Source organism: Trachurus trachurus (assembly GCF_905171665.1).
Source record: "Trachurus trachurus genome assembly, chromosome: 17".
NCBI lineage: Eukaryota > Metazoa > Chordata > Actinopteri > Carangiformes > Carangidae > Trachurus > Trachurus trachurus.
Window position 1 is genome coordinate 22,237,585 of NC_139900.1, and position 117,155 is coordinate 22,354,739.

At 41.4% G+C, this 117,155-nt stretch overlaps 7 protein-coding genes across 13 annotated transcripts; 5 read left to right on the forward strand and 2 right to left on the reverse strand.

Moving 5' to 3' along the window:
* Positions 1 to 881: 881 nt before the first annotated feature.
* kcnn1a (potassium intermediate/small conductance calcium-activated channel, subfamily N, member 1a) lies at positions 882 to 25,549 on the forward strand (the record flags this gene model as incomplete). 2 transcript variants are annotated; one of them, XM_083990816.1, is made up of 8 exons in its annotated part: positions 882 to 1,286; positions 6,388 to 6,483; positions 7,249 to 7,667; positions 19,467 to 19,608; positions 20,268 to 20,378; positions 21,040 to 21,167; positions 23,736 to 23,805; positions 25,244 to 25,549. In XM_083990816.1, 8 exons carry the CDS (start codon positions 897 to 899, stop codon positions 25,547 to 25,549), a joined length of 1,662 nt encoding a protein of 553 aa, XP_083846942.1. The 2 variants fall into 2 exon arrangements, with proteins under 2 accessions (XP_083846942.1, XP_083846941.1); XM_083990815.1 differs by having other exon boundaries at positions 897 to 1,286; positions 6,391 to 6,483.
* A 7,921-nt stretch (positions 25,550 to 33,470) lies between these two features.
* Positions 33,471 to 38,972, forward strand: LOC311000361 (MARVEL domain-containing protein 2-like). 3 transcript variants are annotated; one of them, XM_083991042.1, is made up of 7 exons: positions 33,471 to 33,635; positions 33,726 to 33,909; positions 34,902 to 36,122; positions 37,587 to 37,786; positions 37,930 to 38,101; positions 38,300 to 38,350; positions 38,677 to 38,972. In XM_083991042.1, the coding sequence occupies exons 3-7, from the start codon at positions 34,977 to 34,979 to the stop codon at positions 38,791 to 38,793; spliced, it is 1,686 nt and encodes a 561-aa protein (XP_083847168.1). In that variant the 5' UTR covers positions 33,471 to 33,635; positions 33,726 to 33,909; positions 34,902 to 34,976; the 3' UTR covers positions 38,794 to 38,972. The 3 variants fall into 3 exon arrangements, with proteins under 3 accessions (XP_083847168.1, XP_083847167.1, XP_083847169.1); XM_083991041.1 differs by lacking the exon at positions 33,726 to 33,909; XM_083991043.1 differs by lacking the exon at positions 33,726 to 33,909 and having other exon boundaries at positions 33,521 to 33,547.
* Positions 38,973 to 40,585: 1,613 nt separating this feature from the next.
* Positions 40,586 to 52,118, forward strand: LOC311000269 (occludin-like). Its single transcript, XM_083990934.1, has 9 exons — positions 40,586 to 40,703; positions 42,694 to 43,250; positions 44,144 to 44,347; positions 44,427 to 44,588; positions 49,646 to 49,791; positions 50,570 to 50,836; positions 51,356 to 51,527; positions 51,808 to 51,849; positions 51,990 to 52,118. The coding sequence occupies exons 2-9, from the start codon at positions 42,714 to 42,716 to the stop codon at positions 52,089 to 52,091; spliced, it is 1,632 nt and encodes a 543-aa protein (XP_083847060.1). The 5' UTR covers positions 40,586 to 40,703; positions 42,694 to 42,713; the 3' UTR covers positions 52,092 to 52,118.
* Positions 52,119 to 52,919: 801 nt separating this feature from the next.
* Positions 52,920 to 62,830, reverse strand: nr2f6a (nuclear receptor subfamily 2, group F, member 6a). Of its 4 annotated transcripts, XR_014596146.1 has the most exons (7): positions 61,914 to 62,830; positions 60,704 to 61,542; positions 58,641 to 58,735; positions 56,852 to 57,180; positions 56,406 to 56,652; positions 54,378 to 55,115; positions 52,920 to 54,261 (listed from the first exon to the last, which is right to left on the reverse strand). XR_014596146.1 is itself a non-coding variant. In XM_083992259.1 (6 exons), exons 2-6 carry the CDS (start codon positions 60,970 to 60,972, stop codon positions 54,841 to 54,843), a joined length of 1,212 nt encoding a protein of 403 aa, XP_083848385.1. In that variant the 5' UTR covers positions 60,973 to 61,542; positions 61,914 to 62,830; the 3' UTR covers positions 52,920 to 54,840. The 4 variants fall into 4 exon arrangements, 3 of the variants coding, with proteins under 3 accessions (XP_083848385.1, XP_083848383.1, XP_083848384.1); XM_083992259.1 differs by having other exon boundaries at positions 52,920 to 55,115; positions 56,852 to 57,177; XM_083992257.1 differs by having other exon boundaries at positions 52,920 to 55,115.
* Positions 62,831 to 68,806: 5,976 nt separating this feature from the next.
* Positions 68,807 to 84,068, forward strand: plvapa (plasmalemma vesicle associated protein a). The gene is made up of 9 exons (XM_083991107.1): positions 68,807 to 68,988; positions 69,073 to 69,264; positions 70,007 to 70,081; positions 79,401 to 79,597; positions 79,969 to 80,032; positions 80,153 to 80,871; positions 81,159 to 82,128; positions 82,683 to 82,740; positions 83,715 to 84,068. The coding sequence occupies exons 1-9, from the start codon at positions 68,931 to 68,933 to the stop codon at positions 83,746 to 83,748; spliced, it is 2,367 nt and encodes a 788-aa protein (XP_083847233.1). The 5' UTR covers positions 68,807 to 68,930; the 3' UTR covers positions 83,749 to 84,068.
* Positions 84,069 to 94,949: 10,881 nt separating this feature from the next.
* On the forward strand, positions 94,950 to 110,696 carry ano8a (anoctamin 8a; the record flags this gene model as incomplete). Its single annotated transcript, XM_083990880.1, has 18 exons — positions 94,950 to 95,160; positions 98,181 to 98,291; positions 101,253 to 101,385; positions 102,534 to 102,672; positions 102,805 to 102,901; positions 103,205 to 103,321; positions 103,464 to 103,591; positions 104,267 to 104,428; positions 105,343 to 105,495; positions 105,804 to 105,930; positions 106,191 to 106,246; positions 106,341 to 106,415; positions 106,944 to 107,438; positions 107,685 to 107,861; positions 107,945 to 108,136; positions 108,235 to 108,366; positions 109,199 to 109,309; positions 109,628 to 110,696. 18 exons carry the CDS (start codon positions 94,950 to 94,952, stop codon positions 110,282 to 110,284), a joined length of 3,273 nt encoding a protein of 1,090 aa, XP_083847006.1. The 3' UTR covers positions 110,285 to 110,696.
* Positions 110,697 to 111,238: 542 nt separating this feature from the next.
* On the reverse strand, positions 111,239 to 114,547 carry LOC311000788 (DET1- and DDB1-associated protein 1-like). The gene is made up of 5 exons (XM_083991626.1): positions 114,210 to 114,547; positions 113,885 to 113,965; positions 113,658 to 113,709; positions 113,299 to 113,360; positions 111,239 to 113,178 (listed from the first exon to the last, which is right to left on the reverse strand). The coding sequence occupies exons 1-5, from the start codon at positions 114,216 to 114,218 to the stop codon at positions 113,074 to 113,076; spliced, it is 309 nt and encodes a 102-aa protein (XP_083847752.1). The 5' UTR covers positions 114,219 to 114,547; the 3' UTR covers positions 111,239 to 113,073.
* Positions 114,548 to 117,155: the final 2,608 nt, after the last annotated feature.

Genomic DNA, 117,155 nt, shown 5'->3' on the forward strand with positions numbered 1-117,155 from the left:
TCCGAGTTGCAAAACAAATGGTTTCCCTTGTTTTCACTCTTGAAAAAGCCAGAGTCTCGGTGGCACGCCTGATTTGAGAAGATGTTTTCTTCGTCTCTGCTCTCGTTTGGGAAGTCCGTGTCTCGTCTCTGCAGGGGAAGAGAGTGTTTCTCTGACAGGAAACAGGGTCATGCCGGACATTAATCATTCATATCTAAATTTGTGCAGCGCAAAGATTCAATTTTCTGCACTTTGTAGGGTCCAATATTGGTTATATGGTTTTATTTATACATCAAAGTCCATCCATTATTTATTTGTTTTTGAGCCATCTAGTTTTGATGCCATTTTCTTGAAGGAAAAGCTGCTACACATGAAACATACTGTCCAATAATGGAAAAACACAAGGGGAATTCTTGACAGTTCGTGTTTAGCTGTAGAAGTGTGAAACTGCAGCGTTTATTCCCAACACAGATATAAATGATTCTTAATGAGCAACCACTCTCACCAGCTCTTAGTGTTGTATTGCAGAGGAAAACAGACCTTGGAGTATCAGAACTGTTGATATTTTGGGTTCGTACTGTACGTTGGCCACATGTCCTGCTGAGTTCTAAGTCTGTCCACTTTTATAACCAAAAATTGTTTTGCAAGATCGTTCTCTCTCTCTATGCCCTCTCCAGAGCCACACAGATATAACTCCCACATCAATGCTCTATTTAAAGTCCACCTGTGTGTGTATGTGTATGCGTGTCCCTCTTCAGTCTACTGTCAGTTTTTTTTTTACAAGCCTTTTGTTGTGATAGTATTGTATTTATCACTCTCCTCCCTGTAACCAGGCCACTACCGAGCAGAAGAAGCTGAGCCATGCTGGATCCAAGCCCTCCCTCTCCGAGAGCAGTGGCCGACTCCCTCAGATAGCCATGAACACCTGCAAGTACAATGGCGGAGTGGTGAGACCACTAGTGGGCAGCCTGGCGTCCTCGTCGCGCCGCAACCTCGCGGAGCTCGACTCTGAGACGCAGCCCTTGCAGACGCTGCACAGCTCTGGCCTGGAGGTGGTGGTGTCCAAGGGCAACGGCGGCGAAGACGCCAGCAAGGCGTCCAATGAGAGCTTGGTCAGGGAGGGCAGCGGGCGCAGCGGGGGCAGGGCGCCGCAAAAGAAGAACAGGGACATTGGCTACAAGCTTGGCCACCGGAGGGCGCTGTTCGAGAAGCGGAAGCGACTCAGCGACTACGCACTCATCTTCGGGATGTTTGGGATTGTCGTCATGGTGACAGAGACGGAACTGTCATGGGGGGTTTACACTAAGGTAGGTTGGGCATGTGTGTGATGCATGAGTGGGCGCTTTGTGTGTTGTCATCGCTATTGTTAAGTTTTGAGTTGTGTGGGGTTGGCAGCTGTCAGATGTATGAAGAGTGATTATTAACACAGACACTGACATACATTATCTAACAAAGGTGTTGGCAATATGGCACAAATACTAATAAAACTTAGCGTCATGTGATCTGCACAGTGACTGCCAATGGATTAAATCTCAGATTTTACAGTGTAAAATGTTCTATTCTGTAAATGCTTGACTGCGGGCCTGGTTTTGTTTGTGGTCGAAATTTTTCATTATTGGCATTAGATTAGAGCCGAGCAACAGCAACGGTTTCTCTCCTGGTTGGCTGTTGTGGGTTTCTGAAATTCCCTTTGAAGCCAGCATCTAAAATCACAACCTCACAGCAGGAGAGGAGAGAAAAATGCAGAGCTATCTATCTATCTATCTATCTATCTATCTATCTATCTATCTATCTATCTATCTATCTATCTATCTATCTATCTATCTATCCTAATACAGTGAGGACATAAAGACACTTAGAGATAAAGTGAACAGTCAGATGAAGTTCCAGATGTTTCTTAATGCCCAAGAGCCTCCTTCCACTCTCAGATCAGATCAGAGCGGAGATGACGCAGCATGGTATTGGAACAAGTGAGACCCTTGAGCAAGGACACCAGCAGGCAGTTTCAGCTTCAGGGTCACAGTGACCAAGTCACCACCCCTTGACCTGTTATTGTCCTTCTGTGTCAGCCAATGAGCTCTGCTGCGTCAGGATGTTTATGACAGAATATCATTCACTCAGTGCATTTAGAGCTGCCTTTACCACGGTATTTACTCGTCTGTTTACTCTGGAGCTGACATTGCAGTGCACGCAGTATGTGATAGGTCACAGAACAGGTGTCTTTATGTGTCTTTCACAAGAAGACCATGTTTTCAACAATACAGCCTGTATGAGAGGGAAAACCTGAATACTGAGGCCTGTGCTTGAAGATTTTCGTTACTTTGGGCACATTTGTGTTTGTTTAAGAAATATCTTAACATGTTAGCAAACAGTTTTAGTAGTAGAAGTACTATGTTCACAACCTACTTCCAAACTTTTACTGTTGTGGAAGTTGATAAAATTGTTACAGTTTTTCTCAATCGCTTTGGTGCTTTTCTCACATCACTCTTAACATTTGCACAACAGTTAGTGCATTTCTCAGAACAATTATTGCAAACTGCAAAACCTAGTGGATGACCTGCAAAAGAGCGTCACTTGCTCAAAATGATTGTCCATCCCTCAAAAGCAAGTACTCATGTCAATGAAACTGTCAGTGTCGTCAAAATGAGAAGTCCTGACACCATCGTTTATGAACAAGATAGTCAAATGGCTTTGTCATGTTTTCATTAGGACACTTTATTCTCTAAGTGTTTTCCAATGCAAAAAGTGATGATACTACCTGAAAATGCTCAAGACAGCACTATACACTACTTGTACAGCCATGTGAAAACTACAGTAAAGTTACACATTACTGTATTTAGTGGAGATACTGAATATGTATGTTTCACATTTCTACTGCATATGCTCTTTGCAATTCTGATTTGTTCACAGCATTGTGCAAAGGAAAATACACTAAAGTCATCTACAACAAACATAAGAAACACTCTTTGGGTACAACTTTACGTAAACAATGTTGCAGTACATATAGTAACTGAACCTACAGAGTACTGTAAATCATTCCTGCACATCCAGACGTTCCTGTCACATTTTCATCTACATCACTCTGTCAATTGTAGCGATTGAAACAGATTCAATATTCCCAAAGATACAGTAATGTCATCCTTACATTGTATCTCTTTCAACCTTATGCCATTGTTTGTAATCACCATTGCACAAATGTCTTGTTCTTGTAGCAGAGTAAAAAGGGCTCAGTCTCTTCCACCTCTGTGAGGTTGTCTTGTAATCCTATGTGATGCAGAGTAAAATTACAGTAATGTACAGTACATGTATTGCATCAACCATTTTTACTGTAGTGTACAATACTGTAAAAGTGCTTCCTACTTGTAAAATGCTGTAGTACAGTACCGTACTGAAAGATGGGAAATCTTTACTGTGGTTGCTGTAATACATTACAATACAGTAAATCTGTTCTCTAGTGAAGCTGTAAGTCTAAATGTAAATGTAAAACGTTCGTGTCCCACTGTATCTTACAGTAATGCCTGACACAATGACAGCAGTGCAGATTGTTTAGTGCTGAATTACTGTCCAATACCATACATACCTGTTGTTCCTTACTGTAAATGTTTGAATAATTAATTCACAGTGCTTCTCCCAACATTTAAAATTAGTTTGACAGATTTTGAAAACTAGTATAGTTTTATAGTTATAGGGAAAGACTATTCAACGTTCAAAAGTATAGTTCATTTTGACTGACATGACATAAACAAATGATAATGTTGTAAAACAGCAGAGAATTGTATGAGAGCAACTGATACATGTCCAAAAGCATTTGCAATTTGTTCAGAGGAAGGAGAAACTGCTACTATGATGTGGACAAATGACTACATCTTGTGGAGGTTGAACTAATAGTTATGAGAACTTTCATTCTGATCTGAGAATAGCACCAAAGCGATTGAGAAAAACTTGTAAGACTGAAACAAAAAAGATGTGGGCCCTAGAGAGACATTACTGTAATGCTCACGGTTAGTTAACAGTTGTCTGAGGGTTTGTCACTGCTGTTTGTCCAGCATTAACATTAAAACAGAACACAATATACTGTATTTGTTTTCTATCTTTGGCAACCATTGGTTTAAATTTATCCTTTCAAAATGGATATGTCAAGTCTTAAAATTTAAGCACAATGACACTCCTGTCTCAGGGTATGCCTGCTTCGTTAGCCTTAATTTAGCCCACACGTCCGTATCCAGGCTGATTCCAGCTGTTGCCCTCTAATGTTGACTGACAGCCAAGAAGGTTTTCTATTTGTGTGCCAAATGTGGAAGTATGTGACAGTCATGCTGTATGTGGATTGGACATGGGCTGAGGAACCAACCTTATTATCTGGCTAGAAGAAAAAATATGTAGCCAGAATACCGAAAAATACATATTTTTTGATTTTGCTGGGAAACTGTTATGTTGCCACAACCAAAGAATTCAGACGAGCATACCGCAGCATCTTACTGTAAGGAAAGGTGGCTTCCAGAAAAAGTGTTTTTTTCTTTTTTTGGTTTGTTTTTTTTACATATTGTATAATGGCCTTTCAGATTTATATTTTGGCGTTAAAGTTACAGTATTGCTGCATGCTGCTGCAGCTGTGAGAAGGGAGCATTTTCAAAATATGGTGCTGTTAAAGATGCTTTGACGTCCAAAAGTTTGAGTCTCCTGCCAAAAAGCTTTTAATTCATGATCTAGACTGTCAGAAATATTGTATGTCAGCTGAAACCTCAAACGTTAGGCCCTATAGAAGCTTTTGGTGCACTGTAGAAAATCGTCAGCACTGAGTTGAATATGCGAGTTGTGAATTACAATTGTTGGTTCCTTTCACAAGGGATAGACTTATTTTTCCAGTTGTCAGTGGATTTGAATTTTTCAAATGTGTTTTTGATTGCACAGGGGTGTGTGTGTGTGTGTGTGCGTGTGTGCACAATATAGTAAGTGGTGTGGTAATCCATAGGATGATTTATGGGGTTTTAAGAAAGTCAATACGTTTGTCTGTGACTGTTACTGAGTAGGGTTCAGTCCATTCATCAAGCTAACCTCAGCTGAAATGGAAATGACCTCCCATCTCTGAGTGGCAAACTCCGCCCTCCCTTCCTCCCCCCCCCTACCTCCCCCCGTCTCCCACATCAGACAGGTAGCATGTGCAGGGGATGGTCACATCACACAGCAGACACTTGAGGCCCCGCCAAGGATTTCTAAGTCCTGAAGGAGGGAAATGCGTTAAGAGGAGTGAGCGCTGGGACTGAAAAATCCTTGAACCTCTGGCAGGTGGATTAATTGGTTTACTCAATGTTATTTCACCAGGGACTTCTCAAAACAATTTCAGACATTAGACTGTCTTCCGAACATGTAGCTGACCTGAGGGGCAAAGCAATCTAGTTGACAGCTAAAAATACATTCTGTAATATGGACCACCGAAGGACGGAGTAATATTGAGCAGCTCTCACTGTCATCGCACTAACGATTATGAGCAATATTTCCACTTGCTGTCTTTGTCATTTGTTTGTTGGCATTGTTATTAAAATAACAACCCTCTGATCATTAGCCTGCTACAGAGCGGCATTTTTACATCATCGTTGTTAAATTGATTTATCAAATGGCATTTTACCGACATAGAGGGGGGTACTTGAGTGGTACAGGTTCTCATTTCCGAGATCTATGGCCCCCACGTACACACACATACACGCACACGCTGCTGCATTAGCATGCAGCTGGCCCATTTATCACCTGCAACGCTCACTGTGGTGGCCCCCCTGCTAATGCTAGCCTTGCCTTTTCTGCACCTACCATTAAATGGAAAGTCCCCTTGTTAGTGACGGGCTTTGATTAATTGGTAGTTTAGATGGTGGGGAACAGCATCCACAGATAATATCAGGCTGCACCTACACCTGCATCTGCATTGTTTAGTAACATCCTGACTGTTTGTGTGTAAAACCCCATTATCTGCTCTCAGTCAGACATTTAAACTAATCAGTAGTGTGTGTGCGTGTGTGTGTGCGTGTGTGTGTGTGTGTCCTATTGTGTGTATGTGGCTGTATATATTTTGCATGCATGTTCTTATGTGTATGCGTATGTTTAATTGGTCATGTTCCTTTTCTAAACCAATCAGATATGAATATTCTCAGGTTTCACATTGAATTGTTTTTCCCAACTACCTCAGTTCACCCTGTTGCTAAGCAGTAACATACAACTCAGAAAACAATCACTGTTGCCACCTATTGAGGCTAAATAGAGACTCTCAAAATATGGAAAGTGCACCATTGACAATAAATTTATATTTCTATGATTTCTATTTATGAGATTAAATTTATATCGTAATAAATAATTGTTTCAATTTAAAATGGCTGTTTCTAATTTTTTTCCTCCTCTTTTTTTTCTCTCTCACCACAGGAATCTTCATACTCATTTGCACTGAAATGCCTTATCAGCCTTTCCACTGTTATATTGCTTGGTCTTATAATAATGTACCATGCCCGGGAAATCCAGGTGAGTCTATCACAAAAAAAAACAACAATTTATTCATTATACCAGCAGCTTTTGGGATCAGTGTGGTGATAATGATGATAGCAACAATAATAGCAGGTGGAGGAAGGTTTCTTGTTTGACAACTAAAAACAGCTGGAATATTGTTTTTGCCGTGCTAACATGAAAATACCACACACATGGGTGTATGCTAATTATATTACATTGATTATTATTTTAATCATTGTATAGCCTAGTCAAACATCCACATGTGCAACATTTATTTGATTTAATATAACAACGTTCAGTTTATTGACAGCATCTCTCTTTTCCTTTTATTTAAAACATGTCAATCAATTTCTTCCGTATTGTCTTTTTATTGTTAGAATTTACTACGTCTCATTTATGGTTTTAATGTGCAGTTTGGTTTAAAGTTACTTTGGATTACATTCCCTGTTCAGTATTTCTCTTTGTTTGACCTGTTTGATCTGTTTTATACCTGTAAATTAAGATCAAAATGTGATAAATTATTTGAAAAAGTTTCCTCCTGGATTTTATCCTGAATTTACCTCACTGGATCTTGACTAGAATTTTAAATAACTATATATTATATACAGTAATACTAAAAAAAAGTCTACCAACTGTGTAATGATAAATACATGTAAGTGTTATTGAGGGTGAAAGAAACTAAAATCTCAAACATCAAACAAGAAAAAAGAGGCACACAGAAGGAGATAGTGATACAGCTCATTGACATCTTTCTCTTTCTCTTTCTTTCTTTCTCTTCAGCTGTTTATGGTCGACAATGGTGCGGACGATTGGAGGATAGCCATGACGTATGAGCGGATCTTCTTCATCGTGCTAGAGCTGCTGGTGTGTGCCATCCATCCCATCCCGGGCCAGTACGTGTTCACCTGGACGGCGCGGCTGGCCTTCACCTACACGCCGTCGGTGGCCGACGCCGATGTGGACATCATCCTCTCCATCCCCATGTTCCTGAGACTCTACCTGATCGGCAGGGTCATGTTACTCCACAGCAAACTGTTCACGGACGCTTCGTCTCGCAGCATCGGCGCCCTCAACAAGATCAACTTCAACACACGCTTTGTCATGAAGACCCTTATGACCATCTGTCCGGGAACTGTTCTGCTCGTGTTCAGTATATCCTCCTGGATCATTGCTGCATGGACTGTGCGCGTCTGTGAGAGGTAAACACGGGGTTGTGAATAATATAACGAATAACGGACGATTTGAAAAACCAAATGGCTGATGCACAAATCACACGTTGTGGATTACTAGACACCTTCTCTTCCTTCACTCTCGTCACTGTTTTGTCCCATGCTTCTCAGTGTTACCTTGTTTTCTGTCGCTCATCTGCACTGGTCCACAGAGATGTGTGGAATAGGCCACACGTCACTGCTGTACACATGTGTACAGGAAGGCATTGATACACAGACACGCCCACACACTACCTCACTGCCTGACTGTTTAAAAACACCCTTACATACGTTTCATTAGCTCAGCAATTGCTCCACGACTCCCCACTCCTTGTTTTTATTGCTATTTTAGATGGCTTGTCCATAATTCATGAGTGTCTAATTGTTTGTTTGCTGAATGGTTTGTTTTGGTAATGCAGAGCAGCCCCCAGGATCCCCTAACCCGTTTTCTCCCCAAAACTGCGCATCGGGCTTCATCTCAAGGGGGCAGCAATGATTCTCACTGAAAATGAAAGAGGCAGGGAGAAATGAAAAGCTTTTTTCCCTCTCTCTCTCTCTAGTTTTGCATTTGCATAGGGAAATGAGACGTTAATGCCAGCTTTGATGTTTTAAAGTCATTTTTGCATAGTTGGAGTGGAAAGGGGACTTGAGTAGGGTGGGTGGAGAGTCGAAGATCTATAGCAGCAGTTCTTGTCAGACCCAATATGATACTGTACATGTGCTGCAGTGTAAAAGTTAAGCCTCGGCTCAGAGGAAGGCTTTGCTCTCAGTCTTTCAGCCGGGCCCTGACTACAGATGCTCAATGTCCTCCTGCAGCTCGCCTCGCCTGCTTTTACTAAGTACCTCCCCTCCCTTCCTCTGCCTCTCCTCTTAACTACCCCCCCCCCCCCCCCCTCTCCCGTGTTAACACCTGTCACTAACCACCGCCCTCCCCCCTCGCACGCCCGACCCCGGATCCTCTCGGCCCCGTCGCACCTCTAAAGTGTTGGCTGGTGGGTTTGAGCCTCACTTGGGGGGAACTCAATCCGCTGATCTTTGACACCAGCTCCACTGGGACGCAGAGGCAGGACAGTGAGGTGTAACAGAGCGCACCCCTCACTTGAGATTTGTGTTGTTCAAAAACAACACGAGGTCAAGCTTGAATGTCATAATGTCTCCACATGGTCCAGTTTATAGCTGTTGCTACATACCTCCTCTGCCTGTCTTTATTATTCCCCACCTTAAATTCATGAAGTATCCTAAATCGGCTAGAAATTGACATGATTGGACCTTTGACACTGCACATCCCTAATCCTACTGCATGCTGGTGTCAATATGGAAATCTGAATTTAAATAGATGATGAGGTGAGATCTCTGGCAGAGTCTTGGTAGATCGGTTTGCTCACACACGCATTCACACATTCTGTGACACACTTCCCATGAGCAGTGCATGCTGTCAGTCTTTTGGTTTCAGTTTCAGAATAACATGTGTGCTCAGCTGGGTGGATTTGTGTACGTATGTCTATGCGTGTTACGACGGATGGGTGCAAGCATGCACGTGTAGGTGTGTGTGTGTGTGTGTGCATGTGTGTGTGTATGTGTTTGTATAATGTTTTGTTGTACTTTCTATTTCCCCACTATGCTGCTCCATAGGGATACCATGTGAGTCCTCGTTCTCTGGCCGTGGAAAAATCAACTTTATCATTTTTGCACCGAGCTGGCGCCACTGCTGCCCTGAGTAGGGTTTGGAGGGTGGGGGGTGATAGTGGGGAGAAAGGGCAGCCCAGTTAACAGTTAACCGATGATCCTTTCCAAAGTATGGCAAAGGAGGATTAGGTAGGCCCTCTAGGTGGTATGAAAGTGGCACCATCCCTCTGCTAAGAAAACAGGCTGTTAGTGGCTATAGGAGGACAGCAGAGACCAACGGTGTGAGCAGCATTTTGAAGCAAGCGTCTCTTTGCTAACTGTTGTGTGTTAGGCCGGTAGGGACCGGAGGAGGAGGAGGTGGATGAGGAGGAGGTGTAGGAGGAGGAGGAGGAGGAGGAGGAGGAAATTTGTGCTAAAATGGAGCAGCTCCTTCAAGTCACCTTCACGAGTCTGCCAGAGGGCAATTTGTCTTTTCTCATTTTTTCTCTCCCTCTCCTTATGCAATTGTTATAGATCTATACAGCACAAAAAGTCTTTTTAACAGCAACTCCAAAGATTTGCAGAGGAGCAAAAGCCTTTCTGTTCTTTGTGTTCACACATTACCATCCCATTATGTGTCTCCCCTCACAAAATTAATTGAACAGTGTTGTAGTGGTTTTCCACGGACTTTTGTGGCTTCTGCTGCAAAGATTCTGCTCTAGACATTGTCTCCAAAAAGAGGTCTGAATATCCAAGGAGAGGGCAAATGTCAAGTCATTCTGCACACTAGTTAATCTCATCGTGGTCTGGGGTGTGTCTTATCTAGCAGAGCATGATTTTGTTCGGCAAACACATAGACTCATGTTACGCAGTTCAGAGGTAGCCAGGTAAAGGAAGGAAGGCATTGCCTGTTTCTGAAATGGAGACACTCTTATTAATTAAAGGAGGAGTTTTCTCTGCATTGAAAGCAGTGTCTCCAGTTTTTGTTTACATCCATGAACCGAATGTCCTCATCCCCCTTCGTCCCCTCCTCTTGTAAACATGGAAACAGCATGCGGGTTTCCATGTTTACTTATCGATCATTTCAGTAAAAAAATAAAATATATATATATATATAAAAGGTGGGGGAAAAAAAGAGGCGCTTGTTTCCCAAAGTGCTGTTTGTGACTTTTGTATCTTGAATGCGCCGTTACACAGTCACATTGACCACGCATCTGAGCCAATCGAAGGGATGTGAGATTGGACGAGCACAGATTCTACCTGGAAAATGCCTAGTTGGGGGGAATGAAAGACAGGCAACCAGAGGAGCAGAGAGGGGCGGAGGGGTTGGAGGGATGCTAATGTTACAGTAGATGGATTTAACTCTGGTCACTGGCCCCCCTTTCCCTTCCTTCTTGATACAGCCCATCTTCGGAGCTAACCTACCTCAACTAAGCTCCTTAACTAAGCTCTTTTGGCTTCTCCCTCACCACCATAAGGCTCCCTCCCTCTCTCTCTCTCTCTTACTCCTGACTGATCCTTGCAGATCTCTTACTGTACCCATCTAACGTGGCATGCTTTGCAGTTTTTCCTCATCTCTCCCTACTAATACTCCCCTGTCCCTTTGCCTTTCCTTATCCATGAGAAGCAGACCCAGTCCGGCCAGAACTCAGTTACACACTTGCATGCATGCCTTGCCTGCCTCCCTGGTCTCTCGCTCCTTTTTCTCTTTAACTGTTATCTAATTCTCTTCCTCTCCTGTTCTAACTCTGTTATCTGAAACAAAACGCTCTATTTCAAGGCGATATGAGACTGCTGTTTCTCACCTCGCTTTCTCCAGCGAGGACCCGTAGGCTATGGTAAAAGACAAGCTCTCAGAAAGTTTAGCTGACTTTCCCTCAGAGCACGGCTCTGGATTATCAGGCTTGAGTTACTAGTCAGCTACACCTACACCCAAGGTCTGACATCCAGATTGTGTCATCGCTTAGCCACAAGACACAAACAGTGCCAGCCAAGAACACACTGTCCAAACCTCTAACCGGAGAAACACACACCAGTGCAACCTGAACTTTCTCACACCAACCACAGGTTTGCATGAAATATTCAGGTAGATTAGTGCAAACACAAAGATCCATCACTGAACAGGCACAACTTTGAAAGTGCTGATGTACCTTTCAATTTGTTATGATCCAGCATCATTGCATTCAAAACATACCTCCTTTATTCTACTGACTGAAGTCAAATTTAGCCATTTGCTTCAAGACGTTGAGTCTCTCTAAGAATTTCTGTCCACACATACCAATAAATCAGGTGGACGGTCGCTGCAGAACAAAAACACTGCTCATTGAAAAACCATTAAAAACAAATGACTGAACCCCAAGACTCACAAAGAGAACTGTCTATATAAATGTGTAAGTTGTACCACTGTCAGTGTCTAATATACTTTTACCATCAGCTAAAATCTCTTTAAAATGAGCATCTCCTCCACAAAGGGCTGCAACCTCAAGGACAGGTGGATTCTCTATGGTTTGATGACTTGATCTGATAACGTGCTTTAAACCATGCACACTCTGCAGGCAGAGTATTGATTGCAGCCTATGGCAGAGTATACAGAGCCCATAAAGCATGTTTGCATAACAAGGAACAAGGAGTGTGGAAGTGATAAACGTCCAGAGATACCATCAGAATATGCACTGAGGATCATTTACTGAACCAAGTGCTGGTCTCTACTTAAATAAAGACAGATAGAAGTTGTTTAAAGTCAGTTGTGCCTCTACAGTACATGTTTCTGTTATTATTTTTAGGCCCACTACAATCAGTTTTTATAATGATTATTTTTTTTCTATCTGAGGGTTACAATAAGTGCTATGAAAGCCTTTCTAGCAGTGGTAACATCAAAACTCTTATGTAGCTGCTGTGACCGTGAAGTGCTGCTATCTGCCTAATGTCTCGGTTTCTTGGTGCCTAAATGCTCATCTACTTGTAGAAACAGATAAGATTTAGAGTTTGATTTCGAAGCATTTACGAAACTAAGTTTTGACAGTTGCCTTTGATTATCCTGTTGAAGTCTTACTGCAGAAAATGATAAAAGACTTGAGCCAGGGCAGTCATGTAGGTGTGTATTACCAAGCGGGTTTGGTACACCATGACAAGTACAATGCCACCAGGTAACACAGCGACTGCAGATTTTTTTAAGGTTAATTCAAAAAAGAATTGCCTGAACATGAGCACAGGTTTGTTTACAGTTGTCTTTTGCGTTGATGATGGCAGAGACTGGGATTGCGGTGCTCACTGCTGAATGTGCTTTTGCACGTGTCTCCAGTCAAATTCAGTGGAACATCTGTAATAGAATACTTGCTATCTGATAACCCCAGAGACATAACCACACTCCAGCCTTGAAACATTAAGATTAAGGGCTTCGTGATCGACGCTTCCTGTCTGGTGGCCTTGTAGATTAAGAAGGACGCTCGCAGCAGGTCAAAGAAAAAGGCCTGACTGAATTTCTCATCTTAAATATGAAAGTTTGCAAGGGTAGTAGTGCTACAAGACTGTGTGAAGAGCTTTCTCCACCTGACAACTTTTACCTCAGCATCTGCAGTAGGATGACTTGCAGGAAATTTCACTGGTTAGATCACTGTGGTGTACTCTTTGGGAGTTTAATTAGTCTGGATGAGATGCACAAACACACACTTGATCATTTCTTGCAACTGAAGCCTGAAGCCTGCCTCGCTGCCAAAACTGCAAGTCAGCAAATCCGAGCAGTTCTTCACTTCTGGAATCACGTCTTAGTTGGTTGGCAGCAATACATTAGGCGTAGCTCATTATTAAAGTGCAATCATATTGCTATTGGTAAAGCAAAATCATTCAGAGCTTGGCTACAAATAAACATTTGGTGCGACAGGCAGGCAGTGACATCATGCTACAGTGTCACGCTTAAAGGAAAGCTGACATCTTTTCTGTCATACAGCATGCCTTTCTCCTGGTTTTATACTTAATATTAATTAGCTAATGTATAATTACAGCACACCTTGTGTGACTGTGACATCCCCTCATGTACAGTGTTGTTTTCGTTAACGATGACGAAATATTTTCGTTGACGCCCCTTTTTTTCATGACGATAACGAGACGGTGACGAGATAAACATGGCTCTCTGATGACGAAAACATGACGAGACGTGTGTGAGTCTTCGTTGACGAGATGAGAACGGACGTAAATGTTAGTGGTAGGGCTGTGATTGCCTCTAAATTCCATATTATAGAAAAAATGGCGGCCATTTTGAATTTTTGCGTGGCCAACATCTTTTTCCCAAAAAGTGACCCTTAGAGAGTATCTGTGCCAAATGTCATGCTTTTATACCAAAGTGAACGATTCTCTTGAAATATGCAATTAATCTGCTGCACTATTATGGATTGTCATTACTCTAAGCTTCACACGATTTAGCAACAGCTCCGTCAATAATAGAACGATGCTGCTGAGACGAGCCGCGGTGTGCCCGCCGCCCGGTGCTTGTGATCAGAGTGGCAGAGAGCAGCAGGCAGTGATCAGCTGCTCCGGTGACCGCGGTGCAGCCGCTCCGCGGCGCTGACGGGTGGATGGTCAGACGTTCAAATGCACGACATTTCTGCTTATTGTGCGGTATATAACCTGTCAATTAAAAATCAACAAGTATCTGCAATGCTGCTGCATCCCATCCTTGTGTGGTCACGTCCACCACCTGGCATGCAGCGCACATTCTGCCCAACACACCTGCCGTCACTCGACCAGAAGATATATGGACGTATTATAAATATAATCCAGCAGAAAAAAAAACTGAATGCACCAGGCTACTGTTACCACTTTATCTGTGTGTAGGCTAATGCATAATCCTTAGACCATAAGCCATTGGGTGGAAACATTATGTGTAAAACCATTCCTTTATTGAATTAATTTGTTAAAAAAAATTTTTTTTTTACTAAAACTGACTAAAACTAGACGAAAACCTTGTTGAGTTTTCGTCGACTAAAACTAGACTAAAACTATCACATATAGAAATGACTAAAATTGACTAAAACTAATAAGTATTTTCGTCAAAAAGACTAAGACTAAATCTAAAATGCCTGCCAAAAACAACACTGCTCATGTATGATTTTTAGATAAAGGGTCACTGTGATATTGAGCCCCACAGCTGGTCAAGTGTGTTTTAAGAAATCATTCATTGTTAAACTCTGGCATAAAGCCAAGACATGAAGGCAGGTATTACATTCTCTCCCATGAATACACGTTTTAATTGCAGTGAATGGAAAAAAAAAAATCAATAAGATGTGACACGTAGTATAAGGAAACCAGTCTAACACTGTAGTTTTTCAGTGAACACATCACAGGGAAACAGTACAGAAAATATGGGGTGACACAAAGTCGCTGTTACTCCAAATAGAGATGTACAGTATATTCTGAGCTAGAAATAACTTTGAGTAACTTTCCAAATAGTTCCTTTATGTACCTGTAGTTCTCTGTTCCCTAAAGGTACAACATACAGTTTTGACATGACTCTACAGACACGCTACTGTGGCATCTCCATAAGGCTATACTTTGGCACTGTGCTGTTTTCAGCTACTAAATGCTTGTGTCAGCACACTCACAAGCTCACAGTGACAGTGTTATGGTGCTGTTTAGCAAGTATAATGTTTGTCATGTTCATCATCTGTAATGAAGCTGATGGGAAAGTCATCAGATCTAATAGAACATAAGTGAAAAATTTTGACCTGGTGATCATCCTGAGGGAACATGAATGTGTATTTTATGGGACTGATCGGCAGGACTTTTGGCAGTCGTTTTCAATTCAGAACACAAACCTGATGGACCTCAGGTAGAAAAGTAAGAATTAGTCGGAGGATTCAGCCTCTGGGGAGTAGGAATCTGATTAAACAGTGTATCTGACTCAATAGGGCAATGCTGCCATCATGACTAATAGTAACTTTAACTACATTAAAATGTTTGTTTTAGATATTGTGATTCTCAAATAATGCCAAATAATTATATCCAGATTGTTTTGCAATTAAAACATTATGCAAATGTGTTGATAGAATAACTTTTGATGTATTTGTTTTAGTCTTGGAACCATACTATAAAATGTGCATATCATAAAATTGCCCGTTAATTTTAAGATATGTGCACCATCCACTTCAAATGTGCTGTTGCTGCTGCTTGCTTGCTTGCTTTGCATATTGGCTGCTCTGTAAAGACACTGTTAGGTTTGCAGATTTTTTAATTAGGTCATCATCACTTTTGAGTTTAATCTGCTCATGTTTACTGCAACTAACACGCTCCCCACGGAGCATCCCAACATATTTGTCCCCAAGTTATCTCAGCCAGCGCTCAAATTCATTTAGATCAACAACACTTGCACTCGTGGAAAAATCTTTTACATTTGTTTTTGTTGATGTGAAGCCCAATGCAGGAGGACAAGGGGAAGTGCTGTTATTGTACGCAGGCGATGGCTGCAGAATGGTTAAGAGGAACTTTTCAATGTGGTGGAAGTCGTTTGCTTTGTTGTTGCAGCTGACCGACAGAGGAGCAAGTCTGTGGCTCTCACCAAGAAAGTATGAAATATACATCTTGGATTCTACATCTATCTATCTATCTATCTATCTATCTATCTATCTATCTATCTATCTATCTATCTATCTATCTATCTATCTATCTATCTATCTATCTATCTATCTATCTATCTATCTATCTATCTATCTATCTATCTATCTATCTATCTATCTATCTATCTATCTATCTATCTAGTCTATCTATCTAGTCTATCTAGTCTATCTTTGTTCAGTTTTACCAGATGTATATTTTTGGGACACAAAAATAGCATTATAATGTTTGATACTTCAATCAGCTTTCTTCTTAGGAAGCTGACTGTGACTCATTATCCTCATTTTGAGCAGAGAGTCTTGGTGGTTTCACAGATTTCATGGATTTGAGGCGACTCACTGAAGACAACAGGCACTTACTGTAAAAATGACGCCTAAATCTTAAAAAAGAAAAAAAAATCACTGACAAGAACTTGTCTTTCGCTGAAAACCATTGAGACTGGAGTTTAGTTGTGTTTCATTCAGCGTAATAATTATCAAACCCTGCATGTTCAAAGGCTTTCCTTTTGTTTTGAATCAGAAATAGCAAATATTGTAGTGTTTTCAACTGAACATTTGGTATATTCCCTGTGGTTTGTGTGCACGTGCACGTGCACGCACACGCTTGTGTGTGTGTACGTATGTCTGTGTGTGTGTGTTTGTGTTGGCAGAGGGAAATGTGTGGCTCTTACATTGGAACCATCATTACTTTTCTGTTTGATCAAAGGCTGTGTTGTCAGCTTTGACTGCTGTATATTTCCAGTACTCATCATATGTATCATAATCTCACCTATACACAGTGGCAGCTAAAAAATTAAATGGCTGGGAATTGTGTGTTAGGGCATTTAAACAGAAAACATCCCAGTGATTGTTTTACATCTGCCTAACATGCAGAGTTCATAAATTGGTGATGAATTGAAGAGACTGATAAAGAAGCACACTGCTGTTACCTGCTGCTGCTGCTGCTGTTGTTGTTGTTGTTGTTGTTGTTGTTGACCTGTGTAGTTGTGTGTTCAGCTGGAGACATGTCACCTTATTTGTCTTATGTTGTGTGATTCATGCTGTACTCCTCAAACACACAGCTGGAGCAGTAAGTTTTAGAGCTTGTTTGGAAGTAAATTACAGTATTATTTTATACAGCAGTGGATAAATACTGTCATGTCTGAAGTATTTAAGGAAGTCAGGGTAATGCTCTGCTGCAGAGTGTCTGTGAGGGAGACTTTAACAGTGGGGGATAAAACTGTCTGCTCGAGAAACTATATACTTCTTGTCGTGGAATAGGTTGAAAGTGGTGCCAGCTCTTCTCCATGCTATTCCAAAACTTAACACAGTATATTGAGAGCCTTCAAATGCGATTGATTAGCTCCCCATCCAGCTTCTGTCTCTGTTCCCGTGTTGCTGTCTTCTACTCTTATTTCAGAGTAGAGAATTATTGAAACATGTGTAGAAAAGAAAAAAACATATTGCCACTTTTGGCATTAGCAAAATAGAAAGCAAGAGTTTTATGATTAAAACCAGAGAGAAGGCCTCCGTAATCCACTGTAATACTTTGTTCACTGTGCTATAAGGTGCAGCACATTTCTGCCTGCCTTGAAGACATGACTCACTCTCTGCACGCCTTGATGACAAGATAAATGAAATTAACATACTAGTCACTTGTAATTACAATATTTAGCCAGCTGATCAAGTTTAGCCCCCTGGCAGCTATCAAAGGGCAGCTGCTGAAGTGTTGGGATGCAGGTAAAAGAGACAGGGGTGTCAAATTCAATGAGCTTCTTGCTTTGTTACTCATCCAGTCCTACCCCACTGTTTACAAATGAAAGCCCTGCCCGAGAAGACGTACGATCCCCCTTCCACCTGGTGATACTGCAGTTATTTGTCAGGTGGCTCTCTTCTCTAAATGGACCCCAGGTTTGCCCCCATCGCTCCCCCCTGCTCTCAATATACTGGCTCTGACGCATGCAGGTTTACAGATCTTTTTCATTCCTGCATGGTATTGTACAGACTGCTTCTCTGCATGTCATTCAAGAAGCTTGAACCCCACAGACTGCACACTTTTTTGTCACTGAGGGAAAAAAAGTGGTCATAGTTATTCCCCCAACCCCCGACTTTGAGCATGAATAGAAACTTGAGAGTGGGAGTTTAAAGAACTGCAGAGGGCATGATTAGTTCATTTATGATATTTGATAACAATGAACTGTCTTGGAGGAGAAGGAGGAGCAGGTATTTCTACAAAACCAACTCAGTATCTTTACTTTTTTTTTTCCTTGTGGAAAGAAAAACTTCACAGTCCAGCCCCAAGTGTTCTGGTCTGGACTTGTGCACTAATTAGAGGTGATTGTTCCAGCCATTTTAAGTCCACATGCTGGGCCACTGTTGGATAGTTCAATTCATGATTGGCTCTTTGAGAATCCCCTTTAGAAAAGCCTCAATAAGATCCCAAGAAATTAGACTTCATCTCTGTTGTTTGTCACAACGATGTTGGTGAGATGTTGTCTCAAAGTGTTTAGTGAATGTTTGCTTTTTAACTCCAAAATTAAATCGTATCTGATCTCCTCCTAGACAGCCCGTTGGGAATAATCAGGCAAGTTGAATGAGGGTGGTTGATAAGGCAGATTTGCCTTTGTGATGGACTTTTGTCTTGCTGCAAAAGGTATGGGAATGTCATCATCAATCCAGCTTTGTACAGTGTGTCTTTTTGATAGAAAATATCTTTGCGTATGCACTGCAGGCCTTTGGACTGACAATTCAAGCATGGCTGTCAGCTATTTTCAGCAAACAACATGTTTGAAGTGATGATTTGCATTGCCAAACCTTTTCTGGGGGGTGGGGGTGGGGGTGGGGGGTGGGCAGCGTAAAAACTCTATGGAGGAAGATTTGCAGCAAAACCGTGACCAATAAGCCAATTGTTAGTTTGATTTAACGCAGCAGTACATGCATTTTCAGATGCACTGACATTACAATTGTTGGGTTGTCATATTCAAATCAAGTCTGACTTGATCGCTGCTCTTAATCCAGCCACTTACAGCGACATGTGTCTGTGTCATTAGAAACATGTTTTCTTAAATTGTACTGTCTGTGCTAATGTACAACCAGAGTAAGTCAACATGAACATGAAACACATGTTCAGTGGTTTTTCTCTCAGTTTGAAATCATTCCATCAAATTCTTTACAAAATTACACTATTTGATTTTTTTCTGCCCACATGTGAGTTTAAGTTTCCTCCCCATTAAACATATTTTTCCATTGAACCGTCTCACATAGAAATGACCTCAAGGCAAAGAACAATAGAAATGAAATATAGTGTCTCAAATCCATTGAAGAGATATTTTTTCTTCACTTTTGTTACTCAGAATCGTCTTGGATTCAGTTTTTTAGACTGTGAACCAAACTGGCTTTACAAAACAGGTGTAACAACCTTGCACCATGATTTCTTCCTCCTCCTCCTCCTCGATCTTCACCACCTCCACCACCCACCACCCACCACCCCTGTTTGGTTCACACAGCACCATGTCATTCTCCAGCATGCTCACGTTCAAGAAGCTGTGTGCAGTTTTCCTGACTCCGTGTCTCCCTCCTCTGCTTATCTTCATCGCTTCAGGTATCATGACAAACAGGAAGTGACCAGTAACTTCCTGGGAGCCATGTGGCTCATCTCGATTACCTTCCTCTCCATTGGCTACGGGGACATGGTACCACACACGTACTGTGGGAAAGGCGTGTGTCTGCTTACAGGGATTATGGTAGGTTCCTCTCTGTCGCACTCGCATAACACAACATTGTCACACGACAACTCAGATGGGGACACTTAGAAAATTAAACCTCAGCTCCACACTCGTCATTAGCTATCATGTGTACTGACTGCAAAAACAAACACAACGTCAGGCTTGTTTTTCTTGGGTAATGTGTATGGAGTTTCTAAGTATGTGAGGATTTAGTTCAATTTGTGAAGAACCAGAGACCATGTAAAGAGTCCACACTGCAATAATTTAATCTTCACTTGACATTTTTACAACTAACAGAGTCATTATCACATAAATTTGCCCCGTTATTCAACTCCTGTACAACATCTGATCATCATTCAAACATACAGTATACTCTATACCTCAGCCCTTTCTTACTTTTCATTTACAGCCCAGTGCATATATGTTTGTCTCTCTGATTAACTGGATTCAAAACAATTTCTGGCTGAAGATCTCATACAGTTTCTGAAAACTGAAACCTGAAATTGCCTGATTCATAGCTGTTTATAATAAAACGTTCCAAGACAAGTGGAGATATTCCTTTTTTGGGGCTTTGTTTGGTTTGTTTGTTGGATCTCAATTGTTTTTAATAATTAATCTAGTTAAATTAACAAGCTGCATAGTGAACGCTAACAAAAATATTGCTGTTTGTGCAACAGGGTGCTGGTTGCACTGCGCTGGTGGTTGCAGTCGTGGCCAGGAAGCTGGAGCTGACCAAGGCTGAGAAGCACGTCCACAACTTCATGATGGACACACAACTCTGCAAACGAGTGAGTCGTTGCATATTATTGTGTTTCCTGCTTCATTTTTTAGAGGCTCAAGAAGAAGAGTCCTCCACCTAATGGTTATGTAAGAAAAGTTTAATCAGGGACACGTAGTTGTAGATGCTTGAAGACGTTTCACCTCCCATCCAAGAGGTCTCTTCAGTTCTCCCAGCTCTTGTCTTAGAGGCCTAAATAAGTAGGTCTACATTAAATCTGGAGAGAAAATGTGGGAAAACAGGAAAACAGTGATTGAGACATGTTAAAAAAGATGTCTTACAGGAACATTTGTTCTCCATCTTATCGAACTAATTATCTTGCAGTCGTGTTGATGTAGTTTGCAATCCCTCTGGGGTCCAGCACAGGGAGCCACTGTTTTACATGGTGCAGATGTCCTAGATTTGTGCTAATCTGATAATCTTATATTGTGAGGACTGTAAACACGTGAACTCTCCCTCACTATCAGCTCCACTGAGCTTCTGCCACATATTTAAACAATTTCTGGCATTTTCACAACTAACTCTAAATGCTTTTATATCGACTCTTTTTGTGTGACTTCTCACTCAAGTTCAGATTTTTCTTGTTCTTGTTGTATTCCATGTTATTGAGTTGTTAGGTTGTATCCTACCTTATATTCTTGCTGTACGTAATTTTCAACCTTGTTTTACAGGTAAAGAACACAGCTGCCAATGTACTCAGGGAAACTTGGCTCATCTACAAACACACCAAGTTGGTCAAAAAGATAGATCACGCCAAGGTGCGGAAACACCAGCGCAAGTTTCTCCAAGCCATTCACCAGTAAGTCCTGTACCGTATTGGTTTTGTGTGATTGAATGTGAAATACAGTGTTTGACGAATATACGAGTTGTTCACCACCAACCACCAAGGGGAGTCTCTCAGCATGCACAAAAAAACAAAAAAACTAAATCGACAGTATGATATTGAAAAATAGCTGATAAGATGATCAGTCTATGTGATTGTGTTTAATTATATTTTTGGGCACAAAGTATTTTTGTTGTAGTATCAATAGTTGTATTGCTATAAAACTGATGAAATGTAGTTGAGTATTAATCACTTGAAGTGTTTGTTACAAAGTCCTACAGAGCCATTTCCTTTGATTGTTATGCTCACACACATGTAGACTCTCTCTCTCACACACATACACACAAGCAAACACACTGCAATCTATTGTAATGGTCCTTCCTATTCCCTTCCCCGTCCCCCTCTCCCTCCGACCCCCTTTTACCCTGTGCTTACAGTGAGAAGTGTAATGGTTTCACTCGTTTCGTGAATGTTGTGGGGTTAAAACTCTGTACTGTGTTCTGTCTTTGTTTTGCTCTATCACTGCAGAGCTCAGAAGTAAGTTGAGTCTTCTATGTATCCTCCTCCTACTGTTTCCTCAACATCCTCCTACTCCTCCTCTCTCCATGTCTGCATTTGACATGCATGAAAAAAAAGAGAAACGAAAAAAGAAAAGAGAAAAAAAAATGCTGGATGCTGATTTTGGTTTTTGGTTTTCTTTACTTCAGTGTTCCATTAACTTCCCTCTCCCTCCCATCCCCCTTTTGAATGGAATGAAACAAAAATAAGCATCAACATTTTGCCACTGGTGTCAATAGTGGAGGGTTGTCTGGAGAGAATGTGTGAAAGGAAAAGCATCTTGCACAGAATGAGCTTGAAGCTTCGTTGGCCTGGCCAGCGGTTCATAATCATCTACTATGTATAATGTTGCTCATGATTAATATAGCTGCTCTGGAGGCTATATTAACCTGCATCAGCAGAACTCATCCTACACTCCTGATGGTTTTGTGATGACATGAACACACACACTGCAATGTACTGTAGCTCTAATGAGGTTGAAATGTTTGCTGTTTCCTTTATATTGATTTTTTTTCTTTTTTTTTGCTTTTCTTGTATTCCTTTCTCATACAAAGAGAGATCAAACAACAAAGCTTGCACATGACATTGATGACTTAGTACAAAAAGACATGACACAACATGCAGGTTGGGGTTTTGTAGAATAAAATGGAACTCATAATGTGCTGCGCTAATAAGATGAGCTTTTAGCTTTTAGCCCCAATTCTTCGATAGCCATAAGGGATAATAAAGCCGAGCAAACAGACACATACGAGCTGAAACGGTTTCCCACAGAGATAGAGCCGTAAGCGAGCAGTCTCACTCTGCTCTGATATACTGATTTGCACATGAATAAATGCCCTTGAATGTCATCCTGTCTCATAATTTGCCGAACAGGGAAATTCTTCCTCTCACACATCCAGATGATGGCTGTGTGATGCCACCGCTAACAATGACACATTATTCACATCAGCCTTTGCAGTCCTTACAGTTCTATAATGTATTTGATTAGAGATAAGGAGGCGCAATGTTGAGGCAGCACAAAACATGTACAGTATCATTGTATAAGTTATTTGAAATGTCCATGTTGCAGTATGTTTAAAAGTGTGATTAGACAGTTTATTTCTGGCAACCTTCATCTTTTATCTGTGACATCCCACACACACACACACACACACACACACACACACACACACACTGAAAGACTCACGTTTCATTGTGCACAAAGTCAGTCACTCACAGTCACTGCACGTACTGAATGACCAGTGTGTCTATATGAAGTCCTATGTGTAGCACTGACAAAGGGCATGTCATCTTTTTTTTTTTTTTTTTTTTTTTTTTTAAATGTCTTACTTTTGGGTGGAAAGATGGGAATGTTCATTTCAAACATAGATTTTGGGATGTCCTGGTATGGAAGCATATTGCTCTCTTGCTGGAAAAAACAAACATGTTTTGTCATGTAACCATTAATCTATTTTGGGTTAGAAACATTTTTTGGGGGGGATTGTAACAAGATCATCTCTTAATATCATGACAGTGCTGCTGAAAGCATTGCACCATTATGAGAAAAAGCTCTTGTTATAACAAGATAAAATATTACCAATGAAGCCTTTATGTACGTATTTCACTTTTTTCTAAATGAGCGTAGTATGCTTCCTCAATTTGCATGTTTTGGTTGGTTGCATTGACCAAGACCTGGAATGCTTGTATATATATGTATGTGTATATATACATATATATTTTTATATATATGTATACATATAGATATGTATACATACGTACAACATACATTTACGATGCATGCAGGCTGTCCTCTCTCTTTTCAGTGTCATCAATGAGAGAGCACTGCTGATAATAGATGTGTTGTTCCTCCTTCTTTCTTCCCCACCGGCCCTCTCTGCCCCATCATGACCCCAAACAACCTGTCTCTCTATGCTCCACTTCTGCAAACCCCCCTCCTCCCCTCCTCCTCCTCCTCTTCCTCAACCCCCTCCCTGTGCCTCCTCCCAGACTGCGCAGTGTGAAGATGGAGCAGAGGAAACTCAACGATCAGGCCAACACCTTGGTGGACCTGGCAAAGGTAAGCCCTCTGATTTGCCATGAAGATTTTAAAATCTTACTTAAAGTCTATTAGTAACTTTAAAGGTTCCAAGTTGTATGAAGTGAAATTTCCAGGTCTTTTTATATAGATTATAAAGTTGATCTGAGTACTGTATTAATAATCGGTGTCCCTCAGAGGCCATGGAAGGACATCCATCCACCCAACCATCCATCTCTCTTTCCCATAGCTTCGGGGGAAAACATTAGAGGCTACAATTATTAAACAGGAAGTTATTACAGACTTGTAGATTATTAAGGCACTGTCAGACATATTTTTCAGCTGTTTCATCCTCCTTTTATGTTTATGTTGATACCAAATGTTTTAGGAAACATCTGTGCTCGTTTAGCTGATCCTATTGGTCCTGGTATACGAGACTCTCTACTGACTTTGAGAATAGTTTGAATGAGTTTAAGGAACTTGAATGTAAACACACATTGTAAGAGAGGTGAATACAGTCGTGACTCCCCAGCCTCTGTCCTGCTGTATAGATGTCAGCAGACCCAATAGAGCAGAGCAGAGAGGGGGTTCAAAGGGAGGTGCATGACTGCAGCCTCATTTGATGTGGGTGGCATTTGCACTCCAGCGTGTATTTTAAAAGGTTTCTAAGGCCAACTCCTTTAATGTGTGTTTGCTTGCCCTTACTCTGCTTGATGGTCAGATCCATCTGTGTACACCCTTCGGTAGTTCAACAGCTCAGTGTCTCTTTTTCAAGCCCTATAGAGAAGTGACCCTTTTATTTCTGTCCCAAACGCAGGACAGAAATCATTTGATTTCTGAGGTGCGCAAATGCCTCAAAAAGGCCCCAAGTGGGTATGAAATATTTTGTGACTGTGCTCCCATTAAATTTTGTCTCGTGAAATTCACAATGTAGAAATAAAGAATAGAATAGAATATATTACATGATATTTTATAATCTAATATATAAAATTGTCATAGTTTGAATAGAAGAATAGCATATAGTTATTGCACTAACATTGACACTGGCCCCACTGCATCTACAGATGGAACAATAAATGCCTAAATAATAGAGACACTTTTCATTATGGGAATGAGTTATGTCACGCAAATACATCAAAGTATTAAAGACATTCCTGCTTTAAATGGACTGGGGGAGCTGGTGGTTAAATCAATGGGGAGATAAAATCTATGCTGACTTGGTAAAACAGTGCAGCTCTCCTGCACACTGCTTCCTGTCAGTATTTCCTTCTATTCAGATGGAGTACTGTAAGTCAAATTTAGATGGTATACTTATGTAATCTATGATGAACTATTACATGAGAGGATTTCCCTTGGCAGTGTATACATATTAAATCTTCTCATCTGTATTTGTCTCTCTCTTGTCCCATCCTCCTCCTCCTGCCCTGTTCTCCTCTTTCTTGCATGTCCCCCAACACATTTACTTTCTCTCCTCCATTAGACCCAGAATGTGATGTATGATCTGGTGTCAGAGCTGCAGGAGCGCAGTGAGGAGCTGGACAAGCGCATCGGCACATTGGAGGACAAGCTGGACTCGGTGACGGGCAGCCTGCAGGCGCTGCCCTGCCTCATCTCCCAAGCCATAACCCAGCAGCAGCAGGACTTCCTGGACGGCTTTGTTCACCGCTTTCGGCCCGCCTCCCTAGCTTCAGAGCGCTCTGAACGCTCTGAGCGATCCTGGACTTCCACCGCCCGTAGGCGGCGCTCACCCTCCACAGCACCACACACCTCCTCCGATAGCGGATAACCTTGACAAATCCTCCGCAGTCACATTTGAGCCCCACCTTCCACCAACTCGACTCATCACCTCATTCTGTCCCATCCAAAGCCGTCCCTGTAACTGCTGGAGAGTCCACGACTGGACTAATAAAGAACCCATATCTTGACCCCTGACCTGACCCCTGGCCCTAACACTCCCTAACACTCCCTCTCACCCATCTCTTCTCTCCTTCCTCCATCCATCATCAAAATCCAAAATCCAATTCTTCTGTGACTGAGCCTCTCAGCACAGGACTGGATCAGAGCTACTCCAGAAGAACAAAGAAAGGCAAATGAAGACTCAAATCAAGTAAAAACACAAATGCATCCAAAAACAGAAAAAAGAGAAAAAAAAATTTAAAAAATGACTGAAAAACCGAGATAAAGTAGAGATATGGTTTATGTTTTAGCCATTGTATGGCTGTTCAAGTTAGCTTTTTTGTAAAAGCCCTTGTATAGTTAAAAAATGACTGAGTTCAGGGTCGCTGGGGTGAGAGCTGGCTATCACACCGGAGAGTCCTTAACCACAAGGGGGGAAGTTGGTCTGTGGAGCTGAGGGCCTCGGCTCACCTGCTGGCCCTCAGAGGCCATGGGGGACATCCGTCCACCCATCCGTCCGTCTATCTGTTTGTCCGGTGAGGAGAGCAAGACAAACCATTGGATTTCCCTTTCAAAAGACTAGTGTCATGGATTCTTTCCCATAGGTTAGGGTGAAAGCTTTAGGAGAGGTGATGAAAGCTCTGACTTCAGGTCAGTGTTTGAAAATGCACTTAAGCTTGATGGGAAACTGTCACACAAAAGAAGAGCAAAGGGGATGCATATGGCATTACTACTGGGTAGGAAAAATTTACACAATTGCCAACTTCAAGGTTTCAGCTTCCTTGTTCTTACCAAGGGAAAAATGAGAGCGACTATCTTTTTTAGTTACATATTGACATGTGATTTTTCAGTGCCTGAATGTATAAATAGTAGAGGGTTATTTAATTACTAATTTCAGAGCTTTTTTACGATGTTAACAGTCTGAATACAGCATTGCATTCCTTTTTCAGATACATTCCTCTCCAAAAATTTAAAGAAAATGTCTTAATGTAATGCATAACATTGCCTCCATTACACAGCAACTCTAAATGTTTTGAAAACCTCTTTTTTTCCCCTTCTCTTTCTACTAACACCGTGAGAAACGAAAAATGTTGAGAGAGTAAGTGAAAGTGAGACGGGCAGAGAATATTTGTCAGTGTGTTTGTCAAAGAACGAGTTCACTTTTAGCTCAATGCTGCACACTCATGCACACAACAATGAAATATGTAGTAGTCTACCTTTCTCACCAACACTAATTAGAGCTTCCTGTGGTCTTCAGATAATGGCATGGCTTGAGGTCTGCTGGTATATAAGGCCACACAGGCACACATCACTGGTTGAACTGAGAAACTAACCCTGCTCCTTTGCATGGTTCTGTGCAAAAATTACAATGGCTTGATGATTTTCTTGATTTTGATTTTATTCATTTACTTTTGTTTGTTTGTTGCCTTTCTTTCTTCTGTTATTTTTTCTTTTTTTTTTACTACAAGTTTCTCTTTTTTAAGTAGAATACTAGGGTTTTTAGAGTTGCAGAACCTAGAGAGTTGCAGTAATGTGATTCTGTAATGCATTCCCTGTTTAAAATATTAGGTGAAGAAAATTTACAAAATTTACGAAAGAATCCTCAGAGGACACAAATAAAAGTGGAAGAAGTTTTGATGGTTACAGAACAGTGAATTATTCACGTTCAAGTTTAAAGGAACAGTTTGACATTTTTGGGACTTGTGCCTATTTACTCTGTGGCTGAGTGTTACATGAGAAGACGAACAGTGTTGTGTACGAATATGCTAAATGTTTTGGTGAACAGTCTGCAACTAATGAACGTTAACTGTTGTAAGAGTTGTGATTGTGCACCAGAAGGGAGCAGTAAAAAAAGAGTGTTAGATGAAGAGTAAGAAGAACTGTGATTTTCAGTGGCACTGAACGATTTACAGATGGTGCAGCTGAGGCCAGAATATGTTTTACCCAATACACTATGTGCCATAAATCAGGACAACTTAAATCAGATCAGTTTACAAACATTGACGTTATGCAGAAAGAGTAGAGGTGCAGTAAATATAATACTGTAGAGGTACTGTGAAATGGGAATGCATTTTGAGTTGTCCTGCTTTATGACATGTTAAAGTGGTAAAACATTTGATTTGTTTTTCTTGGCTTCCGAATGTTTATATTCATAGTTTATTCTGTGTAAATCGATCCATCAACTTGCACAACACCAAGATCAATACCACTGTCATATCTGAAAGGTAAATATGAAGCTAATGCACACAGCTGGTTAGCTTATCTTAGCATGCAGACTGGAAACAGGGAAACAACTTGCCTGGCCTTTGTCCAAAGTTAACACATTATATCTTGCTTGTTTAATCTATACAAAAGCTGAAATGTAATGTAATGCAGTATAAATGCAGTATATACCCTTCAGTTTTTGTACAGGTTAAAGAAATGTCATAATGTAAAGAGAGAAGCTGTTGCCTCCTTTTTCTGTCTTTAGGCCAAACTAAGCTACAAAGAGATGCTTCATGTTTACTGTACATATTCAAGAGTGGTATCAATCTTCTCATCTAATTCTCAACAAGTAACAATAGGTTAATTTTCCAAAATATCGAACAATTATTTTAAAATCACCATATCAGACCAATATAAGGCGTGTTTCTAAATAACACTGACACACATTCACTGAAATGATGGAGAAATTAAATTTTAAAGGCATGGTACAATGAATCATAGATTCATAGATTCGAATGACTCGTAAATTTCTGATCTGTAAAGAATTATTTAATTATTTTTTTGTGTTTTTTTTTCTCTTCTTTTTTTCAAAAGCACATATGAAAGCAGATCAGGAAGTCAGCGGGTTAGCGGGCTAGCATGCTGTCCTAAAGTAGTTTGAATGGTAGATAATCTGAGTCTCAAAAAGGATGTTAGTGTTAAAAATCATCATCATTTATGGCCCATAAAGCTAACAGACAAATAGGATCATTATTATTTCTTGGATCTTAATTATTTCCAAGTTGCTTTGGGCCGAGCCAGGTCAAACCCTGTGAGACAGAGTGAGTCCACTCTCCCACAGGTTCTGGTCCGGCCAGAGAGCACTTCAGCTAAGAATGTACTGAGTTTGCTACAAGTGGAACTTAATCAAGCATGAATATTAGCTTTTTTCCTTTCAACTTGAGTTGATGAAGCATGACTCTTTACTACCCCCACCTCTCACCACTTCGCGTACAGTGCTACACTCCACCCCTTCAGTATGAGGGGATCTGTCATATCATTACAGTCTCTGTTTCAATCAGTGTCATCCAACGAGTCAGGATGGCTAATGGAAGACTGTCTGCTTGATTATGACCTCACCTGCCAGTCCGTATCTAAGGTCTCCACCTCTTCATTACATCAGAGCTTCAGCCTCACGTCTGTCACTAAGAACATCAGTACCTCCACACAAAGAGGCTTCCCAATGGCCTGCAGCAAAGGCCTGTGATTGGTTCAAAAAAGAAAGTAGGAAAGAAAGAAAGAAAGAAGCAGGGGAGCCCTCAGGTCATGTTCCATGTTGCACTCAGGGTGTACTCTTCAGTTACACCAAGGAGGATCACAGATGCTGGAGTGCCTTCCCCAGAGAGACGTAACGGTGCTGGTGTTAAGGACTTCATCCTTCATCAGGCAACAGGAAAGAGTAGGTTGAAAAAAGAGAGACAGGCGAGAGCCAATAGCTCATTTACTGACAGTCTGTTTTTGGCTCAGGGGGTTGTGAACAGCTAGAGTGGGTGTCCTGTAAATATGACCTCATTGTAGATGTCGCCACGTAAACGGGACAAATGGTGAACCACAGGGGTAAAGGTCGCTGGGTGCAATGCACAGCATGTTGCAGGTATGCAGTAGAAATACTAGAGAGAATACGAAAGGGTTAGAATTCTAGCATTTTATCAGTTTCACTTGTTTTTTTTTTTTGTTTTTTTTTAATCTTCTGCTGATGGAGGTATGATCAGGGTCTGCTGTTTTTTATCCAGTTGTAAAGGTTCGTTCTCTTCAGTCCTTACTCTGTCATCGACAAAGACCTGCCAAAACACCATTCCAATATTTAATAGTGACCCAATTTTCTCCACTAGAGAATAAAAAAATACACAGTATTTTGTAGTGAAGTGAGGGACATTTATGATGTTATTCTGATGATGGTAGATGAGTCAAAGTGATAAACACATCCCAGAGTCTTTTATTATCCAGAAAAAGTAGGCTTTTCTCATAGAGCAGGCATCAGAACGCACTTCTACCGAACAATAACAGAGTGAAAAAACCCCAAAAGTGAAGAAATGTAACCCAATCATTGTTCTGTGTACACTGCCACATGATGCATAATGTACGTAGTAGCACTGGAATAAATCAACTTTTAATGGATGGCAAATGGGTTTAACATATTCTCTGTATACTGTTCGCTGTTCCTTCATTTTGCAGGTGAACTTTTGTCCTAGCAAGGAGAGACACCAAGGTGAAATCATTAAAGACTATCTTCAGCTATGATCATCACTCTCTTATTTTGGTTGAACATTTTGAAATTTGAAATAATTTATTTTGTTTTATTTTGCCATTAAACCAACAACATACTGTACACTACCTCCTCCTGCCAGTCTGAAGCTTTTCCACACAACTTCCAACTGAGTGAAAAAGATGGCAGCAGCCTAAAGTCAATCGTGACTCTGAGAAGGTTGGTTGGCACACATGTTGACAGATGCAGACACCCCACGTCTCTTCCTGTGAAGGAGGTGAGGCAGGGACGTCCTAAAACATGATTACAGGAGGATGTATTGATGTACACATAAACACTGCTCCAGAGGACACACAGCTGCTGGGGCACCGTTCCAAGGTGAACTATGGGCTTCACACACACACACACACACACACACACACACACACACACACACACACACACACACACACACACACACACAGCCATTAATGGTCAAATAACAAGCTACTATTCATGTCCACAAGCACAAACAAGGCTCAGCCTGGTTAATTACAGCCAAACCAGGAGGGACTTGGCAGCGGACCGATATCCCGCAAGAGTGGCAGAGTCAGTCACCCTGCAGTTGTTGCTACACAACCCCAAAGACACGCAGCAGTTGAAACAAAGGGCACTGCTCTTGTGCTGTTCATCCCTCCCATGGGTGCAGGATCATTAAATGAAATATGGTTTTGATCCTTATCGCCTGTGATTTTGCACATGCACTCATAGATTTAAATCTAGTATATATGTGCAAGCTAGAACAAAAAAAAAAAAAAAGCACCCATAGATACTCAGAATAATCTGCTGAGCAAGCAAGCCTCCATCATTCCCTCTGTAACAACGTCAGTCTCTTAATGAGCATATTCAGTCATCCAGTTTACTTATTCTTATGTTTAAGGGAGAACGGCAGGAAAGGAAAAGAGGCATCAAATTACCAGGGATCTCCCATAGAGGGTACTCAAGATCAGCCCAGGGTGAGAAAAGACAAGAGAAAGAAGCAGGCTGCCATGAGGACTGAAGATGACCCTCAGACTGGGGAAGGACAGAGGGAGGGATCATCTTGCAGGCCGTTGAGGATGGTCCCCACTCACCCCCCCACCCTAGTGTGAAAAGGTTCTTCAGGGACAGCTTGCGGCAGGCAGAGGAAGTCATTTATTGAATTTATTACAGGCCCCACTTTTCTGCCTGTCTAGCCTGGGAGCTAATAGCTAGCAGCTGCATTATGCTTAATGCCCTCCCTATCACTTTTAGCTAACATGGTTTGGCATACACTTTGGGAAATCAGAGAGAATAGAAGTATTGATCTTGGCTTTTTTTTTTTTTTTTTTTTTTTAATGCATGGTGCTTTAGCGGTTGAGAGTGGGTGTGAAAAGCCTTTTCTTTTCATCAAATGTTTTTTTGAGTGTCATTTATTACAGCATCCATCATTTCTATCTTTCTTTCCGCGTCTATCTGTGTCTCTTCCTCTGCTGTCCATTCCTCTCTCCCTGAGAGATCTGAGGCCGAGTGAACTGATACAAATGAGGTTGTCTGTTGGAGGCTCTCGTAGTTTCCCTGCTTCATTTAGCCGCAGAGGAATAAAGAAAAAAAAAGCCCTTTACGGAGCCCTAAAGCCATGTGTCAGGACGTCAAGCATGAAGCTATAGTGTGTATGTGCACACACACATGACGTATGCATGTGTCCTCTACTTGACAGTATAATTTCAAGCAACGCTAGAAATTCAGATCTACTGATTATACAGATTAACTTTCTCTATACAGCCACTGATATTTGTGCTGAAGAGTGATGTCACTCAGCAACCATTTAATGAGACACTCAAGTTCAGTCTATTGATTCATATGAGGGGGTCACCTTTGAAAGGTATTTATTTCTTGCCACAACACAACATACAGTCTTATCAAAAAGCAAAACACTGCAAAAGCTTTGTAACTTATTTCAAAAAGAGCACTGAGACCCATGGTGATTCTCATACAAATATTGTGCATGCAGGATTGGGATTTTCTTTTATATATGCTGCATATACTGTATCACTCCTCATGACTTTAGCATTGTTCCGTCATATTATTTATGTGCAGCTGAGCAGGCACCTGTGCCAGCAGTAGGGGACATGCACGGCAGCACCAGATGAGGTAGCCCCAGGCCACGGCCACTCGTGGGACTCACCACTCACTTGAGAGAGTGGGTTGCATTATGTGTTTACTGTATTGGCTGTGAGTACTGCAGAGTGTGCTGTGTGTGTGTGTGTGTGTGTGTGTGTGTGTGTGTGTGTGTGTGTGTGTGTGTGTGTGTGTGTGTGTGTGTGTGTGTGTGTGTGTTTGTGTTTGTGTTTGTGTGGGAGTGGAAAGACAAGGGTGGGGGTGATGGTGGTGGTGGTGGTGGGGCACTACAGTTGTCCTTGCCCTGAGCTCTTCTCTACATGAAAATCAGCAGCGCTCTGGAAGCATCACTGCCACAGAGTAACGTCATATTATACAGCAGGAGCAGCTCCTGGTGTCATCGCTGAAGGGGAAGTGCTGCAGTAAGAGACTGGGTTTGCTCCCTGGAAACTTTATAACACCTCAATGTCAGAATGTGTCTCACTGATTCAGCTTCTGTTTTCACATAAATGAAGAAACACGGGCAAAAGATAGCAGCGCACATGTTTTAATTGAGGTTCACATAAGGACAGGAAAGAAAACAATGCACAAATGAAAATGTACAGTAAGCAGGGAAAGAGAGAGAGAGGTGGCCATGAGCTGTCAGTGAGAAGCACAGGAGCTTGCTGCCCTCTAGTGCCAAACACTTGAGCTCCCTATGTGGAACAATATGACACAGCTGAGGTGAGAATGAATAATTCATAAATGACGTGATGATAAAGCACTATTTCACAGATCGTAGATATGAGATGTAATTGATCATGTAGAGCTGATATCACACACAAGCTTTGTTGCCTTCTAGATGTTTTTGATAGTCTAATCCTTAATCCTTAAAGTACTACAAGACATGGCTGGTGTGTATATGTAGAGTCTCTGAAGTGTTGACTTATGCTCTTTTATTTATTTTACCTATTTTATATCAATAAAGTCCCATTGATTTGAAGTCTAAACTATCTACACGGCTCCTTTAAAGCAGTCATTGTGCATAATTTCAGGTCACCACCTCCTCTCTTCTGTATGAATGTCAACAGTCTCACCTCTCTCTCTTTCTCTCCCCCACAGATTAACCTAGTGGTGCCAGTCAGCACCAGCACAGGGGCGGTTCAGGTTTAATATTTAAGCTCTAACTCCCCCCCCCCTCTCTGCACAAACACACACACACACTGGCCAATTGCCCTACGTGTGTGGAACTGAACGCCCAGCACCAAGGGAGTGAGTCACCTGAGAGAGACTGGAGAGTTTAAGCTGAGTGGGCCTGGTGAACACAGCGGCCATTTTACAGTAGGTATCAGTTCCTGTTTCCTTAAACACAGCCACTCAAAGTCCAACATCAAACTGACATCCACCTGAGAAAGCCGGGGTCAAAGAGGTGAGCTTGAGTTTGAGATTTGAAGGTTTTCTTAATGTCACTTTATGCTTTCTGCCGTTGACGTGTTTCCACTTTGATTTGCTGTGACAGTGACTGTTGCTGTGTATCTGGAGCTTGTGCAGCAGCTTCCAGTGAGTCACGGCTCAGCTTAAACTCCTCTGTTATTATCTGAGTTTGACTTTGCACTGTGGTCGTGTTGTGGTCCCTCTCTGACTTGTTTTGCTGTGGCAGAGGCACTGTCATATTTCTGGTGCTGCTTCACCAGTGAGAACAAGTGAGTGTTTAAAGGATCACTCCTGTGGTTTGGCATTGTTTTGGTCTGTGTGCCTCAAATTGCACTCCAGGCTTCACATGGAAGTGTTACAAACTGTTCGGGTGTGTTTTAAAGCAATAATTTCCCCTTTATTTCCATTCAATATGAATATCTTTGAGGAGAGTCTTACAACTTGTTTGAGTTGTGCAGTCCATTGTAATGATTAAAAGTATTTACAATATTGTTATTTCAGCATTGAATACAACGTCTACAAGTATGTGAAAGAGCTTCTTGTAGTGGCGACTATTGAAAACTGAAATAAGATACATTAATTGGATGCAAACACAACTGTAGTTAAATTTTATTCCGTATCTGCTGGACTGTAAATAGGTATCAGTTTGTTAAACTATTTTACCTTATCAACTCACTGTACGTCATTGCGGTTTGTGCCAGTTTGTTTCTGCTGTCCTCACTGGGACAACAACAAAAACGGTTCATGCCAGCTAAGTGTTGGCTAACTGTTTTCATAACTTTCATTAATGAAAGTACATGACAATTTTGACTTAATGTTTGGACTCCAGGAAGAATAGTTATGCTAATGTGCTGGTGCTAATGGAGATCCAATAAATGAAATGAAATGAAAGAAAATCCAAGTGGAATGAATAACAATAAGTGGTAAATTGACAAAGGTCAATACACAAGTGCAACCTGCACACACCAACCTGGCCCTTTAAGTTTAGAAAGGCTGAGTCTTTATTTATCTTTTATCTTAGAGGGGAAGGTAAAATCAATCACTTGTCAACCAAGAAAGTAATGGAAGGTAATATTGAGTTTTAAGAATCTGACTCTTATAGTTATATTAGTTTGAATGATATGAAAAAGATTTGTAAAAAGAAAAACAAAACATCTGAAGTTCAGATATGTAAATTATAAATTTCAGAGAGTATACTAATGCTTATATATCCATGCATGCTTATTATTCAAAACTAATAATTTATCTTTTTCCTCTGCAGTTGCTCCCATTCCATGTTTCGTAAGGATTCTGTGATTACTTCTTTCTCAATGATTTACTAAGATCAGCGCTCAACATGAAAAGCTGGAGCAGGAAATTCAAGAGACAAGAGTGTGACAGTGTGGTTGGGTCCTCCTCCAGCAAGAGGAACTCCATTAGTGATCCACCAGTGCCTGTGTGGGTTACTCACACACCCACACCACGTAATCTCACGCATGATGATGATGACAACTCCACGGGCCGCACATCCAGCACTCCACCGTACACAGAGAGGGAGGATGATGAAAAAAAAGGGAGCATGAAAGACAGACTGAAATCTCTCATCCCTCAGTCATGGGGGGGCATAATCCATAAATGGACAAGGGAAAGTAGTGACAGCTTTAACAGCTCTGAACCCAGAAACACTGGGATCCAGATCCTTCCCAATGGGACCAGGGTGAGCCCTCCTGTGAGTCCCCTGATCGAGCGCAAGAACTGGGGAGAATCACTGAGCAACTCCACACACAGCTCCCATAAGCCTTTGTTAAGGGAGAGCCCCATTGATGAGTTTTTCCATCCAGGCCCCAGAGAGGAGTCTTTACTCTCCAGCATCCACCCTGCGGAGTACTACGCTGAGAAGCTGCAGGTCTATAACCAGAAGTACTCGTATTTGAAATCCTGGCCAGGGTTGCTCAGACTTCTCGCTGGACTGGAGCTCCTGTTTGGGGGCATGATCTTCGCTTGTGTCATTGCCTACATCCAGAAAGACAGTGAGTGGTCCAACAGCTACGGACTCTATAACGGGGCATATAACAATGGGCTTGGTGTGTCCGGATACACCTACAGAGGCCCCATGACTCCTTTCATTCTGGCTGTGGCTGGAGTCTCCTGGATCATTACCCTCTGCCTCTTGGTGATGGGAATGACAATGTATTATCGCACCATCCTCCTCGACTCCCCCTGGTGGCCTCTGACGGAGGCCTTCATTAACGTGGCACTGTTCCTCCTCCTCATGGCAGCAGGGATCGTATATCTGAATGACTTGAACCGCGGGGGGCTGTGCTACACGACAATAGGCATTAACCCCATCATGGCTAACCTGTGTCGGGTTGATGGAGGCCAGATGGCGGGAACAGCTTTCATCTTCATCAACATGACCATGTATCTAGGAAGCTTCCTGGTGTGTCTGAAGATGTGGAGGCATGAGGCCACACGGAGGGAGAGGGAGTACTTTGAGAACAAGGTGCAGTTCATAAACGCATGCAAGGCAAATTTTAGATGAAGGACAAGCCCATGATTTCTAAATTCAAAGTGGGAGGGAAATAAAGCTGATATGAGAGTTTCTCCTTTTTGAAGAGGTGTGGGTTACTTCACCGAATGAGGCCTAGAGAAAACGGTTCCCCTTTAAAGAGTTCACTGTGACAGCTCCTGTAAATACTCAGCCCATGCTTTATTCCCTTTTTTGTGTGGCTCTCTTTCTGTCTTTGTTGCGTTTGGATTTGGATGTGCCTTGTGTTTGTAATCATTTTGGGAGGGGGATGGGGTGGGGTGGTATTTTAAGTATTTGTATAACATCAATCGCCTAATTTATTGTAGGCAACAGTGTGGGGGTGCTACCATTATTGATTGCAAATGTGCCAGCAACAGCCCTAAAACAACAGTGGCAGACACAAATCCAATGAAATTTAAAGTCAGTCAAGACAATCTGCAGCGAGCATTCTGGCTGTCAGTATTGATATGTCAGCCTTTTCTGCTGGTTGATGCCACGGCTGCCAGGATTCATCCCATAGCTGCAACCTGGCGTTTTTCATGCCACCACTGACCATGTCGTCATCTCTATAAAAAATTCAACACATGCAGATATCTAAGAAGTAGGCTACACCTCTATCATGTGTGGTGCATTCTCAATAGAGCTGTTATGATCATTCTAAATAGCACAAAGGTAAAAAAAAAAAAAAAAAAAAAAAAAAGCTGTGCTTGCGTTGTATAGATACTGAATTATGAGGACGTTGCATCTGTAAGAGCTCTGTCACTGCTCTCTATGGATCTATGGGGAGTCTGTAACATGACTATCCTTATAGAACCAGCTCAGCTCAGAACAAATAGGAAACAAAGTGGACCATATGGCTCTGGCCACTGGCATCAGATCAAATTTAATTAGCACACCATGCCAAATAAGTAATCTAGTGCACATCCATTACACTATTTTAAAGCATTAGGCGAGATGTTATTGTTGTGCCAGCTGCTTGCAGACAGCTGTGTCTACAAGTGTGATAAAAATATTTGCACAAATGCTGAGAATGATATATGTTTTTGCTTTATTTTATTATTTTTAGTTTACTGAACTTAGCTCATAAAACCAACACAGTGTTGTTGTTGTTTCCCTCTGTCTTCCGCCTTGTTCATCTCAGCAGCTTCCAAGCTTGTTACTGCCTGCAAATAGAGTCCATGTTATCAGGCATCACAGACAGCACACTTCAGCTAATATATTTAATGTCAAATAGGAAAGGGTGAGAGGCCACAAATGAACTTAATAATTTCATCTTGGAGCCAAGGAGACGACTTCAGAGGGTTTCAAGTCTTTTTTATTTTTTTTTATTTCTCTGACACTTGGCAATTAGCTTCTTATAATGATCATACTGACCCATCATCCATGTGTTGGTTTGTAGTTTCTGAATATAACTTTTTTTTTCTCTCTGACTTTTAGCCACAGGGGGAGTTCCACCAGTCCATCCCGCTCACCCACCGACCAAAAAAACGCATATCATTCAAGGATGAAACAGACCGGTCATGGGGTAAAGATTACAACAGTCCACATGCACACGTCCCTGAGAACTCAGTCAGCGTGAAGAGAGACACAGCATCCAAACACATCCCTGCAGTACACATCGTCCCAGACTACATCAAGTGAGTGAACGTTTTAATCATGCATGTTCAGGAAATGTTTTTGTCACAGTGTATACAATGCATACACTGTAGCTTGTGTAATTATACATGACGGAGATAAAGAAACGAAGAGTCACTTTGTTTTCACTGTGTTGCCACTGTAGGAAGTATCCAGAGATCAGCAGTGTGGAAGAACGGGAAAAGTACAAAGCTGTTTTCAACGACCAGTATCAGGAATACAAAGACCTTCACCAAGACATCAGCTCCACCCTGAATAAGTTCAGAGAGCTGGATGCCATGATGGCACGACTCATTAGAGAGGGAAAAAGTCAGCAGGTGAGATGGATGAGTGTGGAACTTTGTTTAACCTTAAATACATTTCATGTACCATGCTTAATCTGAGACCAAAGTCTGAAACTGAGTCTTCAAATTTCCCAGACAATTTATTTCTGATAAAAAATTTTGTTTGTGTATAATACAGGTATGATGCAGGTACAGGTGTGTTTTCAATCATTCTGTATGTTTTTCTCTCAGGATCGGCTCAGGATCCACAGCATTTCGAAGAAGTACGAGGACAAAAAGAGCGTAAGTAATAGTGTTTGTGAAAAACAGAGGGCACAGTCCTCTTTCGGTTTCTGCTCCATCTAAAACCACTGAAAAATCTAATGGTTATTTCACAGATGTATTAAAAGTGCTACTGTTGCGTAAACACCCAGTTCATGCTTTTTAAAAATTAGTCAACTGATGCAAATGATACTGTTTCCATCATGAAATGTGAATAACTCTGGAAATTCTCATTTAACGCAACATCATCACAGAATGAATCAGGCCAGACAACAGTGAGCAGCGGGGGTGAGGGGATGGTTGCTGTATTTGGTAAAAGAGACACTAATCTGCCTGTGTTTTTACAGGACCCTGGCTTCTTGGAGAAAAAGGAACGCTGTGACTATCTGAAAGCCAAATTAAGCCACATCAAAAACAGAATCCGCACTTTTGACCAGGAGACCACTGGAAATGGTCAAATGTGAAAACTATGGGAAACACCTGAGCAGTCAGAACATATCCACTGGTGCCTTTGTCGATTTTAATGTGCCCTAGATGTAAAATCAAAATTTTGCCAATTAATGCATTTAAAAAAAAAAGTATATTCTTAGGGGCTTTTTTTGCCTTTAATGGACAGGACAGCTTCAACACATGGGGCGGGTGCTCTACCAAGTGAGCTAAACACCACCCCATGAATGCATTTTTTGTACAAAAACTTAATAAAGTTTTTCTTTTTTAATTTGTGTTCAGTGTCAACTCTCTTCATTGTATTCACTTCTCTTGTGTTGTTACTTGCCCTATCATAATCTGTATATGGCCTGTACATGCTCCAGGACTACAACTAACGATTAAGTCGTCAGAATTTCTTACATCCTATGTGTAATCTTCAATTTACATGTTTGTTTAACACCAGTACTCCCAAAGAATTATGGGGGGAACAATCCTTGAAAAATAACTTAAAGGGATAGTTCACCCTAGAATGATATTTCGCTCATTATCTACTCACCCTCATGTTGACTAAGGGCTGGAAGAATTATCAGAGTCCACCGTCCCTTCTCTGAGTTACAGGGGGTCTCGGCGTAGCAGTGAATTTCAATGCAACGGTTGCAAAGGGACACCGGAGCTCTTCGTAAAAAAACACACACAAAAAAACATCCAAATACCTCCATGATGCTCGTATGTAATGTCCGTCTTGTGCTGAAGCCCCAAATTGCGTAATTGTCCCGAAAAAAAATTAAATAAGTCTATATTTTAAGCTTGTTTGTAGCGGAAGCTTCTCGTCTTCTTCTTCTTCTCCTCTTCCTGGTCCGTCCAAATATCGCGTGATTTGCGCCGGCGTCATTGCGGTTACTGCGAATCACGCGATATTTGGACGGACCAGGAAGAGGAGAAGAAGAAGAAGACGAGAAGCTTCCGCTACAAACAAGCTTAAAATATAGACTTATTTAATTTTTTTTCGGGACAATTACGCAATTTGGGGCTTCAGCACAAGACGGACATTACATATGAGCATCATGGAGGTATTTGGTTTTTTTTTTTGTGTGTTTTTTTACGAAGAGCTCCGGTGTCCCTTTGCAACCGTTGCATTGAAATGCACTGCTACGCCAAGACCCCCTGTAACTAAGAGAAGGGACGGTGGACTCTGATAATTCTTCCAGCCCTTAGTCAACATGAGGGTGAGTAGATAATGAGCGAAATATCATTCTAGGGTGAACTATCCCTTTAACTAAAAAAACAAAACAAAACAAAAAACAGTCACACAGGTCCATTGATCAGTGAATTGTTTCTGTTCTGGTTGTACTATTAAGTAGACTACCTTGAAGCTATGGATCAGCATTTTAATATCCTATTAAAGCTCATCTACACAGTAATAAATATTGAACAGTCCCATCTCCCATCTGATATTCATTAAGGAGACTTTGCTCTATGTTGTATAGGCTATTACGAGTCTTGATATGGTAGACTACCATGAAGCTATATATATATATCATCATTTTGATTTAAAAATCATGTTATGTATTGAACTATTATCTGTTCGATCTAAACAGTGATAGGCTACCACACCTATCTAACAGAGAGACTTTGCTCATGTATTCGGACCTGGCTGCAGCCTGCAGCCTATAACGCGTCTATGAGGGAGCTGGTGGGGCGGCAGGTGAGCAGCAGGTGAGCAGCAGGTGGACTGTGTCCCCGCTCAGACACTCAGACACTCCGCGGTGAGTCAGGCAGCTCCACGAGTTTCGTTTACGGGCTCATTGCGCGAACACCTCACCTCTCTATCATAGAAAGTGACGACGTTTACGACCCTCGGTGACGTATGAGGCAAAGACGGTTAAAGAAGAGACCCGTGCACGACGCGGAATGAGCTGGACTGGACGTTTTCTATAGTGTTTAGGTGAGTAGTGCTGTCCTGTTGACTGATTTGAAGTGTTTCCTACATCACATGTGTTCTCTTATCTGACCTGTTGAGTGTGTAGAAACGTAGGCCAACGAGAGTGCTGCCTTCATGTGCTATGGTACAGATGGTATTTTCCACTTGTGACCTGGTATTTTCATGTGCTTTTGTTGTTGTACAGAGAAAATAAAGATGGTGTACACAGATTCAGACTTGTTACTTGGGTAAAATCATGTTTACACGTGCGACATCTACATGGGGTAAAACAATCTTGGATTGCCTAGTTCATCTCTCTACAGCAAGATGAATTTTCAAAACTCAAACGGTAATTTATGATTTATTCCTAGCTATTTGGCTAGCTTTTTAAAAGCGTTTTTTTTACTGTACATGCAGGCATACATAAAGTGAATAGCTGCTAACTGTTTTCTAAAGGCTTGCCTTGCTTACCATGAACGAATCTTGCGATGCTCGCCTCCATGTTGAAAAGGTCAAAGGTTATTCTCATCTCGCAACTCGGGCATCAATAAATTCTACGAGTTTCCCAGTGGAAAATACCACATGAGATGGTGTTCATGTGCACTTTTCAAGTCGTCTTTTGGTATTTACCATAATTACCATAGCACATGAAGGCAGCACGTTTGTGACCATTATCAGTTGAAGTGGTCAGACAGTGACCACACATAAGTTACTTACATAAAGTTAAATAACGCATGAAATTGATCAAAAGGACAAACAGCTCTTCCACACCTGACTGGGCTTCATTTGTAGGTTCATTTCTGGTTCTTCCCTGCAGTAAACACCACGCATGGCTGCCCTGGCTCGCTTCTTATCTGCTGTCTGTCTGAATTATTGAAACGCGTTGGGTTGAGTTGCTCTGGAGCGATGAAGTGTGGGTCAGCGATACCAGATAGAGGGTTCAGGGATGGGCTGAGGTGAATGAAGGGCAGAGAGGGACTGCAGTGCAGGTCTGAGTTACAGGCCTTCACGTCTGCTCTTTAAGGCCAATATTTGGTGATATGGTGATAATACAGCATGTAAGGACATTGCTTTTACCACACACTTAAAAATGTTGGGTTAAAAACAACCCAATATGGGTTTTTTTTTTTAACCCAACACTGGTTAAATATTGGACAGAACACATGCTGGGTTATTTTGACCCAACAAGTTGGGTTGGTTTCCTTAAACCAACAGTTGGGTTGAATACAACCCAGTTGGGTTGTTCATATAACCCAATTAAGGGTTCACATTGACTACACTGCTGGGTTCTTTTAAACCAATCAAGTTGGGTTGCTAACTGAAGCTAGTACTCAACAGTGTGTCACAAACTTGCACTTAACAACTATATTGTGGCAGGCTAGGGTTCTATTTAACATAAACTCAAACAGAGACTAACTTTAGATCTTGTAGCAGCTCCTGTGCCTCATACACCACTTAACTACAGGGAGAATGCTGTTTATTATCCTCAGAACACGAACACACACACACACACACTGCACACAAAGGAAGGGAGACCACTAACCAAAAACATAACTTCACTTATGGTGTCAAAGTGCTTATTTCCATAACAGTAATTGTAAACTGAGTAGAACATTGAATTAGTAAATTAGTGTGTAGAACAGTATCACTAAAGATTGTGTAGCTGTAGCAGATAACATCTGTGGCGATATTTAACAGAAATAACCTAAACTTAGAATCACAAACGCACTGTCCCAAAGCATGCTGGGAAACTCCTCCCACCGAACGTCAACCCAATGTGTTGGGTAGTCCAAAACAACCCAACACAACATTATAGAAATTACAACCCAACAGCAAATAACTCCATTCCCAACAAAAATAACCTAGCGAATTGGGTTCTCAGAATACCCAATTCAATGAAAATAACCCAATTAAATTAACCAACAGGCTCAACCCAACGGTTGGGTTGAAAAAACAACCCAGCATTTCTTTGTGTGCATGATTTTGGTAAGATTATTTTTTCTTCTTTTTCCAGGTGAAACTGCAGTAACATCCATGATGTACGACAGACCCCCTGTGTACAGCCCACCTTACAGCACCGCCTCGCAAAGCTTCTACCCCCCGAGGAGCGTACATTCCCCTCAGAGCCAGTACATCCCCTACAATTACAATGTCCCCCCGGAGTCCAACTACATGGAGGAGAGGCCTCAACACTTCTACCGCTGGTTTTCTCCTCCCGGTTTTGTCAAGGTTTTCAAGGGAACCACTGTGCTCATGTGTTTCCTTATCTTTGCCTTTGTGGCTTCAACCTTGGTGTGGGACATGAACGGATTTGGATACGGTGGATACGGTGTCACGGGCGTAGGGAGTGTTGCAGGGACGGGGTCAGGGTATTATGGAGGCAGCTACGGGTACGGCAGCTCCTACATGACACCACAGTCTGCCAAGGCGGCCATGATCTCCATGGCAGCCATTAACTTCCTGGTTTCACTGGGTTTCCTTGTGGGGAGTTTCTCACGTTCCCGGATGACGAGGGGATGCAAGTTTTACCTGATTGTGTTCATCTGTGATATCATCTTAGCAGTGCTTCAGGTTAGTCTCCTAAAAGAAACGAGTTTTGTTTCTCTCTCAAAGTCCTTTTGCATTGCATTCTGGTCTATCAATCTCAGCTCTGCTCCTCTCATCCTGAAATTCACTTTGCATGATTGTTTTGATTGGTATGGTTATACTTGAAAACTCACTCTGACAAATAACATTCAAAAAGCTAGTGAGGAAGATATTTTATAAATTGTCAAGAGCTATAAGAACTAACCTTTTGCCACAAGGGGGCAGCGCAAAAACTGTGAACACAACAGTGACCTTTTTAAACTCTTAAACTTCTATCCTGAACTTGTTCCCAAACTGTTGCCTCCTTTCACCAGCATACGGAGCAATGTATCGCTCCTCGTCTGCATTAATCATTTAGCATTTTGCTTTTGGTCTCTTGCAACTCTGAAAGACATTATCTAAGTCATTAGCTGCTGCATGCTCCACTATGTTCATTAGCTAGTTTGTTCAGTGCTGGGCAGGTCGCATACAGTCGCCTGAAGTCATCGGCTGCCTGCCAGGGCTGAGGAGATTTTGATAATAATTCTGTGTGGGTTCGTCACCGCGAGTGAACGATGTCACCTACACGTAGTCATGTGATTTATTGTAATATATAAACTTAAAAAGATCCCAGGAAATCGACTCGTGAACTTCCGGGCCAGTCACAAAACTCAAAATAACTTGACCACAATCAAATAACACTGTTTAATGTCAGGTTTGCAAGACTTATCACTCTGCTACAGTTATACTGTGTGTCACAGAGAAATTCTGAGACAATTAAAGTTAAGAAATTAAACTTAACTTAACTAAAACTGCTACATTTGATGTGTTGCAGTAATGTGGTGTGAAAATACTCAAGCCAAATCAACTGTGTGATTGAACATACCTCTTTTTTTTAGGGCATCATCGACATTATCTTTGTGATTGGGGTGAACCCAATGTCTCAGAGCTCACAGAGCATGCTGTATAACCCCATGCTGATGATGTGCCAGAACATCCAGGGCAGCCCCAGCCTCAGCGGCAGTGTGGGGGCAGGTTTTCCTGGGGGGTTCCCCATGTACAATCAATACCTGCACCACTACTGCTACATGGACCCTGAGGAGGTCAGTTAGATTATTCTGTTTTATTTTAATCTTGTGAGTCCTTTTCCATTTTGATGTAAAATGTACTTCCTTTCCTCAGGCGGTGGCATTAGTGTTGGGCCTGATGGTAGTGCTGGTTTTGTCCCTGTCTGCTTACTATGCATACAAGACCCGCAGCAAGATTTGGCGCCACGGAAAAGCTAACATCTACTGGGATCAGCCACGAGTCATGCAATCAGAGGGGCAAGACGTACAGGACTGGGTGAGTGTGAGTAAAATCTGTCTCTTCAATGTTCATTTCCTCAGGTGATAGGAGAAGGATGACTGGAAATGCTTGTGGTTCAATGTTCAAGGTGTTTTTATTTACCCGCGGGTGGCAATTTGATTTACAGTCACTAGTGACACATGCATACACATAACAAAAGCGAACAAAAATACAAAGTAATAATTCAAATCACATGGAATTATTAACAATGTTAATGGCCACTTTTAATTTGTTTGTTTTGCATCGTGGCATGATATATCTGCGCCCCAATCACAGTGTCCTGAGTTCAGCCACTGATGGGGGTGGCTTAGATCAGATAGGATTGCCTGTGCTTTTTTCAAGCACCTTACCCTATACAGGTTGTGGAGGTCATTTGCCTGAAAATTTACTGCACACTATGCTCCGTATGTTATTTTTCAGTTTAACAGAAAGTGACCCGTGCCAGTATAAAGAAAAGGTAAGAACAGATTGAATAAAACTGGAATAAAACATTTTCATCAAAACTATGTCGACACTTAAATTGCGAAGCTTGGGATAAAAGTGCATGCACTGATGTGCCTTTTTACATATGGCACCGACCTGGGATTCAAACACAGTTTGTTGTCAATCACAATACCAAGGTATTTGTACTACTGCCCCAGTTCCACAGCAGCACTGTCGATCACAACGGGAGATGGCAGTGGGATTTTTCCTAAAATCGAGGCACATTTCTTAAAGGGATAGTTCACCCAAAATTCAAATTTCACTCATTATCTACTCACCCTCATGTCGACTAAGGGCTGGGAGAATTTTCAGAGTCCTCCGTGCCTTCTCGGAGTTACGGGGGGGGGGGGTCCGCGCAGCAGTATTTGTCCATATAATGGTTGTGAATGGGGCTCACTTTTCTTCGTCCAAAAAGACACACCAAAAAACATCCAAATGTTTAAAAAACAAATAAAAAATAAAAATTAAAAATTAAATAAGTCTATATTTTAAGCTTGTTTGTAGCAGAAGCTCCCAGTGTCTCAGTTCACTGCTCTTCCTGTGTCAACCGGCGGAACAATTTCTCATGTCGGGGCTTCAATACAAGAGGGACATTACAGACGAGCAGCATGGAGGTATTTGGATGTTTTTCGGTGTGTCTTTTTGAACGAAGAAAGGTGAGCACCATTCACAACCATTATACGGACAAATACTGCTGCACGGAGCCCCGCTGTAACTCCGAGAAGGCACGGAGGACTCTGAAAATTCTCTCAGCCCTTAGTCGACATGAGGGTGAGTAGATAATGAGTGAAATTTGAATTTTGGGGGAACTATCCCTTTAAGTTTTTGCCACATTAATGTTTAAAAAGGATGTGTCAGCTATTGTAGCGTTTTTTAAATGAGTGAGTAAAGACAGCTGAGAGAGCTGATAAGCATTTTATTTGAAATTCAGTTGACCCAGAGTTTACACAACTACATGTTTCTACTAAGTTTGAGTTTGCAGGGCCGATATAAACACAACTTTAGGATTCTCATGAGTCACTGGTGCCCATGAGGTTTCACCAGTTCACACTAGCTGCTGCTGTTGAGAGCGCTGGTGTTTATCCCCGACACACCCAGGTTTCACTCTAACTGATCATTAACCTGACTAGTGATAACAGCTGTCCAAAGACCAGCATCATAGGAAAAAGGTCACAGGACTCTTGCATGGTTAGGTTTCAGGTTACAAGCATTTGTCACCCACACGTTTCCTGTACACAGTCATAATCATATACTGTGATGATGATTAAAGATGGTCAGGACCTTTGTAAATGAGTCATTGTGCTCTTGACCAAACAGGGAACAGTTTCTCATGAAAATCCATGTGTTCTGAACACATATATGATACTACTACAACTACTACTACTACGACTATGACTAATAGTAATAATTAGTAATAATAATAGAAATGATAATGAAATGTATGTAGCACTTTTCTTTAAAAAGTTACAAAACGCTTTAGTGCTGATGCAATATCAGTAACAGAATTATGATTAATTATAATATGAATATATAAGACACTATGTCAACATATCAAACAAGTTTAAATCACTATTTATCATTTGTTTCAACAAAGCCAGTCATCAAAAGACTCTCAGTTTCAGCTGTGAATGTGAACATGATGATATTATACCTGCCAAGCACTAGCATATTAAATTGTCACTGCAATCGTGCACAGCATGGTGTTGTAGTTCCTGTTGTAGTTCTTTCGTGTACATGACATGCCCGTGGGATTCTGCACCATTGCACATTTTGCACTATGCACTTTTCACTATGTAAGGTTGTATGCTCCAACGTAATTTCATTGTTATTTATGGCAATGACAAATAAATGATGATTGATTGATTGATTGAACATACCCAGAGTATTAGATTAGGGTCTGTATGTTGATAGGGGACCTTTACCTTTTTTTCATACCACTCTGGCCACGTTGTTATCCAGGTATGTCGGCACACAACAGTAGCAGCAGGTTACAGTCTCACAAACAGTGGGTACAAGTGGAAGAAAAAACAAGTGTGGTTTTAAACACATAATCACAAAAGGACTCATCATGTAAACACTGGTTGAGATGCTTCACATGATGAACAACCTCTTCTCTAAAGAAAGACAACACCTTTGGTTGTATGATAATAACTACATGTATTAATGTTGAGAAGCTGCATAGATCGTAGAGTCATAGTCCTCGTCACAGAGTCTCCATATACACTGCAGTTCATTTTCTTTGTGACCTCAGATTTGAGTTTCCTTCTCTGGCTGTTTCATTTAATGCATTTTTAGCTGTGAGATAAATTGTCGCTTCTAATCGGACCCCGAGTTTGGGAACCGCTGTCCTGGAGCATCAGCGCTCCAGCATTTACCAGGTACTCCAGGTTGCAGAGCGCTGTGGAAGCTGCGCTGTTTGTGCTTCCCAGAGGAGGCTTCATGTGGTATTTAGTGGTGATGAATCTACTAGAGTAGCAGTGTACTATGAATGTATTAAGTCCACTATGACTCATTATGGAAAGGCAAAAAAAAAACATATTCAGTCAGTTTATCTGGCGAGGCCATGGCCTACATAGTGCCTGTCACTATACGCATGTAGCCAGCCGCTTCATCGAGATACAGGCCCCTTTTCTGGAGCACTCTCATCTCGCAGTGAAGATGCTTGCCTTGCAGGGAGGCATATATAATGTATGTGGCATGTATAATGTATAAAAAGGGTTGAGTTGCCTCTGTGTTGCTGTGTGAATCATGGTGGCGCTAAATGATTCAGTCTGCGAAGGGGCTGCTACACACGGCTGCACATTAGACTCCTGGCAAAGAATTAATTTCCCTGTGTTTTGTGCCACGTTTTCATTTAACGCAAGTGGAAACTGTGGTAATTGAGAGAAGGGTGTATAGGAGAATTAGATTAAAATCAAACGCTGCATAATTTTTTTGAAAAATGTGGTGTAGCCTGCATTGAATGGGATGTCTCAATTCATATTTATCAACACGAGCATGTTCCCCAAAGTCAAAGAGGAGCACAGAACCAAGACTACAAACATGAGGTGGTGAGGTGGCACATGTGTGGCTGCATGTCTCAGGAGGGTGGATCAGGAAACACAGAGAAATATTTAGTGGGAATATGAATTTATTTTATGTTGCAGATCTGAAAATAGCTGAAATGACGAGAAGAAGAAAAAATAATAATGGCGGGGAAATTTATAATGGGCCCATTTTTCATTACAGCTTCTTCTTCCTTTTATATAGCACGATAGTGTATATTGAATACCTCTGGGTTTTATACAATATTAAGACATCACTTTGAGGTGTATATTTGGAATATCCCATATACTGCACTTCTTCTTTTTTTTTTTTTCTTTTTTTTTTAAATCACTGTATTAGTCCATAATGAAAACAATCATAAGCTGCAACCCTAAAATTGTAAAGAGATGAAACAATGAAATCAAACCTCAGATTTTCTTGTCTCTGTTCACTGAATTTTTTTTTAGCATTGTTATTAATGTCATAAACACCGAGCGCAGCAATCAATAACACTGGAGTCGCACAAAGCTGCGGCTGTCACAGCGTCCTGCTGCTGCAGCCGATCAGATTCCCTGCAGTTTCTGGGAGTTTTTCCACACTGAGGCTCATCGTCCTCCGACTGCACATTCATGAGATCTGTTTCACAGGCTGCTTTTTCCAGACACTCAGCATCAGCTCACTAGATCTTCATCCTGTGTGACTACACTCTGATCCAGAAATAGGTTGAAGACTATAAGTCATTAATGATGCATTATACAGTATGACAGCAGATTACATGGGGCATAATGCAGCTACTCTGCATCATTAATGGCTGTTTTTTCTTTTTGCCATGCAATTTTTTTTGGTAATGTAATATTTTTTTTTTTTCCACTTCTGTTAATTTTACAGGCTCTAACATTAGTGAGTTGTACCTGAGGTGTTCTCTGTTTGACGCGCTTGCTGCTGTTTACCTGAGGCTTGAGATAATGTAAGAGCAGAAATATTTGTTCCACTGATTTCACCCCTGTGTTCAAGCCTTTCTCAGTGTGCTCTGATACAGACACACAATCTTGCTCTGGTAACATGGATTTCATGTCAGACACAGTTCAGAAAATTGCTTTTATGTGTTTCCTTCCAACTAATTGGCTCTGATGGTTGTTGAAAGGAAGGACTTGAGGTGTGACACTGATCATCATTTTACTGCAGCGTGCCAAGACTACTGTGTGTGTCTGTGTGTGTCCTTGTATCTGTGTGTCTAAATGCATACATGTCTGGCACTCTTTCCTCTGAACACAGTGTGCTCTCCAGTTTGCTGCCCAGAAAAGATTCTCTGCTGCATAAAAAATGTTTTTCACTCCTTCTCAGGACTTTACTTTGAAGATAAAGGCGGTATTATGGTTCTGCGGTTCTGCGTTTGATGTTCTGTACTGTGCATCTCCACATGAACGGAATCAAATCACCTGCTCTTCTCGTTTAAAAATGAAATTCTGGGAATTCCTCATCCAAAAACCAGTGACTCCAACAATAAATAAAATGTTTCTGATTCCAGTTTCTTGGCTTTGTCTCAGGTGAACCATGTTGGAGAAGTGCAGCAGGCGCCAACTGTTGTGTTATCAGAGAGAGCAGCGCCTGACCTCAGGTTGGAGAACAGCGTGGTCTCCTACGGCAATGGAGCGGTCAGCATCTACAGCGAGGGAAACTATAAAAGCAACAGGTGAGTGATGATCTGCACTCAACACACAGGACACAGTAAACAAAAGGTTTCAATCTTAAACCTTAAAACATACAAACACACACCAAACAATGAATAAATAATTATAAAAGAGAAACATATTGACACACGTGCTTTTATCTACAGTGAGGCTTTGATTGTTTCATGGCATAAAACCAAAAATAATCTTACTGCTGAATATGCAGTTGCATGGAGGAAACTGTAAACTGCTTTGTAGGTGTATTTTGTGTGGCAGTGTCAGCTACACAGTGTCAGCCTGGAGCATCAGTCCACTGCTTTGCTCCAGACTGAAATATCTTAACAGCCACTGAACCTGTTGTCCTGAAATTTTGCATTAACATTCACTGTGCCCAGATGATGAGGCTTAAAGACTCCTCCAGCGCTCCAACAAGTCAGTATTTCGGTTATTTCAACCCTCTGACATTGAAGCATTATATGTGATATACACAATCAGCTCTAACATTAAAACATGTGACTGGTGAAGTCCAGCCATGAAACTGTGGAAAAGTAAGACTACTACTACTACAAATTAGTTTCAAATCAAATCACAATCAATTCTGAAAATATGCCACACATACATCAATCAGTCACAATGATAAAAACTTGTTTTAAAGTTATGGCTGATAGGTGACATGAGACACGCGTAGACAGCACAACCAACACACTTTTTCCTAATTTTGCAGCTCAAACTCATGATGACGCCGTTATGTATAAATGGCTGCAGTCGTCCAAACGTAAATGTGTGTATATCCATGTATAGTTTCCCTGCTGACAGCAGTTACCATCGGGGGGCTGAGCCTCTGTACGAGAAGAGCAGGGCAACAGCAAACAGCTCCTCAGACGAGACTAACAGCACCTGGAGGCCTCCTCCTTATCATGTGGAGAAGGAGCAGAAGAAGGAGCAGAGGAAGGAGCGACAGCCCCGTCATGCTGCTCAGGAGATGGTGGAGTCTCAGTGTGAAACTGGTTACACCACCGGAGACACTGGAAATGAACTGGACTGCAACCACACAGATTACCTTTTCAGGTGGGCCAGTTATATAGACAATAAAAACACAACAAAAGATATGTGGGCATGAAACACAAGTGAAGTCAGGTTTTAAATGAAAACCTGTTCTTACTACCATTCTTTATTGAATAAAGGGCTGTATCCTGTGAATGTCATTTCTATTTTAAACATTTTTGTAGTTTTATGTAGCAACATGCAGGGGTCTAAAAAATGATGAATATCAACAGCTAAGTGCAGCAAAAATCAATTCAATCAATATTTTATAAATCAGTGTTGGTCCAACCTAAATAAAAGCATTTAGCACTATCTGACAGTAGGGCAACATTTATCTTGGCTTATCTTTAGAGAATAAGTCTTGCCCTAAAACTATTTCAGAGGAAAATGTTGTAATACCTCAACAATGGGAATCAAGGGTGTGATTGAACAGTGGTAAGAGGACTCATAAGAAAGCTCATTCTCCCGTGTATGTGCCACTTTTTGAGTAATACTGTGAATTTAACAATCCTTTCATGTCTTAACATTAATACCCCACCCCAGGCTGTATCCAGAGATAACTTCAGACAAGCAGCGGCAGCAGTACAAGAAGGAGTTTGATTCTGACCTGGCCCACTATAAGAGTCTCTGTGCCGACATGGATGACATCAGTGACCAGATGCACAAGCTGAGCCGAGAGCTGGACATGTTGGACGAGGGCTCCATGAAGTACCAGGTACAAAACCACAGGAGGGAGGAGCGCAGAGTGGAAAAATTCAGTCATAGCTGCTATTTTTTACTTTGCACCAAAAAGCTTAAGAGATAAACCAAAACAGATTCACCTCGACTTTAGATATTTGCCATTTACTTACACTGTATATATTTTTATATATTTTCATGCATTTTTGCATATTTTGGTGCTACATTCTCAGAATTCACTTCTAACACAACATCAACACAAGTGACTAAAAATTTCCCCAGCAAACCACTGACCAAATTTGTCTTTCCACCCTCAGGGAGTGGCAGAGGAGTACAACCGACTCAAAGACCTCAAGAAGGTGAGTGCACTTCCATCTGTGCTGAAATTAAAGGAAGACTTTGACATGTTGGGGTATATGTTTATTTGCTTTCTTGTTTCTTGTTGTTCTTGAGGATTAAAATAATGTTGATGGTTTTGTCTCTAAAATTCTCTCTCTAGACACCAGATCATCAAGCAAAGAAGAAGCAGTGCAAAGAACTTCGACAAAAGCTTTTCCACATCAAACGCTTGGTGAAAATCTATGACCAGGGTCTTTGTTAGTGTGTCTCCGTAACAAAGAGGATTTATCCTCCATTTCCTCCCTTTGGTGTTTGTATTATAACAGTTGGGTCCATACTGACAAGGCCCTCGTGCCGGCCTCTTAATCGCTGAACCTCAACTCTGGTTTTGACCCTGATGTTTACAGCCGCTGTCAGAATGAAGCCGGTGACCTGTTTTACTTTGTGTGGTTGTAATTTAAACTGGCCCTGTTCACACTTGAACTTGTTTCACCCTGTGTAAGATTTTCCTTTGTTACCTCACATGTTGGTGGAAATGTTGATTTAATGTGTTGATTGGAGAATATTGTATTTTGGTGGTAATGAATGTCAGTTTTTATATGGAGATAATGTCACGAATGAAGATGAATACAAAATGTAAATAAAGTAACTAAAATTCTCCAGTGTTTGGAGAATAATTGGTTTGACATGAATACACTTCTACGTTTATGGTACATGTTGCAGTGTTTATTTGGCATTCTTCATACAGATGTAATTACAACACTTTTTTCAAGTAGTTTGAAAAAAAAAAAACATATCAAAAGACACATCTTCATCCTTTGATTTTTTTTTAATAACATTGCCATACACATGAAATTTTTAAAAACTTAAGAACTGAGTTACACAAAGATAAGAAAACATTAACATTATATTTATCTTTTTTTCTCTATGACATGGTGGAGTGAGTTCTTGCCTAAAAGAAGAACCAATAGCTGTCCAAAGGCCCGATGGCAGATCAAGAAGCAGAGTTAAATACTTATACTTATTTCATGTAGTCGTTCTCGTTAATAAATGCTGAGAGATTTTTTTATTTAGAGCTGATTGTTTTCCTTTCTTTCTTTTTTTTTTAACTACCTAGAGTACATGTGATTTTGTAAACTTGCTACTTGAAATACCCCTGTGAGGTAAATCCTGGTGGACCGGTAAATCAGGGCCCGTCTTCTCCAGACTCATCACACACAGTATGATATTTTGGCATCGAATAATCCTCCAAGTGCGTCCTCATTCATCACAACATAGTCTCACATCACTTGCTAACAGGAGAGACTCACTTAGATGCTCAGAGATGAGAGCGTGAACAGCTCTGCGTCGTATCTGCTGTAATGACATGTAGATGAAGCTTCTTTTTTGACATCTGAACAAATGACAAGAGGTATTTTTCATGTAAATACATATAGGAAAAAAAAACATTTAGAAGCTAACAGAGGAAGCAATACTTTAAATGAAGTTCAATTACACAATGTGAAAGAAGGAAAGAGTCTCAACTTAGCAGACATCCAAAACAACATTTGAACATGCAAAAAGACAAAGTTGGCTGCAATATATATACACTTCAATACACTTTTCAAGGGAGCATTACCTCCAGAAACAGCACTGGTCGACTGATAGTGTTGATTATAAACTCTCTGATCACTTTTTTTAAAAACTATTTGTTGAATATGCATCAATATTCAATAGTCATACTGGAACCCATGTTAAATTCATGTATATACCAACCTGCCATTTCTCAATAATAATAAAAAAAGAAAGGAGAAGAAAAAGGTTGTTTAATGTTTAACTGCTGAATCCACCATCAGTCTAAAACCATATTCAAATCACAAGTGAAAACCATTTTGGGGATATTTTGTTTTTTAAAAAAAGCTACAAGACAAATGTTTGTGATGTTTATAAGACTCATTTCATATTTCACGTGTCCCAAATTCATACTGATAACAAGGCAGTTGTCAAAAAGAAGGCGGTTTCTGGTGAACGACATTTACAGAGGTTTGTGTTTAGGAAATATCAGACTAAAGCATTCTGATGTCTAGTGAGGTATTAGTCCGTTCTCATGTAAGTGTGGCTTCTTGTTTTGTGTGGTTTTTTTTTGTTTTGTTTTTTAAATCTTCTCCAACAGTGAGCCCTGTGAATGAATTTAAATGCATTGTTCACTGGATGGTCAGGCAGTCACAAAAGTCCGTTCATCTCCTTCTCTCTGCTTTGCGTTCAAATGAATCATCTGAGGATGACGCGCGCTAGACTTTGGTGAGTTTTCCTTGGTTTTTTGTTTGTGTCTCTTCCTTGGCTTCCTCCTCAGGTGTCGAGGTAAGAAAGCGTTGAATTCAGATGTCCTCGCTGTGTCTCTAATGTTCAGTTCACAGCGCAAACACACAGTTTTCTGGAGCTTTAAACTTGTTCTGATAGAATCGGGATTGTAATGTTATCAGTCGTGTGATTTAAAAAGGTCACCGTTTCACAAATGGTGAGTCATGGAGAATGAGCCCAGTGTGGGGGAAAAAAACACTCCTCTGACTTTCAGTGGCGGGACAGTTTTGTCCTGTAGATGTATTTGTAGCAGGGTGCTGCTGCCCTCTACATGGAACTGCGGTGTCCTTAGTCACTATGGCATGTGGGTGGTGACATGACTGGCTGTGGTGGCCATATCGGAGCCCAGCGTGAAGAGCTGCTCTCTGGCCTGAGACCTGGCAACCAGAACCACTGAGCTGGCAACAAGACAGATCCAGCCTGGCACCGGCTCCTCTCTCTCTTCTCTGAAGGCCTGTGTTGAGACAGAGGGCTCGTTTCATGAAGGGGGGGGGGGGGGGGGGGGTGCAGAGCGATACAGTACAGTACATATGACAGCCAGCTGGCACTGCAGTTTGATAACTACACAGATGGACAGTGATGAGTCAAGAGGTTTCCTGTGGGTCCTTGTCGTCACTAATCCCAGACGGAGACCTCATCCGTCAGAGGGGGTTTTTGGGGGGAGGGGGGGGCTACTGTCCTGGGACATACGGCCAGCTGATTGAGCTTCCGGAGAGCTGCATGTCACGGATCAGCGTCTCGATGGGTGTCTTTCCTACCAGGCGCATGAAAAAGAGCTGAGAGATGAGGCTGGCGGGAACGGCGCGCAGGGCGGGGAGGCGCAGCAGCAAGCGGCCGAAGCGCTGAGGCTGACTCGGATACTGCATCCTCTCGTACTCTGTCAGAGCCACCTGGGCCTTCTCCTGCAGAGACTCCACGTGGACTGGGTCTGTTAGACCACAGGCGTCTGAGTGAGAGGGAGGGAGGGAGGAGGAGGTAGTTACTTAATAGTGTGGGCAGGTTACATAAAGAGTCGTGATGAGCTGAGAGGAAGAAGGTTGAACTCTCGGCAAATAATGTGATAAAATGCCCATGAGGGGAACACACACAAATAAAGTTGCTCGTCATATGCATAGGCTTGGAAAAACACATCATTTAAAACTCTACACACCCCAACCTAACTTTAAACCAGTGTTTCCCAACCTTTTTTAGCTCGTGACCCCATTTTAATATCACAAATTTCTGGCGACCCTGCAATTACGTAACTGCGGCTGTCAATCAAGATGCACCAGCTCAGATATTTCTATATGTTGCATTTTATTTGAACTCGATTTATATTTGAGAAAGTGAAAGTATAGAATACAATTTTCTAAGATTGTGTGTGGTGTTTTTAATCAAAACAATAATTAAATAATGTTTTTATCAGTCATTCTTTTTATCAATTACTAGACATTTCAGGCGACCCCATTTGAATTCCAGGCGACCTCACATGGGGTCCCGACCCCAAGGTTGAAAAACACTGCGTTAAACTATAACTTAAAACTATCATCAGCTCCTTTTTCGAACAATGTGCGGTATTTTGTTATGTCTTAGCTCTTTATTTTATTGTATTTTTTTAATTTCTCTTTTTCTTTCTTTTGTATGTACAATAGTTACATACATTTTTTTCTTTTTATACATGTTCGAAAATAAAATTCATTCATTCATTCATTCATTCATTCATTCATTCATTCATTCATTCATTCATTCATTCATTCATTCACTCAGCTTCAAAAAACACTGGAGAGCTTTTTAGAGGCACTCACAATGAGCAGTTCCTTTGATGTAGCCACTTATACGAGATGTAAGTTAAGAAATGCACAGTGCTGCATAATGATCGATGACAGCACTAATGATACAGCACATAAGACATTAGCGCATTTGCATTAATGAGCCAGGAGATGGTGCCATAGTGGGTAAATTCCCAGATTGATGTAGCACACCTCACTGCACTTAGGAAAGTTATGATGTTTTCAGAGTTTCTAAGTTCTAACAGTTACCTTTAGTGTTGCTGTCCTGTAATGTGCTTTTAGACTCTTACTGCTGGTGTGGTCAATTCTATTTACTCGTCCCACTCAGTGGAGGCAAGTGCTCTTGGAGAGTAACAGAAAGCCTGTGTAATAAGCTGGAAGTGTGAGGTGCAACACTAGATCACTGGAGGCAGCCTGATGTGGTGGTGCAGTTCACTGAGCAGATCATGTTGAGCAAAGACAATCACCTGGTGAGAACAGCGCGATGGCCTTGAGACAGCTGTACTCAGCCGAGTCCACCTGCAGCCGGGTCAGCTTGTCCACCTGGTCCTGGAACACCCTCACCTGGTCCATGAAGGACACCACGCGCTCCGCAGACATGGGGGAGGAGTGGAAGCCGGCCGCTGCCAACAGGGGGGCCATGTGGAGAGGCAGAGCCGACTGGGCCGCGTTAAGGATGAACAGCTCGCTCCAGCTCAGCCTCAGCAGGGCCACCTGAGGATTTATTGGTGTGTTAATTAGACCCATTACTTCACTGTTCTCATCCATTATTTATGTTTACTGCATGCACTGTATATTTATATTTCATGTAAACATGATTTTTCCAGCGTTCCCTGCTTGATTCTGACCTGTATTTCTGCAAAGGAGAGAGAAAAACTTTTTTCAACTTTCACATGAAATCCATGGTACTGACCTGGTCTGAAACAGGCAGCTCGGGGAAATAAGGGATGTTCCTGGCCCACTCCACGGTGCTGAAGAGAAGCCGGGCAGCCAGTTCACAAATATTATCAATGCCCATGGCGTTGTCTGGACCGGGCTGTTGGTTGTACTGGTGGCCATAGCGACTGCTGGGGTAAGGCTCCGCTCGCAGCAGTTGAGAGATGAGCTCGGACACCGGCTGACCACCGCTTCCTCCGTTGTTGTTGTTGTAAAACTCGCTGCCTCCAAGGCCGCTGGCGCCACCTATGGGCGTGATAGAGGGGCTGAGGCTCGGCTGAGGTGGGATGCGACCGCGTTGAACTGCTGTAGTTTGGTTGGGGGACACAGGGGAGGGGGAGAGGAGGGGAGGAGGAGGGAGGAAAGGAGAAAATAGTGAAGGACAAAGGAGAAGGGGAGGAAGGGGATTTGTGGATGAAAAGGGGAGAGGAAGAAAAGTTAAAACTGAGTCCATCCAGCTGTGCACGTCAGATTACGGGCAGACAGGTGAGACTCGATAAGAAAACCATTCATCATTAAAATGAGGCACAACTGAGCTCAGAGTTATTCCTCAAACAAGAGCGTGAAACACTCTGGTGCTTGTCAGGCTAAGTGAAGGTCATCTGCAGACATAAAACAAAGACTTGGAAGCAAAAATTTACTTTCCATTAAAAATTCAAACCACTGCAATATTAATTCTGCAGGAGAATGACAAAATACTATTGCAGGAACCTTAGTGTGTATTCATCTTTGTACAGACAGAACCACCCAGTGAGACTAAGAACATCACTTAGCATAGAGAAAGTACCGTAGCTGTGACAGACGGCATTTCTGCCAAAACCAAGAAAGCAGGGCAGCCTGTTCAAGAGAGACTCCTTCATTTTGGCGATAGGAATTAATGTGGTAAGCATCTGTCTCCTGCTGAAGTGTCCTTGAGCAAGACACTAAATCCTCTCTAGGCAGAGGAATCCTCCTCTGTCGCTGACCCTGACATCTGACTCTGACCTCCCTGTGGAGGGAGAGGGATTTCTCTGTGGGGAGCCATAATGTGTCTCATTAATGTGTTTTATGTACTGTGAGTGTGAGGGGAGAGAAACAGCTCATCGGAGACACAGGGAACGCAAGCCACTATCAAAAACATCAAAGGTAAAATACATTTCCTTTCCGTATCCGTATGCACAGATATCTTTCTGTATCCGTATGCACAGATATCCGTCTCTCTGGTTATCTTTCAGGAGGATATTGAAGGATGTGTTGCCCAGGCTCCACCACTTAAGGTGAAATCCCCATATTGGATTCTCCTTGATTGAGCCAACGAGTCAGAGGGTTTCTGCTTCAGCTCCAACCAGAGGCTTAAGGCTCTGGGACGCAGGTGTCTTAGCACTGTATCCCTCTCAGTCATTCCTACGCAGGCACTAGATTAAGCCACTTAGTACATGGCAGTGAGCTGACACGCATGGTTAGCTTGGCCATGATAGGGCCTCGACACCCATGTGTGGCCTTTTCACTGCTCTTTGGCGCTCATGGAGCAGAGGAGGAAAGATAATGACTCAGGCAAATTTATCTGTAATTAATTTTTCTCCCTTTTCTAAGGGCAGCTGATGGGACTAATGAGAGAACTCCCTGCTGCACTAAATATCAATTATTATTATTTTTTTTTCATTTTCATGTTGCATTAGGCTATCTCTAATATTACAAGATCCCAGTGTGGCCAACACTGTCTCTCACAATTTCCAAAGCAAAACATTTATTGAAGGATGTAGCTACGGATAAGGTTGGACAGATACCTTCTTTGCGCATGCCAACACGGAAACATTTCTTCAGACGACAGTACTGGCACTGGTTCCTGTGGTGCTGGTCAATCTGACACTCTCTATTAGACCTGGAACATAGACAAAGAACAAATGATGATTATGAAATTAAATTATGACTTTTTTTTTGGGGGGGGGGGTAATCATCCTATGTTATTTACAGCTGGAGTCAGGCACCTGTTTTCACCTCAACAAGTGGTTGTATTATTGTATTATTATGGTAACTGGTGCTTTAATACTGATGACGGAAAATGCTGTGGCAATAGCAATGATTTGACACAAAATAAATACATCCTTAATGAGCCAATGGAGAGATTAATTGATCAACACTTTAAAGATTCATTGACTGTTCAACACAATTAAATATATTAATCATCCAGTTCCAGCTTCACAAATCTCAAGATTTGCAGCTTTTTTTCTCATTTATAAAATTGTGTATTTGTCTTTGTTGAATTTTGGACTTTTGACCAGAAATAACAACAATTTTGAAGAGATCACATTAGGTTTTCACTATTTTTGCAGCTCTAAAACTGTAATTTTATGTATTCAAAGTAGCTAGTATGACTCATTCACAGTTAAAAGAAGTTCAGGTAGTGTATAATAGGTCAGTGAATGACAACAGGAGTCTTACTTTAATGTTAACAAAGTGGATGTAATGTGACTGCATTATAGAGTAGTTTTTGATTTATGAATGTTGTGTTAGTATAGTTCCATGCATGACAGTATTTAACAAGTCCTATCATAGCAACGCATGGCTGTAATTAACGTTAGCCTATTAATTCATTTTTTCATAGTGAAAATGTCCAACATGTCATGCCGTATTTGACTTGTTCTATCCACCACACATGAGTTCAAAATGAAAGTTGTTCTCTTTCTCTTGAAGGATCAGACTAGACAAAGAAAGCAGAAAGACAGAAAATGTTTTGAATTTTTACTTGATGAAATTCTCAAAATGCTAACCTAGGTTTTAGCAACCAGCGAATTGATGAATGAGCTGTATGTTGCAGATCTGGAGCAAGGGAGCACAACGTGGTGTTACTGCTGCACCAACCTTTCACAAAGATTGGCATAACAATCAGTTTATAGAAATCTTGTTTAAAAACATGACGCCTCGGTTTGATCTCCACCTGATCGACACATGACTCATCTGTGCATGCTGGCACGAGATCCCGACACCACACCGCGTGCACTCACGGCCCTGTGTTTATCTGTTTATCATGATCCTCCGATAGATGTGAGTCACCCAGCATCTCACCAGGGCCGTTGTATAGGGGAGAAAGGTGATGATAATTCTAGGGGCCCAGCGCCCAGTGGGGCCCATAAAAAACCCCAGTAGTCTTAGGCTATCTTTGTATGACTGATTTATTCTCCGTAAGTCTCTGACCAATACTCATAGTACACTGTAAAAACTCAACATCTTTCCAAGAATATTTGTCTTATTTCTTGTCCAAATGTCTCATTTCTAGTCAAAACTAATCTCTTTCCACTAAAAATAAGACTCATTACCTAAAAATGAACTTGTTTTTAGATCATTTTCACTTAAATTCACAATAAATAGAAAAATCTGCCAGTGAAAGTAAGTTTTTTGTGCTTGTAATAAGGAAGAAAAACTTGCTCCACTATCAGATTTTTTTCTACTTATTCCAAGTTAAAATCTGCTTGAAAGAAGTAAAAAATGTCTAAAAACAAGCTACTTTTAATATGATGTGTCTTATTTTAAGTATAATGAGATTTGTTTTGACTAGAAATTACATTTTGACTAGAAATAAGACAAATATTCTTGCTAAGATACTTGAGTTTTTGCAGTGTAATGCTGCATTAGCATCAAAACAGAGAAGGCTAAATAAAAAACGATAATACATACGTAGTCTAAGAAAAAAAAAGGGAAAGTTAGGGGGAGGGGCCCACTTTAGTATTCTTTAAGGGGGCCCAGAATTCCTAGCAACGGCCCTGCATCTCACCACATTTGTTTATAATCCTTGGGCTATATCGACGTGCAGTTAGAAGAATACATTACCCACAATGCCCCGCGCACTCACCTGCAAGTGTAGCTGAGGTTGCGTCTGACGCTCCTCTTGAAGAAGCTCTTGCAGCCCTCGCACGTGAACACGCCGTAATGTTTCCCGCTGGACTTGTCCCCGCACACCACGCAGTCCACCACGCACGCCTTGTCCTCGTCCCCGGCCTCCATGTCGCTGCCGCCGGCCTGCGGAGAGCCGTCCTCCTCCTCCCCCCTCAGGTAGCTCTTGTCCCCTAAACCGTTGGTGCCCCCATTGGGATCTCCCCAGCCCCCACTCACCATGGCCATCGCTTGGTAACCGAACCACCGCGGAGGGAAATGGGACAGGCAGCCAAGAGCTTGTTGCTGTCAAGGTAACATAAATATCAAGAAAAGTCCTGAATGTTTGTGTCCTCTTCAGCTGGAGGGAATCAGTGTCTTCTGCTGCTTGGCTGTGCTCTCATTAGTTAATTAAGTCTCTTGATTATTTTAGAGTAAATAACAGATGAAAAAAAAAAACTGTCCTCAGGCTGAACAAGCAGATGTCAATGAAAAAAAAATAGGTTCTAACATTGAGGAGGAGGGTGTTTGGCAGAAAAAACCGAGCAGTTCAGTCTCCTCCCCCTCCACTATGACCTGGAAACAGTCTTCACAGTTGCAACTTTTAGTTTTGCATGCTTGTGGATCTCAATGTCCCCCTCCCTCCCCCCTCTCTTTCTTTCTCTTCTCCTTCCTCTTCTTCTCCCTTTCTTTATCCCACTCGAAGCCACCGTGTGTTGTGTTTTGTCCCCTTTTCTTTCTCTCTGGAGCAGTCCCCGAGACGGTTGAAGAGAAGCCTGTTCCAGCGCTGCCCCGGTCGAACGCTCTCAGCCCAGGAACCTTTCACAGGAAACAATGAGTCAAACACACCGTGCACATTTCTCCAAAACAAAACAACCCACAAAAGAGAGGGCAGAAGGCAAACGCGAGGCAAATGACACAAGGTGAAAATCACCCACGGCACGGCACGGCTCCTCACAGTCTTGTTTCACCCTCACACCCCCAGCCCTGTCTCTGTAGCAACAGTAATGGCTGAAAAAGGACCTCAGTGTAGCTCGCCTTAGCACATGCCTGGAGAGGCTCTGACCGCCCCTCTTAAAGTACCCCTCACACTGAAATGATCTTCGCTCGCACCAGCTATTCCACATATTAGGCAGCCGTCTATCTACATTTCCACCTTTTAACCCCCCTAGAAATGATGTCAAGCTTACCTCAGAGCAAACATTAATGTCCTGTGTCTATGGTTTCCCCTCACTGGAAAATAAATCCTCCTCTCGCTCTAGATCTTCCTTCCATCCAGCGAGGCAGAGAGTGCAGACACAGCTCTCCTATTCTGCTGTAATCCTCTCAGCGGCAGCGGCGGTAACAGCATTGTGACCCACAATCAAGACATTCCAGATCGAGCAAATCAACTTGACGTCGGCAGGCACCACCACAACAACAACAACAACATCACTTTGTCGAGGGTCGTGGGTCCCTTCAAGGCACCGCCAGCTGCAGCAGTGGCGGCGGCGGCGGTGGTGGACGAGGGCGACGTGGACCGCCTGTGCTCACTTCCCAAATAACACAGCACAAGTAGATCCTGAAACACAAGGAAGTGCTGTGTCTCTCCCCCCCTTTGCTTGTTGTAGCACGAGTGATCGGCTGTGACAGGATCCTCTGTGCTGCTTCCTTTCAGGAACAAAAAAAAAAAAAAAAAGGAAATCAAGAAAGCAGGAGAGAGCGTCCGCCTGCTCAGCCCTCCATAGTTCCTCTGGTCCCTCTCCCGGCACTCATGCAGGCTTCTGCCTCCAGCCTTTTGTCAGTGCTTGCCCACCAAGAACTAATGACTTGCGGCCTAGCCCTGTGTGCTGCTGTTCGCCAGTGTGTGTGTGTGTCTGTGTGTGTGTGAAACCTTTCCCTGTGGCTCAGGCAAAACAGGAGGTGGGGGTGGACGGGATGGGTGCTCTTCTCCCCCCCCTCCTCCTCCTCCTCCTTTCTCTCTCTCCCTCTCTCCCTCTCTCCTTCCAGCTTCAGAGTCCACAAATCAAATTATGATTCAAGGAAATGGCCAGAGCCGGAGACAGGCTGGATTTCTTAGCCTTTGCTTCTTTTTTTTTTCCCTTCTCGCCCTCTTTCGTCCTGTCTGTTTTCCTCCAACCTATTTGTGTGGGTTTGAGAGAGAGAGAGCAAAGAGAGAGAGAGGGGAGTGTGTGCAGAGGGGGAGGGGGCAGTCTATGTGTGTGTGTGTGTGTGTGTGTGTGTGTGCTCCCAGGGATTTGACACTGCTATTCAAGCCCTGTAGTTACCATGGTGCCGGCTGCCTTATATGGCCATTGGAGTCAAAGAGCAAAGAGAGTGGGCTGTGTGGGGCAGCATGCACACACACAAACACACACACAGGAAGAATGTGGAGGATCTCTCTCCTCAGAGATGCAGAAAGCATGACCCCAAAGCCTCACAACCACCTCAACAATACCAGATTACCCTGAAGCCCCGCAACAAATACAAGCATGCCGATCGCCTGCACGCTCTTTGTCTTCCAGAAACCGTTTGAATGCTGTATCTGAAAGTTTTCACAGGGCAGCGCACAATTTAAGAAGCCAAACAGAGCAGCAGTCAGATGAACTACATCTCTCAAAGCGAGAATATTTTTTTCTACCTACTGGATAAAAGACACTTTGATCCTGATTCCTGCATATGTGCGAGCAGCTTTCTCCAGAACACCTTATTGTGCTGGAAATAAAGGTTACCATTTTGTGGTCATTGCTCATTTCTCAAAGGGCCTCTGTCTCAGCGCTTTGTGGAGCACACGGTGATTTGTGTTCGAGGTTACCCCAAGAGGTCAAACTGACTTTCACGCCCCTGCCGCGCTTAAATGCCCAGGGTCAAATGCAGATAAAGGAAGGAGAGGACACACAACAACCCTGGATAAGAGCTTTAAGAGATAAGTGGTGAATCTGCTTGTAAATGTGCAGCTCTTTGGGGGCTGAATGGGGGGTTGCAGCTGCAGATATGGAGAGATGAAAGTGTCAGTGCCTTTGGAGATTCACTATATGCAACCTGTTGTCTTATCTAGGCAGCATTTACCAGAGATTTTAAAGGCATTCTTTCACCCTGTGGACACTTTTATGGCATTCCTAAAATCTCAACCCATCTTTACCCCCTGGAGAGCAGAAATGTGTGTGTGTGTGTGACACAAAGGCATTGTCTCGGCTATTGTGTAGCTAATGGGTCATCAGAGGTGTGTGTGTGTGTGTGTGTGTGAGAGAGAGTGTGTGTGTGTTAATTTGACTGAAAGTCCCTTTAATTAGGCCGCTGTGCCTGCTTATTGTCACTTCTTGTGTTGGGTAAGATTAGGCTTGTCAAATAAAGGGGACTTGCAAAGGATTGTGTGTGTGTGTGTGTGGGGGGGGGGGGGGTCGCTGATCAAAAGTAAAAAAAAAAAACATACAGTACATTTTAGTAAATAGGTTTTGTATAGGGTTTATGGCATAATTAGTTAAGCGTTCATTATTTGTAACATCATTTTCTTTATTTTCTGTAATGTTTGAAAAATATTACTCAATTTCAGCACCATCACTGCTCTGGAAAATCTGAAATCACACTGTCAGAGAGTTTTATTCACACTGACATTTATTAGACTAGCAACTTATCTCTCACTCAATGTTTCTGTAGATTTCATTCAGCTTAAGCTCATGGAGCTGTGGCAGTTTTCCAACAGGTTGCTATCATGACATGACAGTGGCACATTCTTGAGATTTCTCTTACCCATCAACTAAAAAGAAGACTCCTGTTAGCTTTCTAGTAGATATGAAATGGAATATTTTCAATAGTGGGTTATTCTTAGGTTGGCAGATCATACATTTGCAAGAGCAAAATTTGATTAAATTAGAATATCTACAAATAGTCAGTACTTTGTAAAATAACATTATGCAGACTGAATAGTGCATTATAGACAGAATGTTCCATATGAAAGTGAGAACATGCAAAAATGGCATGGATGTCTGTCATTTCCACTTCTGTGTGTGTGTGTGTGTGTGTGTGTGTGTGTGTTTCTGTGTGTGTGTGCATGCTGCCCCACAGATTCCACTTTGAGAGATACCACTGGGGACAGGAGTGATGTGACCTTTGAACTGACAGTTAGGAATCTGGATGGTGAGAGCAACAAATCCAGAAATGCAAGACTGCAAAAGATGCCTGACAAATGGACACGGATACACAGGCAGCAAACAGTGAGGCACAACAGTCTAGTTGTAATTTATAATTCAGACACTGTCTTTACACAAAACATTAAAGGCTTTGGCAGCCCCAAATTGTAAACTTGAGAGTAATCACTCAACTTGTGCCATTTATGAAGCATCAAGCTTCTAAACATTAGGCTAAGTGTTTCTGGGTTACAGTTTTCCAACTGTCCTGGTGGCAGACCCTGACACTTAACTTTATCATTGAATTATCGTGGCAACAATTTGTGCATAGTTTACGCTCTAAAATAAACGTATCTATCATGTCAGGTTTTGGATGTCCACCAAGTCATATGTTAAAAAGATGTTAACATAGCCAGAGGACAAAAATAATACTTAAATCCAGGACAGCCATCTAGATTGTCCAAAAACCTGATCTATTTATTTTGCACTGCATTACAGATAATGATTTGTGCAGCTACCAGCTTGGCTAGCAAAAGTAATAGGTCAGATATGAACAGTACAAAAATGGTATATTATTGGGTGCTGAGGGCAAAGAAGTTAGTGCATTATGGTATTGATTTGAGAGAAAATAATTCAGAACTGGATCTAAAGAGGATCTAAATAGAAATAGCCTATAGCTCTTAGACAAGTGCATCGATATTTGAATTATTAAAACAAGGTTAATTCTACTGCTATGGTGTTGACCGAATTCACCAGGAAGTGTTGGTTAACGTCAGTCCAGAAGATCTGTATGGAACTTGCACTAATTTAGGTGTCCACGATATTAATGACCAGTCAAAATCTTTGTACGGCCTTGCTGGCTGTCTTTTCCTGCAGCCATTGAGAGTCACTTGTGTTCCTCATCTCCCATGGTTACACACACACACACACCTGTTGAGTTTTCATGCACCACCACCAGTGAGCATAGATAAATAAATAATTATACACTGCAGCAGGTAGACACGTATTTGTATGCAGCGCCATGTTTGTCCATGTCTCTTCCAAAGGGTTTGACATTATTCTTTTGTCGGTGGACGGTGGTGTTGTTTTTTCTACTTTTGTTGCAGACAGATTGTGACTGGAGCACACATCAGCCTTGTGATATATCGAGTGCACTCGGAAGACGCATCTTAGCTAAAAACTGCATGTCTTTGTTCAGCTGGCAGGGTCTTGCTTTATTGGGGTGAAAGGTCTCCAAGTTTGGTGTGTAATTTGAGGAAGTTAATTAACAAGTCATGGTTGTAATTTGAAACCTTTCTTTGAAGTGGAGCATGCTTGGTTGGGATCACAGTATGTGACCTACCTACAGTTCTTTAGTAGGAAAATGTATAAACAGCCTCTTTGTTTCAAATCTGGAGTCTGTGTCAGTCAGCTAGTTTATAGAGATCAGTGCATAACCTTGTGGTGTAAAAGGCTCTAGATCAGCTAAAATGACCGGTCAGTCCTTCATGGCAGCCTTGTTTGCTAGACTCTATCCATCTGCTCTAATGACCCAATAGTCTAATATTTTCAGCATTCAGTCATTCAGGTCACAATTTCTTCACCTTTAATACTTTGTTTGACTCTGTGAATTTATGTCTAGGATCTGACCCCGTTTTCCACATGTGTAACAATGCCTACCTACAGCATCAGAAACTTGAACAATCTTATACTGTATGTCAGTGGTTCGTTTTGTGACTTGGTGTGCGGTCTGCCTTTTGTGAACCTTGTAATCTTGTTTAGAAAGCCAATCAGGCCAATTGATTCTCTGTTTTCTTTGTCTAGATGTCAGAGTTCTTTTATAGCTGGCGTACCACAAGGTGGGTCATTAAACCCCACCCTTTGACATTTTTGTGCAGGCCCAAACACGACTCACTCTAGCTATTGATCCAGTTAACATTTTAACCATTTAAGTTAACCTTTAAGGGTCATTACAGAAGACCATCCCATAACAAATACAACCCCCCCATCACACATGTCTGGATCTCTAAAGTTAGGCCACCCCTCTCCCCAAGGCGACCCCACCAAAGACAGTAATTCAATCACAGGGTGTTAGCAGTGTGCTCTCAACCGCATCAGCATATGGAAACTAGGTCTTTACTTAAAGTAATCATGATGAGGTGTCTGTGCAGCTTTCTCGCGGGAGCGGCGTTTCATCACGCTCTGGTGGCCGTCAAATGTTTAGACTTGCAGTGACAGCTTCACCCTGAGACCAGAGTGACCTGTGACCTTTGAGGAATGGACAAGCCTGGAAACAAAAACAGAGGCCTTTTGTGCGGGTCAAAGGAAAAACATCTGCTGGGCCGAAGACACAGAGAGAAGAGGAGGGGGTGGGATTAACTCTCGGGTATCCATCATTCCGTCTTTCAGCCACCTCTGTTGAGAGGTGCCTGCTGGGAACATGCAGAAAGCCACTGTACATCACATCATTACCACCCAAATCCTCCTTATTTCATCCATTAACGCCCCAGCTGCCTCCCTGGCTTAGTGGGAAAAATTGATTAAAAAAAATACGCAGATAAATACAATATGAGGGGAGAATTTCTTTGATATGAATGCTGCCGTGTCTCTTATCACAGCACCACAGGAGCCACTGGTCACAGCCAGTCTTTCATTTTTAAATTAAATTCAAGCCTGAATAAATGATCTGAGAGGATTGCACATCACAGCGCCTGTTGAGAAAATTAATTTGAATGATTCTTGCTTTGATATCATCATGCATTGTCATGGTAAATGAGTGTCTGAATTTTTTTTTTTTAACCTTGCTGAAGCAGTACAGTATAATTTGAATTCAGACGATGGGATATTGCCCACTCAGTAGCTTGAGCGCAAACAACAAAAGCAAGCATTCCCACTTTCTCTCTCCACTTAACACAAACTGTGCATATGTAGTTATTTAGCACCGTATTGTTTATTTGTCTCTGTTCAGTCTGTTGGTCAGCCAAGTATTTACCACCCCCACACACCCTCCCTGCCCCCTCTGTGTCCCTCACTAACAGAGACCTGTTTCTTCAGGCCGGCCATCTGATATAGCAGGCTGTGGTTTGTGTAATCAGATCTTTCAGAGCAAGTTACCAATTAGCCGAGCATCTCTGGAGGGAAACCTCGTGGTGTGATTCTTTGTGCTGCTTAGGCTTCGTCACAGGGAAAATCAATCTGCTTGTTGTATGAGGTTGGTGAAGTAAAGGTAGCATGGAAGGTGGGAGGAGTGAGAAATGGAGGAGGGAAAAGAGAACAGTGAAGTAACTCAGGCTTTCTTTTTTGGAAAACATAAAGGCAAATTGTCATTCTTACATTTGAATAAATAAAAAAAAGTGTAAATGAGAGCAAAGACTTAAATGTGTGATCTGGCGCTATTTTGAAACTAAAGTCAGGAGATGCCAAACTAACAGCGACCCAGTTAAGTTGGCTCAGTAGGTGTCATCTAAACAGACAAATTGGAGGTTAGTATTTAGTAAAAAATTATATCATAATTATACAATTTAACATTTGTTGTGTCTGTTATGAAGCATTGTAATAGAATACTGAACAGGGATATTTTGTTCTTGTATTTCCAGGCGCAATTAGGATACTTTTATTTTGAAATAATTTCTCAATTCATAATTCCATAGCAATGTAACCCAATGTATGAATGCTGAGTCATGCCTTATGAGGCCTTCGTGAATGCATTATTGGAACATGCAGATCACATTTCCACCATTCAATGTCTTTATGTTGAAAAACAGTTTGAATAGTCAAGCTTGATTTGTGAGACTGGACTGCAGGTGTGTGTTGTTCTCTGAAGCAGCCAAAGATCAGAAATGTCTTGTTTTGAACTATTATGCTCATCCCGAGGTAATGATGGATAAATAATTAAACGAGTGGAGGCACCTGACCTGAACCTGAAAACACAGCAATCCGGGAAATCATTTTGAAAGTTGGACTCTGAATCATCATTGATCATTAGTTTTTTGTTGACAGTTGTAAAGCAAATAATCTTCCATGGCCTTGTGGATCTAGCCTGAGAGCATATTATGTTTGAAGAACAGATCTGGACGACAGTCTTTGCTCTGCGTTGTCGTGAGATGATTCAGCCCTGACAAGATGTGCAACAGATATTTTGGATGTCTTCTCCTCATTTGGTTTCTTGCAGTGCTACATGGTGAGGGCATTGAGTATTTTCATACACAATAACTTCACTTTGTAAGAAAGAATATGAGTAATCTTTCCTGTTGTTGTTTTTCAGCACAAAGTGAAACACAGTCTTGTAGCACTCCTGAACTGGCTGGCGGTGTCTTTGCCCCGAGGCAGGAGACTTACTCTAGTGGAACCCAGCTCACCTATATCTGCAATGAAGGACTTAAACCTGCAGTGAAGGGTTGGTGGGCCACAATCACATGTGAAAATGGCGAATGGTCTCATCAGGCACAATGTATAGGTAAGTGTTCCCTAAATACATCTATAGTTGTCTTAGTTTTAACCAAGCTACCTGTCTGGCTCCATAGTGTCAGTCAATCCTCCACAACTTTGTTCCTGTTCCTGTTTCTGTTCCTGTTAATACAGAGATTCCCCTAAAGTCACAAAATACAGATACTTATGTCTCTGTGTCTAAATTCATGAATCGACGCCAATCAAAGTCTTAAGCCCCTCCTGTAAAAGTCTCAGAGATGCAAGAGTCAGTGAGAGACAGTAGTAAGAGTGGGTGAGAGGAGTGACACACAAGCAATGTAACAGATTATTTTGTAAAATGGCTTTGTATCACTATATTCAACTATACGCTGTGCTACAGTTGTTTCTGCTCACAGTTACACTATTTTGTAAATCCACAGATTTCAGTTCTCTGTGGTGGCTATGGTTTTTATTGTTTGTTGGTTGTGCTTGTTGTTTGGCATTTGTTGATTATAAATACAAGGAGTTAAATATGCTTGCTTTGTTGTATGATAACATTTAGTAACATGCATTTCACTTTTGTAGCCTATTAGCCTGGGATCAGTAACTCTTATATCAATCCATTGTAGTATTGTTTGTTGATGTTTGTTGCATCAGAATTCACTTGCACCCCTATAAACAATCAGGCCCCACCGTAGCCCCCCCAATTAGGTGCCACCACTGGTTATACACTTTGGAAATTGTAAAGAGGCCATCTTCAACTTATCAATGCTGTCTTTCCACTGATCCAGGTGATGGTTCTTCAGGAGCAGGAGGTGTTGGAGGGGGCACAGCTACTGGCCGTGTGGGACAACTTACAGCTGAAGGTAGGATTATGGAGCTTTCTATCAGTGTGACGTCTTGAAGAGCAGATTTCACTGATTTGAAGTTAAATTTACTTCATGGAGATCTCAAACACCCACTGCACTGATCAATAGACAGCCTCCAGCTGCTGTAGCCTTATTGATCCACTAGGTGTCAGTGTGTTACATAGTATATTGACTACATTGTCTGTGTGTGTGCATTGCACTGATTCCGTTCTCCGCTGTACCACTGAAAATAATGAACTGAATTGTGTGCATCTAAACATGGTCAATGTTTACATAAATACATGTCAGTATTATGTACAATACTGACAAGACAAGTGTATTAGCTGTTAAATACATGAGCCACTTTTATATTATATTATACGTTTTTTTTAGTGCCAAATTAAAAAAAAAAAAAGGACTACAAAAATAGTAATAGAAATATGATATTATATTATTTTGTATCTCTGTATATGTATCAACATAACATTTGAGCATATTTTAAGACTTTTTCTTTACCCCCTCACACTAAAAGTGTAAGATGAGTTGTAATGGTAATAAAGTTTCAAGTCCAATATGCCACGAAGACTTGCTTGTGTTCCATGTTTTAGGCTAGTCATTTAAAGGAGTAGTATTTAGTACTACTTAAAGTCAACACATGCAAATCTATGTGGATGTTGTGGGTGTATGTTGAGGAGTGTTGGGTTCAGTCAAGTGATTATTTTGTAAGATCTCCCCTCTGATCATCTCCTATCCTCAGTTAAGACGGTTAGTAAACAACATGCTATGGTCTTGTTAAATCAGTAACTTTGAGATTATTTTTTATTAGTTAGTCAGTCAGTTAGAGCAGTGATTCCCAACCAGTAGGGCACATTGCAGGGGGTACGTGGAAACATTTATTAGGCTAATTTATTTCCAAGATGAGTAAATACAAGTAAATATACTATGTCATTTAATAAGCCCATTACTAGAATGGTCGTTCTCACCAGAAGACAACAACCTGTGGCACAACTCTGTGTAGGGTTGTCAAAAGTATTGATGCTAAAACGGCGCATCTGTATACATCGTTTAAAAAACGGCGATATTACGGCAACACTCCTCTCTGGCCTCCTTTCTTCTTCTCCGCTGTCTGAATGCACGTGTGTGTGTGTTGTGAGAGAGGAGGGAGGGGGGAGCCCCCCTGCCCGTCAGAGGAGAGGAGAAATGCATTGTAATGAATGTAATGAAACAATAGCAACACAGACACTGAAATTGCACGGGATCATCCCTATGTTCCCCACTTTGTATGGGACTGGGGAACATAGAACCATTTTTCTGAAAAACGGTCCTATGTTCCCCACTTTTGCCCAAAAGGACCCGGGGAACATGCAATTTTTGGTCCCATACCTGGAAGTGTAGTTGTGTAGTTTGCCTATTTCTGAATGAGAAGTTGAGTTGTGACTTTGAGCGAGAAGTGGAATTGTCCCATTGGCTGGGTTTAGGCAATGAAGAAAGGAGTTGGTTAAGTTTAGTAAAAAGACCAGGTATCAATCAAATCAATCAATCAAATTTTATTTATATAGCACCTTTCAAAGCAAATAGATGCCGTTCAAAGTGCTTTACATTTTGACTGAACAAATATATATATATATATATATATATATATATATATATATATATATATATATATATATATATATATATATATATATATATATATATAGGAGGTAAAACAAGAAAAGCAAGGAGACTAATGCACGAAGATTAAAAACAACAAGAGAAAATAACAACTTTAAACAACAATACAATTTTATAAAACAAAATGGAATAAAATGCAGGATAAAAAAAGGAGAAAGATAACAATAAGAAAGAGTATAAAACTGTAAAATAGAATAAAAACACTGTGAGACTATAGCATAAAAGCCAGATTAAAAAGATGGGTTTTTAGCCTACGTTTGAAAGTGTCAATGTTTGTAACTCCTCTCAGATCCTCCGGCAGGCTGTTCCACAGCTTTGGGGCATAGTGGCTGAAAGCAGCATCACCAAATGTTTTGGTTCTGCTCTGAGGGACAGGTAGAGGCTAGACAGGCCAGATAGATAGATAGAGTCCAGACATGTGAAATTTTTAATGTGAGTTTTTATGTTGGTGTCTGTATGTTTATGTTTAACTGAGCCCAAACTGATGACAATTTTCTGTCCCTGTGACAGATAATAAAGTTTTTTGAATTGAATTGAATTGAATTGAATTGACAAATAGAGAGAGTCCATGGACCAGCAACAGCAGGGAACATAAGACCCTTTTTTTGAAAAAGGGTTTTATTTTTAGTGTGACAATGTGGAGACGATAAACACAAAAACAGCCAGGAACAACTAAAATGCAGGAGAATACATGTAAAATGTCTTTGTACAAATTTTAAAGAACAATGAATATGATTTTCATTTCATAATCAGTTGTGTTACGTTCTGCATGACCACTTTTGTAGAATCATCAACACATACAGTATGAGTGAGAGGTTACTCATGGCACGGTGAAAAGGCTCAGGGGGTACACAAGACAAAAAAGGTTGGGAAACACTGGTTTGTTCTCCAGCTGCAGCGACTCAGGCCAAAGTTAGAGAGTAACGTCACAGACCTAGTTTCAGTGTCCATCACTGAGTATTCTCACCAGGGCAAGAAAATCTGAACAGACTCCCTCAGCTGACAGGAAGCCATCCCTGTAAACAACTTCAGTTTGCTTTGTGCCAGCAGAACATTTTATATCATAAACACTACCAAAACAATGGAGCTGTCTTCCCTGTCTACCTGACCCACTGAGGGTGTAATCAGAGCCCCCTCTAAGAGCTGTACGTTCTGTTACGACTGTGGCTGTGACGGTCTGAGAGCACTTCTTAAGCTGATAAACAAAATTTGACTGGTCTGGAAACATTCGGTTCAGATAAAAGTTCTTTGAAACTAGTTTCTAAAATCAAATCAACCTTTTAAAAACCAGTTCTACCATAATCAAGCTTCTTAAAGTGATCATTTAATACTTTTGACTTGCAAATATCTTACTGTTGTTCTGAAGAAGCAAAATGTTCAGTCTTTTATTAACCTTGCTAATATATTTAGGTGCTCAGTGACATGATGAAAGCTCCTGTGTTTTGTAGTTCAGTGATTCGGGGATTGTCTGTGTAATAACATGTTCATAAATCCTTGTCATCTTCTTCCACATAGACACAAAGTCACAGAAATCAAAATGAATCATAGAAATGATAATTTTTAAGTCAAAATTAGAAGAATTTGTATTGGATGATCACATGCCTTTCATTAGTTTTCGTAATTGGACTTTTATTTTACTATTGTGCATTTTATGTTGTTTGTTCTTGTTGTACTGTATGCATGTTTGTAAGGGTCTATCTGAGGACCAGTGACCTTAATTAGAGCTTTTAAAGATGTGGTGTCTGTGACTATCCAGATTTATCTGGACATTATCTTTGGACATTTTGCAGGATTGAGGGCACCTTTAATGTGATTTTCAGACCAGTAGAGTATGTAACTGTTTGTTCTCGCTTGTCGATGTTCGTGCATTGTTCAGGGTGTTCTACAAAAGTACAGTGCAGCCACCCTTTACACAGGAAAGACTTATATCCTTCTATACTGGATATATCCGTTCCAGGCACGCACACCACTAAACCTTTCACCATCCTCATGCTGTTTGTAGAAGTAGCACCAAGAGGTAATTACTAGTCCATGTTGGTATGTACATTTAATGATCAAAAAGACTTTAGCAGATGGAAGTGTGAAAAGTTATACATCTATCCTCTGTTATGATTGTGTTCTCTTCTATAGTCTTATTGGTCCAAAGCTCCTGAATAGAAAAAGAAAAAAAACAATGAAAAATGTAATATACATAAGAGTTAGAAGTAACAAGGATAGATAAATAGTTCTACAATAAAATAGAATAAAATAAAAATAAAATTATTCATGTAATTTAAATGAAGCATATCTATGGTCTAAAGTTTAGGAATGGTCCTGTTTATTCAGCAGCTGACGCCAACAACTGAAAAAGCTACATTTTCATAGAAAACAGACTCGGGGATCAAGACCTCAGATAAGTTAACTTAAAGTCAACATAGGCAACTTTGTCGATGTTGTGGGTATAGGTTGAGTATAGGGTTCACTCAGGTGACTTTGCTGTAAACTCTTGATCTTTCAGATATCACAGCAAACACTGCAATATATACTCTCTCATCATCTCATATCCTCCAGTCAGTTTGAATCCATTCAGACATTTTTTTTTTTTTTTTTTAAATCTGTCAGTCAGTTTGAGGAATTCTTCTCAAACACTGGTTTGTGCTCCAGCTGCGACCACAGAGGTGAAGGGGTAACGTCAGTCACAGACCTAGTTTTAGTGTCCATCCCAGAGTGTTCAAACCAGAGCAAGAAAATCTGAACAGACTCCCTCAGCTGACAGGAAGCCATCCCTGTAAACAACTTCAGTTTGCTTTGTGCCAGCAGAACATTTTATATCATAAACACTACCAAAACAATAGAGCTGTCTTCCCTCTCTACTTGACCCACTGAGGGTGTAATCAGTGACATCCAGAGCCCCCTCTAAGAGCTGTGACGTTCTGTTACGACTGTGTAACCTTAACTGCACTCTGAGGCTGCTGGATGTAATTCTTCTGTTTCACACGTGATGTGAAAGTTGCTTCTGAGGAGACTCAAACTACAGTATTTGGCTGGTTTGGAAACATATGGTTTAGATAAAGTTTTCTCTAGAACTACTTTCTATAGCTAAAACTGCTTCCACCATTGTGATCGTTAAATATTTTTAATGTGTGGCGGTTGCAGTGGAACTGAAGTAGAACACTGTAGATACAAGAAGTTAATGACCCAAAACGTGAAATAATGACCCAACACCTCAGATGATGGAAGACCAGCACAGTCTGTAGACTGGGGATAGTTCAACATTTTGGCAAATTGGCCCATTGCCATAATCCCTATAGTCATAGCAGTAGGTTTGTTACCTTTAATTGTCAGTGTAAGCTATTTTTAGAACGGCGGAGCAGAGCTGCAAGCTGCTCAGAGCTACGCTACGGAGGCTAATGGGATTTCTTGGTTCATCAAATGCACAATCCAACAACTCCAAAACGCTCTCGTGGACAAGTTGTGACCTGTACATTCACCACGCTATGAGATAATGCAAAACTGCTGATGCGCATTCCTGTTGGGGGCAGTTTTTCAGCAAGCAGTCTCTGCATTTACCTTGAAAACAACTCTGCCTTGCAACTTTCTGTTATTATCTCATAGCGTGGTGAATGTGCAGGTCACAACTTGTCCACCAGAGCGTTTTGGAGTTGTTGGATTGTGTATTTGATGAGTTTGATGAGCGAAACCAAGAAATCCCATTAGCCTCCGTAGCGTAGCTCTGAGCAGCTTGCGGCTCTGCTCCGCCGTTCTAAAAATAGCTTGCACTGACAATTAAAGGTAACGAACCTACTGCTATGACTATAGGGATTATGGGATTATGGCAATGGGCCAATTTGCCAAAATGTTGAACTATCCCTTTGAACTTCATGGAGCTGGTATTGAAGTGGACAAAAGGTACAAAAGTACTGCAGGTGCAACACAGTGTGGGAATGCGTTGCAATGAACTTATGAACTATATTTTATTTCCACTGCAGAAACTGTTGGTTTGATGCTGGATTAGTCAAGAAATTATATTCCACGAAAGTTTTAACATGTCAGCATGACTGAAATTTGTCAGATATTGCTAATTTCAGAAACAACTACACATATGTAGGTGTTCTGAAAGCTAAGGCCTAGTCCACACGAGCCCGGGTATTTTTGAAACCGGAGTTTTGCTCCGCGTCCACACGAGTGGTGTAATAAAAACACTCCGTACACACGCAACCATGGAATCTGCTACCAAGTGACGCAATGCACGTATGGAAGGCTGTTTTAACCAATCAAAATACAGTGGAAACCACTCAACATGCGAGCGGTTCAAAATGAAGAAAGACCCTGATCATCAGGAAATCTGAACATTTATACTAGAGGAAAAGCCCACCTCTTGGGTGTGTTTACATCTTTTGTTTTCTGTGGGGTCAGCCCCCTACTCAGGATGTCTTTTCACCTTTCACAGGTATCGGCACCGACATCCTAGAGTGTGATTAAGGGCTCTAATCAACGCAATTAAAAATACAAAAGGGTTTGAGTATATCATCGGTACTGACATCCTGGAGGGTGATTAAGAGGTCTAGACATTAAAACAAATGGGTAACAAACAAAAGAAGATCTGATACCTTGGAGGGAAAGCAGGGGGTAGGGACGTCACAAGTGATTAAAACAAAGTAATATTCAAATTTACCATTACAGGATCAAAAGGCTTGGGACGGAATCATTTCTATACAAATGCTGTTTAAATAATTTGTTATCAAGAAATCCGCTTATAGTGTTCATTTTTGGTCATTTTATGGATGAAAACATGTGCAAAAACAATTTCAAAACTACGTGTAGCCTATTTCTTTTCTTTTCGGCGGTGTCCCTTTGACGTGCACTGCTGCAGCAGCCTGCACATGTTGCTGCGCTGTGTCTTGACTCTTGTGCTGTGTGTTGTTGTGCGCTGTGTGCATCACCTGGCTGCTGAGCCACATGACTGTCGGTGCGGAGCAACTCATTATCACTGGCTGTTGTGTTGTCTGTCAAAACATGGATGAATGAAACATATCCACTTTATATCACCTGCGGACGTCACGAATAAATGCTCGGCTTTTGGCTCGTTCCGTTCATCTCCGCATAGGCTCTTTTCATCACTGCATGACAGCAGTGCGACCCCCCCCCCCCCCCTCCCGTCGTACCCAGTCTGACAGTGACATTGCCTGTTCATTCATGAAAATCATCCCGAAAAACTCTCACTCAAACAAGGTGGGGAATAAGAAACTGCGGCGCTACTGTAGTAGTTCTGTAATTTTAAAAACACACCGGCAGTGGCCCCGCTGATCTGTAGCGTCACTTGTTACTGTAAATGATGCTGTGTGGAAAACCAGCTGTGGTCTGTGATTGAGGGTGAGTTTGGAGCTGACAAGAGGATCGCCCTGACGACCGTTTCGTTATATTTTTCTCATCGAAAAACTATACAAATAGCATTTAGATGATGTAAAAAAAAGAAAAAAGAGAAAAGTGAAATAATAAAAATCCACTTTGTCACCTCCATTTTTGCGAGCTCACGTCAACTCCTGCTGCTGCAAACAACCTCTGCGGGCTGGCAGTGTTTACATCAGCACGTGTGCAGCTATGACGTAAACGAGAAAAACAATCACGGTTGCAGTGTCCACACGCACCCGGTGAAACCAACCCCACCCTGGACCCCGGTTTCAAAAAACCACGGTTTCAGGGTTCCAAAAGCACGGTTGCGTGTGGACAGGACATACAACCGGGAACATATGTTCACAGTTTCAAAAATACCCGGGCTCGTGTGGACAAGGCCTTAGACTGGTTGTGGAGATTGGTAGTTCACAAACACATTAGTTGTCTCTCCCTTCCATCTGGTGACATCCTTTTTGTTTTGCATATCCAACACCTCCACAGCACACACAGCACTCATCCAATCACTGCCTTCATGGTGAGTCATGCAGACTTGCACAACTCATTGTATGTTGATTTTATGTTTTAGTTATAATAAATGATTGGTTCTTAGTTTAACTGAACAGCATTACATGCTCAGTTGCTCTGCTGGGAATCAAGTAGCAATACTCGGCAAAACGCCCATAACCTTTTACCTGAATAACAATTTCATAAACTAAGATCTCTCTAATTGATAAAAGACAATTACTTGAGTGTGTAAATTATGCAACAGGCCTTTCTTACTCATTTGTCAACGGTGTGCAAGCCAGGCTGACACCATCCTGTGAATGAATCCAAATTGCAAATATAGCAAAAGAAAACAAATGCCCTCCCACAGCCTTGTCTAAACATGGCGATATAAACAACACACTTCAACCTCAATTAAATCAACACTCTATCTGTTTATGTCTTCTATTTGCCTCTGATATCCTGCGTTTGTTTGCGCCTTTTATCTGGGATCTCATCCTAAATGTTGCTGAAGGTTTCGCCATCACCAGTTCCTCTATGAGTTATTGCTTCCTGTCAAGATGAGGCCTGGCACGTCAACAATGCCTGACAGGAAAAAGATCTGACTGTAACTGTCAGACTCTTGAATTTCATTTCAAATGGAGTGCCTGGGTGTGTGTGTGTGTGTCCGCTTGTGTGTTTGTATGAGTGTGTGTGCACACCTCCTATGAGACAGAGGGCATCTTACCCACGTCATCATGTTGGACTGAGACCCACAGCATCAAAGAGCCACTGAACAAGAACGTCAGAGGAACAACATGATCCATTGTCCTCCTGGCCGGCTCTACACCGGAAAACACTGTCCATGATCCCATAAAAAATGTTTTTGGCACATTTATGGAAGAGCTGCACATGGCTCTTTATGGCCTGTGGTCACAATAGAAAACAGAAGGTGGTGTCAATGTAAATGTCCAATCAATAAGTGTTGTATCTATTTTAGATCCATTCAGCATTGTTGCTATGATGCTTGAAAAATAGTTGATCAACACATGCAGGGACAAAATGAGGAAATGCCCAAGTTGCTGTTCTCTCGCTTTGACTGTGCAGAGCTTCATCCAAGAAAAATACTGACGTGTGAAGTGTGTGTGTGTTAGAGAGATAGCGAGTTGGATTGCATTGTACATGCATCAGATTTGGCCGTGTGTGTTGATAACCTCAGGATAACGGGGGCCAATGGTGAGGGGAGAATGCAAATGGAGGGAGGAGACTGGGGGCAGGACAACTTCCCATCCCAGGAAGAGTTTATAAATTCATATCCATGTTTACACTTTGCCCACAACCTGACCAACCCTCATCTTATCAACACTGCAGAGAGGGAACGTCTCGCACACATCTTTAGCATCTTGGTTTTTTGGGGTTTTTTTTTTTTTTTTTAGAGGAAGGGGCACAAGTTTAGCACGAAATGGACTGTGAAATTGTTAGGTCAGTCTGAGACAGAGATGGACCCCTGAGCTTTGAACTTGACTAGCCACTCATAGTAATCTTCAAGTCTTGAACGGGACTGTAGGCTACTACTGCTTTCTCATCCTGATTTAACTATCAGCAGCCATGTACAGCAGCGGCTACTCCCAGGTGTCCAAGCACAGCCCGCAGGCCCAAAAGAAGATGCAGTACCGCTCCAAGGGCAAAAGCTGTGGCTACTACATGCGCATCGTCTTCTTCTTTTCCTCACTTATTCAGTCTCTCATCATAGTTAGTCTTGTACTCTTCCTGGTCTATGGTAAAGATCAGGACTCTGCATCCACAGCCCGCATCCAGGACCTGGAGGAGAGCTTCAGCAGACTCTCCATTGAAAATGTCGCCCTCAGGCAACAAAGGAAAAACCTGACCAACTTACTCAACGCCACCCTGACCGAAAAGGCTCGTAATGACTGGGACCTGGTCAATATGCGCCACCACATCAACATCTCACTGGTCATTATCCAAGACATGGACAAGGCACTGGTGAGGAGCTAAGATTATTTAAATTATTCATTTACTTTTAATTATCATTTCTAATATGCAAGTTCCTTTCTTTACTTTTACTGTGTGTTCTCTTGTGTAATTTAACATCTTTGTTAATTTGTATTTCTCATGTATCAACCATCATAAAAAGTGATGAAATTAGAAAAGATGTGTCATCAACTACTGTTAGGTTTCAAATACTGAGAATATTTACAATGATAATGAGAACAGTCATATTTCTAGCACAGTTTGAATATAAAAGTAACTGGAATCAAGTTGAATCAGTTGTTCTAACTGATTCTTTACATTACACAAGTGGTCTTGAATGAATCACTAAAACACTAATGGATTGCTTTTGATCATATGAACAGCAACAATGCAAAGTGGAGTTGATGATGACCAGGTTCTCAAGTCAAAACTGTAACAATCCACGGGGTAAGTTAGTTTAAGTAATTATGTCAACCCAAAATGTATCAAACAGTAAATGAAACATAGTTATTCTCCTTATCCCCCCCCTTTTTTTCTCTTTTCTTTTTTGTTTTACAACTTCTTTAGTGGCCGTGCCTGATACTTGTAACTGTGGTTTGCTGTTTGAACGAGTGAAAGCCAGGTCTGATCTTGTTGAGGCCAACTTCACCCAAACAGTCAGGTCGATGAGGGGGGAATTGGAGCAGACTGCCCAAGAGAGAGACTACATTAACCTGGAGGCTATCCACCTGAGGAGAGACAAAGCCACACAAGAGAAGGAGTTGCAGTTCTATAAACAGAGATGTAAAGAAGACTTCTCTCAGTCCCTGAGTGGTGTCTCCAATGTCTCCAAAGCTTTCCTAGTGAAGATCGAAACCCTCTTCCCAAAGTACATTCCCTTCCAGCTCACCTGTCAGAAGCAGAGGGATCACCTGGAGCAGATCCGAGCCAATTGCACCAACTTGTCCAGAGAGGTGGAGGACAAGTTCCAGCGTTACCTGAACATTGTGGGCGACCAGGTGTCAGAAATCCAGGCTGAGAACAGTCGCTTCAAGGCAGAGAACTGGCGACTGACCGAGGACTACCGCTGGTGCACACAGAACCGCACAGGCCAGATTCTGCAGCACAAACAGAACTTTGACAAGCTTCAGCAGAAACATGATCAAGACAAGGAGAAACTCCTGATGGACAAGATGAATCTTATTGGAGATAATGCGGTCTTGGAGAAAAGTGTCAGGCTTAAAAGCAAAGAGATCGATCACCTCGCAATGCAATTGAGGCATCTCAACATGACCTGTACGCCTAAGGTAAGACAAAAGCACCATGTATTACATTATATGAACATATATATATATATATATATATATATATATATATATATATATATATATATATATATATATATATATATATATATATATATATATATATATATATATATATATATATATATATATATATATATATATATATATATATATATATATATATAATCTGCTATTAAAGAACAAAATGACAAAAGGAGCTGTGTTAATGAACTCCATGGGTAAGAATCAAATGTTCCCATATTGACGTTACTTTTATTTCATTCCAGCCGGGCTTTGGAGGTGGGTCGACCTCTTGGATGGGTACATCTAGTCAGTCTGGGAGGAATTTGCCTAATGGTGGTGGGTCCAGTTCTTCTGCAGGGGGTCAGTTTGGTGGGTTGGGTTCTAGCTTTGGATCACAATTCAATAGGCAAGGATCAGCTGCAACAGGCGCCTCTAGCTCAGCCTTCTCGTTACCTGGGTCAAGTTCAAATCTCGGCTCCCTTGGTACAGGATTCAATAGACAAGGATCGGCTGCAACAGGTGCCTCTAGCTCATCCTTCTCATCACCTGGGTCAAGTTCAAGTTTCGGCTCCCTTGGTACAGGATTCAATAGGCAAGGATCAGCTGCAACAGGGGCTTCTAGCTCATCATTCTCATCACCTGGGTCGAGTTCAAGTTTCGGCTCCAGCGGTACAGGATTTAACAAGCCAGGGTCAACTGCAACGGGCTCTTCAAGCTCATCCTTCTCATCGCCTGGTTCAAGTTCAAGCCTAGGCTCCAGTGGTACAGGCTTCAACAAGCTTGGATCCACTGGAATGGGCTCAAGTTCATCCTTCTCGTCACCAGGGTCAAGTTCAAGCCTGGGCTCCACTGGGTCCGGATTCAATAAACCTAGTTCAAATGGGGGAGGTTTGTCAAGCTTTGGAACAGGTGGGATAGGCGCAAATAAGCCAGCACTGGGTGGAAGAGGCACATCAACCCTGGGGTCATCCTCTGGGTCACTTGGCTCAAGTTCGAGCCTTGGCTCAAGTTCGAGCCTTGGCTCAAGTTCAAGCCTTGGCTCAAGTTCAAGCCTTGACTCACGTGGGATAGGTGCAAATAAGACTCCATCAAATGGGAAAAACTCTCAAGGGTTTGGGTCCTGGTTTGGGATGGGGAATAGTAACTCAAGTCCAAGTAAGCCTGGAGGTGGAACAGGGAGAGGACTAGTAAGTGGAAATACTGGATCAACGTTTGGAAGGACAAGTGGCCCAGGTAAGACTAATGTAAATGCAGAAGCATGCATTTCAAAATAAAGGCTTGCTCTACCCAGATTACAAAGATTTGCTCACAAACATACATACATGGAATCAAGCCATGGAGATAATGATAATTTGCAGAGGGTCTGAGAAAATCCATTTCTGACATTTTTGAATGGACATGTATTCGCGCAGTGCTCAAAACCTTGGAAAATATAAAAAATAAAAACAGAAACTGTTCCCTCTATACAGTCTGTCTAGTATAAAGTCAGTTTGAAATGTCAGCACAAACACAATTCTCAGGGGCCATGGATAAAACAATATATAGATGACTAAAACCACAACTATCTGAGTCGACAAATAGATAATCTGGGTGAACTAGACCTTTAAATAAAATGCATGTGAAAACCAGGACATTACATAGCCTACTGCATGTGTTAATCAGTAATTTCACAAGCTCATTAAACTTAAAATGATGTTTAACAAATGTGGAACCTGGAAGCAGCTGATTGATGAGCCTCTAATGGCTAAATAATGACAAATCACTGTTCTCTTATGTTTTACCAACAGTCAGCGTGGCTCAGCATATTCAAAGTCTGCAGCGCATCATCAACCCCCCGAGCCCGGAGTGAGTATAAACTTTCCTCAACTGCAGGTTCAGAGTGCATGTGAAGATGTTTTCATATCAGTCTGATAATTAATATGTTATATTTGGTTCATTGTCAATAAATCCAATGAAACACAAAAGCAGCAACACATTAATTAATCTCTGTGTAATACAACCCCCCTACCCTCTTTATGCTTCTTATCACCATATTGGTTTTAATTTCTTTTTAAGTTTTTAAAATTTTGAGTTTTGATTTGATCACAGCTGTGCTCTTTAGTTTTAATCAAATGTTCAAACAGAGGTAAATAATGCATTTGTTGGGGACTATTTTCAGTCACACATGAGTACATATTTCATGATCATTGCCACTAGGACGGCGTGTGTGAAAGTCATACTACTGCTACCTCATGCAATGGTGTGCTTTAATTATGTATGCTCATATTGTATAAGGCCAGATTTACATGTTGTACTGTACAAAGTATCAAAGTGCACCACAGAGACATGAGTCTCCCATAACTTTGTGATGTCACAACAGAGCAGTCACTGATTTCAGCCACGACTCAAGCCCAGCACACCCAGACCCCCCACCCAGTCTTGCAGGATATGGTTTCTCTACATGTTCATTACACATCTGCTTTATTCTTGTTCATTTTTTCAGAAAAGATTGGCCAATGAGAAAAGAGACTAAAAAACCTGGTCTCCTCTGGTTGGCACTGCCAAATTTTGTGTTACTAGAGCTCCAGAGAGATGGTTTTTAGTTCATAAAACCACACCCACCTTATTGACTCACTTTAAATAAAATAACCAAAATATGTAAAATATGGGACCTTTAGTTTGTGGACATTAATTGAAATCTGTGAGACTCTTAGGAACTACATTTGATGTACAATGTAATAACCTCTTTCTTTCTTTCTTTCTTTCTTTCTTTCTTTCTTTCTTTCTTTCTTTCTTTCTTTCTTTCTTTCTTTCTTTCTTTCTTTCTTTCTTTCTTTCAGGGACAAACAAGATCTCTCCAGGATGCTGGGTTAGTCCACCTTATCTTGATGAGCCACAGGGATTTATCCATTACATCAACTGCACACAGCCAAATGCAAGCTAATCATACTGAGTTCATATGTTGTATAAGAATAAATGTACTATAAAACTTATATAGGCCTACATTATGTGTACTATACATTGTGTGTACTATGTTTATGTTTATACAATTGCATATACAAAAGTTAGTTGAATCATTTTTGCACTTTGAAATGTAAAATGTGAATTTTTGTAACAACAGTAACCACATATCATGAATAAGCACATGTACAACCATTTACTTATTGAATGTAAATAAAAAATAAAAGCTTTGTTTCAACATAAACACATCAAGTGTGCCTGTCTTTTATTTATAAACAAGGCTATTTATGATATTATTCTATTCAGACCCGGAAATAACTGTTTGTCCCTGTGTGCGTCACCTATTGTGTGGCTAATTGTCTGCAAATGACTGCTTCGACCCCGTCTGTGATGTTTCATGGAAGATTTACTGGCAACGCCATTTAATCCATTCAGCATGTTTATGTTTACCTGCCAACAGGCCAGTGGAAGCAGACAGGAGGAACCTGGAAATGCTCTTGTATACATGCTGTTGTTAAAAACAGAAACACACAAAGTTGCCTCAATTATCCATAGAGAACACAGACATCCTTAATCCTAATATATCTGCAAGAAAGAACAAATGAAAGGGAAAATGTGGGTTTTATGTATGGCAAACAAATGGAAACTTTAAGTTTTGTGAAATATAAATGGGACATTTCCTCCCATGACTGCAATAGATGATGTTACTGACATATTGGATAGAAAAGCTCAGGGGTAGCCTACTTATCGCATTTTGACAACAACAACATTACTATGGAAGCAAAATGGAGCAGGAAAACAAACCATGAGAACACACAAACATCCTGTTCATTGCCCTGTGAAAGAACGGAGACATACTGTTAATTCAAGAACCAAGTGTGTATTGTGTTGGCGCCAATTAATAAATGCAGTACTTCAGCTTGAGCAAAGGGAGAGTTCTTTCCCGTCTAAAGGATATCCTTTGTTTAACATCAAGTGTTTTTCCACATTTGGGATGTCCAGCTTACTGCAGGAGAAGTGGTGAGGATATTAAAGGTCAGTTGGTTGGTTGTCTTTGGGAATCACTTTATTAGACTGAAAGAGACACAGGAAGTGTGAAAACGTCTTTGGCTGACTGGAAAATCATCAGCATCATACTGAACTGTGCAAATATGTTTCCTGTCATGTTGACAAGCTTTTCTTATGTCGTTTCATTATCACCTATACCCAAATGACACATTTGCCCATTGTTTCAACTGACTCAGTGGAAAAAAATGTTTTAACACTTTTACACTTCTGTTTTGACCTTACAATAAAAAAGCAGTTTAAACCGACATACTGTTGTGAATTTCTTTTTCCCATACTGTACGACATCACTTAATGTCATCTTGTTGGAAAACCTCAATAAAAAGATTTGGAAAGAAAAAAAGCAGTTTAAACCGAATAAGCATTGAGTGTTGAATAGGACATTTTTAAGAGATGCTGAGAATTTAAAGTTAGGTTTTTATCTTGATACAAAGTGGATCTCATTCCAAAACACTGGGCAAACTGCCCCATACTGTATGAGATGCCTTTAGTATGACAATTAAAATGATTATTTTAGTCAGTAATTGATATGAGTAAAACGATGTTATCATGAGTAAGACTTGCCATCATTGTTCGTCAACCCATCGGTATTTTTCAAGTCGGTCGTTAATTACTAAGCCCCTTGTGCCACCAGGATCAGGATTGCCAGTACATTGTCAGTTTGTGGCAAAGTGACCTCAGAGTTCAGAGTTCTTTCTCATGGGTGCTGAGACCACATAGAACGATTTGGGGCCACTTTGTCGCAGGTCACACCCTGTCCTGCCGTGGACCAATGCAGGAAAAGGAACGGGTGATTACAACCTCCTTCCTCACCTGATGTTGCAGGATGGTGACCTCCTTTGTCTGTGGCTGCTAATGTCCCCTTTCTTACTGTGACTTCTAATTGCATTTCCGCTCTGTCTGGCCTCCCTCGAGGTCCGATGGCTGCCCACGTTGGTATGACATCAAGGGGCAATACCCTTTCTCTTGTGCAGACATTGCAGTGTTAGAGGGGGGAGAGAGAAGTGCTGGAAACAGCCAAAGGGGAAAATTTCCCTCCAGCCCTAGGCATCCTTTGTGTTAAAGTCCTTCAGCAGAACGCTGACTTTGACCTTGACCTCTATCAGCAGGGGAGTTATGGAAAGGAAAACATGGCTCAGTTTAACTGCTTAAAGAGGTTGGGTTTGACTTCATGTAACCTTTGTTTGAGGAAGTAGACCCACACAGCCTCAGTTTTAGGGGCATTCATGCAGCACTAACACTGTGCATGTGATGTCAACAAAGCAAAACTTCTCTGGTTTATTGTGTAGCACAAACACCCAGGTGTTAAATCATACATGAAACATGACTCTGTGCTTTTAATCTATTATTTTATGTCATGGTCGAAAGTTTGAAGTAATTTCACTTGAATAGTTTCAACCAGGACAACATTTTTTCTATATGTCACAACTGTTTTTGATGATATTTTTGTGGATAGGTCAAAGGGCTTGGGTGGTACAGAATCTTCTCTGTGTCTTTCATGCTGGGATAAAATCAGGAATTAACTAAAAGTAATGTGTCTATGTCTATAATTCAGAGTCTTTTTATAGATTGCCTTCTCCTAAACGTTATTGGTCAGAAAACCAGTTTGAATATTTTTTACTGCAATTTAAAGGGCTTTAATGATTTAATCCTTATAAAAGAGTAGCCTGTTTTATTAACAAGAAACAAAATTGATTTATCTATGATTCAGGAGACACATCTACATAGAGATGATGTTAACAGATTGGAAAACCACCTCTATAAAGTATGTGCTTCTGAATCTGCTTTAAATAAAACAAAAGAGGTGAAAAGGCTAATACTTAAAGCACTACAAGTAACTATCATTGGTAAAGGAGGTGATGAAGATGGTAGAATTGCACTCATTAAGTGTATTTATAATGAAGGAAAAGTGGCATTTATCAACATATATGTGCCAAACTCATACTGTATGAAAATGTTTTTTATTTTATTTTATTTAATAGTATACTGGCTGAACTTTCTGATTTTGAATTGGTAATCGGTTCTGACATTAAATGCCATATTGGATCAAAAATTGGACAAATCAAGTAAATCTCACTCTAATCTACAAACAACTGGAATAGTTTCAACCAATCTAAAAAAAAATAAAAAAAAATCAATGTGTTATCTTGTTATGCACTGGTGTACCAAAGAATACTCCACCGCCATGCTGGTGGGTGAGGTTGTTGCTGTGCTGCAATTAACTATGGTTGAAGACAGGTTTTAAATTGTGATTTCTAAAGAGAGGGAGCCTTTATCTGCAGACTCTGTTTGCTGGTTTTTAAACCCACATGGTCGTCTTCAAAGTGTTAAAGCAGAAGTAAGCGATCCGGTCGTTTTGGCTAATGCTGCGTTCCAGGCCGGCTTTTGAAACGGTAAGTTACAGCTTCAAGTCAGGACTTAGGACTTTGTAGCGTTCCAGGCAACCCGTAACTCGTGTTTTTCCTTCCTGTTGCACCTGTTTTACCTGTGAAAGTCACTATAACGGCCACTCGTAACTTCCGACCCGTGAACTCGTACCAGATCGAACTGGTACGACTTCACAGGTCGGAAAAACACGAGTTACGGGCTGCCTTGAACGCACCATAACGTCTTGTCAGCCGATGGAGTTAGCAGCCCCCGCCCTCGTCATGGATCTATTGGTCCTCGTCCCTACGTCACCACATTCAGGCGCATCCCTTGGCTGCACACACAGCCCTTCATGCCGTTCTCTCTCCTCATTGGATAAAACTTGTAGGATACGAGGAAAGTTTTCTCCTCGGCTCAGAGCAGAGCAGAGTGACTGACAGACCCGTGTTTCGGTCCAAACACTCTATGTAAGTGATTGCTGTCGGAAGATATAACTATTTAAGACTTATATTAAACCAACACTAAGGAACTTTTCAACCTTCATAAAATATTTTCATAACTTTTGTGATGATACATCGACTTACAACAAGTTGAATGACACCTCTGTCATGGCCTGAGGGGGTCTGTATCTCTTTCTCTGGCACTAAGCAGCTTTGAGGAGCATGGTAGGAACCCTGCTCTCACGCTAGTGTTCATGGGAAATTGAGTCTTCCTTCACTTTCACTTTTGCGAGTCACAACAAGGAGGGAACAGGCAAAACAGCACTTTAGCAATGGATTATGTTTGTGTTTTCACTTTGAAATGATCCACTGGAAACAGAAACTTAGTTTTGATGTCTTTTGTTAATTTTAATGCAGGATATTTACAGGGCTTCATGCTAGTGTTCATGGGAAATGGAGTCTTCCTTCAGGCAAAACACTACCGCTTTGGTCCACAGGCGCCGCCAAACTCAACCAAAACTGAAAGTTCTTTAGTACTGCTTTAACACAAATATATCGCTTACTTCTGCTTTAACAAAGTAAAACTCTCTGGTTGATTAAAATGGCCTCATGACAGTTAGGCTCATGTCACCTATTTCACTCACAGGATCTTGTAGCTGCTGAGCATAAAGGAAGTGTGACAGTTGACGGTTCCTGTCACTATGCCTCCAATTGATCATGTGCCCTGGCTACTTGGCCAAGGGGATGTCCCTTTGGGTGACTGGCAAGCGCGCATGACTCTTACCCGGGAGGTGTGGGTTCAATCCCCGCCCGGGCCCTCTTCACCTTGCCACATTCTGGCGTTGTTGGCAGGATCCATGTAGCACTAGTGGTGGGTCCATGGATTCCTAATGTGCTTGTGAAAAGAGGGGGAGAGATGTGACAGTTGACGGTTCCTGTCACTATGCCTCCAATTGATCATGTGCCCTGGCTACTTGGCCAAGGGGATGTCCCTTTGGGTGACTGGCAAGCGCGCATGACTCTTACCCGGGAGGTGTGGGTTCAATCCCCGCCCGGGCCCTCTTCACCTTGCCACAGAAGCAATATTCATGACTTCATAAACAGATTATCTGAGCAACATTCTCACAGATCTAGGACTAACTGAGACAAACTCTGGAGTTCAGTGCATGGCCTGAGAAGCGCAGCATGGAAATATGTGTGTATATCCCCACCCAAATGCAATGCACTTGCTACAGCTCAATATAACTTTTGGTTGGACACATCTGCCTGTGAGGACAGCCAGGGATAGACCATCATCGGTATCCTTTGGTTTGCACAATGGTGTTTGAAGTTAAATGCTAACATGCCAGCATATTGGTCATATTCTCAAAATGACAAAGCCGATATACCAATGGTTTATCAGGTAAGTTAACTATACTTATCTTATCTCAATGAGAATTAGCAACACAGTACAGAAGATGTTGTCATAAATAATATAAAATAATAATAATTTTTAAAAAAAACGTGTCAAACTGGACACAACTGAGTAACAAATGACTTTCCTCAAATGTCTTTTGTTGGATGTGATGAGCTGAGCTGCTGTGAGCCCAGACTGGCTACAACCCTGTCCAGTTTATCTATGTCATTGATTATCCATCACACAGATAGCCTTATTGGTGCAACACCACAGACAGGGATATAGAGGAGATTACTGATCATCTAGTGTGCTAAAAGAGTAACACAGCTAAGGCCACTTAAACCTGTCACACCCACTGAGAGACATCAGTCATTCCACTTAGTGTATGTATAAACAAGTTAAGAGCCATTCAACTGTTTCTGGGGACACTAGGTGAAAGGACGCTCTGTGATTCAACAGAAGGATGTCCACTCTGACCGACCCTGTCATACTCAGAAATAACAAATGACATCTCTTTGCGTGATACCAAACATCATTCTGTTCTTCTGAGGTAGTACTTAATAAATTGTCTGGAGGTTATCTCTTCTCTTACCAGGCATCCGTTTCCTTCGATTCGAATCTCTTCGAATCTCTTTTGAACAGAAAATGAAACCAAGAATCATCATTAGTTTATTTTAGTCACGGTAATTTCTTAAGTTCAGCAGTTTTACCATGAACTTTCCCAACACATTCTGACAGAGGTGGGGCTGCCCAGGGCTCAGGTCAAAGGCCTTTTTTGTTGTTTGTATTTGAGAGGCATCCAAGGACAAGACAAGATTCTCACCTTTGATTTGCCAGTGTGTCTGTTTTTTAAACGATCTGTCCTTGAAAATAGATTTTATCTGTAACTTTGTATATTTTTGTTGTTGTTCAACCACATGATGAAGGTATTTCCCTTTTTTTCATATTCATATTATATTCATATTCAGTTCTTTTGTCTTCACTTTACGGGATGTAATGAAGTACAGTTGTGTTCAAAATAATAGCAGTCCGACATCACTTGCAAGATAAATCACTGATTTTGTTAGAATTTCAACTCTTTTTTTTCTCCAACTTTTTCTAGAAGGTTTAGTAAAGGTATAGAAAACCAACAGACCCAACAGGCATGACGTGCATGCTGCTGATTCTGTGAAACTGAATCATTTACTGAAAGGGGCGTGTTCAAAAAAATAGCAGTGCCAAGTTCAATTATTGAGGTCATTGATTATGTGAAAAAAAATAGGTGTTAAACAGGTGGCCCTTATTCAAGGATCAAGGCAACTGATGCTGCATATGCTGGCTGTGCATTTGTCCTTGAAAAACAGAGTAAAATGGGTTGTTCAAGAGACTGTTAAGAAGAAGAGCATTCTTTGATTAAGAAATTAATAAAAGAGGGGAAAACCTATAAAGAAGTGCAGAAATGATAGGCTGTTCAGCTAAAATGATATCAAACGCTTTAAAATGGCAGCCAAAACCAGAAAGGCGAGGAAGAAAAAGAAAAACGACTATTCGAAGGGATCGGAGAATAACCAAAATGGCAAAGGCTCAGCCAATGATCAGCTCCAGGAGGATCAAAGAAGATCTAAGATTGCCTGTGAGTAGCCTACTGTAACAATCAGACAACGTCTATGTGAAGCCAAGCTACCAGCAAGAAGCCCCCGCAAAGTCCCATTGTTAAAAAAAATACATTCATGTAATGAAGCGGTTACAATTTGCCAAATAACACATTGACTGGCCTAAAAAGAAATGGCGTAATATTTTGTGGACTGATGAGAGTAAGATTGTTCTTTTTGTGTCTAAGGGCCACAGACAGTTTGTCAGACGTCCTGCAAACACTGAATTCAAGCCACAGTACACAGTGAAGACCCCCACCCCCCCACAAGCATGGTGGTGCAAGCATCATGATATGGGGATGTTTCTCGTACTATGGTGTTGGTCCAATTAACGCATACCAGGGATCATGGATCAGTTTGAGTACACCAGAATACTGGAAGTAGTCATGTTGCCGTATACTGAAGAGGAAATGACCCCAAACACACCAGCAAGCGTGTAAAGACAGATGTCAACACTGCTATTTTTTTGAACATTATATTTCTTGACTTTCTGTAAAATATTATCAAATTAAATTACTTTTTCCAATTTTCTTGGTTTGAAATAGAATGTGCAGTGTCCCCCAATTGAGTTGTGTTCCTTAAAATACAATTTATTTGAAGAATTTTGAGGTTTACTCACCTTTTTAAACACACTGCTATTATTATGAACATAACTGTAATTTCAACTTCACATTTCTAAATATCAACAGCAGCTGGAACCTTCCTTGATGCCCTTTTCGCCTTAACTTGCAAGCTGCTGCGACCTAGTGACCACAGTGGTGTATTGCTGCACTGGAATTGAGATAAATTTGTGATCAATAAGTATTTATACTCCCAAAATACTGTACATACAAAATTAATTTACTCTCTCTCTCAATTTTAAATAAAGGACATAATTAACTGAGAATTGTCAGGGGAAGTAACTACAACACAAGTCACTACTTTGAGTGATGTGGTTCATTCTCTCAGATGTCAGTCCACAGTCACAATGATCGGTGTGTCTGGCTGTCATCAGTGCTTATTGTGCTCAGACAGTGAAACACAGCCTCTAAAAACAGACCAAGCTGAGGGACAATCTGTCCCTGTGTTAACATGACAGTGAGGACCAGTGACAGGCAGACAGATGGGCCTTTGGGTGATGGCACCAGCGGAAGGTGTGGATGAATAATTGAGCCAAAGAAATTGTATTAGTGTCTTCCTAAACTTGTAGGCCAAGCACTTGCACAGAAAGACTTTTTATGCATGTTGGCACTAGAAATGATACATTTAAGTACCTTATGGTGATAAGGTGATTACACTCTCATTGGACTCCACAATATACTTTTTAAAGACACTGTTATGGAATGGGTCTGATTGACAACTCATGTTCAAAGGGTTTGTTTTATATATATGTAGCCTCATTGTGTTGACCAATAGACTGTATGAAGGAACAGTTCGTGAGTGCAATATGTCTACCTACTGTGAACGAAAATACAAAATAGGCTGCTGAAGCATCTTGCCGTGGATGACCAGCCAGGTAAAGCAGACAACTGCCCTGTAAAAGTTAGAGTTTTCATTTCTTTCCAAAAGTTAGGTGAGTGCATTAGACCACTGTGCTGCAGTCATTTTGAGGCCATAGCTAGTAGCAGGGTAAATTAGCTTAGCACAATGACTGAAAACATGAAGGAAACAGCTTGCTCCATTGCTGAACATCACTTAACCTTATTAACATGTCCATATAGTGTGTTTCCAAGACCTCATAAAACTGATTCACATACCCTCAGGGAACAGTCAACTTGTGTGGACAGAGGGCAGATAGCTATGGCTTGACAATACACTGGCACCACTAACACTGTGTCTGTCATTTACAACAAATAAACAAATACTAGATGAGAACTGCACGAACCCCTCTGATACATCCGGTAGTCAGTGGTTTTGGTTACTTCATATCTGAGCCTGGATCTGACTGAAGCTCAGACATGTGGCTGAGTCTCTCTGATGTTTCCTCTCATGCTAACTATCTAGATACACTCTAGTTTCTTTCTCTGGTCAGCCTACTACGGCACAAACAATGGGGCCCAAAATCAATCCCCAGTGTCTCACGAGGAAGTCAGGGTAGTGGTGCTTTCCACTTTTTATGTGGAAAACTATGTTAACACACTATTAATCATGACAGAGTACTTTATATAGGCCAGTGAAAAACATGTATGGAGAGGAACATGTTAGTGATTAGTTTGATCGACACCAAATGAAAGTATTGTTTTATTTTCTAGAGCTGGGTGCAATGACTTTCTTAATTTGTGCTTTTTTCCCTCTCTTCTTTTTTGCTATTGTGTTTGTTTTTTTCTGCACTGTTCAACATGACACTGTAGGTAGGTTAGCATGTTAGGTGTGTTGGGAGACATTTTGGCCCAGCTAGGGGCCTGGCTGCAGCCATGTGTCAGTAGTAGTCTAAAGAAACTTCATTCACTTCTTCAGTTAAAGCAGAAGTAAGCGGAATTTTTGTGTTAATATAAGTCTAAATAGTTATATCTTCCGACGGCAATCACTTACATAGAGTGTTTGGTCTGAAACACGGGTCTGTCAGTCACTCTGCTCTGAGCCGAGGAGAAAACTTTGCTTATATCCTACAACCTTTATCCAATGAGGAGAGAGAACGGCATAAAGGGGCTGTCCTCTCTGTGTGTGCAGCCAAGGGATGCGCGTGAATGTGGTGACGTAGGGACGAGGGCGGGGACTGCTAACTCCATCGGCTGATAAGAAGTTAGCCAAAACAACCGGATCGCTTACTTCTGCTTTAATATGAGAAGAAATGAATACAATTGTCTTCTGTGTCAGTGTGGATATGCTACCTTTTATGTGATGTTGTTGATGTGTGTTGTTTTTGGTTTTTAGGGACAATATTTTATGTGATAGTGTGATAATGTCTTTTTAACATTTTTGAAGCACAGACTACTGTACTGTGCCCAAAACAAATTTTGTGGGACAAGTTTACATGACTTGACTTACTTGACTTTATGAAATATGCATAAATTATTTTGGAGGTAAGAATACATTAAAAATCTCTGTTAGTATCATCTATCATATGCTGCAATCATCCAAACATATCTCAGTGCTGTTGGTATAACCTGGGCATCCTGCACGTCGACCCCTGCTGGTCCTTTGGTGTAATGACATACTGGTGAGAGTGCATACCTGTCCCTGCTGGTTCGACCCTCGACCAGAGTGGCTCCTCAGTGCGTGTCACCCTTTTGAAATAGGTAAAAAGCATATTACCCTCTTTTTATTTTATTGTAACAAACATATTTTGATCCTACAACATTATTAAAACTATTCCATTCTCATTTCTATAATAACACAATGTAAAGACTAGCTCAAATCACAAAAAATGCACACCCATGTTGTTCATGAAGTTCATGAAATCATCCATAGAGTTAGAACTGAGTGGGAATTGTTTAAATCAAGACTTTGTGATTAGTGATTTGCAACATGATTCGCCTGTACCCCATGCTTATCAAGTCCTATGCAACAATTCTGTAGCCTACCATTTTCTGTCAGTAATGATATTGTTTCTCTACACTGGACAGAGGTCCATTGTAATCCTAAACCTCCTAAATGTGACTTATGATTTCAATGTATTGTATAGTATGTATGATTTAAATCTTTAATCTTTAATCTTTTGAAATAGAGTATAATATTGGTGAAGTAAGCCAATGTAATTCTATAACAACAGAGAGGGGCAGGTAGCCGACTATACATTTTCTTAATCCTGCTCCTTTTCATCCATGGTGACAATGTGTAGGCTACATTATGTAAATATGTGCGCAACCATGTGTAGAATGTATACCATGAATGGAATAAATCAAAACGAATGAAAAATGAATTAATGTATCTACAGAAAAGTGTACAGTGCAGAAATGTTAGTGTGGGACACAGTAGCCTATAGTAACCTATGGAGTGCGATTGATCCCCACTCAGCTGTGCATGTGCAGCAGTAAACACGGCACACAGTGTGTGAGTCACTGTTCTCAGACCTGTAGCCTGCGCGGTGCTCCCCTCAACTCTGTCGTCACTACCCAGTCACGACTGGTGCGCGTAACGTGTAGATGCCATGATCATGTTCCTGCTCATCCATCACACCACCAAGCACTAAGGGTATCCCCGGTTTATGCAACGACCATGCAGTAAAAACACAACAGTCCCCCCCCCCCCACCACCACCACCACCCGCCCCTTCCCTTCCCCTTTGTACAGCACCATGCAGGCGGCGGGCACCGGAGCAGCTGATACCGACGCTACTGTAAACAGTAGCAGCAGCAGCGCGGCAGACGTCGACGACAGCGACGGGGCAGGGGAGAGGATGGAGAGGACGGTGTCAGGCGAACAGCAGCAGCAGCAGCAGCAGCACAGGACCAACAACAACCAGCAGCAGCAGCAACAATCGTCCTTATCACCTTCCGCCGTGATCGGTGAGTGTCACAGAGGAGAAGACGGTAAATTACGGGACGGGGGGGGGGGGGGGGGGGGGGGGGGGGGGGGGCTGAGTGTTAATGTTCATTTAAAACGACGAGGTTAAGGGACATTAGGCTACTGTGCATGACCGACACGGTGCAGCCAATGATGCTTAATAGACTTCACTGTGGACGCGAAGGGTCAGTCTAATTGTGATAGGGTTTTCATTTCGGCGAGTCTTCTTCTGTCTTTCTTTCTTTTTTTTCTTTTTTTTTTGCATCTTCCCGCTACATAGTGCGCATTCCGATCCAGACAGGCCCGGGGAGAGTATGGGCTTTGTGGTCCACAGGTGCATGCAGGGACTCCCTGTACGCGGCGGAGGTGCATGTCCCGACGGACTGTGGCACACTGAAGCCACTCCGAGGAGAGTCACAGATTGTGTTTCAGGCTCAGGTGTCACATGTGTCCGGTGTTTGTTCCAGGCGTTACTGAGGATTTCACCGGACAAATGTCTCTCTGTGGTGGTGAGTAAACAATTGGCTAGTGCTGGGCTTAGATTATCAGGATTATTAAGAGGCACTTGACATATTTATAACCTTTGTTGAGTTCACTATGACCTGGTCCAAGGTGGTCCAGGGCCCATGTCCATCTTTGGGCCCCCTGGACCATGCACATCCAGGAGAAAGTCTGACCACATGCATTTATACCTTCTTGTAGCTTCAGCAGTGCCACTGCAGCAATTGCTTTTGTTTGCCTCTATAAATTTGAAACCAATTTGAGAAAATATAAGGATGGATCAGGACAGGAGCCCTAGTTATGAAGCAAAACAAATGGACTTTTGACATTCAAGGTTGGTACAGCCAGTAAAGGGAACCTGTTGTGGGCTCTCCATGAATGGGCCGACACTTCTCTGACTGCAAAGGTGAGTTTTCCTGCACCACTATGGAGTGTGCCAGCAGTGCCTCTGGCAGTGATAGTGATAACCATTCACCATCTTAACTGGAAGTGAGCAGTTTCACAGCCCGAAGTAATCTGGAAACATTAGCGTGCCATGCCCTCATCTACATCTGTTTGAACAGTATTAATGATTCTCGTTGTAATTCTATCCTTGTGCCGTAGCCCCTCAGCCAAGCTATGGTATGTGAATGATGATTTTGCTGATGGCCTTCATTACTTTGCTTTATGAGGCAAACTGCCTGCATGTGTTGAGAAATGGACATGACAGTTCATGATGAGTCTATCCACTGTCACCCCAGAGGCTTGATTTCCTGCCTATACTGGTTTGTGGTGCATGTGTGTGTGTGTGCTTTCTGTGTGCAGTGCACTTTGTGTTGTATTCACAAGATGCAAGTGAGGTGAGCTTGAGAGTGTAACTCCCTACAGGTGGAAATGTGTGGGTCTGTCAGATGGAGAATCTCAACGGGTGATCTACTGTAAAACTGAGCTTTTTAATGTAAATTTCTGCCCTGTCATTACTGTATGGCCAGTCACACTTAATGGGCTTTTGGCTGATTGATGGATTGAACCCCTGGATAATTGTCATTGTCAGTTTTTATGGCCATTTATAGAAAATGATATGCTATGTTTCCACAATAGACTGCATTTCAGAACTCACTCTTTCTTGGAGGAGTCTTTTTCTGAATCAAAAACACTTTTATGCATGTTTCAGTAACAGCTAATAAATAATATTGATTCCCTGGCTCATGCTGAGAAACTTCAAATGATGGCAGAGTCTCTATGGTTCATCATAACTGTTCACACAAAAAGAAAAGTGCAGAAAATACTCTTCTACAGTTGGGCATTAAATCCTATCATCACACACGAGAATGTGGCCTTGAATGTATACGTACACAGTATGTTGCTGCTTCCTGGAGGAGAGATTTGCATATGTATGCAGCTGTATCTGCTTGTCATCCACCTTTAATGAGCAATCATGTCAGTGACAATCAGAGACAATCAGTCTGAAGTACTCGGAAACATAAAGCGCCTGCAAGACAAAAGAAAAAGAAAGCATTTGGGTGTCAGTGATTTGGCTTGGATTTCATCATTGTGTTACACACACACACAGTCTGTGGCATACCCACACATACATACCCACACACACACAGCTTAATCAGCAGTATTGCTCAGTGATTTATACATCATAATTCTTTGCAGCTCCAATGCATGAGAACAAGAACACGGCCCTGTTTGCATTGTTTTCTGACATGTATTACACATGCAGTTTATCAAGTGTCATGTAGGTTTAAAATGTGATACTACAACAAGGAGGCGACAGCAGCAATGATGATGACATAGTGAAATAAGGTGACAGTGCAGTTACTGTATGCTGCAGGATGAAACCCTGACTACACACACACACACACACACACACACACACACACACACACACACACACACACACACACACACACGGTCTCAGTACGATTCAGTGAACAATGAAGACACTGGTCAGTCACTGTGGAATTTAAGAGCGACTGTAAAGCGAGGACCAATGTGTGAAAGGCGAAGCAGCAAGAATGATGACCACTGCGCCTGTATTGTGATAAGTGGGATCTCACTGCTGGAAAAAACCTAGGCCTGTCGCTTTGCCTTCGTTTTTAGACACAAACTTGAACAGCCAGTCGGTGGCTGTTTACACTGCAGTCAGTTTACAGATCGTCCGTTTGTTTTCTAGCATTTGCTCAGTCATATGACCATTGCAGCAGTGTCAACCTTCACGCTGACTGAGCGATTATTTTGGACATTTCTGTCCTTTTGTCTCCATGATTGGAGCAAGAAAAAAGAAAGGATAGAAAATGTGGTGAAGAAATAGCGTCAGTAAAGAGTGGTACTAATGACTAACCTGTCATCTGTGTCCTTGATCACCCAGATGAGAAAATCTCACCACCTGCCCATCCCTTTTCTCTCACACTCTCTCCTCAGCCCTCTCTCCTATTGTAATCACTGCAAACTTTATTAACCCCAATCTGACTCAGTCTCACCTTCTCCCCCTGTTGTGCCCTCCCCCTCCCCACTGTTTTCTCCCACCTTTCAGATAAATTATTTGGTAAGCGCCTTCTTCAGGCCAGACACTACATTATGTCTCGCAAGTCTTGGCTGAAGATGGTGCCCACCGAAAACTGTGACATCCTGATGACATTCCCAGGTGCGGTAAGCTCCTGCCTGTTTTCCTTGTTTGTCCTTCACTGTAGAGAGAGCAATGCATCCTCATTTAATGTCTTTGGTGGGCAGCCAGCCACTCAGGCGTATCGCTGGGACTTAAAAATGTTCTCTGGGGACAATTACTTCTCATCCATTTACAGACAGTACAGTACCTGTGCCCCTTCTCCAGGATATGTTAAAGACGCTGCAGCTGTGGACATGATTTGTGAATCAGCCCATCTGTGCCTTTTTTCTTATGATTTTTCTTCCTCTATATACTGTAAAATAAATGACTGCATAAAAAAACTAACATTGTAGTTTGACTCAGAAGATTGAGTCTGATCTCTGGAGCTCAGCCAGCAGCCATCAGGTTCTTCTCGGTCACCTTTCTTACCAAGGCCCCTCTCTCCCTACAAGTTTGATCACTTGAGTATTCTTCCCCTTGTCTTAACACAGTCACATCTCTGCGCTCTGCAGGTAGCTTTCCTTCTCATGGTGCTTGCTCTTTGCAATGATTTGCATTGTTAGCTCTGGCACCTCATATAGACAGGTGTGCATGTTTCCTAATCATCTCCAATCAGCTTAATTAACCACAGGTGCAAGCCAATCAGGTGCATCGGCTTAAGGATGATTACAGCTGTGTCTGAAATCACCCACTTTGTGATGAGTTTGTCATTTACAGTAGTAGTGCTGTAATGTATAGTGAGAAAATTATTATGCCCTAAATAGTGGAGTCATAGTATCGCACAATGCAGTGTGAAAAGTAGAGTATATCCGATGGTCACTAAGCAAGCAATTACATGCCATCATGCATTGCACTCACGCTGAAAGACAGAAAAATGGTGTGGAGAGAAATACCCCAGTAGTCTATAAAAGTGTTTTTTCATTTTACTGATGAGCTCAATATATAAATCCTCTACACTGAATCTCTGAATATTGAATAGGAAACAGTGAATGAGTGAGTGATTTTGGATACAACCCAATATAAATGGGAGGAAGTCTTACAGCTGAATACTTATGGCAATGTGATATTTCAGTTTTTACCTATTTCAGACATTTGTAAAAAGGAAAAAATAAAAAATTCAGCTTTCACTTTGTCATTATGGAGTATTGAGTGAAGATTGATGAGGGATTTTTTTTATGCAACATGACAAAATGTGCAGGGGTCTGGCTGTCTGAAGTCACTGTACTGACAGTTGCAATTCGATGGGAGGCCGATCAGGGTGAAACACAATGAAAATGTGCACATGCATAATGAAAATGTACTCATATACACTGAAGACCAAAACATGCATATCTGTACACACTGAGCTTTTACAGACCCCACCATCATAACACAGTGTGGTATGTACTCACTTCTGGATACGTATACACTGGCATCGAGCGCTGTGCATTTCATCACTTCAAAACATGAGTATTCACATATGGGTCTTAAATTTTAATAAGTAGTTGGTCTTATTTAGTCAGCAATTGCCTTTTGTAGATTATGAGGTGCATAATAGTAGCTTTTACTTGTAGGCGAAGAAATGAAGTGCATCAAATGAAGGTGATGAGAAAAAAAAACATTTTATTGTGAAAGTGGTGTGGTGGTGTGGTGTTTTCTATTTCTGTAAATTTGACCTGTTTGTGTCTGTGTTTCTCAGGACATTGGCATAATTATGCATGTCAAATTTCTACAATTGGTATTTTTGCCTTTGTTTACCAGACCTCAGACAGGTCATGAAGTCTGGTGAACCAAAGCCCCATAAAAATACCTCCATAGCGTGATGGTAGGCTCTAGTGGTTACAGGTGTTGCTGCCCTAAAACAACTTCCAGGCTCAATGAAAAATACACACACAGCTATCCATGTGCCCATGCCAGCGTGTATGTATCCAGAAGTCAGTACATTAACATACACAAGCAGCCGATTTCAGGTTGTGTTAACATGGTGGCTTGTGTAAATGCAGAGTGTGTGTATGCATGTTTTTGCTGTGTATGTTGTGTAAGTTTTCAATGTGTGCACATTTTCATTGGGACGGCCTTCCTCCATACAACACAACGCAACACTCACATGCAAACTAAGACTTCAAAAGCTTTTAACCTTTTTAGTGTTTGCACATAAAATGTCAATGTTAGCAAACACAGCTAGTTTGCTGTTTTTAGTATTCAGGAAGCCTAAATGGCACAGAAATGTGTCAACAGTGTTCAATCTTCAGTTCAGCCACAAATATTCTACAATGTGAAGAAAATACGATGAAAAAACTGGAATAATTTAACCTCCCAGGGTTCAAATATGGTGGCACTGTTAGGTCCTGTATTAAACCTCAAATATAATAATTATTAATTTTGTGGCTGACGCAAATGTAAATGATTGACGGCTGATCATCAACTAAATTCATGACATATTTAAGAAATTTGTTTTAAAGCTTTGCATATAAAAGATCACCAGGCCTCTTAATGTAAATAGCGCATTTGTGCTCCTTCTAGGTTTCTAGTTTCAGTGTTTGGGTAAATTTAAATTCTCTGTCATTTTAAATGAATTGTTTTTAATTTTAGGAATGAAATGCTTTTATTACTGTAATTATAAAGGAAGAATATAAAATGGGATAGTTGTGGGAATGTTCTGAATGGACTCAGCTGAACTAGAAGAGTCAAGTGTGGGTTATACGCTGTTTTTTAACCTAAGGAAATGGAAGGAGTGTGATATACGGTATGTGGACAGGGATTGAAGTGGATTGACCTCCCTGCTGCTGCTTGGCCCTTTGGTGACTGATGGGTTTGGATCAGCTTCTGTATGCAGCAGCAAACTCATCATTTCCTGCCTTGGGCGAACTTGCCTGCAAATATGTGAAGAATTTAAATGATTGTTGCCGTAGGAACTTGGAGATTTTGATGCTCATATTCACATTTGTTGTTCATTAATTGTCTGATAAGTATTCTCTCAATCTTAAAAGTTAAAACAAAGATTTACCCCCCTCCCCCCAGATTCCATAGATGACCATACTCTGCTGTGGCTGCTGAACCAGATTCGTGTGGGGATCCCACAAGTCAGCATTCAGATTCGACAGCATAAACACACACAGGCACATGCCTTCTTCATCACGACAACGTTCGAGAAGTAGGTCTCTGAAACTGTGTGGATGTGTGAGGTGTGGTGTGGTGGGTGGGTGTGTGGGCACTTGTGTTCCTGTCTTTGTTTGAACTGCTTTGAGTGAAAATATTTTGGCTGGTCTTCACTTCCAGCTGATCAGCACTGGTGTTTGATTTGAGGATTTACAGTATCTTGGAATGCTGGTTAAAAATGCCAAAATCTAAATATTAGTGCTATTGGCTTTTTGGTAACATTTTAGACTATTGTACAACATAATAGTGAAATAATGTTGAATGTAGCTGACTATTTGACTGACTGTATGTTCACCAGATGTAGTTTCTGGTGAAAACCAGGGTCTGGGCTACACCACTTGTTACAGGCAGTCTACCTGATAGGTACACTGAGCCGCGCCTCAATTAGGGCAAATAAACTAGGCTACTTTACAGACTGAAAACAGTTGGAGTCGGACATGAAGCCCTGCTTCTAATAAAAGCCTGTTACATTCTGATGTTTGAAGTAAATAAAAGCTAGATGACGGTGAGCCCCAGATGCAGGGTGCTAACTACAGTATGAGAGAGACAAAGTCTGCCTCAGAGCCCCCTGTTGGTTCACCTGGTGGAGTACAGCTGCTTTGGTTAGGCCCGGTCAGGACGACCTGGGTTCAAGTCCAGCCTGTGGCACTTTGCTGCATTACACCCTGATTTGTCTTACACTCACCTTTACTATAATGATAGCAAAAAAACAAAATTAAGGTAATGTATCTCCTCTGAGCTTCTCTTGAAATGTTTATTTATTTAGAAATACAGCATAATCTCTCATCCTTGCGTTTGGTGATTTGGTCTGACTACCTTGGGGTGATGAAATTGGGATTTGAAGTGGGGCCACCACACATTACATCTTTGATTTAGTCTTGTTTTGTTTTGTATCGGTGTCTCTAATTTAAAAGTTACAAGGATTTCTTTGACATTTTTGTAGATGCAGTCACTCAACTGCTTATACTTAGTCAGTAACTTCAGAGTGTATAACCCACACAAGTCGTCTCACACTTATGTTTGTGTGTATTTGTTGTTTGTATGCCCATAATGCACTTCATATGTCACACATCTGCTGCCAAATGTGTGTGCTTGGGCAGGTTTAATCCTGCTTTCCATTTACCCCTCTCTCCTGGCCCTCAGCTTGCTGCGTGGAGCAGAACAGATGGAAATGCACAAGGCCATCAAACCACAGTTCGGTGGTGGGATGCGTCGCTTTTCCTGTGAGGAGGCCAACATCTATGAGAACATAGACAGCGAGCCCTGCTTCTTCACCTCACAGGTGAGAGGCCAAAACTGTGGTTCATGCGAGTCGTATGTCAGTGTTGCCGGGTCATATTCATTTTGATTTGATCTCAGTATTAATCACATCATTCATTCTCCCTTTTCACCCTCTATTTGTAAATACGTTCAGGAACGTCAGAGCATCATTAAATACTGGCTTGACAACCTGCGAGCCAAACAGGGGGAGGTGCTTCACAACATTCACTTCCTGGAGGGACAGCCAATCAGTAAGTTATTTATTATGAGTAGGTGACCTTTTTTATGCAGTTTAATGTTTCACCTCTGAAACCTACAGTTTCAATCACTTTTGATTCAGTGATTATGATGCTTTTTATCAAAAACTGCTGTTTATTAGGTCATGCTCTGTTTAAAATCTCATCCTCATTAAAAAGTTCCCTCGCCATTGGAGTACAGTAGTTAATCAGCTAATTATTGTAACTTTTTAGATGTCGGTTTGTAAAAGAAAGAAACATAAAAAACATCGACCAAAAGTTACCTGAGATACTAAATGTTCATTTCGTAATTTCTAGTTCCAGAGCTGATAGCCCGGGGGGTGATCAATCAAATGTTTCCTCTCCATGAGCAGAGGATCCTCAAGCAGCTGATGACATCTTGGGTCCAGGCCGTATGTGAAAGACAGCCCCTGGGTAGGAAACATTTCACAGTATTATTTTGAAGGAAATTTAGCAATACAGTAAACAGCAGGCCTGAGTGAGACTGCTGATGCAGTTTGTCAATTGTTTAATCCTTCCCAAAGCCACAGTGTTTACAATTTCATCTTCTTTCCAGACGATATCTCCGACTACTTTGGAGTGAAGATCGGCATGTACTTTGCCTGGCTGGGTTTCTACACCAACTCCATGCTTTACCCTGCAGTCATTGGCTTTCTGCTCTGGATACTAGCAGAGGCTGACCAGGTATGTGAAACCTTCTCCATAACAAGAGTTGCTTCCTCTGTCCTTTAACATTCTTGAAATAACATCACTGTGCAAAATACCCTAGAACAGTGTTTTTCAACCTTGGGGTCGGGACCCCACATGGGGTCGCCTGGAATCCAAATGGGGTCGCCTGAAATGTCTAGTAATTGAAAGAAAGATTACTGATAAAAATATTTTTTAAACTAATTATTATTCTTTTTAAAATTATGATTAAAAACACCACACACAATCCTAAACAACGGTATTCTATAATTTCACTTTCTCGAATATAATCGAGTTCAAATAAAATGCAGCATATAAAAATATCTGCTGGCGCATCTTGATTGACAGCCGCAATCATGTGACTGCACATGATTGCGGGGTCGCTAGAAATTTGTGATGTCAAAATGGGGTCACAAGCCCTAGAATTTGGAGATACTGTATACTTGGCCAGATATTTGAAACTATGACTCCACATATAATAACATCTGGGCTGGATGTTCTGATCAGGACTTTGTAAGATATTATACAAAGAAATCTCCACATAGGATCCAGATTCTTGAGGGTTTTGCCAAAGTGTGTCATCCTTTAACTGTAACAACTGAAAACTCTATAATGTGATGATAATTTCTGAAGTTGTATTAGTTTTTCTGTTTGTCTTACGGTCTGGCACAGACCAGTCAGGATATCTGCTGTGTGGTCTTTGCTCTCTTCAACGTTGTGTGGGCGACGTTGTTCCTGGAGCGCTGGAAGAGGCGAGAGGCAGAACTGGCCTACAGGTGGGGCACTCTGGACACGCCTGCCGAGTCCTTGGAGGAGCCCAGGCCACAGTTCAGGGTGAGGACTGTCTCCATGGCCCAGGCCAAACGGTGCAGTTGTCTCTGCTGTGTCTTGTGTTGTGTGAAGACGGTGAAAATCTAAATCCAAAGTTGGATGAGTTAAGTCACATAGTGAGACTTTCCTCAGATGAAATTTGAGATCTGCTGTCCTATCTGAGCACATGTCTCACTCTGCAACAATACCAGGAAATGTGTGTTTACAAGAGAAGCGTCTTTCAAACCCCACGTGTTGTCTGAGAAAGGGAGCGGGGGTGGAGCGGGATGGGTCACCACGTGTTGTGTGTAGTGGAGGACGGGGGGAGGGGCAGCATGTGAATAGGTGACTAAGGAAATAGGGGGGGCAGAACTGGCCCATTTTATGCAACATGTGGGGCTCCCACACCAAGCCCGGCTAGCTCAGTCGGTAGAGCATGAGACTCTTAATCTCAGGGTCGTGGGTTCGAGCCCCACGTTGGGCGCATAACTTTTCTGGGAGGAGTTAGAAGAGATGGGAGCACAGGTCGGCGCATGTGGAACATAACAAGGTGGTATCAGTCAAGACTAGACATATAGTGGATCAAGATTTAGTTTAATATGTTTTTACAGAACAACCTTTATCCAGGTTAAAGAAATGTCTCCTCAGGGTGTAGGCCTAGTGGGTGTTAGTGCTTCATCTTCATTTCCTGTTTTCTGCAATCAACTGAAACACCGAAGAAAACATGTTAGAAATGCATTTGTGTTTTATTTTCTGATAGGCCGAGACAGATTCTTATCAGATAGAAAGAATGCAGCTATTAAACAATCAAAGCAAGCAAATGTCTTTTTTCCTTGAGCCTGTTTCCTCTGCATATTTTCAAGCTATGTTCTAGGTGATTGTAGATGAGTGTAATCCAGGAAAATACCCACCCTCTCTGTCTGCTGCTGTCTCTGCAGGGTGTAAAGCGCTGCAGTCCCATAACAGGCTGCGAGGAGTTCTACTACCCGCCCTGGAAGAGAGCCGTGTTCAGATGGCTGGTCAGCCTGCCCATCTGCCTCCTCTGTCTGTGTTTTGTCTTCCTCGCTATGCTCCTCTGCCTGGAACTGCAGGTCTGAACAGATAACACAGCAAACTTGTCAATTGAAAAGAAATGCAGGCAACACAGTCTTCACCTGATAAATGATGCAGTCTTCACCTGACAATCTGTGTTTGAAGATTTGTTATTTGTTTCATTTTCAACTGGTTAAAATGGCTATATTCAAATATATAAGTCTCGCCACTTCAGACCATAGACTGTATATAAAAGAGCTTCAGACACATTTAATAGTCTTTTAAAAATAGCTTTGGGATGTGAGAGTAGATACGAATATGAATAGGACTCATTAAATATTTATCATGCTTCTAATTCACCTTGCAGGAAGTGGTGATGGAGATTCAGGAGCTACCTGGTATTACAAGATTCATTCCTAAGATACTTCTGGCCATTACTGTAACTATATGTGATGAAGTATATAAGAAGATCGCCTACTGGCTCAATGACATGGGTGAGAGACACATAACTATCTAAATGATCTCTGTAGAGGAATTACCACAAAAAATATTGAATTAAAATGGACCACATTTGCCAGTGATTGTAACTAAGGGCAGTGTGAATATATTTTTATGCTACTAGTGTGGAGCGTTTGCTATGATGATTGTAGATGAAGTTTATGGAACAATTGTAATGATAAAACAGGAAGGAAACAGCCTCTCTGCTCTCATTTATCTGCATATTGAGTAACATTTCTCATATTTCTTCACCCAGAGAACTACAGACTTCCGAGTGCCTATGAGAATAATCTCATCATCAAGATGGTTTTTGTAAGTCATGCTTCAGCTGAATGGATGAATAGAGATAATTCATGCTGACTGAGCAATTGTTTGACATCCTGTTGTGTTTTCTGGTTGTTTACAGTTTGAATTCATCAATTCTTACCTTAGCCTTTTCTACATCGGATTCTACCTCAAGGATATGGAGCGACTAAAGGAGGTAGCAGCAACTCACAGTCACAGACAAAATGAAACATTGAGTCAAAGTTTGTTGACCATTCTCTAAACCTGCCTCCATTCAAAAGCTGTATCATGTCGCAAAAACCACTAGGGATAGTTCAATATTTTGGCAAATTTGCCTATTGCCATAATCCCTATAGTCATAAGAGTAGGTAGGTTAATTACCTTTAATTATCGGTGCATGTTGTTTTGAGATCCACAGTGGAGGTGAACGGTCCCCTGTCCCTCAAAACTCATCAAATACACAATCCAACAACTCCAAAACGCTCTCGTGGAGAAATTGTGACCTGCACATTTGCCATGCTATGAAATATCATGTATAATTATGTAACATTAAGACACATGAAGCAAATACTCGGAACTAGTAATTTGCCAAAATGTTTAACTATCCCTTTAACATCAGTTGTGCTTGATAAACAATTCTTGGATATGCATGTTGTTGTTGTTTTTTTCGCTCTTGCACTTCCTGTGGTTAGCACAGTAACAGATGTTCCTCTCCTCATCACAGATGTTAGCCACTCTACTGATCTTTCGCCAGTTCCTGCAGAACATCAAAGAGGTCCTCCAGCCCTATCTCTATGAGCAAAACAAGCTGGGTGTCTTCACCCCAAAGGTGCTTTGGGAGCTACTCCAAGCCATCATGGTCAAATATGGCAGCCTGGCTCTGGGCAAGGCCCAAGCCTCCATGAAAACATACTCCTTCCTGGGTCCCAGAGGGATCCCCGTCAGTCACAGCGCCAACGGTAACCCCGAACAGAAGAAACGAGGGGATCTGAAAGCTGGGTTCAGGCTCACGGAAGAGGAGTGGGATATGAATGACAGTGTCCTGAAACATCGTAAAGTCAGCTTCACAGAGAAAGTCGACTACCAGGATGTCACAACAGAAATGCAGGCAGGTGACCGCAGCTCCCTGGAGGACAGTCCGACTCTGGTAGAGGAAGGCATGGATCCATCTATGTTTGACAGCTGTGACGAGGACAGTGACTGTGAATTGCTGGGTCAAGTATGTGGTCTGCTTATTATTATTATTACCATGAATCACCCCACACTGCAGCTTTGTGGTCTAGTCTTTTTTTCTCTGCACTGAAAACATGTCTGTCTAACTGATTTAGCCTGGAAATATCATCATCACCAATCATTGCTTTCATGTAACAAAGTATTTAATGTAGTTTTATGAGTTACGTTCTAGACTGTAGATTAATCTAAAGTCTTAGTCACCAGAGAAAGTATCTTATGTTTAATTTAACAGGAGACCAGGGAGAACGTCACTGCGTCCTCTCCGAAGAAATCTTACTCTCTCTGTCAGAGAAGGAAGAACGTTGGTGAGGGGAAAGAGGACAAGAAGTCGTGGATTGATCCACCTGAAGAACCCAAAACCGTCTCTCTGACCCAGGCTGAAATTGAGAGCTGCATGCAGACTTATGAGGTGGGACTGCATACTCAAATTCAAAACAGTCTGTCTATGTATGAATCTGCTTTTGCCGATTCATGTCTGTCCGTCCCCAACAGGACACACTTCAGGACTACCAGGAGATGTTCATTCAGTTTGGCTACGTGGTGCTCTTCTCCTCGGCGTTTCCCCTAGCGGCCATGTGCGCTCTTATCAACAACATCATCGAGATTCGCAGCGATGCCCTGAAGCTGTGCACCAGCCTTCAGAGGCCCTTTGGGAGGAGAGTGAGGAACATCGGACAGTGGCAGGTCAGGGTGTTGTGTTTTGGAAAATGTCAGACAAGGCTGCAGTGTGCACAGTGTACCTGCTGCATATGAGACTCACTCTCTTTTATTTTGAACAACAGACGGCAATGGAGGCTATGGGCTTGATAGCCATCATGGTGAACTGTTACCTGATAGGTCAGTGTGGGCAGCTCCAGCGTCTGTTCCCCTGGTTGAGTCCTGAGATGACCATCATCTCCATCGTCTTACTGGAGGTATGCACTGTCCTGACCTGTGTACAAGAGCAGGTTTGTCCTCAGGAGTTTTTGCAGTTCTAAGAAAATGTAGTTTTACTCGTAAAATGACAGCTTTTCAATATGACACAAAAAGAAAAGAAGTACATATATGTGCATGGCCTGCTTTTTCCTGTTGTGACTTTCTGAACTAAGTTCATTAATGACCACTAGGGATGTCACAATTACTTGTTTTCACAATTAATCGCGGTATTAAATGTCACAATTAATTGAGGTTCCTAAATACCGTCACTTTCCAAAAAAAGATTATGTATGAATCATGTCGGCAGATGTGCGCCAAAATAAAGGTAAATGCACAGATACTGGTCTATTTACCTAACGTAGCATTGAATTGGTAGGAATTTAAATGCTAGTGTCATTTGTAATTAAAAAAAAAAAAGGTTAAAATTAACTTATTTGGTATCGATGATATTTCAAACACTTCCCCTGGCGGATTAATAATTGGCCATATTTTAATAGATATTTTAAATATTTTATAATTAGTAATGTCAATTTTAACTATATTTGATTTTACACATTAATAGTGTTGTGAAATTAATTAATGTATAATAATCGTGATAATCGTAATACAGTGATTATTTCTCTGACAATAATCATACCAAAACATCTATTATCGTGACATCCCTAATGACCACAAAACCTCACAGGAGTTTTTGGTATGTGTACTGTATGAGATGTTGAATTATGTTGTTTTGTCTATGGAGAAAATACAGGATAAGAAACAGAGTGTGATTGTGTGCCTCGATGCAACTGCGTGTTGAGCCTGTCCCTTTGTGGTCTCGGTGGTTTACAGCACTTTGCAATCCTCCTAAAGTACGTCATCCATGTTGCCATCCCTGATATCCCTGGCTGGGTAGCAGAAGAGATGGCCAAGCTAGAGTACCGACAAAGGGAAGCTTTCAAGGTATAGTTGTATCATATCTTGAAAGACCTTCAGCCAACGTTGGGTTTGATGCTGGCTGCACAGTTTCTATCATATTTCTACATACTACATGCCCCTATGTCTCCCTCGACCTGTTAGTGTGCATTGTCCAAAAATGTACACTAGTGCAGCCTTTTCTTGAGAAACGTGTGTTTGTTTGATTGTGTTTCACATCAGTGCCACTTTGTCTGAATGGTGTCTTTGAAATTTTTAATACTGCACATGTATATTTCTACTTATACTAATCTCTCTGACTTTCCTTTGTTTTCCTCTCTTTCATCCCATGACTCCTCCTCTCAGCAGCAGCAGGCCCAGCAGCACCTCCAGCAGCAGCTCAGACGCCGGCGCGAGGAGGATGAGCTTCAGCGTCAGGCCGAGCTGCAGGCCGAGGCCCGACAGGAGAGCGACTACCACAAGGCGGACAACCAGCACCAGCATCACCACGACAAAGTATCAGGGGGGAAGGCAGGGGACAAGCCCAAGAGACCCAGCTCCCTGCTGGGAAACAACAACGTAATGAAGCTAAAACAGATCATCCCTCTCCAGGGGAAGTTCTCCTCCGGCACCACACGCTCACCAGCACAGTCACCGACAGGAGGCGAGGCAAAGCTCCCAGGGTTTCTGAAGTTCCTGAAGTCGCCTGAGGTGAAGAAAGAGCCGGCAGTGGCGGTCGGAGCAACGCCGGGGTCAACTGTCGCCTCTTCGGCTCCATCTAGTGGCCAGGAGAGGTCACAGTCACCCAACAGGACATTCAGTCCTGGAAAGCTGTTCAGCTTCAGCAAGTCAGAGGGCACCGTGGTGTGTGCAAATGGGACACAACCACCAACCCAGTCCACTAACACTCAGCCCAACAGGTATGAGTTAAACACAACCGCAGAGGAATTACCCTCCAATGAGTCAGATAAAGGAGAATCAAGACAAACGACCGATTCAGAAAACTCTGGCTCAAAGAGTTAATAAACGTTCAGCCATGCCAATGTTAAAATACTGAATGGAGAGCAATGTACAAATGTTCAGGCAACAAGTCAGATACAGTGACACACCTGTACTGTAGGAGAACATGTTAGTCACAAGGACCACACCTGAGGTCAGTGACATTAGACGTTCAATCTCGATGCAACTAACTTCACACAAAGTATTATACTGTATCTAACACTTGATTATCTAGCTTCCAAGTTAAATATGTACAGTCAGTGTATCTACTTGAACAGGGCTTGAGAAACCTTTATCTGGGGTTGAAATTCTGCATGAGACTGCCTGGTTTTCAACTGCACTGAACAGAATATGTTGATGTGAAGGATCTTTTTAAAAAACGACAAAAAAAAAAAACAGAACAAAACAAGGACCCAGTCATCAATGAGCCCTTTTGTCAAAAAAAAGGACATGAACAGCAGCTTCCCATCCTAGGTTTGTTTCTCATTCCGATGCCTGTATTGAATGCACGTTGCGTTATGTGCATGCATTACGTGTCCACCATGTCTTTTCAGTTGTGAAGCACTTTCAAAGCCATTGTATTCTTCCGCAATAGGTCAGATTATACTCACTGTGACCATGAAAAATATTCTATTTTTCTTAACTTTGATTTTCTATGAATTATTTTACTACATAAATTAGTGAATGTACTTCTGATGCAAATAAATCTCACTTGAATAAACATCCATCTAGAGATAATGCACTGGCTGATTTTGTTAACAGTTAATAAATATCACTGGATGATAAGCCATGTTGCTGGATTGATTTGTGTTTTTAAATTAGTATATGCACTCTTGAATAATAATAAAAACATAACATTAAAAAATAAAAGATAATTTCCCGTTACCATTTCAGACTATTTCTCACAGGAAAGAGGAGATCTTCTTCACCCCCCCAAAAAGTTTCTAACAACTGTGAGCTACAACTTTTACTGTATTGTATTCATATAGTAGTCTATACAGAACAAGATCTGAAATTGACAAAAAAAATGCATTTATACAATAAACTTGAATGGGTTGAAACAATAAACACATTCCAAACTTAATCAGGTGATGTGATACAAACCATAAGTAGAATTACCACACCCTCCTATGGAGAGCCTGGGAAAACAACACATTGTTAATCTGTAGTTCTAAGTCATACTTGAGGAGCTCACAGTGCGTCTTTGTTTGATTTACATGAGCAGCAAAAATGAAAACTGCAAATACACACTGTAAACCTTTGAACATTTATCGGTTACAAATTAGACTTTGAACCATGCCAAACAGTGACAACACAAACATAATCTGCAGAAGATTACTCTTTATAATTTTGCAAAGAGTGATTTTTCCAAAGGTGCAAAGCAAAATGAAGTAAAATACTCTTGTGTGTTCTGTTCTTCAAACTCTGGCTTGTATCCCTCCCATGTAAAAGAACTATTTGGCTAAACAAAGTGAAATAACAATATGGCTGCCGTGGGGGAAGATAATGAGTGAGTGGTTGTCTTGTTACCTGGTAAAAGGGTCTGAACAATATACACACTGTACAAATATACAGGACTTGTGGAGCATTATGATGAGCTTCGACACCTTAATGAGCAGCACACACAGACTGTTTCCTTAGCCCTGCTACCAAAAGCTTGAATGTCCAAACATATCCAGACTTGACTGATCGGCCATCTATGAGCAAACACAAATGGCACATTTACGGTAAAACAAGCAGCCCTTTCAAGAAGTCTACATGGGAGTAGAGCTAAAGTGTATATTTACACATACCTGTGTACCCATCATAAAACACTGTGCTGACCATGCAAATACAAAGACACAAGCTCTGCTCATTAAGTCATGAATGTGGCTACAAAATCTGCAAGTCACAACTGTACAAAAAATTTTTGTTTCCTCTACCATGACTGTATTGGCTTAGATGCATCCTCGATCAAAGAACATTCTAATATCCACTCAACTCAGCAGTGGATCATTTCTCACTGAAACAACAATGTAAACCAAGGGGACAATCTAAGACATTGTGAAAACACACTCACATCCACTTAAGGCAATAAACCATTATTCATTGAAAAAACGTGAGAACATCTCTTTCTGTTCTCATCTTTTTCCATAACACAGTCTTTAACAAACACTGAATTGATTATCAATAATCTAAGCATGGAACAAAATGAAGTTGTTTTTTTTTCCTTCTGCTACTGTAATGACAGTAATCACATAAACGATGATAAACTAAAATAATATTTTAAAGGATCACTGTATCATTACATAATTCAAAACTAAAAAAAAATACAAACGAGTGGAAGCCATTAAAGATGGCACCACTTCATATATATATACTGCCTTAACTTAAAAAAAAAAAAAACATATCTCAGAGATGGTTTGAATAACGATAAGTGTAAACTTAAATGGCAGCAGAGGAGCAGTGATTGAACTCCCTGCATATTCAAAAGAAAACTGTGAGCATACGTGAATGAAAACCAGTGGGGTTTAGGAATAAGGAGGTAGACGCATGTTATTCTTAAAACTACAGACCAAAATCTGAGGCATAGGTTTTTGGAAGAAAAGGATATTGAGTGAAAGCTGTAAATCAACTGAGGAAAAAAAAAGCTTTTGGTTGCAGAAATCTCTCTGCTTTTGATATTAATGTCATGACGACTGTGGTCAGAAATATGTCGATCCTGTGTGCTTCAGTGTCAAGGCTGGGGTTTGCAAACATAACTCCTGAATCTGTGTGTGCATTTCGTTTATGCAGGTCAGTCTCTGCTGGGTGTGCACTGACAGCACATTGCTTTAAGAATCCTCATTCAGCTCTCGACTATCTGTTCTGGCAATTTTTCTTGGAGGCGCCGTGTTCTCCCCCTCTTCATGGTCCTGCTCTCGCTTCTTTGCTGCATTCTGAAAACACAAGAAAACAAAGATGACATTTAACAAGTTATTAACAACACAAAGGATCTCTCCTTTCACAGATAACGCAATTAGCACCAGCACTTATGAGCCCCCAGAAAAAATCCTTACCTTTTTGTCCCACTGTTGATGAAGATATCGTAACAAGATGTTTGTCTTCTCTGTGACAATTACTGAGGAAAAACAACAGATACTTGTTTGATCATGAGAGACACAAAAAGGTATTTGGTGCAAAAGACTCAGTTTGTTTATCTTTGTGGGAACTCTAGATTTTCTACTCATTCTGAGTCACACCATCAGTCTAGAAATGAGAGTGACTTCCTTGAAATTGTGACCATGATTTAGCAAAAAACATAGGTGTGGATGGAGAGTAGTGCTTCAGTCAGATAAAACAAAACATACAATACCAACATTTAACAAATGTGTAGTTTCTCCAGCCCAATGAGCATCCTCTTGTTCCATGTACTTACTCTGCTCTGATGGATATTCCCGTGTTGGAAGATACACAGAGGGTCGACGGTTCTGAAACAATATTAAGATGCACATTAGTGTGTAAACTAACAGCAATTTAAACCAGACAAAAAGAAGCACTGTAGGACCATGTGACAAAACGTGAATGACTCAAATTAAACCATAATGTGCCAACATGTGTTTGTATTGTAATGTTAGCACATCGAGAACAGACGGGATCACTTACTGATGCTTTACATACAGAGTCTGCATGGAACCTGCTGAAGTTGTTTTTGTTGTAGACTGGTAGTCCCTTCAGGAAATCTCCCTGTGAACGCCACAATGCAAAACAATATGAGCAAAAAATTATTATTCTTGCCCACAGGTAACACATGGAAAGTCCCGGGTGGTTAGGCCAAGTATCACAGGCAGAGAAACTAATTTAACCAGTGACAGACTAGCCACCACACAAGCAACATGTCTGTCATTTCCTATACATTCAGTGTTAAAACAAAACAAAACAGCAACCTATCTCACATGACAATTAAATAAAGAACCACGTATGGACCCACCTTCTCCATTTTTGCCCGAGTCACGCTCTTGGTTTGTTGACTAGCTCCGCACAGCGAGAGCGAAAACGAGCAGATGCTACTCTTTTAGCCTAGCTGCTAAACCTGGTTGTCTTTGTCGTAGCTATGATACCGGTTTGTTTACCCGCTCGACAGCGTCGTACAGCCGCTGTTACAAAATACAAACTACGTGTCACTTTGATATGGTCGCATTGCGGTTCTTCAGTCGAGTAGAAACTTTCGCTCGCGTAAAGGTGTTCACATAAAAACCTGAAAATGAACGTCCTCGGTAGCTGAGTTGCTACTTGTTCACAACTCCATTTTTGTTATTCGGCTGCTCGGGGGCGGTTACAGTCCGACACTCGACGTGTCTGATTGGTCGAACAGCGAGCGATGCGTGACGAGGGAGAAAAAGCTCTGCGCTGATTGGTTAAAAAGTGATTATGTAACAGACCAATCCTCCAGTAAAGGTCGGTAGTGGCATGCAGTTAGGAGTGAAAACAACACAAGCACTTTCCTAGTGTCCGTCTATTTACGTATATAGTGTAGCGTGTGCTATGGGTTTATGCTTACCTTACAGTAACTTATACTAATAAGCGGAGAAGAACAATGAGCGACCATCAATAGTACTCATTTTACAATCAGCTGCACTGCAATTTCCCCATAAAGTTTACGAATACGAATTCTACCATTTGCAGAAAAATTAAAAGCCTGATGACTGTAGGTACAAATGAAAATATGCAATGTGTAAATTAGAGGGGAATCATACATTAAAACCACCTGCTCCCAAATTAACTTTTAAACACATACTATAAAATATTTGTATGTATGTATATATTATTTCATCTTCTGGTATTTGGCATATAAAATATGTTCATGCCAGTTTCTCTTGTCTAGTTTTCAGTCATCACAACTTGTGATTTATGGCTTTGTTTAAGTTATATAAGACATGCTTCTGAGGGAATTGTCACTTTTCTTGAGATAACCAAGAGCCAGAAAGACTCACTACACGTCTGCAAAAGTCCTCTCTCCCTGCTTTTCAAATACTGTATAGGTACATAATTGATGCTGTCTTTATACTGCTTCAGTTGAAAAAAGCCACAACTTTATTAGTAATAAATGACAGGCAACTGTGATGCCAAGATTTTGTTTCTTGAGACAAGGACTTTGCCTTCAAACCATCACTGCTAGGCACTTATTTCAATCATGCATGTATAACATATTCTGTAGGGAAGCCATTTGTTTCCAAGTCAAACAGAAGTGGACAACTAAGATGGCAATGATTTTGCAAGATTGTTTTATTAAAGTCATATTTCTGTCTTTTAAACAAATATCACACAACCACAGAAGAAAAAAATCCATAACATTTAATGATTAGCCTCAATAAAACTTATTGGCAAAATGACCAGACTTAAGGACAGATTCAAGGAAATTCCCAACACACTCCAGTTTACACCATCTTTCTCTTTGCTGGTCTCCTCCTGCTTTCCAGAACCAATGTCAGTTTCCTGAAAGTCTAAAGATTTTTTTCCAAGAGGATCCTTCAATGTGAGAGTGATTTCCGTCCCTTGAACATGCGCCGCAATATGACTTCTATGCCTCCTCGTGAGCTGATCCTCTTGATCCAGCCATGGGTCCTTTTGCGTTTGATGTTCTTCGGCTGATACTCTGTGCCTCTTTTCCGTGTTCGGACTTGCTGGTACTGCCATGGAAGCTGCTGAAACACTCCTGAACCCTCAGCTTGTGAAGAAAGCAGCCCAGACCTAGAAACCTGAGGTCCTGCAGCTCCTCTGGACACAATCCAGTTGCTGAATGATCTGAGAGGAGAGTTGCCCGTTGTTGTTAGGTTTCCCGCAGGGATGCTGCTGGAAGAGCACAGAAAATAGATGTCAAGAAGAAATACTGTTCTCTAATATTATGCCACACAACTGCTGTAATAACATTTGGGTTGTAATACATCTATGGTACTGCAAGTATCTTGCTTTGTACCTTCAACATAATGAAAATTCTCAATAAGGATAACATGACATGTCAGAAGAAGACAAAGTATCTTCGGCATTTTCTTACTGATGATTGGCACGATGAAAGAGATATTTATAGGCAGTGTTCTAAGCAATATGCTCCTTCGTAGGTTTAGTATGTGCTCAGTTGATGTTAAATGTTCCCTATTCAGATCTCTCTGCACACCTATGTATACAGCTCATCTCTGATGCAACTATAGGAAATAGTGGCCTACAACGATGGAGTGAGGTTGCTGCTTCAGTGGCACAGTGTTAGTCAACTCTTTGTTTATTTAAATGTACCCAACTGTGAAGCACTTTTTAGAAATTGTATGTATTGTTTTATGTGCTGCCCAGATGATTCAGGGAACAGCATTAGTAGGTCTTTGACCAGCCCTAATAGGAGCTGCTACAGGTATTCATCCAGGCTTAGAAAACACTGGCATATGAATTATGTGGACAGTGGATAATTGATTCTCTCTCAATCAATCGATCAAATACAATAAAGCTATAGTTACATTATCTATTACCAAGTAAATATTTCGCAGCAGCAGTTAGCTACCTTCAACTATCCACGCTGCTAACTGCTGCTTAGCTAGCCTGTCAATGTTAGCACCGTAAACAAGCACTGCTGGCTCTGCCGTTTGTCTAAACTGCGAACAAGTGAAGCATTTGTTACCTGCTGATATAGGTTATTCCACGCAGCCGGGAAAAAGACGACAGTATAGTGTTCATGTTGCGATATTTCTGGAGTTAACAACAGACATGAGAACATTGAATGTCACAGGTCTGCTTGCCACCGCCGTATATGAAGCAATGTTATTGGCTCAGACTTGTTGACCAATTGAAATGCTCCTTACTGGATTAAGCTTATTTCCCCTACCCAACGCCTTCAAGGCTGTACCCTTCAAAGAGTGTATCGATACTGCACCATCAATAATGCAATTTG

Bases quoted from the DNA above. Each gene is read 5' to 3' on its own strand.
- LOC311000269 (XM_083990934.1), top strand. From the start codon at position 42,714: ATGATGTACGACAGACCCCCTGTGTACAGCCCACCTTACAGCACCGCC. The intron at 43,251-44,143 runs GTTAGTCTCCTA...TCTTTTTTTTAG, and splicing joins TCATCTTAGCAGTGCTTCAG to GGCATCATCGACATTATCTT. The intron at 49,792-50,569 runs GTGAGTGATGAT...ATCCATGTATAG, and splicing joins GGAAACTATAAAAGCAACAG to TTTCCCTGCTGACAGCAGTT.
- nr2f6a (XM_083992257.1), bottom strand. From the start codon at position 60,972: ATGGCCATGGTGAGTGGGGGCTGGGGAGATCCCAATGGGGGCACCAAC. The intron at 58,736-60,703 runs GTGAGTGCGCGG...TCTATGTTCCAG, and splicing joins AACCTCAGCTACACTTGCAG to GTCTAATAGAGAGTGTCAGA. The intron at 56,653-56,851 runs GTCAGTACCATG...ATAAATCCTCAG, and splicing joins AGCTGCCTGTTTCAGACCAG to GTGGCCCTGCTGAGGCTGAG.
- LOC311000361 (XM_083991042.1), top strand. From the start codon at position 34,977: ATGAAAAGCTGGAGCAGGAAATTCAAGAGACAAGAGTGTGACAGTGTG. The intron at 37,787-37,929 runs GTGAGTGAACGT...TTGCCACTGTAG, and splicing joins ATCGTCCCAGACTACATCAA to GAAGTATCCAGAGATCAGCA. The intron at 38,351-38,676 runs GTAAGTAATAGT...GTGTTTTTACAG, and splicing joins AGTACGAGGACAAAAAGAGC to GACCCTGGCTTCTTGGAGAA.
- plvapa (XM_083991107.1), top strand. From the start codon at position 68,931: ATGTGCAACAGATATTTTGGATGTCTTCTCCTCATTTGGTTTCTTGCA. The intron at 79,598-79,968 runs GTGAGGAGCTAA...TCATATGAACAG, and splicing joins AAGACATGGACAAGGCACTG to CAACAATGCAAAGTGGAGTT. The intron at 82,129-82,682 runs GTAAGACTAATG...TTTTACCAACAG, and splicing joins TGGAAGGACAAGTGGCCCAG to TCAGCGTGGCTCAGCATATT.
- LOC311000788 (XM_083991626.1), bottom strand. The intron at 113,361-113,657 runs GTAAGTACATGG...GTTTTTCCTCAG, and splicing joins GGAATATCCATCAGAGCAGA to TAATTGTCACAGAGAAGACA. The intron at 113,179-113,298 runs GTAAGGATTTTT...TTGTGTTTTCAG, and splicing joins ATCAACAGTGGGACAAAAAG to AATGCAGCAAAGAAGCGAGA.